The sequence below is a fragment of the Sinohyriopsis cumingii genome, chromosome 11, assembly GCF_028554795.1.
Source record: "Sinohyriopsis cumingii isolate HCF-2022 chromosome 11, ASM2855479v2, whole genome shotgun sequence".
Classification (NCBI taxonomy): domain Eukaryota; kingdom Metazoa; phylum Mollusca; class Bivalvia; order Unionida; family Unionidae; genus Sinohyriopsis; species Sinohyriopsis cumingii.
Window position 1 is genome coordinate 94,622,015 of NC_142971.1, and position 144,179 is coordinate 94,766,193.

At 38.5% G+C, this 144,179-nt stretch overlaps 1 protein-coding gene and 1 long non-coding RNA gene across 4 annotated transcripts; one reads left to right on the plus strand and one right to left on the minus strand.

Annotated features, from left to right (window-relative positions):
• Positions 1 to 2,617: 2,617 nt before the first annotated feature.
• LOC149789034 (uncharacterized) lies at positions 2,618 to 88,905 on the minus strand. 3 transcript variants are annotated; one of them, XM_089975210.1, is made up of 4 exons: positions 88,887 to 88,905; positions 21,765 to 21,845; positions 3,929 to 4,020; positions 2,618 to 3,157 (listed from the first exon to the last, which is right to left on the minus strand). In XM_089975210.1, exons 2-4 carry the CDS (start codon positions 21,769 to 21,771, stop codon positions 2,957 to 2,959), a joined length of 300 nt encoding a protein of 99 aa, XP_089831336.1. In that variant the 5' UTR covers positions 21,772 to 21,845; positions 88,887 to 88,905; the 3' UTR covers positions 2,618 to 2,956. The 3 variants fall into 3 exon arrangements, with proteins under 3 accessions (XP_089831336.1, XP_089831334.1, XP_089831335.1); XM_089975208.1 differs by lacking the exon at positions 88,887 to 88,905 and adding an exon at positions 85,938 to 86,169 and having other exon boundaries at positions 21,750 to 21,845; XM_089975209.1 differs by lacking the exon at positions 88,887 to 88,905 and adding an exon at positions 85,938 to 86,164.
• On the plus strand, positions 86,087 to 115,581 carry LOC149789035 (uncharacterized). Its single transcript, XR_016424289.1, has 3 exons — positions 86,087 to 86,202; positions 86,921 to 87,001; positions 114,280 to 115,581. It is a non-coding gene; the product is annotated as an uncharacterized LOC149789035 (long non-coding RNA).
• Positions 115,582 to 144,179: the final 28,598 nt, after the last annotated feature.

Consider the following 144,179-nt stretch of genomic DNA (forward strand, 5'->3'; position numbering starts at 1 on the left):
AAAGAGGAAAGGAAGGTTAGTTTAACTGGAATAATTTTATATTGTACCTTTGCGTACGTGGAAATATAAAAGTAACTTTATTTTATGGATTTTCCGTGCCTAATGGAAACATTTTTTCCATGCTTATGATGTGACGAACTAAGTCAAAATTGTATCAGAACTCCCTCCCAGCTCCAAAATCCTGAAAGTATTTCCCAAATTATTTTAAACTATTGTGGTCTTTCAGTTGGGCCACCGTTTCCACTTAGGACGAACGAGATAGCATTAAAAAAAGGATTTTAATGAAAACCCTATGTCGATATGGCTATACTTTCTGAAGAAGTAGTGATAACATAATTTTCCAAATGGCCGACATATTGGCTATATTGTACGTCAGATCGGAATCAGTTTCATTAAGGACCCATTAGACGCCATAAAAAAAGTCTGGTGAAATCCCCATGTCGATATGATTTCACATTCAGGATGAGCAGCGGAAAGAATTCAAAGGTGGCTGCGGTGGTACCATATTTGAGGTCAGATCGGTACCAAGTTCATTCAGGAAAAACGAGATATTATAATTACTTCTCTGGTGAAAACTCCATAAAACAAATAACGTTTCATTCAGAAGTAGTAGCAATAACAAGATTTGCTAAATAGACATCATTAGAAGTCTGCTGGTGAAAATCCAATGTCGATAGGACTTTCCAATTAGGAGGAGTAGCAATAAGATTATCAAGATGGTCGTTGTGGAGACCAACCGATGACAGACGACGGACAACAGGCCATTCCATAAGCTCTCGTAATCTGCCATTTGTACAGCTAAAACAAATAAAAATGAGCTAAAACAAATAATAATGGAAGGACCAAAAGGAGCCACAGAAATGAATGACATTGATCCTGGGACCTCAGAGGTGAGAAACAACTGCTGTAATATCTGGACTTCGTCTGTTGGATAAATTAGTATGTTCTGTGGGAGCGTAAATTGTGTTCATTAGAAGCAGACTGTATCAAGCAGCAAATCGTATAATTCAGAATACACATGGCTTAGAGGATTTAGGTAATACTAGACTGAACTTGATTAATGAGATGAAAATAACTTGGCGACGATCGATAATCGTGATCCTGTTTTTATGATCATAAGCATATATCAGTATCTTTTTAAATGCTTATAATCCTAATTATATATGGTCAGCATCCCTTGAAATGCTTATAATCCTAATTATCTATGGTCAGCATCCCTTGAAATGCTTATAATCCTAATTATCTATGGTCAGCATCCCTTGAAATGCTTATAATCCTAATTATCTATGGTCAGCATCCCTTGAAATGCTTATAATCCTAATTATCTATGGTCAGTATCCCTTGAAATGGTTATAATCCTAATTATCTACGGTCAGTATCCATTGAAATGATTATAATCCTAATTATCTATGGTCAGTATCCATTGAAATGATTATAATCCATATTATCTATGGTCTGCAGCCCTTGAAATGCTTATAATCCTAATTATCTATGGTCAGTATCCTTTTAAATGCTTATAATCCTAATTATCTATGGTCAGCATCCCTTGAAATGCTTATAATCCTAATTATCTATGGTCAGTTTTTCTTAAAATGCTTATAATACAAATTATCTACGGTTCAAATTTTTCTCATCTTAACACTTAAGAGATTAAAAATTCACAAATATTTTGAGAACATTATTTAATCTATTATCTTTGAGTATCATTGTCGTATGAAAATGACTATTAGTTTGAAGTGCTATATTAGAAACTGTTAGACTATATCAATCAAGGTAATCCTTGTGACTAATCGCTCAGGATTAGAATTTCTGACAACTGCCTAAAACTTCCCCACTCTTAAGACTACACATATATAGTATCCTATGTCTTGGAGATAGTACAAAATTGCTGTATTTTTTTTTTACTTACAATACTCCGCGCCCATTAGTTTAGTTCCTTGGTACGCACACCACTACACGATTAACTACGTATCTCGACGGGTCATTCAAGTCAACGGCTAGAAGAGCAAAATATTAAAGGTACCTTATGATCTGAAAGCCATAACTATTCTTAGCAATAGAAAGTAAACAATATACCACAGACTTGGAGGATAAATCTGTCCAAACCACAAATTCCCAACCGACGTATCCATGCCATCTAATTCACTTTGTGAATAACGTCGATTCTTTTAAAACCCAATTTATTTTAAAATACTAAAATTGCTAAAATGAAGGATAAAGATTACAATTTCATTAAGAATAATTTATACACGTTTATAATTTAAATAATAATAACAAAATATGCATACAATTTTTACCTTTAAAAAGAGGTGTATTGTATGCATAATTTTGTTCAATTGTTGGCAAATTAACAAACCTTCAACATTTGCACCTCTACGCGTCATTTGATGTTGCAGTGTACACCGCAAATGTCAGTTTTGTTAATTGATGGGTGAATAAAGTAATGACCACGTTCCTGATCTAATTTATGACCTTCTTAGAAAAAGTCTTTCAACGTTTTGCACACATACACATCCAATTGAGAGAGACAGAGAAAAAGAGAGAGAGATACTTTTCAGCTCTCTGCAGGCCGAACAAAGCGAAGAAAGTGTTATGCTGAAAAATTACAGAAAGACGGTTCCACATTTTGTTTCAAGTTTTCTTGATTAACATCTTCAAAGTATTTTTGTATTTCGCCAGGAAAAATGAAAATTTGATGCATTACTTTTAAAATGGAATGAAATCATATGGACTATGTGATGAACATCTTACAAGCAAGTAACTGAAAGCAAATAACATCAGCACTTGTTTTTATGGTAATGTATATTAATTACATCGATTGCACATACTGGATAACTGTTATATCGCATCGGTATTACGAGGTTCAAATAAACTTTCACATTATCGAACTCAAATGAAGATTAAACTACAGTCCAATTTAATCCAAAACTGGCATTAAAAAAATAAAATAATTCCATTATGGAGATCCTTTCCTGCAGACGAGAACAGGGACTTTGGAATGATGGACAACGAAATCGCTGACACTGCCAAGGAAAGTTCTCCGTATCTTGCCTAGGCCTCGTGTACCCGTGATAATCAGGGCAGCGTTTTCCTCGGCAGCTATTTGACAGATTATCTCTCCTGGTTTCCCTCCACCTGTTCGGAATTTTCCATTTATCTTTAAAAAAAAGAGACATGAAGGAAGAAATGTAATGAAAATGGACGTGAACCCTTCAAAATATGCAAGAAAATATGTAAATGTGTCAATGCGAAAACTGTAAAATGTCTATTTCAACATCAGGAGCGTAAAACAGCACGAGTTAAAAAGAATTGGAGAAACGTGTACAACAACAGATCAGAGAATAAAGGTGCATCGCCCTATTGATAAGACTAAAATAAATTCAGTCTTATAGAAGGGATACAAATATAACATAACACGGGGTGTTCTGACCTAATTAAGAGAGAATTTGTTACTTTGGCTATAGAGGGGTATTCCGTGTCTTGATAAAAGTGAATACTAAAATTTAAATAAAAAATATGTAGTAATTTTAACATAATAATAATGCAACAATCACAATTATGAAAATGCCAACGTTCTGTGTATTGAAACAAAGAAAACGATCACATCAATAGTTAAGTCTATTCTGAGGATATTTTTTGAGGTTAAATAATCTTGGCCCTTTTCCTCAAGATAAGCACCAACGTATAACCAGCGTATGTTGTTGCTGTATACACAGTGTATGTTGTTGTTGAAAATATGTTTTGTGCATACTGTGACATTTTAAGGCAATTAAAAGGAATTGAGAAAAATACAAAAAGGCTTGCCTTTAGTAGTACAAGTCAGTATATGACGTGTATGCATAAAGATCAGAAGGTTCATGGTCATGTCATGTCTAAATAAGATGGAAAAGAAAATGTTATTCCGTTCAATATCTATATAGTCATTTACCCCGGCATCTTTCAGCAGGTCTCGATACTTCCCCTCTAGTTTGTTTACCCTTTTCTCAAGGTCTTTTAGCAACTGATCTACGACGGCCGGACCTGTAACAGTGAGAAATTCACTTTGCAGGAATAATGAACAATCATGGAATTAAAACATAAACCAGGAGACCAAACGTTAGCTAGACATAATAAAATGCAAATAATCCATCTGTTGTAGCTATTAGAATGTCACTAAAACACTTATGTTATCAGAACGTACATTTCTCCCATAAATGTAAATGGAAGAAACGTCAACTTGCGTATTGATGTATCGTGCAAATCTACTAAACCTGAGGAGATACGGAAGTCTGTGACTGGACTGTGTGAAAGTGCTGGTATTCATCACGCGCAGACGTGAATAAATCTGCCTTTCTAGGACAATAAAATGTATAGGAAATAAATATAAAGTGATAGTACATAATACTAAAAACAGTTCAAATTGACACTGTAAATATTACTTATCGAGACGAACTACAAAAGAAGATATCAAATGTGGTACAAATGACAAACGATGCTTCTAAGGTTCCGTATAATGCTTCTAAAGTTCGGGTTTACATTTCCGATTTCATGGGTAACCGGTATGCAAAATGCCAGTGGTTTAACATGTCCGAATTCAAGAGTAACCGGTGTGCAAAATGACAATGGTTTAACATGTCTGAGTTCATGGGTAACCGGTATGTAAAATGACATTGGTTTCTGTACAAGAACAGAGGTGAAATGAAAAAGTCCAATCGCAAGTCCTCCATAATTCACATTACTTGTATATAGTCAGCCAGTAAGGCATGATGTACGTAATCTCTTGAGAAATTTGCCCTCCTGCATATGTAATTTGAATCTATTTAATTATTTTATTAATTTTCTTCTTAACGTTATCCATTCCGTTGCTTTCCGTCACCTACCCTTATCATAAAATCATTAGCAGCACACCACCAACGCCACAAAAAAAAAACCAAAAAAAAAAAACCTCATCACCATTTTCTTTTCTTGACGTCATCACAGAAATATACCTTAGTTATACTGTACATATGCGTCACTGTTCCTCGTGGCTTTAAAAATATTTACGAGTTTTCAGGTCAGTAGTAAGATGGCCGATGATTAGCTGGCACTGTTTTCATGCCGTGTTTGAATCTTGTCACAACCTACACCACAAACACCACATCATTCTTCCAAACCTTTAATCATATTTACTTTCGAAAGTGGATAATTGCATAACTCTTGCTGCAATAGAAGCCATTCTCTAATGCTAACCTTTCCAGAATTCTTGTATTTATAATTTTTCATCTCAAAACTTCTCTCTATAACTGTTACTTTGGTTACTTTACTTTCACATGCTTTCCAACTGATCTTTAGTTGTACTTCTTTGGTTGCATACATCTCCTTACTCATACCGATCTGTGTAATCCATATATTTGATACCATGCAAAGTCTGATTTCATCGATTATATTTTATACTCAATGACTTTCTACAGCACTTTCATCTTTTAATTTTGTTTCTTCTTGCTGAGTAAATAATCTGCGCTCTGCAGGTGGAATAATTACACTTTACATACTTTTGTGGTAATCGTATATGACAGCCACCGCTTCTCTCGCTTTTTGATCAAACTGCTCATTATGTAAAAATATATATTGCACTCCAACTATGGTACATTACTTAGACCTTTAACTGTAACCATAGTGGTAGGTGCTAATTTACAGTGATTGCCAACATGCTTCATACAAATAAAATGTTTTTCCACAATTTCGAAATTAAAATAAATATGTTGACTCAATTTTAAAGTGAGGTATAATTGTGTGTGTGCGTGTGTGTGTGATTAGGATTTTTAACGTAACTTTTAACAATCTTAAAGTCATATCGCTACTGTGTCTGCATTGTGTCAGTTTATAGTGAAACCGCTCCGGTGTGCAAGTGGTTAGAGCGTCCTCTTCGAAAATGGTACTAACAGCTGCCTCGCTTGGCGCTCAGCATTAAGAGGTTAGTCTTATGACTGGTCGGCCTGGTGTCAGGATAATGTGACTGGGTGGGACATCATCCTACATGTCTGCGGCATGATGCCCCAGTGCTAGACATCACTATAAACTGCCACACTGCAGACATCGTAGTGATATAACTGAAACATTGTTAAAGCTACGATAAAAATCAAAATCACACACACACACACACACACACACACACACACACACACACACAGAGTTTATAGTGATGTCCAGCAATGGGACATCATGCCGCAGACATGGAGCATGATGTCCCATCCAGTCACATTCTTCTGACATCAGGTCGATCAGTCCTAACACAAACCTCTTAATGCTGTGCGCCAAGCGAGGCAGCTGAAAATACCATTTGTATAAGTCTTTGGCATGACTCGGCTGGGGTTCGAACATGTGATCTGCCGCGTACGAGAAGGACACTCTAACCACTTAAGTCACCGGGTTGTTATATAACTGATTTCTTTTATCATCTACTAAACTTGCCCTTCGATACTCTTTTAATCCATTATCACAAAATCTGCGATAGAATCTTCAATTATTCCAACAGTGTTACGACCTTATGTCTTAAACTATTTAATAGAAAGAAGCGAAAACAACAAATCTAGCTAGATTCAACAAATAATTCATTTCCCTAAAAAACAAAAAAGTAAAAATTGAAAAGACCCTTACGGTATTGTGAACTAAATCCCAAATAATCCAAAATGATCTAATACCAGTCAAAAAGTATAGAATGTTCTGAACGAATTTCGATAGACTTGATTGTGCTGATGCATCGATAGTCTTGAATGTGTTGATGAATCACAACGATACAATCCCATATGTCTTTGAATGAGTCCTCGACAATCCCAAGGTTGTGTTTTAGTACAAACAGTGAACAAGCACCTTGCAAATCTAACGAATAAATGATTCCTCTCAAATTATATCTGAACACAACTGCATATAATTAAACTGATCTTAAAACAGGAATAAATAATGGTTTACCAAATCACTTAACCTATATCACAATAGGGTATTATAGAAATTCAATCATCCAAATGGAACATTACACCAAATTGTCAACATGTTCGCTTCCACAATCTTCTAAATTTACTAAATATCTTAACAAAGTAACAATAGTCAAGTAAGAAAAACATCTATCCCAAGAACGGACAAGGGCCACGGACACAATATAAATTAAATATACATAACACCACCACTCATAAAGAGAAAAAAAATATTTATACAGTAAATCTTTCATTAACTGATGAGTCAAGTACACGTAGGATACTATAAAAATTCACATTACATTGGACTTTTCACATTTTCCATCTGTTTGAGAGACATATCGTTTTCATTAATTGTAAGAAGACCTTCGCATGATTCTCAATCCTCTTGACTAAGTCTAATAATATGATAAATATATTTTGAGTTTATGGAATATCCTAAACATCAAGCTAAGTAATTCTACTTTTGCACAATTCTATATAAAACTGTATTGGGCTTCAGAGATGTCTATTTGGTCTAATATATTCGTTTCCCATCATCAAACTAATTTTCTTTATTGTCTTACTGATATAATTTCTTTTCTCAAAATTAAAAAAGTATTTCGTGCTTTTTATCTCTCAACTCATATCATCTATTTCTGGATTGTAATATAACAGCTACTTGTATTGTTTCTTAATTCGCCAATTGTTTTCTTTCTTCTAAATTTCCATTGTTTCCCGGTCCATATAATCCGATAATCCCTAATAGTTTCTAATATTTCTTGTTCAATTTTCTTAAACTTTTGGCGGTTCTCTTTTCTTTTCCTAATAGAACAATCGACAGTGTCGGATCTTATTTTAATTTTCAAAATTTCAAAGAACACTTGATTACAGGAAAGTGACAAAAGTGTTGAAAATTAGTTTCATTTTCAAAATTTCAAAGAACATTTGATCATTGCAGGGAACAGAAACATGGCGAGAGTCCACTTGAGTCCCCCCCCCCACGTACTATTCATTTAAAGTGTAAGTAATACACTTTCTGTTAGTCAGTATAATTATTGTTCAACAACAGTTGAACATTAAACTTCCAATATTCTTGTCCTCTTGGACACATGCATTAAACTTCCAATATTCTTGTCCTCTTGGACACATATAGTAAACTTCCAATATTCTTGTCATCTTGGATACATCCATTAAACTTCCAATATTCTTGTCCTCTTGGGCACATACATTAAACTTCCAATATTCTTGTCCTCTTGGGCACATACATTAAACTTCCAATGTTCTTGTCCTCTTGAATACATGCATTAAACTCCAATATTCTTGTCCTCTTGAATACATGCATTAAACTCCAATATTCTTGTCCTCTTGGGCACATACATTAAACTTCCAATGTTCTTGTCCTCTTGAATACATGCATTAAACTTACAATATTCTTGTCCTCTTGGACACATGCATTAAACTTCCAATATTCTTGTCCTCTTGGACACATGCATTAAACTTCAAATGTTCTTGTCCTCTTGAACACATGCATTAAACTTCCAATATTCTTGTCCTCTTGGACACATATAGTAAACTTCAGATATTCTTGTGCTCTTGGGCACATACATTAAACTTCCGATATTCTTGTCCTCTTGGATACATACATTAAACTTCCGATATTCTTGTCCTCTTGGATACATACATTAAACTTCCAATGTTCTTGTCCTCTTGAATACATGCATTAAACTTACAATATCCTTGTTCTCGCGTACATTAAACTTCCAATGTTCTTGTCCTCTTGGACACATGCATTAAACTTCCAATATTATTGTCCTCTTGGGCACATATAGTAAACTTCAGATATTCTTGTGCTCTTGGGCACATACATTAAACTTCCGATATTCTTGTCCTCTTGGATACATACATTAAACTTCCAATATTCTTGTCCTCTTGGGCACATGCATTAAACTTCCAATATTCTTGTCCTCTTGGATACGTACATCAAACTTCCAGTGTTCTTGTCCTCTTGGGTACACAAAGCCACACTCAAAACAACAGCTGAATACCCTGGTAAGATAAGCACTTCAGCTGTATTCATATAAGATCATCAGATACAAGAAAGTAATCTAATCTACTTCGTTTTAATGAAGAGCATTGCCAACAGGTATACATCTTTATGTCTTGATTGGGAGTTCTCCAGGGGTCGATTAACTCCAGTTCGTTTTTCAGGTCTTGAATTGCTCCTTTCGACTGTTGGTATTTAGTATGTACAATATTATAAGCATCCAAATCTAGGTCTTGAACAGTATTCCAATCTCCATACATTATAACTGATGAGTTCTCAAATACTAACATTTCTTCTTTTAGATTTGTAAAACAAGCTATGGTTATCATCGTCATACCCATAAAAATTTACGAGAGTTATTCTATTCCCATTAATTTTAATATTTAACATAATAAATCTCCCTTGTCTCCCTTGACTTTCAAATCTTTCTCTATGGATCACAAATTCAAAAGTATTTCTCAAGAATACTGAGACCTCAGCACTATTACTAGTACAGTGGCTACATATACATTTTTAGCCCCATTCAGTAGCCCAATATATTTGATCGATGTTTGTACTAGGAGTTTCTTGCATACGTACGATATATACACTCTTATGTTTTATCTATTGGAAAGTGCCCCTTCGTTTAAAAACTGAACCTAGCAGGCCTCTAACGTTCATAAAATAAAATTGATATTATTACAGCAGACATTGTACACGTACATGTTCTTGTGTTCGAATATATAAAGTGTCACCTCGAATTTATTATACACACCGCATTCACACCCAAACAAAATACAAAAATCAGTCAATATCATTGATAGTGTTACAACACTTAATGTAGATTTGTGTATATATATATATATATATATATATATATATAGAGAGAGAGAGAGAGAGAGAGAGAGAGAGAGAGAGAGAGAGTATGTAAAACCTACATAGTATTTCTTCAGCAAATGTTGATGGAACATTGTTAAAACCATAATTATCAACTACGTTTAGATATAGTATTAGATCTGAATATAGCCAACGACCCATATTTTTAAAATAAACTAACGGCCTGACAAACGACGTGTTTCTATTTATTAACATCACCCTACAAGCCAGGCACGCGTAATTCTTTCAATAAATTATAAAAGTACTATATATACAAAAAATATATATATTTTGTTGTATTTACCTATTTCTTCTCTTTACTGCATCCATTCTATACTCACTGCAGGATTGCATGCATGCCTGCCTATCTTCGGTGTTGTACTGAGTTTTAAATGCATCTATACTCTATACTATTATAAATTATGGTTTTTAGTGCGTGCGAGTGTTTCCACGTAATGCAATAATCTTTTCATTTCACTCTGTTTATATTGTATTGATTCATTGTAAAGTTTAGCTCCAAATTGTTTGGTATGTTTAATCCTTTTGTTCAGTTTGTCAATACATCCCTGTAACATAGCAATATTACTTAGAAACCAAATAATATATTATATAACATCTCTTTTTAATGTATAAAATATTTTATAATCTTGGTCTTCTCGTATAGATCAGTAATAGATAAGTCGTTCTAATTACTCTAATCATACTGCCATTCACATTTATCGTGTTTGTATATGTCCTCTAGTATTGCTTGTATCGTTCTTTTTACAGTTCTGACAAATTATGTATAGCATACGTCACTATCAAGAAGTCATGTGTAAACTGGCTCAACAAAATCGAATCAGCCTTGATAGACCTATTGTCAACTTCAATTCTCGTCACAGGCATGCTAGTTGATAGACCTATTGTCAACTTCAATTCTCGTCACAGGCATGCTAGTTGATAGACCTATTGTCAACTTCAATTCTCGTCACAGGCATGCTAGTTGATAGACCTATTGTCAACTTCAATTCTCGTCAAAGGCATGCTAGTTGATAGAGCTATTGTCAACTTCAATTCTCGTCACAGGCATGCTAGTTGATAGACCTATTGTCAACTTCAATTCTCGTCACAGGCATGCTAGTTGATAGACCTATTGTCAACTTCAATTCTCGTCACAGGCATGCTAGTTGATAGACCTATTGTCAACTTCAAATTTTCTTCAGAGGCATGCTAGTTGATAGACCTATTGTCAACTTCGAATTTTCTTCAAAGGCATGCTAGTTGATAGACCTATTGTCAACTTCGAATTTTCTTCAAACAGTATCGATTCTTTTATTTGCTGGCCACTTTATTACTGTAAAGTTTCACTTTACATTGCGGATGAGTTTGGTACTTCTTATTTAATTGGCTGTTCTTGTCGTATTTTATTAGGTGTAACAAGTGGTAAAATGAAACCATCCGTGCTCTTCGTACACACCAACAGCAGACCTAGGCAGAATACCACCACCAATCCATATTTTTGAGCTATACGAAAGCGTATTATTTAGTTGAACTTGTTATGCTGCAGTTTACTCACCTGTTTAGCCGTTCAGCTTTTTAATCTCTTGAATTGCTATAAGCGTTTCATAACTTTTCCACAAGTTAAACTCTACTTGGATCTTCCTATTTTGTGAATTAAGCTTTCAACTTAGGATCGACTTTTGTTAATCTTGGTTATATTCTATTACATTATCGGAAATGGTCATATCTTAACAAAACCATGACAAAGTTAACCTTTTTTCCCCTTGGTTGCTTGTTTACTTTCCTTTTCTAATCGTCTACCTAACTCTTCTTCAACTTCTTCATCTCACCATTTCATAAATTCAATTTCAGATCCTCAATTTCCCTTTCTGTACATTTCGAGTCTTTATTTCACGTATTGTTTTGTTACAATGGTTGTCAAAGGATATATTTTGTATCATCCAACCACATTTACATTTAAACCGATGGCCATTAATGATTTTCGATACGCGACAACAATCCAATATCCACAGTTACGTTTACACTTGTATAAGCACACCTTACAAACTCTGTACTTTGTTCCACGTTGTTCCATCTATCCCATGGTCTTCTTTCTATTATAACTACCACATTTTACAATTTCCACTTCGCAGCCGCGCTAAATTTACAGTGACACAGTAGAAATAGAATAGCAATATGATTGCTGATTCCCAGGCACTTACTACTGACATGCTTTCATATGTCAAAGGTCAAAGCACATATTATATAGTGACTCTAAGAACTCAAAGGAAGTGGTTGTAATGCATCAAACATCTCGCTACTCATTCTAATACCCTAAAAGGTGACACCCGACCAGGTTCAGCTGTTACAATTTGGTGACTGCTTGAATCCAGATGATAAAAAGTATATCAGCCCACTTTCATTGCAGGCATGAGTCAGATAACAATGTCTGCAGGAATTTCGCAATATATTGATTTTATCTTTTAGATATACATTTTGAATGAAAATTGTTCACCAACAAAGATACCCAAAAAATACAACCCTCGTCATCACTGATATGTAATCCTGGCACATAAATGTAGCTGTTTAAAGGTCATGAAGCTTGCGACAAAAATGCCATTAAAACTATCAAATATCAGGTTTATTAAGGTAAAACATTAGTTTTAATTATGATTTTATAACAGGAGTAATCTCGTCAATTAAGGAAACTGATACTCAAATACTTATATAAAAACGAGCTACTTTACAAATACAGGTTTGGATTCATACCTTGTTTCTCTGCTGCTATATAGTTTATTGATGTTTACCCTCATAGTCGTGCAGCTCTTAACGAAAAAAAAAAAGCATGCATGGCCTTTTGCGTTGTCTATGAGGCCTTGACCGCGTTTGGCATTGCTGTCACTGGCACAAAACGAAAGAGTAGGCGTAATTAGATATCGGAATTTTTTTAATGGTTTAGAAACTATACGTTGGAGAGAAAACCGCGTGTACGTATAAATTCGTGTCAATAATAATTTAATAATTTCAACCAGGTATTCCACAAGCACCACTTTTATGCCGCAATGATTTCTTTTTATATATAAACGATACTGCTGATGATCAATTTAGACTTGCGAAATTATATGCAGACGATAACTCTTAGCATATGCGTCCGAAAATTCGGATGAAATTGAATATGCTTTTAACAATAATCTTGAAACTATAAATGTCTGATCTAATCAAAGGCAAGTATAGTTCAATACCAAAATGACTGATGCCATGCTGTTTGCTGCTAAAATGTCAGTTTCCCTAACAAATCAGGTAAGTTGTTAATGAAATACATTGCCTTACACAATGCCATAAAAATGTAGGCGTAATTCTTTATAGTCATGGAGAATTGTCATCTCATACACACACACCATCTGTGTAATTTTGTATCGAAAATGATATGAGAACTCAGGCATTAAAATTCAAATTATTTCGGAAGTCTTTAGAAAATATATACATGCTAATTATAAAAGAACGCACAGAATAAGAAAATGTTGCATGAGACGGTTGTTTTCAAGAAGACTCCTACAAGTTAGAAGAAGAAAAAACTCAAAATAGGGGCAGCACAAATTGCTAATGGATTTAACACACGTGACGGAATTGAAAACTTGTACCAGAAAGCATGTTGTTCAAAATATGTTAAAGAAGAAAATTGCATAAATGATGTACCTTGTAAAACTTTTTATAGATGGCCAATGGTCATTCTTTCTGATCTATTAATAGCTGTCAGTGCTTATATAATAACTTATAATCAAGAAATAAATTTAAGCATGATAATCACATTTCTTAAAACATGTGAAGCATGATAATCACATTTCTTATAACACGTAAAGCATGATAATCACATTACTTATAACACGTAAAGCATGGTAATCACATTACTTATAACACGTAAAGCATGGTAATCACATTACTTATAACACGTAAAGCATGATAATCACATTACTTATAACACGTAAAGCATGATAATCACATTACTTATAACACGTAAAGCATGATAATCAAGTTTTTTCTGTTCTATTCTATAATTTACATAAAACAACTGCATGTCACTTCATGTTTCCCGATATTTAAAATGTCCACATGTAAAAAAAAAGTGTCACTTTGTGAATCAAAATGAACGCGTCTTCTATCTAATATAACAATCCTACACTCATGTAATATTCATATCTTCATCATATTGTTAGTATTTGGTGCAATTTATGGTCGCCTTACCGACAAACTGTCTTTTCCGATATTCCTAACATATATGTTCGACATAAACACTAATGACATCATAACAACAAATGTCTTTACAACTTCATATCGCTCATCGGATGAACAGTGGAAGATTTCTTCAATCATTCGTTGACATGGGTTGAAAAACCACTGACCTCGTGTCACGAAACTATATAAGCAAAAGCATAAAAATCATTTTTTTAAAATGATCAGGTATCGTTTTGAGCTCAAAAGTGTAGCTTAAACAGGATATGTATAGATTGGAACAATTCACCGATTCACAACAGTCGATGCTGACCCCTCCATTAAGGCTAGTTAAATATTGCCTTTTGGCACCACTTTACCTCGTAAGCATTCGGCGTACCGGAACTAAACGAAAACACACGATTCAGCCGTGGCAAAGTACTGTGTAAAAACCATGTTATATCCGTATTATCGTTCGATAAATCACACCATATCATGAAGAGAAAAAAACAACAATGCAGTTCATGGAGTTAATATAAAATAGAACCTAAATGAATTTCACCGTTAAGTTCATTAACATATTTGATTAGATTTACCATCCTAGATAACGTAATCCATCACTTAAAACTCGACCGAACATTAAAATTCAAGAGAAAAGATTATGAAACCATGGAGTTATAAACGAATTTCTGACAAAAGTCTTTTTCTGAAAAAGTCCAGGACAAAGTATACAAAGCCAGGAATTCTAAAGCATTTCATGATCTAGAACCATGGCTTTTGACATGAGGATGAGTGGCGGTTGACTTCAAATGACTCACTTTTTCTTTTTGTATTTTGACTTAGTAATTACTTGCTCTGTACATCAAGCTGAAGAAGCCGTGCACTAGCACAAAGTAATACAACTCAAGGGCTTGGTTAAAGATGACAGTAGACACTGTATGAATGCTCTGTAATTATTTATGTGCGTTTATTGAAGTTTAATATCAGTTAAAAAGCAAAGTAATAATAGATTGTAAATGTGTTCTTTGTATATCTGAACACTTCCGGGAGTGTTTATATTCATGAAATCCATCACGATAACGTAGCTTCTTTTTTTTTCCGGTACACAGTGGGTTATGTTGCATCACGTCGAAAACTGAGAGATGTCGCCCAGTATGTATCATTATAAAGTATGATCAGTAAGTAGCGCTTGAAGGTAGGAATTGTATATTTCCGCATTTATTAAACGATTTTGTGTCAGAAAAAATATAGCAGACAAAACGCGGGAAAATACGTTCATTCCTTGCTGTTTTCATGGTTAAGTTTACATATTCGAGACTGGCATATAAATCGCCTTGCTTTACCTACGGCACCGAAATAGTATGTTGTTCGAGCACCACACATCAGTTTTATTGTATTACAACACAGATTTTCATATTGCAATTAAGATTTATTAAGGATCTGGTCGACAAGATCTTTTTAAAGAATACTTTGGACAAAATGCGAATTGACAGTTATTTCATGGCATTTTCAGACCCTACTCCACAAATAAGAGTTTTGTCGAGAAAAAGCGGCTAAAACAACTGTGTTATGAACTGATTTCAAAAGGTATTACCTATGGGTCTTTGTCACACACTTAATAGTTTTTGCAACACAGGAAAAATATATATACTTTGCCACGAGAAATATTATTTTTTTGAGTGCTAAGCAGTTTATTGTTTGTTTATTGTTTTGTCCCTCTAATTTATGTACAAAATATCATTCACTGTGTTTGGGGTGGGAGGCTTTTTTAAAAATCCGTGGTGTGTAGTAAAGAAGTTTACATTGCTCCTGATTTACCATCTGCGATTAACCTTTGAACGGTTACTGCAGCAACATAAGCGTTTTAATCGCATCTTGATTGGGTATTTGGTAGCCATCATCTAAGACTACTCTATCTGGAAATGGCATCTTTTTGTATGACTATGCCATGAGCGGTATTCTGTACAAAAGATTCAAAACAGGATGTCCATAGTCTTGCTCAATTAAGATATTGTCAGGATAATACATTTTGCAAATCAAATATTCACCAGATGGGAGATAATTAAGCCCTAAATGGTGCATAATGATTACAAAATGAGCATCGATTAAGTTTCTCAGGCGGGATGCATATACTCCAATTAGGGTTCATGACAGTGATCTGCTGTTGACCTTGCCTCATCGCGAAAACAACATCCAAAACTGTCACGCAAACAAAAGCCATGCGTTTAGTGGATGAATATTTGATGCTGATACATATACTTCAACACAACTGCCATCTGCCATATACAAATCTAATTTAGACAATTCAGTGTAAAGTCGCCTGTTGATCTCACCATTGCTCATTGTGCATATATCTTCTGTTCATATCCTGTTAAGTTGCAATGACAACTTCGTAAATATGTAGTGAGTATTTTAGTATTAAGTTGAGAGCCCCATTCCATGAAAACGATAATGGTAAACAAGATTATTAAACCACGACCACATTATTTCCTTGTAAAACGCTTGTAAGCTAGGAGAAATACAACGCGTTACGTGTCCATGACGATCCTGAAATCAGGCCTTAACCTTTGAAATATGCCCTTAAGTTTAGTTGTAACACTATTGTATTATATGTAACATAGACCATGCATACGATAAAGAACAGAGCTCCTTCTGATGACGTGCAAAATATAAAGTTTCATTTTGTTATCTCATGATGAATACCGATATTTTGGTATTGGGAACACCCTCAGTCATGATGAATACCGATATTTCGGTATTGGGAACACCCCTAAGTCATGATGAATACCTTTATTTTGATAGTGGCAACACCCTTAGTCATGACGAATACCGATATTTTGGTATTGGGAACACCCTTTAGTCATGACGAATACCGATATTTTGGTATTGGGAACACCCTTTAGCTATGGTGAATAAATCTTGGAAGCTTCAGTTATTATTGTTAATAGCTTCTGAGAACCTGTATTAATCTTGGCATCCGTCCGTCTACGGGAGACGATGGCATAGCTCCAAAGTACACTTTTGCTTATCCTTCTTTTCAGTTTGCTTTATTCTTCTCTTTTCCTCTGCGTTTTGAACTCCCTGCCTGACAGCTAGACGCCAGCTGGAACGGTTGTTTGCACAGCTCTCCCAGTCGTTGACATTGATGCTTGCTGTCTTCATATCCTTCTTGCAAACATCTTTGTAGCGCAGATGTGGTCGTCCAGTCGGTCGTGCACCTTCTGCTAACTCCCCATATAACAGGTCCTTGGGAATGCGACCTGGGTCCATTCTCTTGACATGGCCGAGCCAGCGAAGGCGCCTCTCGCTGAGTATGGAGAACATGCTGTTCATGTTAGCGCGTTCTAGAACCTTTGTGTTGGGTACTTTGTCCTGCCACTGGATGTGCAGAATGCGCCGCAGACATCTCAGGTGGAAGCTGCTGAGTTTCCTCTCGTGTCTTGCATAGGTGGTCCATGTTTCGCTGCTGTAGAGAAGTGAGCTGAGCACGCACGCTTGGTAGACACGCAGTTTGGTCTACTCTGTGAGGTTGGGGTTGTTCCAGACCCTCTGGTTAAGTCTGGCCATCACTGCTGCTGCCTTGGCAATCCTGCCGCCCACCTCAGAATCAATGGAGAGTGAGCTGGAGATGTTAGACCCGAGGTATGTGAAGTTCTCGACAACTTCCAAATTGTACCCATCGATGGAGACAGAGGGAGGGGAGTCTGTGTCCTGTGCCATGACATTCGTTTTCTTCAAACTGATGGTCAGTCCAAATTCCTTACATGCACGGGAGAGGCAGCATACCAGCTGCTGAAGTCCATCTTCCGTGTGTGATGTCAAGGCTGCATCGTCGGCAAAGAGCAATTCACGGATGAGTACCTCTGTGACTTTAGTCTTGGCACGGAGACGGGCGATGTTGAACAGCTTGCCGTCAGCCCTGGTATGGATGTACACTCTCTCGCTGCAGTCCTTGAATGCGTACTGGAGAAGCATGGAGAAGAAGATGGCAAAGAGCGTCGGTGCAAGGACACAGCCTTGTTTGACTCCGCTGATGACAAGGAATGCTTCAGATGTTGTGCCATTGAAGCACACTGTGCTGTGCATGTTCTCGTGGAACGACATGATGACAGCAAGCAGACGTGGGGGGCAGACGATCTTCTGCAGGAGTCTGAAGAGTCCACTCCGACTAACCATGTCAAACGCCTTCGTCAGGTCTATGAAGGCAATGTAGAGGGGCATCCGCTGCTTGCGACACTTCTCCTACAGCTGACGTAGTGAGAAGATCATGTCTACAGTTGACCTTCCGGCTCGAAATCCACACTGGGACTCTGGGTAGACGCGGGAGGCTAGGATCTGCAAGCGCGTCAAGGCAACACGGGCGAAGGCCTTTCCGACGATGCTGAGGAGGGAGATGCCCCGATAGTTGTTGCAGTCGCTACGGTCTCCTTTGTTTTTGTACAAAGTGACGATGTTGGCGTCACGCATGTCCTGTGGGATGTATCCCTGTTCCCAGCAAAGGCAGAGGAGTGTGTGTAGGGGCTGGAGCAGTGCTAGTTTTCCGCTCTTGATGACTTCAGGCGGAATGCCGTCGCTTCCAGGAGCCTTCCCACAGGCAAGGCAATCGATGGCTTTTCCGAGCTCTTCCAGGGTGGGCTGTGTGTCTAGCTCCTCCATGACAGGCCGGTCTGGAATGGCGTCCAGGGCAGTTCCAGTGACATTGTTTTGGGTTGCATATAGCTCGAGATAGTGCTCAACCCATCGCTGCAGTTGTTTCCCCTGGTCTGTGATGACTTCGCCCGTCTTGGACTTGAGGGGGGCGGTCTTGTAGCTGGGGGGGGGGGGCTGTCGCCTTTTTGATACCCTCATACATTCCTCTTGTATCCCCGGTGTCAGCAGCTGTCTGTATACTGTTGCAAAGGTTCAGCCAGTAGGTGTTGGCACAGCGGCGGGCAGTCTTCTGGGCGTTATTCCTTGCAATCCTGAGGGCTTGTAGTGTTCTGGGGCTAGGTGCAGCCTTGTATGCCAGGAGGGCTTTCCTCTTTGCCTCAGTCACGGGCTCCATCTCCTCCCAGTTTGCCTCATACCAGTCGACATTCTTTCGCTCCCTCTTCCCGTAAGCTGTGATGGCTGAATTGTACACAGAGTCACGGATATCTGACCACTTGGAATCAATGGTGTCATAAGGTGTTACTTTGGTGAGGGCTTCCTTCAGTTTGCTGATGAACTGCTGTGTTTTCTCTGGGTTGCTTGCACAGCAGCTGTTGACACGTGGGTGACCCCTCTTCTTGGCGTGGTGCAGCTTCTTGGGTAATATTCGCACCTTGCTGGCCACCAGGGAATGGTCCGTGTCACAATCGGCACTGTGGTAGCTGCGGGTAAGGAGGACATTGGCCAGTTCTGCACGCCTGGTGATGACGAGGTCTAGCTGGTGCCAGTGGCGTGAACGTGGGTGTCTCCGCGACACCTGGTGGATCTCCTTGCATTTGAAGAAAGTGTTGGTCACACATAGGCTGTGGGAGCAGCACATCTCCAGCAGTCGCTGACCATTCTCGTTGATCTTGCCCCTTCCGTAAAAGCCGAGACAGGTGGACCAGGCCTCATGGTCAGCTCCCACTCTAGCATTGAAGTCTCCTAGTAAGTAAAGGCTTTCATTGTTGGGGATACTGGATATTGCCTGATCCAGTGCCTCATAAAACTTGTCTTTCTCCTCGTAGGTGGAGTAGAGGGTTGGGGCGTATACACTGAAGATGTTGACCGGGCCTAAGGATGTTGACAGCCGGAGGGCAAGGATTCTCTCAGTACCTGATGATGGAGGTTCAATGAAGGCGATTAGCGTGTTCTTGACGGCAAAGCCTACACCATGCTGCCTAGGTTCATCCAAGGGCTTCCCCTGCCAAAAGAATGTGTAATTGGCTTCCCTGATGGTGCCGCTGTCAGCCAGTCGGGTCTCCTGGAGGCAGGCAATGTCGATGTTCAGTCGGGAGAGTTCTCTGTCAATGACGGCAGTCTTCCGTGCATCGTCGATTTGCTGTAGGTCAGTGGTCAATCCAGGACACATGGTCCTGATGTTCCGGGTTGCAAAACGAAGAGTTGGAGTCTTTTTATTTCTTCTTTTAGTCTTTCCTGGTGCAGAGTTTTGTGGCCCACTTGTCGAGATGGTTCTCTAAGCTCCACGCACCCAGTGAAGCAGGCAGACCATGGAGTGCAGCACCTTACTGACTGGGGGCTGCCCAGCTTGAGGCGGGCGGTAGCTGTCCAGTGAGACCTGATGATCTCTCCCACCGTCAGAAGTAACCCCTGGCGCCAAGCTCTACGCCAATCGAGCTTTGACTTAGAACCGGTAAACTGCTACTTCTCGTGTTGTGCCGACGCCGTACGACGACGCTGGAGTGTCCTCTCCAGTGGAGCTATGAAGCCTGGGCAGGGTGGTATGGAGAATCAGCTGTTGCCCATGCAGCAGATCCCCCCTCTCCACGCAGCTTGTGTGCCCAAGGGAACGACGAATGCCGATACAGCTTGGCACCAACGGCGTCGCAGGAGTTGCCGGAATGACGTTGAAGTCAATGTCATACCGCCTTAGGGACTCCATCTCCGGATTTTCTGTCGGGGTTTACTCCCTTAGCCTTTCCCATGAGTGGATATAGCCACAAGGCAGCAGAGGTTTGGAATCGGAGTTTTCCTTCTCCTAGATGAGCTACCATCCAAGGTTTACGAGTCCCATCTACCCGAAGCAACTGGTTTTAAGGCGCCAGTGGGCCGCCTTCACCCCTTCTCCTATTAGTAGAAAACATGGTCTGCCGGGCTTCAAATCTAAGCCACTCGCGAAGGCCAGGAGCTGGATTTTAGTTGACAGAGGCAGTAAGAGACGCAGGCCGTATGGCGCATTTTGGAGGATTGGGGCGCTTGCCTCCCACTCCCACTCCGGGCAATGTCAACCTTAGACCACAACCTTAGAACCTGTATTAACAGCAATAGGAAAGATACTGACCAATGTCCTTCTGGAATTAGCAGACATATATATAAAAAATCAATTAATAATGCATGTGTCCTTGGCCATAATAGAAACTCCGAATCTGGACTGCATCACAAACTCTGTTAGGAAGAGATGTATATAAGAAGTGCAATATTTATATAGTCAAACTGCTGATGATCATTTACTATATTGAGTTTGATTCATCTGTCTTGAATGGAGTACGAGTTATAGTCACAAATTAAAATTAATGAATGTAACCCTGTATCATTGAAAACAGGAATTCCACACACTGTTTGGGCAGAAAAGTACAAACGTATGACGGACGAGCGGAGGCACATATGAATATCAAGTTCACTGCTTGCCGCAAAAGGACTGGTGGGAATTATAGATGGAACTTGTTAGTTAAAAAAAAAACCTTTACTAACAGTCATATCAGTTGCAGTTTCACCCTTACCAACGATGTCAAATTGTACATACCAACTGTTTTCTCCCTTCTTACTGATTTATGCAAGGTTTGCTTATCTAACTTTGATCGAGACCCCGCAAAGAAGATTGGTCTAAAGCGCTCGTCGTTACCAATCACTGCCATCTCATCCCTGTATGCGTGGGTTCGAGTCTCGGGCTCGGCCAATGTATGTATGTGAGAAAGCCTGCCAATAGATTCCCGTGAGTCGGTTGTTCTTACCGAGGTTTCCCCTGGTTCTTCCTCCACCAGTTGTACGGGCGCCTTGTATAGCTTATCATGAACTGAGAAATGACGTTGAACTCAAAATAACAACAACTATGATAAACTTACACGCTACTGACTTACTTGCCATAGAGAAGTCATAAGCCTCGGGAACATGTATCAACAACAAGTAGTCGTCTTGTCGTCTCACATGCTGTAAAAACCCTGAAACAGAAATCAATTTTAGCATTACGAATACGCGTTTGACTATTTTTCTTTCAAACATTAGATTTACAGACTAAAACGTACATGTTTTTTCACAAAGAAAAATATTAAAGACGTTTCACATCTAAAACTAAATGCGGCAAGAGCGACCAGCTGCTCAATAGTTTTATACATGTCCTTTACAACTGTATCAGATCTGAAAATTCCTAAGGGGAACTACAGTGTTTCACTTATCTCTGCATTCAAAGTACAACTTGTAGATACCGTGTTTTCTTTCATTCCTGAGAATCAAGAGAGACAGCTGACACAAAGGTTCATATTCCGTTCGAGGTCATCTTTCAACGTCGTTTGGCGTATAGAGCTGTCAATTTACATAGGCTGGCTAAGATACCTCAAAAGTAACAGCAACAAGCTGTGAGATAGGCTGGCTAAGTGGCATCAGAGGTAATAGCAAACTAAGTGACATCAAAGATAATAGCAGGCTGGCTAAGTGACATCAAAGGTAATAACAAACTAAGTGACATCAAAGATAATAGCAGGCTGGCTAAGTGACATCAAAGGTAATAGCAAACTGGGGGTTCTAAATCAAAGTTCAAAGTCACGATGATGATCAATTCCAAATTTTATTCAGACTGACTTAGAACAAAAAGTCACTATTATGTAGCCAGTCTGCCGTTCAAGATTGTTATGATTATCTTTTTCTTGTATCAATAAAGACCAACTGGTAAAGTCGCGGTAAATACAGGTTAGTATAAACTTGATTCAGTCAGGTCACGTGCAGAGAACAGGAAGGAAAGTCACGAGTTCGTGCTTTTGTATCTAATGGGAGGAAGCTGAACAGCAGCACTGCCAAAGTTTCCGTGCTAATCCAACACTTGTTGATCAAATCAAGCTAATGGCCTTTCCAGGTAACTACTCTAGAAACCGTTGTTGTAGCTTTCTTTAAGTTTCTTGACATCTTCTCCAGATATTGAAGTGACACTTTACTCACACGTCTTTATCGATCCAACAATTACAGGTCAAGTTAGTAAGACGCACTGACAGCTTATCTATATCTTGACTCTGTCCAGTCAGCAAGCAAATGAAAAAATAAACAGTTTCTATAAGAATGCTTAAATAAACTGAATGAAAAAGACTGTCTCCCACGTGACTCGAGTTATTTTTTATCTCTACTTTTATAATTTTATACATAACGCACTGTCGGCAATGACTTTTACTAACCGGGCATAACTCCCCCCCCCCCCAAAAAAAAAAAGAAAGAAAGAAATTTTTTTAAACAGTATTTTAAAGTAAAGGAAAAAATCTGCAGAATGCGCTTTTTGCGAATAATAACACTCGGGTTATGTTCTCATCAAGCTGCATTTACAAATCTGCACTGAACTGAATCGTCATGTTTGTTCGGATGCGGGAGGTCGTGGGTTTAAGATCCGCCGGCCGAGTCATACCAAAGACTTACAAAAATGGTACTAACAGCTGCCTCACTTGGCGCTCAGCATTAAGAGGTTAGTGTTAGGACTGGTAGGCCTGGTGTCAGGATAATGTGACTGGGTGGGACATCATGCTACATGTCTGCGGCATGATGCCCCATCTGCAGACATCGTAGCGATATGACTGAAAAGTTGTTAAAGCTACGTTAAAAATCCAAATCACACACACACACACACACACACACACACTTTATAACTACTCCGAGTATGCGCTATTTTCACCACTAATTAAATGTTAAGGACTCATATGACAGCACTCCGCCCCAGTGCTAGACATCACTATAAACTGTGAGACTGCAGACATCGTAGCGATATAGCTATGTTAAAAATCCAAATCACACACACACACAAAATGTATGACTAATCCGAGTACGCGCTATTTTCCACACTAATTCAAATTTAAAGACTCGTATGACAATACCCCGAGAATTCACTTTTTCCCCCACACGAATTCAGTGTTAAAGACTGATATGACAGTACTCCGAGTACGCATTGTTTTCCACAATAATTCAAAGTTAAAGACTCATAACAGTACTCTGAGTACGCGCTATCTTTTCCGCACCAATTCAATGTTAATGACTCATTTTCATTATGCCGTTGTATTCTTAAACAGTTGACGTTTAAAGTTTAATAAACAAACCTTCCGACATAAAAGACTAAATATATGGCATTTATTAGACTAAGATTACAGCTAAATACGGATCCTGTATGGCGTAAAAAGATTATTCCAAAGTTACGTGTACAAACACATTCAGCAACCGACTGTAAGCATAAAACGCAATTCAGATCTCAGCATTCCAATTTCATAATGCTGTAGATAATGGTAGTGTTGCCTCTGTTGTGACAGGTTCACCTAACCTCTTCGGTAAGTACTAGTTTACAAGATAGCTGTCTGAAGTCGATGGTTTCCAAAACGTTTTCCGAATTCCACCACCAACGGTACTACAACATATTAACGCCTGAATTCTCACGCTCACATTGTAATAACTATAAGTCGGTAAATAAATATACTCGTCTCCAACATATCCAGCTAAAGTTCGCGGGGAACGTGTCGTTGTTCAACAAAATGATAATACCATAAAGTCTAGCTGCATGATGAAGGGTACAGTTCTACAGAAAAAACAACGCGTATATATATATATATATATATATATATATATATATATATACATAAAAATTCAAGTCCATCTGCCTGATTCCACGATTATTTATATTTCAAAGTTAAAATACAGTAATGAATTTAGACTACCAGTCCGCGGAAAATAAAGGCGAGCTCAATTTTCAGTAGATTATTCAGGCTTCACCTAATATAACATGTTTTTTGTTGTTGCAATCTGCATCGCAAATCGTCAAACGCATTCTGAAATACTCTTACGGTCTGTAACTACCCTTTTATGATAACACATGACTTAATTCTGTTTTGCCACATTTCTCTATTTGGGACTGAAATGTTTATTGTCTGCACATTGAAATTTATGTCACCAACTTCGTATAGATACAAATATTGGGTCAACAAATAATATTATATACATTAACATTATAACATTTATACTGCCACATTAAAAGGTCTTGCTACAGAGCGAACCAAACACTTTAGTGAGTTTGGCATGAGGCCGATTGTTTACACTATTTCCAACAGTCGTGATCGAGGTTTGAGGCCGATTATTTACCATATTTCCAACTGTCGTGATCTAGGTTTGAGGCCGACTGTTTACCCTATTTCCAACAGTCGTGATCGAGGTTTGAGGCCGATTGTTTACCCTATTTCCAACAGTCGTTGTCGACATATAGGCTTTTAAACGCACGAACATAATCACTAAATGACCAGACATCCTGAAACTAATTTCACACTTGCATGGTTTTCTATTGTTTCACATGTGTGTGACTTATTAGTAAGCCTTACTGAGCCGAATATTAGTACTTAACGCAATCCAGTACAAAACACGACACAAGCGTCCAATATAAAAAACTATTCCTAATTCAAATTACTCAACATGTGTAGGTAAAAATATTCAGATAACTCCTATGTTAAGAAATCAGGGAGGGTAAACTTTACTAAACTAATCAATGATGTCCTAAAGTCTCGTGAAGGCTGTATATTAGCATGTCTGTTCCTAGGCAACGGCTAATTACTCGGTTCAGAAATATCTTCCCAACACCGACACCCCATTATCAACAAGTAATCAGATAAATGCAAAAAAGCTATAAACCGAGACGTACGTGCAAAAAGCGTATACTCTATATTTATTACAATACTATAGACTTTTTATGTCCGAGACTAATGGCCTTAAAAATGATTTTCCTCTTTTTTCCTCTCGTGTTTTTACAAAGCCCAACTCAACAAACCTGTCACATGTTTTATAACGAGGCACTTGGGCTACACTGTTTATATGTTTTTAGCTTCTGTTTAATTTTGCTTTTAGGATGTTTGTTTAAAGACAATGCCCGTCAATATCCAAATTATACGGCTCCTGTTTTTCTTATTCTTTTTCTCTGACACCTTTCGGATCTGTATACCAAATCACAACTAGCTGTCACAGCAGTATTTTTGATACTGTAAAATACACAACATTATTGCGGAACGTTATTAGTACGTATGTTTTATTTACAAAATTAGTCCCATACAATTTTATTTATGGTCCGTGCACAACGGGAATAATAAGAGTAGAATACGACTTCCCTAAACTTCACGTATGGACCAATAAATCAAGAAACAATGAATTGTCAGGGGTTGGGGTATCTCAAGAAAAGAAGACACGTATTTAATTTTGTAAAGATTTAAAAAGAATCGTTCAACATACTTTTTAAGATATAAGCTTCATTTAAAAATGGGAACATTTTATACTGACTACCTGGGGATACGAACAACAACAAACAGGATACAGGCAATAAAATTATCATGGATATAACCACTGGAAACCAAATATTTACACGTATTAATATATACTGACCAACTAGACGCATTACTTATAACCGGTAAACTGCTGCTTCCCGTGTTGTGTCGACGCTATGGAGCGAAGCTGGAGTGTCCTCTCCAGGGCGCAAGCCTGGGCAGGGTGATATGGAGAATCAACTGTTGCCCATGCACCTGATCCCCCCTCTCCACGCAGCTGATGGATCCAAGGGAAAGGACAAGCCGATACGTCATGGCACCAGCTGCGTCGCAGGAGTTGCCGAGATGACATTGAAATCAATGCCAAGTCGCCTTAGGGACTCCGACTCCGGATTTTCGGTTGGGGTTTACTCCCTTAGCCTTTCCTCTGAGAGGGTATAGTCGGAAGGCAGCGAAGGTTTGAAATCGGAGTTTACTTTCTCCTAGATGGGCGACCACCCAAGGTTAACGAGCCCCATCTGCCCGAAGCATCTGGTTTTGAGGCGCCAGAAGCTCGCCTGTCATCCCTTCTCCAGTCAGTTTAAACAGGTTCCGCCACTCGTGAAGGCCTGGAGCTGGATTTGGTTGTCAGAGGCTCTATCAGACGCAAGCCATTGGGAGATTTCCAAGGGAAGTGGGTGCTTATCTCCCACAACCGCCCCCGGCGATGACAGCCCTTGAAACCCAATGCGTCTAGCTTCGCTCCATAGCGTCGACACAACACGGGAAGCAGCAGTTTACCGGTTAAAAATCACCGCTCAATTGGCGTAGAGCCAGACGCTAGGGGTTGCTTCTGACGGTGGGAGAGACCAACATGTTTCACTGGACAGCTACCGGCCGCCTCAAACTGGGCAGCCCCCAGCCAGTAAGGTGCCGTCCCGCCACAGTTCGCCTGCCTTGCTGGGTGCGTAAGGCTTAAGGTACGCGAGTACCTGACAAGCGGACTGCAACTACTGCACCAAGAAATAACAAAATAAAAATAAAAAAGAAGACTTCAATCCTCAAACTAGGTACCTGGAATGTCCGGACCATGCTGACTGGGCTTTCAGATGATCTCCAGACAATCAGTGATGTTCGTAAGACTTCAGTCATCAACGACGAACTTGCAAGGCTCCAGGTTGACATCGCCTCACTTCAGGAGACACGACTATCAGATTCTGGGTCCCTCAGAGAAAAGAACTACACATTCTTCTGGCAAGGAAAGAGTGCAGATGAAGCCAGAGAGTTTGGTGTTGGATTCGCTGTCAGGAACACTCTGCTGGGAATGATAGAACCTTGCCAACAAGGAAATGAAAGACTGCTATCCCTCCGCCTCCACACCACAAACGGGCCTGTCAACCTGATCAGTTTTTACGCTCCCACACTAAGATCCGCCACAGATACCAAGGATGAGTTTTATGAAGAGTTAAACTCGCTCATCGACAAAATTCCCAAGGAAGAGAACTTGATTTTGCTGGGCGACTTCACTGCTAGGGTGGGTGCCGATCATGACTCTTGGCCCTCCTGTCTTGGCAAGTTTGGCGTTGGGAAGATGAATGAGAATGGGCAGCGCCTTCTAGAGATGTGCTCGTACCACGAACTCAGCATCACCAATTCATTCTTTCAGACAAAGCCACAGCACAAAGTGTCTTGAGGCATCCCCGGTCTAAACACTGGCACCAGCTGGACTTGATCATTACAAGACGGTCAGCCATGAAGGGTGTGCATCTTACCCGTACCTTCCACAGCGCTGACTGCGACACCGACCACTCGCTGGTGTGCTGCAAAATGAAGCTTCAGCCAAAGAAGATTCACCGCTCTAGGCAAGAGGGTCAACCACGCATTGATGTGAGCAAGACATCATATCCAGACAAGGCTGAGGAATTCACATATGCTCTTTCCAAGACGTTTGACTCAGAACCCCCCAACGGCAGTGCTAAAGAAAGATGGGATTACATCAGAGAGACTGTATACAGCACAGCCACACGGATCTTTGGTAAGAAGCAATCAAAGAACAATGACTGGTTTGAGGCTAACTCTGCCACACTCATGCCAGCCATATAAGAGCGTCGCAGTGCTCACCTGCAATATAAGCGATCCCCCTGTCAGAAGACACTATAGGCATACAGGTCTACCAGAAGCAAAGTGCAGAGATTAGCAAGGCAGTGTGCCAATGAATACTGGCTTCAGCTCTGTCAGAGTATCCAGTCAGCAGCAGATATTGGAAACATCAGAGGCATGTACAATGGCATAAAGAAAGCAATGGGTCCCACGAAGAAACTGTCAGCACCACTGAAGTCTGCCACAGACGATACCATCCACAACAAGGGCAAGCAGATGGAGCGTTGGGTGGAATACTACTCCGAACTGTACTCCAAAGAGAACCACGTGAACAATGATGCCCTCAACGCCATTGAAAACCTCCCTCTCATGGCCGAACTGGACGAGAAACCTACTGTAGACGAACTAAAGAAGGCCTTAGAGAAACTGTCCCTAGGTAAAGCCCCAGGGAAGGATGGCATCACAGCAGAACTCATCAAGTGTGGATGTAGCGTGCTTCTCACACACCTGCACGACCTCCTCTGCCAGTGCTGGGACGAGGGGCAGTGCCTCAGGACATGAGAGATGCTAACATCATAACCCTGTACAAGAACAAGGGCAACAGAAGTGACTGCAACAACTACAGGGGCATATCACTTCTCAGCATCGTGGGTAAAGTTTTCGCACGCGTCATCCTGAACAGACTGCAGACGCTTGCTGACAGAGTTCACCCAGAGTCGCAGTGCGGGTTCCGCGCAGAGAGGTCCACAATCGACATGATCTTCTCTGTCAGGTATCTGCAGGAAAAATGCAGAGAACAACACATACCCCTCTTCCTGGCCTTTATAGACCTCACCAAGGCATTCGATCTGGTCAGCAGAGACGGACTCTTCACAATCCTGGCGAAAATTGGTTGCCCTCCAAAAGCTGTTAAGCATGATCCAGTCCTTCCACGATGACATGAAAGGCACAGTGCAGTACGATGGCTCAACATCCGACCCCTTTGACATCCGCAGTGGAGTTAAACAGGGCTGTGTCCTTGCCCCCACGCTCTTCGGCATCTTCTTCGCAGTCCTGCTCAAGCACGCCTTTGGGACGTCCACAGAAGGGATTTACCTGCACACACGATCAGACGGCAGACTGTTCAACCTGGCATGACTGAAGGCAAAGAGCAAAGTGCGTGAAGTAACCATCAGGGACATGCTCTTCGCAGACGATGCTGCTCTAGCCACCCACACAGAAGCTGAGCTTCAGCGCCTGATGGCCCGCTTTGCTAAAGCATGTGATGAATTTGGGTTAGCCATAAGCCTAAAGAAAACAAACGTGATGGTTCAGGACACGAACCCCCCAAGCATCATCATCAACAACTACGAACTTGAGGAGGTGAGTCAGTTCATGTATCTCGGCTCTACCATCACCAACAACCTCTCGCTCGATGCTCAGCTCAACAAGCGGATCGGAAAGGCATCAACAACTCTCTCCAGGTTGTCGCAGAGAGTGTGGAACAACAGCATGCTGACCATGAACACTAAGATCACCGTGTACCGTGCATGCGTGCTAAGCAATCTCATGTATGCCAGTGAAACCTGGACTATGTATACCTCACAAGAGAAAAGACTGAGCGCCTTTCACATGCGATGGCTCTGACGCATACTCGGGATCACCTGGAGCGATCGAGTAACAAACAACGAGGTGCTCGAGCGTGCCAAGATTCCCAACATAATCACACTCCTCCGCCAACGCCGCATCAGATGGCTGGGCCATGTACGTCGGATGGATGATGGACGGATCCCCAAAGACATTCTTTATTCAGAACTCGCCTCTGGCAAAAGGTCGATCGGACGGCCATATCTCCGCTTCAAGGATGTCTGTAAGCACGGCATGAAAGCCCTTGATATTGATGTCAACACCTGGGAAGAGCTCGCTCTAGACAGATCAAGCTGGCGACATGCTTTGATCACTGGTCTGAAAGCCGGAGAGGACAAGCAACGCTTGCTAGCTGATGAAAGACGATCGCAGAGGAAGAAGAAGCAGCTTCAACCAACACCTGTCACAAACTTCAAGTGCAGCAAGTGCAGCAGGGACTGCCACTCCCGCATTGGACTACTTAGCCACGGCAGACGCTGCACAACCACCAACTGGGACATCTCTCATGGGCGCAGTTCCATCGTCTCTCGAGACTAACGGATGCCAACACACACAGACGCATTCCTGATTTTATCCCGAGGTAAAACAAATAAACCGAGATGTCAATATATCTATCTATCTATCTACCTATCTACCTACCTACCTACCTACCTACCTACATACATACATACATACATACATACAATTTCATTTGGTTGATGTATGGAGAGAACATGATGGACGGATCCATAGATATATCCAGAGGAAAGGTAACATGGTACAGCAGCATACGACGGGCAATTGTTCTGGTTTCAGAACATTTATTTATAATCATTGAAAATTTAAATGTTGAACCGTCGTAGGGACCAATCATTCTCTTGTAAAAATTAAAATAGTTTACCAAAACTATTTTTTCTTTGGTTCATTTCAATTTTGAAGATTTTATACTAAACAAGATAACCCTTGTTTTTTAATTGAGGCATCAAATCTTACGTAATTATTAAAGGAAAAATCTCTGATTGGTTTGGTATGAAAGGAGGGTTTAGACACGTGGATACAATCTGTGGGCAGATATTTTAGCCGTAGTGAAAAGAATTAATTGAAATATTAATGGAATAAACATAACTACTATAGACCAATATGCCGATGATCCGTCGCTTGCTCTTGATGGGTGCAGAGAAATCTCTAATGTATGCTATACATCGTTTACGTGAATATTTCCGTTTTTCTTGTCTTTAAAAAAAATTGAAGAAGGAAAAAGCTTGGTCTTAGTATAAATATGGAAATAAAACAAGACAGTTTGGCTGGGAAGTTGGACAGTTACCGACAATACTGTCCATCAAATCATTTGGAGGGGAACGTGCTGGATTTTTGTGTTCAGTATAAAGTTTTTAACTAATTTGGAAACAATTACAATTTTTTTTTAATTATCCATCACAAATAGGACCGCTCTGGTGGCTTAAGTGGTTAGAGCGGGAGGTCGCTGATTTGAAACCTATCCAAGTAATATCAAAGACTTATAAAATAAAAAAAATGGTACTGTTGGCTGTCACTCTGGGCGCGAAGCATTTCATGATTAGTGTTAAGACTGGTCGGTCTGGTGTTAGGATAATGTGACTGGATGGGACATGATGTCACATGTCTGTGACATAATGCCTCAGTGACAGACATCACTATAAACTGTCAAACTGCAGACATCATAGCGATAAGACTGACAAATTGTTAAAAAAATACCATAACGATCTAAATCACGCACGCAAACGCAAACACCATCAAAACTTCGGGAAATTAAGAATCTGCCAATTGAGTGGAATAAGGTTTAACTCCATCTCGAAGGATGACTGCGACAAAAAAGATTTGGTATATCTCAAATAAATCGCCTTTTATTGTCATACCAAAATCCATCTAAGGAGGTAGAAAATATAAATAAGAAACGTCTGACAATTGTACAAACAGTTAAAGAGAGGTAAAGTGCATTGTATTTGTTTATTTTATTTTCTATTTATTCAAGTCTTTGAATTTCTCAATGTCCATTGCCTGAATTTTCACACTGGTATGCAAGCATATGTTCTGTAAAGTGTGCCACCTGTTAGAAAAGATGGAATTGGACACAAGATGTTATTCAAGATCCTATCTAGGACACGGTACATACAAAATATGTTTCAAAGATCTAGCTATACTATGTGTTCATATTGAAAATGAAGGAACACTGGAGTATCTATAAGAGATTTGATATCAATGTCCATAAAAAAAAAAACTTCTTATGAGGGAAGAGCAAAAACCTATATTCATGTTTAAGGCAGTGTTAAGGCCCGGTCTAAAACCAGAAAAGGCTCAGTTTAGTTATTCTTATTATCTTATTATGCATATATATATATATATATATATATATATATATATATATATATATATATATATATATATATATATATATATATATATATAGAGAGAGAGAGAGAGAGAGAGAGAGAGAGAGAGAGAGAGAGACAGAGAGAGAGAGAGAGGGTAAATATATATCCATGTTACGTCATTTCATTATATGGAAACTTTATGCACACGTTAATACACACAAAATGTTGAAGCATATACAGTAGATTAATCAATGATGTACTAATGGCTGCATAAGGAAAGTCTATCCAAGTATGTAACATGTTAGATATTGCTGCTAACGATAAACTCGTGATCCGGAAATTCATCAAGACATACTGGTATTGGCATTTAGAAATGTATTGAGAACTGTGCATTACATAACACTATAATAAATTAAAAATCCAAACGTATATCTGATGGGAGGAAACATTTTAAGATGGAGATACGACTTTCTAAAGGACAAGAAACATAAAGTAGCAATGACTGTACCGTAAGCTGATGTAATATTAGACGAAAGCCGACTAGACAGTGTATAAAGCCGATAAATAACTTGATTTACATATTATTGACCTACCTGAAATACTGTAAAATTGACAAAATATGAACTTAGGTTTTAAGAATCAAATCCAAAAATAATCCAAGAATAATCCACGAATAAAATTTTTGAAGTCCGAAAAATGAAATTTTCAAATGAATTCAAGTTCGAGTCACGACGAAGAATCCAAAATGGAAGGCGATGAAGTATGCTGTATCCGGTACAGTGTTGCTGTCTACAGTTCCTTGTGGAAACACAAGAAAAAACACTCCGGTGTTGGAAATCCGAATACAATTTTTAAGAAATGTCTTCGCTCAAGAATTTTGTATTAACAAACATATATTTCCAGGAAAAAAGAATCCTTTTGAATCCAAATAATTTGAATAAACATTAAAATAAATCGAAACTGACAGAACAGAAGGAAAAGACTTGAAGTGTTTTAAACCCAGACCGAGATTATTTTTCTAAAACAACGGTTATACAGTAATTTTGAAGCGCAGAATGAGTGCCCGTAGGAGGGTCACATGATCATGTTTACATCACGTACTCTCAGCATGGCCCTGACAAGAACCAATCATTTTACTTTAAGAATAAAATACAAAAGTTGTTTACTTTTTGTGTTACGTGTTTATGCTCCAATTAATAGTAACACAAGAAAAAGTGAAAACAACAAGCTTTGAAAAATATAAAAAATAATTTATTTCCCTGGAAATATACTGTAAATATGAAGAAAAAAAAACCTTAAAGGGTTAAGAATCAGATCAAAAAATAATCCAAGAATAATCCACGAATAAATGTTTTTTAGTCCTAATATTGAAATGATCTATGATTCCAAGTTCGAGTCCGGACGAGGAATCCAAAATGGAAGTTGATGACGTATGCTGTAGCCTGTACTCGGTTGAAGTCTACAGTTCCTTGTACAGTTCCTCACAATAATTTATCCTCTGGTTTTGGAAATCCAAAGTAAATTTTCAAGATTTTCTTGTTAACGAGTTCTATATGAATAAAATGTTTCCAGAGAAACGAATTAATCTTCTAGAGTCCAAATAATCAGAAGAAAATTTAACATATAACTCAAAAACTCAAAAACCTTCAATACTTGTATCAACAGAAGAAAACAACTTGACATCAAGTGTTTAAATTCTCTCTCTCTCTCTCTCTCAACATCACTATTAATAGTAAATATTTCGCAATTTCGAAAATGCCTAATTGGGAAAGAGAGGATGACGTGATCATGTTTACATGTAAAAGTCTTATAGCTCCTGTATGTCCTTGATAAGAACCAATCAATTTACTCCTAGAAAAAGTTGTTTACTTGACCCTCAATCAAGACCAGGAACTATGTCAAAAATACAAACAAGTGTTTCTATTATTAGGTATTTAAGGAAAACTAAGGTCAAACTGAATTTTCTGGAAAATAGCAAATTCCCAGTAAACAAAATTACATTACAAAGACCCCGAAACCCACAAAAAATCAAATCAAACTCAAGTTAAATCAAATGTAAATTAAATAAAATATACGTAAAAATGGATGGAACAACATACATGATATCGGTTATATTTAAGAGTTATTTTAAGCGGCTACAAATGCTTATAATCTCACCAATAAAAACATGTACGAACTATTAAATACAAATCATTGCCATGTTCTAAAGACTAAATATGAATAAGACAACCAAATGAGAAAATAATAAAAATGTTTGTCAACTTTTTGGCGTATATAAAGAGAATACAGATCATTATGCCAACTTGCCAGTCCATACGAAGAGGACCCGGACCATATAAACTTAGTGTGTATAAACTTACTGGACTATAGGAGGAGGATACGGACCGGTGTGTCAGCTTACTGAAGTACAGAATGAGGAAAAAGACCAGTGTGTCAGCTTACTGGACTGAAGAATGAGGATTAGAACCAATGTATTAATTTATTGGCCGGTACGAAATTAAAGACCCGTGTTTCAAGTGATTGGACTGTAAGGGGATAGTGATGTGTCCACTTACTAGCCAGTAAGAAGAGGATAAAGATCATCTTATCCACGTATGGACAGTAAGTACAGTTTAAGGACTAGTGTGTCATCTTAACTGTCTAGAGGAAGATACTGATCAGTGTGTCAACTTACTGAACTAAAATAATGGTATAAGGATCAATGATTTCACTTATTGACTCTCTGAAGTGTAGAATTTTGAATTACAGAAAATATGAAGGTTGAATGCATTAAGCATTACAATTTTTATCGCATTTAAGCCATAAAAGTCTTTGTTAAGGGTCATTTCGACCTTTCTCCGTTCATCTCCCACATGCCAGTGTACACTTTAAAGGGACAGAATTCCGACCCAGTGAAATTGACCGGGGTATCTCAACACGGTCCTTAGAAAGTAAGCATTTGAGCTATCAACCCTAACCGCTTGGTAGGATCCCATGTCCACTTATCATTTTTAAAAGGAAACCGTCACACACTATTCACAGATTCCGAGCTGTCTAAACCAGATGAAAATATTTCTTCGGGAAAAATTAGGGACCGCTGCCTACGATTGGGCAGAATAAATTAAGGCGTACACTTTAGTGCAACTAGACTTTAAAGTGACGGCCTTAGTCGAAATTCTTTAGTCTGAAAATTTTCTAGAAGAGGAAACTTAGTCGACGCCGTGGGAAGCATAGAGATTAGTGCTTTCCTTGTTAAACAAGAAAGGGACCAGGTGCTCGTCTTGTAAACAGAAAGGCATGTTTAGTGCTAGGACGCACACGTTCTGAAATAGAACAGCAATAAGGTATGCAGTTTTAGTTTCACGTAATATTCTATTATTTGATTGTTTGTTTTATGCAAATGTGTTTGCTCTGACCAGATTTCCACATTATGTATCGTTTATTCAATTCATGGAAATGTGTTAATGCTACAGTTATTATGCAATTTATTTTACTCAATTTCATGGAATGTTTTGGTGCTAGAATTGTTATGCAATTTACAGTATTAGTTCATTGGTAGAATTGACTGCATAGGATCCAAACTGTCATATGTGTAGGACTTCATAGAGTTATATGAAATAACGTCCTTTTGTTTGTTAGGACGATACAGATCAGAGTTAACGACACTTACCTAATTATATCTGATTTTGTAATGCTTGGATAATCCTGTAGGTTAAGGATTGCCGTGAGTTACATTTTGTAAATTTCATGCAATAGTAATCGAACATGTAGTATCATATGTAAAACAATACGGTAATTTAAGACTTGCCGCTGAAAAGCAAGGTCAATGTCAACCGTATTAAGTCAGAATTTACGCAGTGTGTGGATAGCAACATGCTCTGAATAATGTAAGTGAATTGTATGTACCTCTAGAGAATGGGGTATACATAATTATGGGGTAACTTTGTCCTTTAAGGAACAGCTTTCTGCGAGAAAGACGAGACATTTTAGAGACAGGGATCCGGGGAAGAAAAGAAGGACGTGATCAGAATAAAATGACCAGGAAGTTCATGAAGTGGCAAAGCATAGAACGTAGGAAAGATGAACTAGGAGATGTTGATATACGGTCAAAGGGAAGGAATGTGATGCAATCAATTGTGGACATTGCGCTCTTTTCACCTCTCGTTATGATGATGAAATAAATCCAAATTAGACAACCTGTTAAATTCTATTGATATAATCTAACTTGGATTGGAGTTACCACTATTAATTTCTTCTAATTAAATTTGTTATTTTCTTGTCAAAGGGGGTTCGTGTTGCTTTATTTCTCCCCAGTATTCTCGCTCAGTTCTCTCTTGAAATTCCATTTTTCTTTCACTTCCGCCGGGCTATAATATCGAGGGAGGTCACCCTCTAGATAACGCCAGCCAAACCCAATTAACCACCCTTCGTACTAATAGGGCGACGTTAAGACTCTCAGAGGAGATAGTGATCAGTGTGTCCACTCTCTGGACGATAAGAAGAGCATAATGATCGGTATATCAGCCTTTAGGTCTATAAGAAGAGCATAACGACCAGTATGTCAGCCTTTTGGACTATACGAAGAGCATAAAGACCAGTATGCCAGCCTTTTGGACTATACGAAGAGCATAAAGACCAGTATGTCAGCCTTTTGGACTATACGAAGAGCATAAAGACCAGTATGCCAGCCTTTTGGACTATACGAAGAGCATAAAAACCAGTATGTCAGCCTTTTGGACTATACGAAGAGCATAAAGACCAGTATGTCAGCCTTTTGGACTATACGAAGCATAAAGACCAGTATGTCAGCCTTTTTGGACTATATGAAGAGCATAAAGACCAGTATGCCAGCCTTTTGGACTATATGGAGAGCATAAAAACAAGTATGTCAGCCTTTATGACTAAACAAAGAACATAAAGACCAGCATGTCAGTCTTTAGGTCTATAAGAAGAACAAAACAACAAGTACGTCAACCTTACAGACTAGTAGAAGAGCATAAACACCAGTATGTCAGCCGTTATGACTATACTAAGAGCATAAAGACCAGTATGTTAGCTGTTATGACTATAAGAGCATAAACACCAGTATGTCAGCTGTTATGACTATACTAAGATCATAAAGACCAGTATGTCAGCTTTTATGACTATAAAAGCATAAGCACCAGTATGTCAGCCTTTAGGACTATATGAAGGAAATAATAGTCAACTTAATGGACAAGAAGAACGGGATAAGAATCAGTGTGTCCACTTATCTGACTATAAGAAATATATATTGCTCATTGTATCCAGCTATTGGACTATATAATAAAGGGGATATTGCTCAGAGTATCCAGCTATTGGACTATACAGTGTAAATAAGGACCAGTGTGTCCAGCTATTGGACTATAAGAAGAGAATAAAGACCAGTACTCCATTTACTGGACTATACGATGTGGATATTGATCAGTGTGTCCAGTTACTGGAATTTTCAAAGTAGACAAAAATCAGTATGTCAAGCTATTCGACTCTGAATTTTAATCGAACATACACACACACACACACACACACACACACACATATATATATATATATGCATGTGTGAATTGTGTGCTGTTTCCCACCTACCCTCACCCAAGACGGAAATTAAATCCGCCTTACACATGAGGTTTTGTTCCTGGCTTGACGGAAAAGGTCAAGGTTACTCAAGCTACAAACCGTGCCCATGTCAAATGAAGCAATGCATTCGATAATATTTAACATTCAAAGTCTGCACTAAATTTAGCGCTCGATTTGGGGAATTTGGTAAGCGAGACCTGTACAAGAGCAGCGTATTGTTCAACAAAAGTATCGAGGTTTCATCATTGAAGATTTTCTCCATACCTCTAATGGGATACTCATTGTCGACATAAGTGTTATTTAGTTTAGACTGCGTCGTGGTCTTCACATGTCAACACGGAATACAGTGTAAGGTTTGTTTATAGTGTTCCCTCCACATTTCTGACATTAAAATGCCAAGTAACCTGGATGAAAATCCAATTTGTATCATAACTCAGATTTTTAACAGTCTACTCGTTTATAAAAACCAAACAAGTAAAAGAATCTGGTCTACTTTAATGTTATAATAATTCCCAGGACTATTAACATGAAAATTGCATTAGGAATGTTTGCTTCATTTTTAAGGAATCGATTTGGCTGAGAGTATGTTTACGATGGTCTGTTTCCCATCAAAATACTTATTATTGCTGTCACTTAAGTCAATCATCTTCTCGAAATTTAGCCGAAACTGTTTTAAGGCAATCAAAGCAAATGCTAATATTGAATTTAATATTAAATCCGTCACAAATATAGTCTCGTCTAATGCAAATGTTATCTTTGTATTCCACTAAAAGCAAGATTTGTAAAATCATATGTGGCGACACGCACAGTTTGCATGTACACATCAGGCAGAGTGCTGATAGAACTCCCATTGCATGTATCCTTTAATTTGAAAAACGACAAGAGACTGTCTGATTCATGTGATACGTTCCAACATTAAACAATTATTGCAAAATGTCACGGGATTATGATTCAAACACTTGATAAAAACTTGATGCAAACTTCGTTGACTCCGAAAGTTCGAGTCCAAAACTGTTGAAAAGTACCACAACAGTGAGATTTACTTGTATATGGAATAAGATTATCTGCTCCGTATATAATCTTTCTATAGTCTATGCAATAGTTTTGTCCAAAAAGCAAAATCACCCGATAGCGATCACAGTTTGTTTATTCGTTCTTATTTTTAATTGCATAAGAAAACTCGTTAGCTGAACTTCAGCTAGCCATTTTGTAATGAGCTGCAAAAGTAATAAATTATCCTTAAGTAGACCCTTAATGGGCAATCCATGTACCATACCACTGTATTCTTAAAACTTCTTGTGCTGAAGCTCACCCCCCCCCCCATCTGATATGAAAGATGGAACAACTTTACGTCATTGAAATTGTGCAGTCAAAGAGACTTATTCAAGTAAAGCCAAACACAAAAGTTCTGTGACTATAATTGCATCTTATATCAAACCAAGGGTATGTATTAAGAGTACATCAGCATGTGGTGCGAGAGACGAATCTTTGCGACAGCAGCAGGCAAGTATTGTTTAATTAATATTAGTTTCACCACCCAAAATGATATACTTCACAAGCAGGAATATATTAATAGTAAATATGGCAAAGACTCAACCCCACCCCCACCCCCGTTAGACGGGAGTCTGATGGCGACAAACAAAAACAAAGCAATGCACCTATATATGCAATATGAATGTATGAATCTTCACTACAGTAAGCTGATATATTGCTTGGTGCATATGAAGTCATGAAATGGGATGTGATCTGATGTCTCTATGCTGAGGATTAGACTAGAGACCAGCTGTGGATATGTCCTTCTGGGGAGTATTTCTGAGGATATTGTGTATCAACCAGTCGTCGCGATCTGGTAGGTGGGGGATGTTTAAAGTCAGCCGCTATTATCTCTATCACCTTGGTAAAGGTTCTGGGGAGAAGGTGATGACGAACGGAAAAACCCAAAATTAAAATACCTCCTGGCCGAGATAACATTGAAGTATTTCCCGTATTTTGCGAAAATGGGTATGTGAAGCTATTTATCCTGCAGGTCTTTAGAGACCACCCAGTCGTATGGACTCTATGACGTTCCTAACCAAGACAGTAGCCTCCATACAGAAGCGTTCTTACCAAATAAATTTGCTTGAGGTAGAAAGTCCAAACATTCAGCCCTTTTTCAAAACCTAAAAGATCCGGGAAGAGAAAACTGGAGTTTAATCGTTATCCATCCTTTCCACTGCTCTATTTTGCAGAAGGGTGTATATATTATCCTTAAATAAACCAGTCTCAACCAGTGAAAGAAAATGGAAGTCCATAGAAGATGATTTTCAGAAGCAAAGGTGTCTCTCCTTTAAAGTGGAAATGACCCACGCATCACCAAACCAATGAAACACAAAGCTATGAAAATACCTATTTGGACACTGGGAAGAGGCGGACACTACCGAACAGGATGCAACAGTCTAGCCAAGTTTTGAACCCCCCTCCATCGCCGGCTCTGGGCATAAGTCTATGGGTTGGCTGCTGTACAGTTAAAAGTACAGACTTTTCCTCCTCCATAAACACTTGACCCGACAGGTTGAACGGAACAGTTGAACAGAACAGAGGGGAAGGTTCTGCCATAAGCGGCTGTTCTGGAGGTTCATTTGACTCCACCAACATGGAAAGGGCGTCATCGTCCTGAATTCGCTTCCGAGGCGAGGCAGAACTGTCCTCCATGTTATATCTTTTGGAAAGGAAACGTCGAATTAGGGTTTGCTTCGTCCCGTAACCGCTCATATGAGATAATGGGGCAAACCCTATTAGATGTCCTCCTTGACGATGAATAGGATGGCTGATTTCTTCGAAAGTCTTGGGGGAAAAACAGGCAGCTCTCCTCCTTTTCTTTTGGACGAGGTCTGAGGGGATTGAATACGTCCCCAGCTCATCACGTGAGTAATGCCTTGCAAACAAAGCAAGGACATCGATGATGTTATGGGGGTGGGTGGAAATAAGACTATCGGGAAAGCTGGGCCATCATATTCAATGGGAATAAAATGATAACATATGGAAACGGGAATACCGATCCGATACCATTTCCCAGATGAGTCAGCGAAATTCGACATCCTATCCCCAAAGAGATTTGACGGTAACATAAAGAAAAGGAGGAAGATATCGACACGATCCCTGTCACCAACCGACGATCGAACCCAGGTGTCTGACTAATTTACGAGCGTGGCCTGGTGCCAGTTATCGGTGACAGGCGCTTTGGACCAGGAGATCGGCAGTTGACCGGTGACGCCGCCCGTCCACTTCTTGTGTCAGATGCCCATTTACTGATGATTAGATGATCGGTAACCGGCGCCTGGATACGATCTGACAGCCCCGCACGTCTCTAATTTATCAAATCACTGCTATTCCCTAACGTCCTTAGTGACGACATAATTATATAGGTCAACGGCAATATGCCTATCTTGACAAAGAGCAGCTGGTCCTGTCTGAAAAACGCGACTCGATCTCATACACGTTTCCTCCATTGGGAGGGGACAAGTAATTATTTATAACTGACAATAACTGGATTGGAACAAGCGTCAGGAATCCCTGGTGTTTAAGCGATCTCCAAACCATCTAGATCGGTCCTTGCTTCTACTCCATTATGGGGGATTTGGCTTTCTTAACCAGGAAGTCAACCAGATCCCTCCTTTGAATGGAGAGACTATTCTTGTGATGACGCGAATGAAGCGGAACCTTTCCTCCTATCTTTATAGGTGTGACGACTTTCCTCCAAGTTCCATACTTGATCTGTTCACAGATAAAATATCGGACATCGGTTCGTTCGTGAATAACAAATACACTTTAGGTAGGTGATGTTTGTATCCATTCTTATATTACCGTTGACTCACACCTTGCCAAATGCGAGTCTCAGACAAAAAGAAATAAAATACAAAACTCAAGATAACTGGGCACCATAAAAAGGGCAGGCAACACTAACCAAAACATTGGTTGCTAAGAAGGGGTAACAATGAACAGAAGTACCGCCTGCTGAGCAAGGCACAAAATTAATTTAAAATTAGTAATAGAAACACAAAAATACGCTCAAATAATGGAAGGACTGGCGAGAAAAACACTCAAACGCCACAAAGGTCCGGAAGACTTATAATCGACAACAAAAACGAAACTTAGATGATCTATCTTGATAAACGTGTTACTCGTATTTAGACCAAGAAAAATAACAAGGAAGATATTGCGTACATTGGGCATGACTAAGGAATCATATACCAGGATTACGTTCTTTTCAATTCTGGACATCTAATTACGAGATGGCTGATGGAATAATTTGCTTGGAGAAGGGACTCGACGTCCGCAAAAAGTAAACAATACAATAGTGGTAGGTAATATGCTACCGCTACTAAGTTTAGGAATTATTTTATTTAGGAAATCAACGGTAGGAAGATATTTCTAAAATCTAATAATTAGCCAATTAGAAAGTACAGGAGACATACTAAACCGTATTCACGGGACTTTATGTAGCATAGTTTACTTTCAAAATCTGGCCGCAGTCAAAGTTCTTAATAAAAGGAAAATCTTGTGAATTCTCACCTATAAGTGATTAGCAATACGATATAGGAATAAGTATGCGCATTGGATGACTGGGACCTGTTCGATGGTATGTGGGTTGAAGTACTGAACTAAGGTAAGGCTTAGAATTGCGTGGTGATACATCAAACTAATGTTACGAAAGAAAAATCATACAGGTATATAAAAAAGAATGTCCTCTAAATGTGTGGTCTTCAGTTTGAAAGGCGGAAAAGTATTTGTGTGTTCGGACGTTTAAATATCCTCCAGTGACAACATCTTCTGCCTTAAGGTGATTGGAAATAAAAGACAACAACGACCTCAAGGCAAACTCAAGCATTACGTCTGTTTTTTAAACATTATTTTTGTTCCGCTAGGTCTTGATGTGAAGTTAAGAACTCGAATGCGGTAGACTCTTCCATCACAAGCTACTTTCTGGACCATGGGACCAAAAATCAATACGATTGTACAAGCCTTTTAACCTTTAGACAAAGATAATCGTCGTCCGTCGTATAGGAGAAACTAGAAACGCAAACTAAAAATAAACCTATAGTAAAACAAAAGTGTGTAACTTACATGAACTATGAACCCTGATTATACACTAAATGTTCAATCAAAGGTATAGAACTAGGTCAGTTAGTGGAAACCATCTCTGCTGTTCCATTAGCAAGCGGCTGTACTAAATCATTGGTCAACGACACCTAAAGCTCGGCACGTTTACCAGGCAAAGCATCAGTGCTTCCAGCAACAAGATTGAAAATAGCAAGTAAGCTGCGTTCATGATTGCTTGAAGAAGAAAAAAAAACATCAAAAGGCGATATATTTTCGTCATTGTTGACATTAGTCCCGATGAAGTCCTTGGGTAACGTTGTCTGTCAGCATATGTACGACATCAGCATTACTGAATGCAAATTAAAGTATGCAAGAACTGAAGCTACCGTGCTATTATGAGCCATCTATTGCATACCACCGTATTATTTTGGCAGAGAACATTATGGTCCCTGCACAGACGGATGTTATCATACGAGGATGGATGCCGATCCTTGAATGTGAGAGGCGCTCCGCGAACTCAATATTGAAACTCTCTTGACATTTCGGTATAAAATGAAAATACTCATCAAGCGACAGACGGAACAGTGACAATACATTTATTCAGTCCGACTACAGATGAAGTAATTTTAAACCTAGAGGCAGTGCACAGTTTTCTATGCAAAATATCAAATGTTCAGCAAAGTATTCCAAAAGCAATATATCTTCGCATTTGTGTGTTTTTTATGAGATATTAAAGCGATGGAACATTCACTTGACACCTAAAAAGTATGCTGCCCCAATACTCAGTGGAACGAGTTTTCCATAGTTAATGCTAGACGACGATCACGACCTGTGTAAAACCAGTTTTATTAAACACTGTCAAGATCCTGCCTTAATCTGAGTCTCGACCTGAAGTCTGCAATTCCATCTTGGCAGGACATCGACACGCAAGTTGATGATGGAGATTAGAGTGATAAAATTGTTCCCGAGTCCCCGTACGGCTCTGCTATCGCTGATAAGCAAGAAAGATGGAAAGACTCAATTTTGTTTGGACTACATCACATCTATTATGGTTACCGAGAAAGATGAACACCATCTTCCTCGAATCGTTAGATCTGATGTAGGGAAACTGGCAGGCTTGTGTCACAATATAGAAAGACAATGTGGGCAGCAAATGAAAAGCAAAATTTGGGAACAGTTATATTTTTGACGGTGTCACAAATTTCTAAACCATCCCAGAGAAAAATACTTATAATTTCTTGAGAAACCGAACGTCGGTAGTATAATATCCCAAATATTATTATTTCAAAATAGTCTTTGATTTGTTTATTAATCAGACTGTCAAATAAACACCTGAACGAAGTAAAATTCACAGGTTACTATATCTAATTTACAGATTGATTTCCAGTCGGACAATCAATAAAGGTGCCGTCAATTAAGGTTAACTCAAAAGGTAAATATGTTTTGATTACACAGTTTATTTGTCTACCAATCAAAAGGAGTATCACCTTTAACTGCTCAACTGATTTAAGGCTATACGATTCATAATTAAGCTTGTTAAATGAGGTTGGAGAAGGTCAACTTAATCATTTAGTTAAACATATTTCAAAGATCGGCTTCTCTGCAAAATATTTGTTCTCATGAAGGTGAGAGAAGATCGAAACGGACATATGTACCAAACAAACAAAGAGAATACTTTCGGCAAATTGATGAACATTTAATGAGTGGGTTTACCACAGTGCAAATGGGCCATATCACGGTCGGTGATAGGGACTAAGTTAGTTAAACAAAAAAAAACAACAAATAAAAAATGTGGGGAAATCTGTAGAAAACTAAAAGGATAAGTTCTTTGTTTACTGTTACCACATGAAAAGACCTATTAGGGGGCGGAACAATCTTTCACTTTTTTTTAAAATGAATTGAATGTATATCGTAAACGGGCTCTCCGCATAAATTATGTAATTCTGTGAGAGTGGCAAGTATAAGTTTAAGCTGTTTGCATCTGCAACATACACAACGGAATGTTGGCTTGGCTGTGTGTTACTTTCATGTACTGTGGCTGAAATTTATTTGGATATTGTGATTGCGCAAACTGTACATGATCTAAGCTCACGTATAACCAAAATGTATGATGCCATGTGCTGGAAAAATCGGTCTAAAATAGACTATCTTTATTAGCAGTTAGTAAAAAAAAATTACAACTTATCTTTAAGTTCAGTAAGTGAAAATAAAGCAGATCTAGCGGTTTTTCGATAGGGGCACATCTTAAGTAAGGCCAAGATTTATATTCAATATCCATATTGCACCCATATCAATAATCATACACCAAAATAAAGAGAATGAAAAGTTCTTTGAACAAAACCTGAGATATACATGCAAAGTACGAAAAGGTCGGGTGTCACCATAAACAGCAGATTCACATGTTTCGTCTGTCAAGTACATTAAAATGTCTTGTTGCGAACGGGAAATTATAGGAAGCCTGTTGCGAATACATACAAAAAACATTAGAAAAACATAAACGTTAAACTGCTGACATTATCGTACGAGATACCGTATGAAATCTACTACTTCACTGTTATATATAGTTCTAGGTAATATGTTTGAACGCAAGATATAAAACAAAATGTGCTTGTTCCGAGTAGATAACGGATATAGTTCATCTCTTTGGAGCAAAACTCCTTAAACCACTCGATTAAATATATCCGTTATTCACTCGATACCAGCAAATATCCCCAAGTGGGTTTAATTCTGAATTGTTTATTTGATTTCGTTATGCATTCATTTGGTTGCGAGGTTTGTCAGTCTATGGCTATTAACAACTGAGCACACATAATACAAGCGGACCAGACAATTTAGATCCCCCAGTGCATCATGGGAAATAGAGAAATTATACGTATATTAATTTAAATAAATTCCGGATGACATGCTGTAAAGAAAACGTACCAGTCCGATGGGAAATTTAACTGTCAGTATAAATTAACGTAACAGAGAATTTCTTCATCTGGAAGCATAACTGATTCCAAAACAGGTGCATGCCATTGTCGACCTCGGTGTACATCAAATGCAGTCACGAATAAAATAAATGTGAAACCGAAAGAAAAAAATAACATTGTAAAAATGTGTTAATATACCCTGGGATTTCAAGCAGGGAACGTAAAATGAAAATGATAGTTTAAAAACATGTCTTGGAAACAAATTCTGAGTACTGGAAACCTCTTTTGTGTGTGTCATACCAAAATGACGACATCACAGAGCTTTAATTGCTTTAACATTAAACCATATTTGAAAATAAATGTTTTAGACCTACTCCCTATAGTAATGAAACTGGATTCAATTTGTACTTGAATGGATTATGTAGTTGTAACTGCTACTGAACTGAACAAATTCTCTGTTTAACTGATCTGGACCAATACACAATATGGCACACAGTAATTACTAAGGGTAAAAAATTAAATCCATTTAAATTTGCTTGAATATATTCATGTTGTACCAACACATAGTGGGCATGAACTTAATTTCGAGAGATAACATATCGAAGATTGTGATAATAAAAATCGGCTTTGACATACTAAATTTGCAAACGTGTGGGTGTACATATCGACAATTTGTAAAGCGTTTCGGGGTTTTTGCTGCTTGTCAATTGATACATCAGAAGACTGTGTTTACACAGCTGCAAATACACTTCATATCTGTTTCTGTTTAATCTCCAATTCTGTATTATCAAAATTCATCGAAGCATTTATATGTCATGGCATCGTTTTCATTAAATTCATTATCATGTTTGCACTCGGAGTTTAAACAGTTTAAGATGCTTTTCCTCGAAATCAGAAGTGATTGTGAATAACAGGATAAACTGATTTTGATATCCTCCAAGTGGTATATTTTGATTTTGCCTTTTTGCTAAGTCATTAATTTGATTGAATATGAAAATAAATTGACGACGTATTTACCTGGAAAAGGGCAGCACAAACAACGGAATTACACCGTCTATACACAGGAAAACTAATAGAACCCTATAAGGATATGATCAGATTCTCGAATTTACCATCGTGTAGCATTGCTGCCTACACTAAAAAGCGCATTAAATGACCAAGCAAACTGATTTTCAGTTGGTTACATTTGAATATCTTAAACGGACTCTTTGTGGAAAATCGATAACAGCCTCGCGTGCACTTGTGAAGGAGCTATATTTGTATAATGTTCGTGATATTAAGTTTAAATATGTTTCACTATTTCAACAAAGCTATCTCAGGTTACGCCCTCATGAACCAGTACGAGTGGTTTAGAAAGAAAAATTAGAAAGGCAAATCTCAAATATATTACAACGTCCAACACAACGATGCACATCTCAAAGTGTATTAAATTTTCTAAAAAGACTAGAATATATATCCAGAGACCAACATAACTGGATATTGTGAATAACTGTTGTTGAAGCCGTAAATGTTATAATATAGTTTAAAACAGTTGCTTTGGGACCGTATGTACTCACCTATAAGACTGGTCCAATTGCGAACTGCACAGACGTATATCTGTCTTGGCATAACGCACCAGTAGATCTGAGTCTGTGCAGTTTGTTATGAGTAATCAGTAGAATAAACAATATAGACCATGATCTGCAGCTGCATTATGCTACGGCAGATCAGGATCTTTCTTGTTTGCAGTTTCACTCAACTTATAAGCGTGTATATACGGTATTTGTTTGTATGGGCTGTATATGTGTTTCTTTGGAAAAGCATGAAAACGTGTCGCGAACACATAACCTGTTCTTGAAATGCTGATGTATAGCATTGTGGCGATGCACTGTTCTCTCATTTGGAGTAGAATTAGTTTGTCACAATGAAAGCATGGCTACCATCTATTACATCGATAAAATGTCCGATCTATCTGCTAATTCTCTGCTAGAGTTTTATCGGATGTTTACAGTACAGAGACATAAATTATATGCAATCTATAAAGGGCCGTACGCAGATAATCCATATCTCTAAGTAATTGGAACCGTTAACGTGAGATATTATTTGCAAAGATTAGCACGTGCTGTTTATACATAAATAAATGGACCATACTGCCAATCGATGTTAAGTTTCGCTAACACAAAAATACCACGATAAGTGGTTTATACTGACAAGTTTTATTGCTTTCTGCAATAATAATCATTCGGAATACTTCAGATCATAAAAAAGGGTTTTGCAGAATATGCAACCTCATTGATTGATATCAGCAGATGAACAATGCGGATTAAAACACTCCGAGTACTATTACGATTACACTTTAAACTTAGCCCCAAGTGTAATAATTTACCTATCAAAAGTACAATCATTCTTCTCAAAAATATAAAACATGTTATAAACATGATAAAAGCAACAACAACAAAAATTCAAAAGCAACAACAACAAAAAATCCCAAAACAGGAGTATCTCATCTCCAAACATGGACACCGTCACTTATTGTTTGATGCACGACTGTGACAAGATAAACAAAAATATAAACTTTCCAACGCAATGAAACATACAGATATAACTGATGCCCACGTAGTACATGTTTTTGTTATGTTCCAAATACTGTCTTCTACATCAAAATTTCAAGTACTAGCTTTGCAATATTATTCTTGTATACAATATTTTGCGCTGATCATCAACCAAGGTAAAAGTGTTCGTGCACCCAAAGCCTTAAACCTCTCTAGTTCCTGGTTATTTTAGCAATCGGCCGTCGACGAGATCCATTAAGTAACTGAATCTCTCTGTGTTGTGGCGGTAGGAGCCCAAATTTTGAAGCACTTCATTAAGCATGTAAAGTAAGGTAAAAGAATGTATGATGAAGTGTGCATAGAGAAACTATGCCAGTATAGCAGTAACTTTGATAAGCATATGTATACCTTTTGAATTACATTTTATTTCTATATGCAATCTTTACTGAAGTCTCTACAAAGTGGCTTGCAGCAACAATCATGAAGTTAATTCTGCTTCCCTAATTCTGAACTCTATGGACGCTCACCTTGCAGTTCATTCTCAACTCAATTATATGTCTCCTCAGTCTTGCTGTTTCTCGTGCTGTAAACAAACACCTAACCATAAATCTTTCTAGCTCCTGATTAATTTAGCAATGTTTCGACGAGACCCATTAGGTGATTGGAATCCATTAAATATACAATAATGCTCAGTTCTGATAGCGAAATGAATCTCAGAATGTTTTTAAACAGAATTATTGTTAATGAACCAAATGGGCCTTCACTTTGCCTGTGTCGACGTGTATTGCCATGAAGTATCGATTGTTACGTTTCCCCGTTGTAACTTGTAAAACATCGTACCGACAGAAAGCTACGACCTAAAAGTAAATGAACTCAAAGAAAAGAAGGCACGATGATTGAGGCCATCAAGAAGACGGCACTTTACGAAGGTAGCCATAGAATATTTAATGAGGTAGAAATGTATTATTCTGTAATCGTGTGTGCTACAACACACCCTCCTTCAGTCACACACAGAAGAAATCGAGTAAAGAATAAGACCGCTGTAACAATAACAATGCAACATAAACAACTTGGCAATCGCTAACAAATGATTGACAGGGCACGACCCTGGTCGTTCATCAGCCTTCTGCTTCACCATCCTGTCTTTTAATTTAAAGTTGAAGACCTTTCGGTTGTCGTAATTCGGGCAACATAAATTTCATCCAATAGGATTGTGATATTTTAAATTTAAATAAGCCATAAAGCAAACTTGCAGTAAAGCACACGAAATGTCAGACAAGACTGTTTCGTCGTTTCCTCATGCAGATAGAACTATAATTAAACATTTTATGATCCTTATGCATTTTTAAAGACACAAGTCGTCTACATTGTTAAACAGAATGATACTGTCTATCGTCCTTACTTTCCATGTAGACCTGAGTGCTGAGTTCAAGACCATTACAATTTTGTGCAGCACTATAATTCATTGTTTTAATTACCCTTTTCCGTCGAAACTCTACTGCGCATGTGTCGTTTACAGGCTATTTAAGGACAAAACTATTTCTTTGTGTGTACTAAACTGACAAGATACTAATATGAACAAAGTATACGTGAGCATGCGCGTGTGTATGTGTGTGAAAACTCTAGTGTGGCATCATCATACTCGTACATGCTTTCCTGATTCTTGAAATTATTTGTAAATATTCCATCTGAGATATTCTTATTTTGTAAATGTTTTCGTACATAGCCCTTCTTTTAGGGATAGAGCGGACAGTGTTCAGTGGTTGCTTGGCTGATATAAGATTCAAAAGGAGTAGGTGAGTTAAACGTCTCAGCATTTAGCGAGAAAAGTTTAATTTACCTCTCGGCTTTACGAGACGATTGTCAGTCAAGTAGAACGTAATACAAATTCCAGTGACCTGCTAACCCAGAGGTGGGCAAACTTTCCAGTGCAAGTGCAGCATACACAAATTTACACCTTGTCGCGGGCCGCATAGTTCATTAAGTAAAATAATTAATATTTGAAATAGCGAAAACAAAAGGTTTTTCTAAATAACATCTAATTAATTTTCAGTTGTTAATATGTTGTTAATATTTGAAAACTAAAACTTAAACTTCAAAAGAAGCACATTTATTTGATAAACAACGTAACATAAACAGAGTCAGTGCGAATGATGACTTGTTCCTAGGCCGCATGAAAACCCTTGGCAAGCCGCATGAAAGCCCTTGGCGGGCCGCATGCGGCCCGCTGGCCGGAGTTTGCCCACCCCTGGCCGCTAACCAATCGAAAATAAACCAGCTTGGTGTGTTCCTAAAGTCCCGCGCACAGAGTATAACAAATAGGAGGACGAAATTGCGGCGTCCCACAACGGGGAGGGGGCCCCATCGCCTAACAGAATATTTTAAAAAAATGTAATTCACAGGGCCTACTGGATGAATTTTTCCTAGGGCCCTGTCCGCGGCTATGTCTACCTAACATTGTTTCCCAACATATGGGTCAGTCAAGCGGCACAGCAGTGACCAATGGGTTACTGTTCGGGTTGTATAAAAATATTTATAACGTCAACATTTATTTTCAATTTCTCAGCACCTACTAAAAGATCTTCGGTCACTGACGTGATTTTATTCAAGGTGATTAAAACCAAGTTTAAAGGAATAACTATGCAAATTTGTGGAAGAATCAATTTCGTAAAATCAAAAAGGTCTGATTCTTTTGCAACTGAAAGGAAACATTAAAACAGACAAATGCTCAGAAGCCCAAGTATCCTGCGCAAAGTTGCCCAAGACTGAAGTAATGGGACAACTTTTAAAAGAAATTATCATCAGTGTTATTATTTGAACCCTCGAGGCCATAATTAAGGGTGGATCGAGCGGAACTGAAGTTTGAACCTCAGAGACAGAAATGTGAGTACAAAAATAAATGCTGAAAAATAAATGCTGAAACAGACTAGTTACGGCACAACGACCAGCACAAAATGATGTTGATACAGACTGCTTACGCCACAAATGCCAGCACGAAACGATGTTGAAAAGACTGCTTACGCCACAAATGCCAGCACAAAATGATGTTGATACAGACTGCTTTCGCCACAAATGCCAGCACGAAACGATGTTGAAACAGACTGCTTACGCCACAAATGCCAGCATAGTATGATGTTGATACAGACTGCTTTCGCCACAACGGCCAGCACAGTATGATGTTGATACAGACTGCTTTCGCCACAATGGCCAGCATAGTATGATGTTGATACAGACTGCTTACGCCACAAATGCCAGCACAAAATGATGTTGATACAGACTGCTTTCGCCACAATGGCCAGCATAGTATGATGTTGATACAGACTGCTTACGCCACAAATGCCAGCACAAAATGATGTTGATACAGACTGCTTACGTCACAAATGTCAGCACAAAATGATTTTAAAACAGACTGTTTACGGCACAACGACCAACATAATGATGTTGAAACAAACTTCTTACGCCATAACGGCAAGCATATGGCGTTGAAACAGACTGCTAACACCGCATTACAACATTTGATTGTCATTTATTGTGTGATTTGGATGTTTACCGTCGCTTTAACAATGTTTCAGTAGCATCGCTACGATGTTTACAGAGTGTTAGAAGTTTATACTGATGTCTAGCACAAGGGGTATCATGGCGCAGCTATGTAGCATTATGTCCTACCCAGTCACAGTATTATGACACCAGTCCTAACACTAACCTCTTAATGCTGAGCGCCAAGCGATGGAGCTGCTAGTACCATATTAATAAGTCTTTGGTTGACTCGGCCGCGGTTCGAACCCGTGACCTCCCGCATCTACCGGAACCACACACTATCATTATTTTACATTAATCAGACAAAATACAAATAATCAAATTTTGTAATATCTATTGATTTATTAGTTACTGCTATCGACAGCGGAGGTAACCAGTAATAGATAAACATTCCCTTGGGAGCTAACTTTTTTTCATGTCAGTGCTGTTCGCTACTAATGAAGCCGGAAAGATCATTAATTTGGAATCGTAGGTGGGAATCATTATAGACGCGACTTAGGCAGGAAATTCGTCACTGTTATTATGAATAAGGATGCGAATGTATCAAAGTACATAGTTCCCACTTCTGGACCACTGTATCATTGTTTTCTTCCCCTTCTATTTACCAATACCTCTCTATGTATGTATGTATGTATGTATGTATGTATGTAAAGTCATCCTAATTTTGCATTCATCTCCCTGTCTATATTTATCTATTTCTGTTCGCCCTGTTTCTCAACCATCTTCTAGCATGTCTGTTCAGTGCGTGAACATATTACGTACATGAATGGCCTTGCTTTCATGCACTAACAGCATTTTCATAAGCCACAGGAAGTGTGTGGTTTTCGAAACTCAACGTACCTAGTGCTCCCAAAAAGTTCAAATACAGTAAAGCTCATATGAGATGATCTCTGACATCTGTGCAAACAGTGATAGCAGATAAAGAGCGCAAAAACTCGAGAGAGAATTAGAGATTTACAATGCCCAAACAATACTCGATGACAAATTGGTTCATTGGCACAGGCACGTGTTATAAGTACAATGAACGTGATGATTACGCCAAGCATAGTATACAAAAATATGCATGTATGTAGCAGCATTTAACGGCACCTCAGCACAACAGTGGCTATATGATGTCAAGTAAAAGTAAACTTCTCAAAATGCATGGATTGCACAAAAACTTTAGGAAGATAAATCCTTCCAAATAAATATAACCATCTAACACGAGAGAATACAGACGATAAAGATGTAAACATTCTGTGAAAGGAATCTAAAATAAAAAAATTAAGTCAACACATGCAAAATCCTTAAAACTTACAGTCAAAATACTCTATACAGATCGCATTCCCTCAAAAATCCAAGATGTTCTCAGGTGACACGTCATCATACAGTTTTGTCATGCAGCTTAGGTCAAAATACTGTTTTATTTTATGAAAACAATATTATCAAATGTTAATGGTATAGTGACTATGTTCTCATTTGTTTTAGCATTGGCGCCTCAAGTATCCAAGGATTCATTTTATATTGTTCATTTCTATTTGTAATGTTTGCATTTAACCTCTGACCTTTATGACTGTTGCAAAATTCTCACCTTGCTTTCTGGAGATTCAGCCGGGGGAGGGGTATATCTTAAGTGCATCTTCTTACCACAACCAGGAGCGGTGACTTATTTTACAGCAGATATGTATCTACATATCACGAATTAAGAATTCTCCAAGACCCTTTGTCTCATGCAGTTCTCTGTCCGGACGTGCTGCGCGAGACCAACTCCTCTATCGAGTCTTTCTGGGTCTCTCATGCGCTTCTATGCGTTCACAAGACCGATATGTCTTACTTGAATGACGAATCAGCTTCTCTTGCTTTTTCATTGTGTCACGCGGTTCTCAAACAAGAACCTCACATATTGTCTGGTATTCCTTGTGTTGTTTGTTGTCCCCCGACTTCCTAGAAACATTCGCACATATTTATTTCTTTGTTAGTATGTCCTGCATTGCATTTCTTTTTATGTCCTGCATTCCGTGATCATTTTTTTAAATTTGTTTTTTTTTTTTTTTGTAAAATTAAGTGACCAATTAATGGAATTTCGGAACAATAATATCTTTAATCAACTTAATTGTCTTTACTGGTAAAACCTCATATACTTGCACTACTAGCATGCAATAAATAGTATGTAAAATTGGGTTATATTCCTTGGCAAGTGTGAATTTTGCACACTTTTCATATGATATCAATTGTTATAAGAATTACTGGTATCTTTATAGCCAACAATTCTATTATCATGATCATCATCAAATGATGATGACACTATTTTTTGCTGCTGTTATTGTTAACTGATGATAATAAAATAACATGAGTTATGATTACTGTCTATACTTGCTTATAAGTTGTCAAACTGCAAACAACAAAGATTCTGATCTGCCGCAGTATAATACGCCTGCAGATCAGGGTATATGATAATGCGCCGGCAGATCTGGGTCTGTGAAGTTTACAGTTGGACTCGTCTTATAAGCGAGTATATGTGGCACCCAAAGAGGTTTTATTAAAGTGTAGGGTAGTTATGAAAATAAGACGGTACTGGAACAATGTGTATTTGAGCAGGGGTTTTGACGGTGATCAATGTGTATGTGTGCAGGGTTTTTCACGGTGATCAAAATGTATTTGTGCAAGGATTTTCACAGTCATAAAAGTGTATTTGGGCTGGGTTTTTCATGGTGATCAAAGTATATTTGGGCTGGGTTTTTCACAGTCATAAAAGTGTATTTGGGCAGGGTTTTTCACATTCATCAAAGTGTATTTGGGCAGGGTTTTTCAATCAAAATGTATTTCGGCAGGGTTTTAAACAGTCATCAAAGTGCATTTGGGGAGGGTTCTTGCCGGTCATCAAAGTGTATTTAGGCAAGGTTTTTCACGGTGTTCAAAGTGTATTTGGGCTGGGTTTTTCACAGTCATCAAAGTGTATCTAGGCAGGGTTTTTCAGTCATCAAAGTGTATTTGGGCAGGGTTTTTCAAGGTGATCAAAAGTTTCTCTCCAAAATCGTTCTTTAAGATATATTCGTCTGGAGACATTTGTATCTTTTCTATAATAATCTGAACGCTTCCTACTAATTTTCACTGTTATGCCACAGCTTAAAGAGACTTGCTGCGTTTGTGGAACCATGCTGTAAATTATACTACAATTACTACCGATAATAATAATAATAATTAATAATAATAACAACAATAATAATAGGATATGTGCTACTTGATTTACGTTTCCGTTTATAGTTTTGTTATATTTTAGTGATCTTTTTAAAACCAATTTCTGATGTGAAAACAAATGCTTTTTTTAAAGTTATATTAATTTTTTATAATAAAAAAATTCTTTTCGCATTCAAACTAGATATTCTCAAATAAAATAATTCTTTACATGAAAATTGTTCTAACGATTACGAGAAGATACAGGCAACTAGTACTTCTACAATACAGAGACCTGTTGTTAATTATTAAACGAATTCAATGTAAATATCATTTTCAAACAAGGTACAATTGAAACATGGCGCGGTTTTAATAAAGACAGAACAAAATTCAACTCTGAAAAAATATCATGGATGACAGAAGAAATAAACTTAATTCTGAATATTGACAGCAAAAAATATAAATTCTTCCAACTAATGGAAACAGTATGAAAATTAAAAGCAGCTTTTGGTATTTCTATATAACACTGGAGTGTATTTAGAGTGAATCTGAATGGCATCGTCTGTATTTTTCTATAACATCATCTAATTGGGAGGTAAGGGCTAGTGATGGACACTGTACCTTCGCTACACATGGACTTCCATACCATGTCGCTTTAAACAGGTTTGGCGATTTTACCATCTCCGTTTCTTTTACAATAGATTTTAAAATTAACGACAGTAGGATAGAAATGGTATCAAGCAGTGGATAAAATGACAAAACTGGTATTTCGAATTTATTGAAGTTTTTTGCACAGACGGAATAAAACTCAGTCATCTTAAGTGCGCTATGATCTATTTGTACCGTTATATCCACTAATAAATTAGGTTAATTTTAAGCCAATATTCAGAATTTAGGACAAAGAATAATGAAAATAAATTGTTCAATGCATTCTAATTTGAAAACATCACGAAGCAATCAATTGCGAGTCTTCACCTAAGCTCAGAGATTCGTATGCAATTAACATTAAGTTAACTGGTTCAGTTTCCATTACGCTTAATCAGATTTACTTTTGCACAATTAGCTCTTAAACAAGAGAGAAAAACAAATGTCACTTTAAAATAACAACCGCTACGTAAGCTTTGTAAGTATATTATAAAGAGCGTTGCGGGGCACCACACACATAATGAAACAAACGCATTATATCCACGAACGTGTTGATGGAGACAGATAGAGACATCCCGCACACTTATGTGAATCATTATTTACGATATACCCAGTCCGATGCAAATGCAGTGCGTCAGATGGTCCAGTATATTTTCTGCTTACTAAATGCTATATAGAATGTATTGGATTAAGAAAAAGCTGGACTCAATATGCCACGCGACGCCTGATTAAGTTTGCCTACAAAAGTTATACCTGTAACAAGAAAAAAAAAGCACCCTGTGAGTTAGGACAAATAAATAGAAATTGCCTCACATTTCAGAAAATTAATCTTTGACAAAGAAATTTGATCAGACGCTGTTTGTGTCTCTCTGAAGTTATTTCCCCTCACTTTCTTCACCACCACCACCACCACAACAACAACAACAAACAATGCCGTAGAGAGAAATCACGGGCCCTGGGGTAAGAAACACCCGGGCCTCTCCTAGTTTTTGTTCAAACCAATTTTTTCTTTGATAACATTTTTTAAAAAATCGGGCCGAGCCAGGGTATATATCCCGGTTCCCTCCTCTTGTCAGCCCTGACAACAACAACAACAACAAAAACGCTGTGGTGCCTTGCTGACTTGGACTTGCATTGTTTTCTGAACGGGTCAGATATATTAAAATATGACAAAATATGATTTACTGTGGCAGATTAGGTCATCCTAGTCCTACTACTTGCACGAGTTTCATATTTATATGAACAGGCTACGAAAGGGATGTGGATTTACCCAAATGGGGTGAAGCTGGGCGTTTTATGCCAAAGACAGAGTCTAAACTTTGATTTCGGAGCACGTTTGGTATATAATGAAAAGACAAATTTCTTTCCCAACATGAATACAAAACTATATATTTTAACTCGTGACTTTTCCACTCGTTAAAATAACGTATTGGTGTTACCACACGATGAAATATATCTGGTATTAACGCAGGAAAAGAAATTTATCCTTCATGTATTTATAACTGACTCAGCGATAAAAACAGAGTACTATTTCTTTTCAAACATATTTTACTCACTTTAATTGTGTGAAAAGCAATTAAATAAAAAATAATATTTAATAAATTTGGATATATAATGCTTGTACTCTAGAAATTGTAGTTTCACCCGAATACACAGAGCTCACCCGGTTGTACTTCGTCTGGCCCACACTAACACACATAACATAGTTTATAATTAAAACATAACGTTCACTCTGTTCGTATCTTGACGTCATGACGTCATGGCATAACATCTAGCAATGTCCTTGACGTCACAGTCCTTGACGTTACATGATACATAGCCTTTTAAACCAGTAAATGATATGAAATTTCATAACCAAGCTGAACAAGGAATATTAAAATAAAGGATCATATTGGACTTGCTAAGATGGTGCTAAAATATTTCTCTAGACAATATGGGCCATAATTCCAATCCCAACAATGCAAGAAGCAAATTAAGTTTTTTAACGATTTACACTAGATGCCCTAATACATTATACTTGTGTATTTTCTGACTATTTACTGAAGTGACATGAATGAATCATTTTATGTCGTCTGTACACTGAGATAAATTTTTAAAACCAGAATGGAATGAGATCACGTATTAGTCTACGATGTCTCTGACGGACTATTTTCGAATGGTTTTACTTTTATTTGTTCTGCATTTATTAGAGTGAGTATTTAATGGAAAAGAAACAGCTGATGAGAATGTTTCCGCCATTACAGTATTTTGCAAGGTATTGCTTGCGAGACAACTCGGCTTTTATGGTAAGAGTAATTTTTCGTAGGGTTAAGACAAGCAAAATTAAGTGAATTTATGTGCCAGGTACCATGCCTACTGTAGCACATCGTCTGTGTACCAAATTTCAGGAATTCACCTTAAACAGTTCCAAGTTAAAGAGCAGAAAGGAAAATGTCATTAAAACCTAAACTATTGGTATGTGACCTTAACTTTGAATATAAGACCACAATGTGATACATATCATACACAGTAAGTGTTTTCTTTTCATTTAAAATGGCTCTAATGTTATAGAATGGAAAGAAAAGTATGCAGCAAAACTTAAATTATTAACCATGATTTTTAGTTTGAGGGTAGGAACACCATAGTAGTATAGTACACAATTAATGACGATGTACATGTAATTCCAGTTTCATCTCTTAACTTGTTGACAGGAAAGAAAAGTGAATGAAAACTTAAAATACTAACTCATGACCCTCAAGATCCGAAACCCAATATGATACACATGACACTTTCCAATGATAATGTATACGCATACCAAGTTACAGCCCTCTAAGTGAATGTTCTCTAAGTCATACAGCGGAAAATAAGTGTATTGGAAAATACTGACCTATAATATGAACATTGGAGACCGAACCACCATCAACGGAGTAAACAACTCATCTTTTAATTATCATATATCAGTATCAATATATATAATATTTTCATCCCTTAATATCAAAACAGGCCTGAAATGTTATACCGGAAAGAAAATTGTGACAAAAAATATATACTGGCCCTGAATATATGATTTGCAATGAGGTAAGCCAGACACCCCACAATGATGTTATATTGAAATTAATGCAGTGAAGCTGACCGATGGGGTTCGCGACACACTTTCTAATCATGAAGTGGAAATATAAATTTTTTTAACAGCCTTAATCTCAAACGGCTTGAAAGTTATGGATCGTAAAGGGAAGTAAGTGCGGAAAACTTAAAATATTGCGCCGCGACATGGACTTTGAGTACAGATAATCCCTGTAATCTGCGACTTAGACTTTGAATATAGATATCTCCTTGTAGTACGCGACTTAGATTTTGAATATAGGTACCCACTGTAGTACGCGACTTAGATTTTGAATATAGGTACCCCCTATAGTACGCGACTTAGATTTTGAATATAGGTACCCCCTGTAGTACACGAATTTAGTAGACTTTGAATATAGGTATCCTCAACGCAACTTAGACTGAATATATATAACCCCACCCCCACCCCCGTATTACTACGCAACTAACCGTCTAATGATGTGTGAGCGTACCAAGTTTCATCAATCTCCAACAGCTTCAAGGTTAAAGAGCGAAAATAAAAGTGACACAAATCTTAAAAATAAAAAACCATGACCTTATATTGACCTTAAGGATATGACTTCCAATGAGGTACGCAGCAAACATGCTAATGATGTACAGGTATAGCTAATTTAGTTAATTTTAAATGACTTGGTTGCGCTCTAGAGTTTTGTACTTTACATAAGGTTTAACTTTTGAAGAAAAAGAACTTGCATGTGTTCTTCACTGGTTATCCTGGCTATCTAAAAAAAGACCTGTTGTATCTTTGGTATTCTTAAAAGAACAGTACATTCCCTTTTTTAGTATATGATTGATTGGTGTAATTTGGGTATTGGAGTACATAGCTTGGCCTTACTTCAGTTGTGCACATATCAAACCAACAATCTACCTGCACTCAGACTTTGTCAGTTTTCACATTTTGGATTCCAAAGGTAAATTGTAAAAACAAAGGAAAAAAGAAACCAATAATATTTAATTTTTATTTATTTTGTATCTCATTTATTGCACTTTCAGAAGCTAGTATAACTTAATCTGGCAAAATTCGTTCTCGCTGTTTTAATAGTTGCTAAAGTTTGAGTACTATGGACCAATTCCGACTTGTATTGTGAGCACATGGGAGCAGCCATTTTGATCATATGCGTCTTAAATCATGCATGATGTCCACAACTTCGGCATTTAAAGAAATTTCAGCCACAGTACATGAAAGTAATATAGTGGTATGCCAACATTCTCTCCAATGTGCATCTTGTAGATGCAAACAACTTCAACATACACCTGTCAGTTTGTCTTCGTAATATATGTGGAGCGCCACTTTCACATTTAAAAAGTGTAAACGAAATTGCGACGGACAGACGAAAATACAGATACTCTGTTCCCGCGAAAAGGTAGAGTTGGGACTTATTGTATATACTGGGTGGGTTTGGTGTGTCCTCTAAGAGTGTTATTCACATGCTAGTTAGTATTAAAGTTTCCGCAAAATGCACATAAATAGTTGGGTGTTACAAAATGCCAATACAGCTGGTTAGTATCTAAGTAAAACTCTCCGAACCTTGTCAATTATTCCACCATTGTGTATCATAAGACATCTGGATTTTGCGTTGATCTTTCTATACATAGTGATATATCCGATACAGTGGGGCAAGGGGTCGGATCTCCATATATTGGTGATCAATAACAATATGTAGTGATACACATGTGGCCATGAATATTTGACAACAGCTGGTAAACAGCTGTAATGATGTCTCACAATGCTACACTGCGCAAAATAAGGTAGCCGAACACATAAACGGTGGTTGTCATTAGATCCAAACTCTGACAACTGGCTTTACAACTACATGTATATTCTCTACTATTGTCGTTAATCTAAGGCTTCACTTCGTATCCAAAGCCGGGCTTTCCTAAATTGTTCCACACCAAGTTAGCCCCAACTGAAATTGTACTTTCAGGAAAAGAAGATGAAAATAAAAATATTAAATTGCATTTCCAGGCAAAATCTAATCAATGATGGCTTTTAACTGTTATATTCATCATTGGTTTTAATAATGATGAAAATGTCTCTCAATTATATCGTTAAGAATAAATTGAAAATAAGGTACAAACTATTTTTGAGGTAGCAATTTGTTTCTTTTTGGACTGAACATAAATGGCTCTGTCGGAGATTCCAATAAAAATCGATGGTGCGCGAATATTCCTATGTCCATCTGATATGGCACTGATTTGCCGTTTTCACAATCCAGTTTGGAGTTTTATTGATTACAGAGTCATTACTGTATAAACAAATATGAAACACAAACATGTATGGAGTTAATGTTAGAACTTTGTCTTGCTTTCCTCTGTTCGAATTTATTATACCTTATAAATAGTTGAATCATTCTAAGATTACAAGACAGAAAGATACAACACAAGAATCGGTCGCTTGATGGTATAGTCTAACATTTAAGAATTACAATTGTTTAAAGGCTAGGGATGTGGACTGACACTGTTTTGCCCTATTCGCTGCGGATACAAAGGTGGTATTTAAAACTTCCTGTCATTTAGTCTATATTAAAAAGTAAACCATCTCTGAAAGGCCAGCAGAGAAAGAAATGCTTCAGAAATAGCCTCTCTCTCTCTCTCTCTCTCTCTCTCACACACACACACACATGTAGTACAGTGAATCATGTACACAAATCCTGCATCTTTCTGCCATGATTTTTGCAATGGTCAGTGGTTTTCCCTGAAACTGCCGTGTTGCAAGTAATATTTTGGACATTCGCTTATAAATTTAACAGGAATTATGTTTGTAAAATATAATACCAGCGCTTCCCGTTTTGACTTTCACCCCGAAGTCTGAGTCCCTTGTGTATGTATCTGATGGTTTGGATTGTTCCAGGGGCAATATTTAGTTGGGTGGGTACATTTAACTTTTCAGGCCCAGCAAGTGTGTACATGATGGGTCTCTCGATCGTTTTTAGTCTATGACCCATGCGTTATGTTCAGTTTTGGGTAAGGGTGTAACTCAAATGTCAATGTCCATTGCTTTGTTCAATCTGTCTTTTGATGCATATTAAGAACACGTATAGTTGTGGGATAGGGATCTCAATAGCTTCCACGTTACAACACATGGGCTAAGTCCTTGGAATAGAGACTGTTCAAAATCAACTGTATGCAGAAATTTGTCTTGTCATGCCCAGTAATTGTATACATGGTTATATGATGGGGAAAATCAACAGCATCCAAATCATTACTCACGCGGTAAGTCTCATGGGATAAAAATGGAGCTCTTGGTTAAAGTCAGCTGCAGTTATACATTTGTCTTGTTCATGCCCAGTAAATGAATGCATCATTATAGAGCTGGGATCTCAATAGTTATTGCGTTATGAAAATTTCCAAGTTCGTTGTGTTACGGAAAGAACCCGACTCATCACTAATTGGTCTAATGTCTTGCGGCCTGTGTTATCGATCACATATTATTGTCAGGCATGTGAGACAAAACCAAGAGTTATTTCAAATGTATGTAAAATTACCATTAAACCCTTAGATCAACGCCCATGGACTTGATCAAATGTATAATACTGCTATTACCTCATTAACACTACGATTAGGGACGTAATCAACTTTCTCAAAGTGTTCTTACAATCCGTGCCCATAAAACTAGCAGTGATCTGAAAGTCATGTGTCCTGCTTAGACGGTGTTGGAGAAGTTCAAGGCCATTACACACGACTGGCAATACATATGGATCGACTGAATCAGAATATCCATCAAGCTTCTTTGAAAGAGTGTAAATTTAAATACGAGAAAATAAGAATGGGAAATGAGTTAAATTAAAAACTATCAATTAAATATTGCTGAGCTAAAGAAAGTAATGACATATGAACTTGCAAAGTTAAGCATGAACGTCGCAAGAAGATTCGCAAGAAAGTGAGAATCCTCTAACATACGGATATTCCATATAGAAGAATGACATTTGAAGCAGAGTGGGAAGCTGTGCAAAGATGTCAGTATTAAACAAGCAAAAGCGCGGACAAAGCCAACAGATTGAGTGGGGACTAGGGCAAGACCGATTTTTTTTTATATATAAATCTGCGAGACCAGAAATTACGAGTTAACAAATCAAATATGCAGGCATTAGGTTGCTAAAGACCTATGACTGCAGATATAAATTCATCTAACCGTAAGCCGCAAGTAGTAATTATTTCATTTCCATCATGACTAGTGGTCAATTATCAGCTCCCATATTGCCAGTAATGGCTTCTTCCAGCAACCGAAATCCCACTGAGAGTAAACATTGCTCGTAACAGATGCACTTCATGAAATATTAGTCGCTTTTATACCCAAAGGCATCAAACAGTTGAGTTAATTACTGTGGTTTACTGTTTTGCTACAGATAATTGAGTTAATTAATACGGTTTGGTTTTTTAAAGCATATCAACGCATGAAGGTTACTTAGTGCCGGGTCAATATGAATGAAATACTTTGCCCCGAGAGTCCCACCACGACAGCCAATCTAGAATTTGAACCATCACCCTCTCGGTCGCGAGTCCGACAAGATAACCACTAACCGATGAAAACGGACCCTAGATGACTACGTTCAGAAGTTTAGCATTCATAATATGGGTGACTAAGCTATTCCGGAAAGAACTCGACTTGTTGTCAAGTATCAATTTTAGTCACTGTTGATTTGTTCAAAAAAATCTTTTCACGGTCTGTTTGGTATTGGCATTAAACCGAATGGTTTAAATCCTTTGGTTGCTGCAAATGTAATTAAAAAGGTAATTTTCTCTTCAATGTTTTATGGAAGTGAATTATGGTGTAACATTTCAAAAAGTGACCTCTCTTTATTGGATAAAACTCTGAGGTATTTTGCCCAACATTCACAAGATTTTCCAACACATACAAGATCAGACATCGCCCTGGGAATGCTAGGAAGGACATCAGCGCAGTCCGAAATTGATAAAAGAAAATTGATGTTTTTACACAGATTGTGTTTGATGCCTAACAACGTACATACTAAACGTGTGTTTAACGTTGCGTTATTTCACTTCATTTTGAGCGGATGCATGTCAAGCTACGGGTTAGTTTCAAATTTATATTATACCTCAAAGAAGTTTGACTTCCTCGGGTATCTAACTGATTATTTGCATCATTCTGAAATTCCAGATAAACAAAATTGGAAAGAAATTGTAAGGTCAAAAATTGTTGATCTTGAAAATAGCCTCCAGAGAGTTCGTATGTTTCATCAAGCAGATTTTGATAGCTTCTCTTCGATACACGAATACTTACGACCTCCCTCAGTGTGGCAGTCGGCTAAAACCAGACAACACACTAAGGTATTTTACATATGTAGCTAAACTATGGGCTGCTGTTACTCAAACATAGCTCGATATGTGTGTTAGATGTGGGAATGTTTATACAGACTTGATACTTCATTGTTGTGTTAGTTGTCCTTATATGTCGAATTTTAGAAACTCTTTCTGGGATTTCCTTACTGATAAATTTCCACTGAGCCTGCACATTACGTTATATAATGCAGAAGATGAGCTGCAAATACAGTATTCTCTAGGTAAAAGGTTACCATCAGGTGTAATCGACAAAGAAAACTCCAAGCTATTCGTCCTGTATGCAGCATACTTTGTCATGTAGTGTGCAGCTTTCTTCTGCAAATATGGTACTGAAACTTGCAACTTATGCAGTTGACGAACACTTTGTTGACCAATATAGTGTAAGAATTTGTATTCTAATACTAAATTTTTTTATTTTAAAAAATACTTATCTATTGATTGTATTCAGATGATTTATTCTTATATCATGTAATCGCCCATGGAAGGAAATACAGATGATGATGAAGTATCAATTTTAGTGACTTGATTTGTTCAACATTCACTTTAATATTATCGACATAATTTAGCCACAAATCAATCAACCAACCAACCAACAAGGTAAACAATGCTCATACCTGCCAATGAGTATGCCCTTTCATCTGTATGTCTGGTTAAAAGCCAATCAAATTTCAAATGTATATCTAACACACAAGTATGTCTCAATACAAGGATGAAATAAGAAAACCTTTGAGCGGCAAAAACATCTTGTTAAAAGTTATAGATCAGCATGAATATATATATATGAATATATATATATATATATATATATATATATATATATATATATATATATATATATATAGTTAAAAAAATACTCTCGGTACAGATCATGCTAAGTCTGGGAAAACTGTCGGAAGCAGAGAAATTTGGTAAACAAGTTAAAGAATAAGTCTCTGAGAGCTTACGTTTATAAAGGTGTGCGGGGGGGGGGGGGCACTAAATCTAGGAACTTTGGTCAACTATTAAGCCATGTTTCTCTAATAAATGTTCGGATGGTCGAGATAAGATCATTCTAGATTGAAAGTACAAAACTCATAAACAATGAGAGAGAAAGCTGTGAAATCTTCAATATGTAAAAGTGGCATTAAACATTGGTAATGATGCTCTTTTTGACCCTCTGACCCACCGGACTGCCAAGACTGTTAAGGACAATAGTAACATGGATGACATTGGTAATGACACTGCTTTTGACCCTCTGACCCACCAGAATGCCAAGACTGTTAAGGACAATAGTAACATGGATGACATTGATAATGATGCTCCTTTTGACCCTCTGACCAACCAGAATGCCAAGACTGTTAAGGACAATAGTAGCATAGATGTCATTGGTAATGATGCTCCTTTTGACCCTCTGACCAACCAGAATGCCAAGACTGTTAAGGACAATAGTAACATGGACGACATTGGTAACGATGCTCCTTTTGACCCTCTGACCAACCAGACTGCCAAGACTGTTAGGGACAATAGTAACCTTGGATGACATTGGTAATGATGTTCCTTTTGACCCTCTGACCAACCAGAATGCCAAAACTGTTAGGGACAATAGTAACATGGATGACAGTGGTAATGATGCTCCTTTTGACCCTCTGACCCACCAGACTGCCAAGACTGTTAAGGACAATAGTAACATGGATGACATTGGTAATGATGCTCCTTTTGACCCTCTGACCGACCAAAATGCCAAGACTGTTAGGGACAATAGTAACATGGATGCAATTTATGAATTTAAGTTGTTTATCCATGAAGAAGAGTAAATGATGATAAGAAGTTTAAGTTTAAAAAGCTACTGGAAGGGATCAAATTCCTGTTAAAAGCTGGGACACCAATCCTTTTGGACCATATTACAAATCTAATTAACAATATATTTTTTATAGTTTAATATTTTTAATGATCGTCTGAGGATTGGAGGTAAGATCTTGATAAAAACAAATATGTAGCTGCCGATTTTTTCATGGTTTTTTTTTATTTTTGATAAAGTCTGCCGACACAGGGAAACCAGCATTGATTCTTTTTACCTATATTAACGGGAATTTTCAAAAAAAATTGAAACAATGGAACAGTTTTGAAAGCGACACAATCTAGTGCATCGTGCACGCATATCGATATAAGGCTGAACAGTAAATTAGTTCTCATTAGTTTCATTTAAAATATTCCCTATCCATATTTTATAGTTTTTTATTTTATTTTTCGACAACAAGAAGCATGTACTTCGTCTTGTAGGGATAAATGTACGTCATTTCCAGTTGTGTCCTCTAAGGTGGGAAATCGTAACTAAGGGGAAGTAACAGTGTTTTTTACTTCTATTTCGAGTAATTAAATTATTATTTCTTCTTTACACTTAATAACAACACAAAAATTGTCCGAGTAAAACTATTTTTAATCATGTAATGCAAATCTGATATAAATAGGAAAATGTTGGAGTATTGCCGGTGACCTTTAATGGATTTATCCAAGGCTTTTTGACTGTCTCCCTCGTGATATTCTCATTTGCAAGTTATGGGCTTATGGTTTGTCAGATGACTCAGTAGGAATCTTACTGAGCTATCTTTCGAATCGAAAGCAGCGGTAGAAGGACATCTTGAGCAGTTGGACAAAAATTCAAAAAGGGGCTCATCAAGGGTCAATCCTCAGACCATTTCCTTCTGATGTTTTTTATTTATTATCAATGATATATTCTATTTTATTACATATGGCTCTTTATAAAAATATGCCAACGATAACACTTTGCCCTTTACGTTAGAGGATATTAATACACTTGAAGCAGAGTACAACAATCTGATTTACTGCACTGCCAACAAAATGAAAGCAAATCCTGAAAGGTGTGTGTGTGTGTGTGTGTGTGTGTGTGAGACTTAGATTTTTAAGGTAGCTTTAACAATTTTCCAGTCATACTGCTACGATATCTTCTTTGTGGCAGTTTATAGTGATGTCTAGTACCGGGGCATCACGCCGCAGACATGCAGCATGATGTCCAATCCAATTACATTATCCTCACACCAGGCCAACCAGTCCTAACACTAACTTCTTAATGCTGAGCACCAAGCGAGGCAGCTGCTATAACCATTTGTATAAGCCTTTGGTACGACTCGGTCGGGGTTCGAACCCGCGACCTCTCGCATTCGAGGCGGACACTCTAACCACTTAGGCCACCGAAGCGGTCCCTGAAAAGTATACAACACTAGCTGTGGTTAAAAATATATTCATAAAACCTGCACTAAACCTAAGCAGTGCTGGCTGTCATAATCTGTGAAGAAATTATTAATTTGACATTGACTATTACTGCAATTAGATTCATGGGCAGAAAAGTCTCGGTGGGAAAGCTTCAAGGCAACTATCTGTATTTAAACTTATATAGCTAACTAGACTCAACAAACTGACGATTTTACGTACAATTATCCATTTCAATTTCATTGTCTGTTCCTTAGCCTGTCATTTCTACAGCGTCATGAACACTACTGAACTATAAACATAAAAGCGTGCTCCAAGAGTTGTGTGTGATGACTTCACTTGCAGCTATCTCTTACTTGTGGCAAAAATGCCAACCCTACAAGCGCACAGACTTCGGGTTATGGTTCTAGAGGGTACTCCAAAATGTTTGGATGACTTAATATGTTTGAACACAGTAAATATAATTGTAGATATTCAAATATTTTAGATGTCCGGCGAAATTAAACTTCAACATTTGGCAAGAAATCATGATATGCAGTTGCCATTTTATGGAATGTCCTACAAAGTCACATTAGAGAGCAATCAAGTTTTGACTCATTTTATGGAATGACCTACAAAATCACATTAAAGAGCGATCAAGTTTTGACTCATTTTATGGAATGACCTACAAAATCACATTAAAGAGCAATCAAGTTTTGACTTATTTTATGGAATGACCTACAAAAATCACATTAAAGAGAAATCAAGTTTTGACTCATTTTATGGAATGACCTACAAAATCACATTAGAGAGCAATCACGTTTTGACTCATTTTATGGAATGACCTATAAAATCATATTAGAGAGCAATCAAGTTTTGACTTATTTTAGATCTTTATATCTATCCTGGTATGGTTGTTGTGTTGTTGTTGTGGGGTTTAACGCCATTTTTTAGCACACGATAGGCTATACATGGCGGCCAGTATTAATGGTGTAGGAAGAACCCGGGAAAACCCCCGAAAGAACAACCGACCCACGAGAAGCTACTGGCAAGCTTTCTCAGATACCCACATTGGCTGAATCCAAGACTCGAACCGGTGCAGACAGAGGTGAGATGGCAGTGATCCGTAACGGAGAGCGCTTTAGACCACCCGGCCACTCGGGGCCCCATCCTGGTATGGTAAAGACTCTAAATTTAATATTTGTAAATAATAACCCACGCACCCGCCATGATAGTGGCAGCTGATGTTTGTGTTAGATTTCTGTTTTTATCTCCTTGTGTTGTGTAGCATCAACTATTAGTGGATGCTCCTTTTTTAAGTAAGACGTAAGCAGTATCGCAGCACGCAATTAAAAGTCATAACTTGGTGTTTCTGCATTATTTAAATCTCAACCTTTACTGATAACTGTCTGTTTTCTGTTCAAATTATCATAAATTACTGTTTTATTTTATTTTTTATTTATCCAGTTACTAAATGTAATCACTGCCTTTAAAAAATAGTTTTGCTTGCTCATGTTTCAATCAATGCGTTGTGTCTTTTGTTCAGTTGTACATATAAACTGCTGTTGTCTTGTCTTGCATGGCGACCTTTTGACATTTCACCCTAATTTTGGGGTGGGGGACATTGTTAGCCCAGTTGATTATCAGACAGGCAATCCAAGGGTTGCGGATTCGATAGGAACCCTGGCCAGACCAGATCGGCTGCCTTTGTGCGTCTTTGGGAGAGGTACTTAGATCTCGTTTCCTCTGCACATTTATAGCCATTAATGAGTTAAAAGCGCCATTACAACCAGAAAAACAAAAACAATAACAACCCACAATAAATATAAGGGTTATCCTATGATCCCAAAATCGGTACAAAATATATTTTAAAAAATCCAGCGCATTAATAATACAAATCACACACACACACATACATACATACATACATACATACATACATACATACATATATATATATATATATATATATATATATATATATATATATATATATATATATATATATATATATATATATATATATATATATATATATATATATATATATATATTCCTTTTCTGCATGCCAAGCAGCAGCAGTGTCAAAGCACAGCAAGATTTGCAACAATCGCGTGTCGCAATACATTCAATATAAACCTTGTCTCTTGGAATATCGCTGATAATTCCTTGAAAAATCATTGAAATGCCAATGCCATTTTGAAATGATTTTGTCTTTGTAGTAGTGGCACATCCGAATACTGAGTTTACAAGCCACAGGTCGTAAATTAGAAAATGGAAATGTCTGATGTGCTATATAACTTTATTCATTGCACAAAAAACAAGAATCCCTTGAAGGTTCTGACGCTCTACTGGACAAATGAATTTCCATGAATACACGATAATTTCTTTCTTGTAACTACTGAGTGTTGAAACTATAATATTCTTCAGCGATAACAAGATTTGAAATGAGCTGCTGTGGGGGACATATTGGCTGTCAGACTGGCACCATTTTCACTTAGGTCAGAGAAGAAATCATTAGAGCCTTTTGGTCAACACCCTATGTTATAATTATGGACAGGGATTATAGCCATAATACTATGCAGATCACCGTCTTTTTATTTTTTTAAATTCTATTTAATTGCCTTGGCTACATGTATCCTGGGTAGTTGAGGGTGTTTTGGGACAGCCTTTTGCTGTTTTAGGGTAGTCATGGTGTCGATCATTTGGTGAAAAATACCAATGGGGGGGGGGATCTCCTGATCTTACTCAATAATTATACAATGCAGGATTTTACTGATCACTGGCTTTTTTTAAAGCTTGATTCAGTATAATGGTATACATGTATCCTGGGTAGGTGAGAGTGTTTTCGGACAGTCTTGAGCTAGCCCCATTACTTTCAGGGTGAAAGATAAAAAATTAAAATGTTGGATGTCGAATTCATGCTTAAGTTGTTAGAAATAATCAAACATAAGATTTTCTGGACAGATCTGGGGAGGCAAACAAGTGTTAAAACCATTGCTTAAACTTTTAGAACAGTTTTTGCTTTAATATTCTGCAAAGGGATAGACTATGTAAATCTTGTGGACGCACACATTATGGTCAACACGTATTGGTTGCTTGACTTGGTATTAGGTAAAGAACCGATAGTCTACCATTTTTCTGTTAAATGGCTTGTCAAATGGTCAAATGCAGGAATAGGTTGCAAACGTGCCTTATATATCTTCTGATTGGGATTTCCTAGCATTTGACAAGTGTGACAAGATCTATAGTACTTATAAACATCACTTTTAATTTTCTTCAAATAAAAATGATTCAGGAGCTTGTGATAAGTCTTATTGACACCAAAATGACCAGCTTAAGGAGTTTTATGGGTTAGACTATGCATTTCATGTCTATATGTCTTAGGAACAACAATTTGATTGTTTACTGACCACTCCTCACCAGCAGGTACATCCGGTGTCTCCATGTTCTCATAAAGATCCCATTGTTCACAAAGTAACAAACTGGTACTTGTGTGGCTTTAATTTCTAAAACTCAGTCATGTGTCTTCTCTGAGGAATAACTCATTAAAATGACTTGCATGCTTATAAAGTAGCTGTTACTTTCTGCTCAGATATCTTACAACTGCAATCAGAAATTGGCTAGTGGTTTCTATTATTCTGTGAAGAAACTAACTTACTTACGAATCTCTCTCTCTCTCTCTCTCTCTCTCTCTCTCTCTCTCTCTCTCTCTCTCTCTCTCTGCTGAGTGATTAAGACATTTAAATTATGGAATTTACCTTATCCATTGTTCCAAGGCACATACATTATGGATAAGAGACCAAATTTAAAATTTCATCACAGGTTCATAACTATATTCGTTTTGTGAAGGTCAAAGTATCAGAAATAAAAAATTAGCAAATAAAATTTAATCCTTTTCATGGGTTTTTTGCTCATAGCAAGTGCAAACAACGTTTTTTTTATTGCCCGCAAAATAAATTCTCCAAAAAGTGAGAATTTTCTTACAGTGTATATATTAAATACAGATCCAGTAGTGGAATGTTTTGGGGGATTACTTCTTGAAACAGACACTAGGGAATATAACTTGACTGTTCTCGAGTCATAATTTACAAATGTATGTGGTATACAAAAGGTAATGTCTCTTGGCCAATCAACAATTTAGTTTAAAATCCTCAGAATTTGCAATGATGAGTGTATGTCCAATCCAAAAGCCAGATTGTGTGAAAAGCTTGTCTTCATAATGCTGTGCTGATCTCTAGTATGCCATTATGACAAAAGATGGCGACAAGAGTTGGATAAGACGATACTGATAAAACTTAGTATTTACATTGTTGTAAGGCCAAATTTGTATGAAAACAGCAGTTGGAATGATGTAATTGTAAAGTTTATAACAGAATATACAAAACTTGTGGTAATAACTGACATAGCGTTTGCCATACGACAAACTACAGAATCAATTCGGTAGTTGGCAAATCACAAGATATAATAACGCAGAAGGAAGTAGATCGAAAAACTTGCAAGCAACCATTTACAGTTTGGATCAATGAAAACTAGAAAATTCATGACTAGAATTATGAATGTAGCACTTGCAAACAGTCATTTACAATAATGCAGAAGAAAAGTAGCACCTGCAAACTGCCACGTACAATTTACATCAATGAAAATACAATATACATTGATATAATTACGAACGTAGCACTTGTAAGCAGCCATTTACAATAATGCATCAAGGAAGATTAGGAAATACATGCATATAATTATGGCGGTAATCCTCCTCCATATATAATGATCATTCATTCAGGGAGAGTAGTGACATCAATATTTTCTCGAAAGCCGTTATGGCAGCCATATTGGATGTACTACTAGCATCATTTTATTTCGAACCAACTTGGTATTGTAAACGTCTGCTGTTGATATAGCCATCCGTTTAGGAGTAGAGATAATATTTTCAAGATAACCTACATACTGACTATGTTGAAGGTAGTTATGTTCATACAGGACCAAGTAGACACCATAATAACGCCTCGGACGAAAAACCCATGTCAAAATGACTTTCCCTTTAAGAAGAGTAGATAAAATGTTTTTCAAGCAAGATACTTATTGAGCATCAGAGCAACACCATTTTATTCAGATCAACCAAACGTTATAAGAAGTTTTTAAGTGAAAACCCCATGATTATATGCCCATTAATTCAGAAGAACTGATAACATTTTCAAGCTGGACGCCATACTAGAGCCCAGATCAGTACCATTTTCATTTAGTAATAATCAGATATCATAAGAATGCGTTTGTTGAAATATCATGTTGATAAGATCATTCATTCAGACGGGGGGAGCTGCGACATAGGAACAGCAGCAATAACAAGATTTTCAGGTTGGCCGTCATACTTGATACCAGATCTGCACCTTTTTAATTGAGGACTAACTAGACGTCATAAGAATTCTTTTAGTAAAAACATGTTGATACGATCACCTGTTCGAGAGAAGTATCGATAACAAGATTTTCAAGATGGCTGCCATGGCGGCCATAATTTGGATGTAAGATTGGCACCAAACTTGCCAATAGTTTAAAGATGTACATAACCAATTACTTCAAAATTTATCACACTTTAAATATATAACATCTTATCTTACTTGTTTAGGCTCTAATAAACAGTAACAAAAGAAAGTGTGTGTGTGTGATTTAGATTTATTAACGTAGCTTTAACAATTTTTCAGTCATATCGCTACGATGGCTGCAGTGTGACAGCTTATAGTGATGTCTAGCTCTGGGGTATCATGCCGCAGACATGTAGCATGATATCCCACCCAGTCACGTTATCCTAAAACCAGGCCGACCAGTCCTAACACTAACCTCTTAATGCTGTTAGTATCATTTAGTCTTTGCTATGACTCGGCCGGGGATCGAACCCACGATCTCCCGCATCCGAGGCAGCCACTCTAACCACTAGGCCACCGGAGCGGTAACAAAAGAAAGAATGAAAACAACAAGCTTTGAAAAATTTAACAAATAATTTATTTCCCAGGAAAAACACTAAAAATTGGGGGAAAATAAGAACTTGCGGTTTTAAGAATCAAATCCAAAAAAAATCCAAAAATAATCCACTAATTAAATTTTAGAAGTCCTAGTAATGAAATGTTCTAATGAATTCTAGTTCGAGTCCCGACGAAAACTAAAAATGGAAGGCAATGACGTATTCTGTAGCTATTATTGTGCTGTTATGTCTACAGTTATTTGCTGTTTCAGTCAATAATATTCCGGTGTTTCCATTTAAATAAATGTCTTTGTCCATTAATTATGTACGAGCAGGAAAAAGAATTAATCTTTTAGAATCCAAATAATTTTAATAAAAATTACAACTCCAAACTATCACAACAAAACGAACATCTTTACGCCCCAGTGTTTAGAAGCCCAACTGAGAAATATCTATAAACAAAGGTTATACAGTAACTTCAGACGTAAAACAGATTACCTGATGAGGGTCACGTGATCACATTCTAGAAAGGCTTGGTAGGAATCTACAAGTCTAATGGTATGTAAACGAGTATAGCCTCGATTTAACGAATATCATTCTTACATTAAAAATGAATTTAAAAAAAGAAGTTGTTAACTTGACTCTCAATCAAGGCCAGGAACTAGGTCAGAATAAGAAATAAAGTTCGGCGTTTACAACTAGCTCTTAGGTCAAACTAATTTTTTGAAAATATCAAATTCCTAGTAAACAAAGTTATATTATTTTGACATATAATGAAATAAAAAAATAAAAAGATTTTAAAACCTACAATCAGTTAAATTAAATCAAATGTACATAACAAACATCCCCACCGAAAATTGAATGACTTTATTATCGTCCTAATATGAAAAAATACAAAAATTATGATGATTCACACAAAGGTAGGCATCATTTGTGGGAGCTGCAATAGCTCAGTTGGTAAATTTGAACTGATAATGTAAGGTCGCAGGTTCGACACCCGCCCAAATCAGCCTTTTTCAGCTGCCTTACATTTCTTCAGCATGACATAACCATTAGAGTGTCGTTAAAAACAACCAACCAACCGCGTCATTTGTCCGGTATTGAAATGTATTTATGCCATCTAAACGCCCTTTTCCTCCTATTTTTAATAACGAATGCCATATTTGATTGCGGAACGGCATCATTTGTATAATCTGGAAGACCTTCAAGCGAGATTAATTTCTGTCAAATCAGGTCAAATTTCACTGAGCAGTTTTTGACGTCTAAAATATATGTTGCTGTTCTTTTCTGAGGATGTAAAGTTACTGAAATGTGTAGCATCTAACCTTTAATGTTAGATTTACACACGGGCTCTGATTGGACCCGGACTGTGTAGCATCTAACATTTAATGTTAGATTTGGGCTCTGATTGGACCCGGACTGTGTAGCATCTAACATTTAATGTTAGATTTACATATGGGCTCTGATTGGACCCGGACTTTGTAGCATCTAACCTTCAATGTTAGATTTACATTTGGGCTCTGATTGGACCCGGACTGTGTAGCATCTAACCTTCAATGTTAGATTTACATACGGGCTCTGATTGGACCCGGACTGTGTAGCATCTAACCTTTAATGTCTAAATACATATGGGCTCAGATTGGACCCGGACTGGTATATTTTAGGACTTATCTCAATTCCCAGAGACTACTACCGAATTCTCTCTCTCTCTCTCTCTCTCTCTCTCTCTCTCTCTCTCTATATATATATATATATATATATATATATATATATATATATATATATATATATATATATATATATATATATATGCAAATTTTAACTCTAATTAACCAATAACACTATATACATATTTTGCAAGTTGCATTTTTGTTTCATTTTAAGTACATGTACATCTATTTCCCGTTCTGATCCTTTGGTGCAACATGATTATACGTGTACGCAGTACAAAATGGGCTCCTATTGCCTGTTATAAAACGAAGAAAAGTCATTTTACAAATACAGCTTCTTTGAACCTATTTTATTTTCTAATTACCATCACGCAACAGGAGAAAAATAGCCATCCACAAAGCACGCAACTGAATGCCACCTAATGTGCAGAGACAAAATAACTGTATGCTGATTTCAAGCAAATTGATCAATACCACCCTTTTGAAATGAAGATTTAATTAAACAGGCACTCATATCTCATGTTGATATTTGATGTAAAATTACCTGACCGCATTCAGAATTAACTAGTTTTTTGAATTTGAATATTAATTTCTGAATTAAATGATCAAACATGAAATAGTATCGAAAAAATAATATCTGATATGCACTAAGTCTAACAAGTGCTTAATATTTACCTTTAAGCATGTCAAGCAGTCGCAAGGATGATACCTATGTTTAAGCATGTCATGCAATCGTAAGGATGATAGATATGTTAAAGCATGCCATTCAATCGTAAGGATGATACCTATGTTTAAGCATGTCAAGCAATTGTAAGGATAATATTTACCTTTAAGCATGTCATGCAATCGTAAGGATAATATTTACCTTTAAGCATGTCAAGCAGTCGCAAGGATGATACCTATGTTTAAGCATGTCAAGCAATTGTAAGGATAATATTTACCTTTAAGCATGTCATGCAATCGTAAGGATAATACTTACCTTTAAGCATTTCAAGCAGTCGCAAGGATGATACCTATGTTTAAGCATGTCAAGCAATTGTAAGGATAATATTTACCTTTAAGCATGTCATGCAATCGTAAGGATAATACTTACCTTTAAGCATGTCAAGCAGTCGCAAGGATGATACCTATGTTTAAGCATGCCATGCAATCGTAAGGATGATACCTATGTTTAAGCATGTCATGCAATCGTAAGGATGATACCTATATTTAAGCATGTCAAGCAATTGTAAGGATAATATTTACCTTTAAGCATGTCATGCAATCGTAAGGATAATATTTACTTTTAAGCATGTCAAGCAGTCGCAAGGATGATACCTATGTTTAAGCATGTCAAGCAATTGTAAGGATGATACATATGTTTAAGCATGTCAAGCAATCGTAAGGATGATACCTATGTTTAAGCATGCCATGCAATCGTAAGGATGATACCTATGTTTAAGCATGTCATGCAATCGTAAGGATGATACCTATGTTTAAGCATGTCAAGCAATTGTAAGGATGATACATATGTTTAAGCATGCCATGCAATCGTAAGGATGATACCTATGTTTAAGCATGTCAAGCAATTGTAAGGATAATATTTACCTTTAAGCATGTCATGCAATCGTAAGGATAATATTTACTTTTAAGCATGTCAAGCAGTCGCAAGGATGATACCTATGTTTAAGCATGTCAAGCAATTGTAAGGATGATACATATGTTTAAGCATGTCAAGCAATCGTAAGGATGATACCTATGTTTAAGCATGCCATGCAATCGTAAGGATGATACCTATGTTTAAGCATGTCATGCAATCGTAAGGATGATACCTATGTTTAAGAATGTCATGCAATCGTAAGGATAATACCTATGTTTAAGCATGTCAAGTAATCGTAAGGATAATGTTTATCTTTAAGCTGTCTAGCAATCGTAAGGATAATATTTACCTTTAAGCATGTCAAACAATCGTACCTTTAAGAATGTCAAGCAATCGTAAGGATAATATTTACCTTTAAGCGTGTCAAGCAATCGTAAGGATAATATTTACCTTTAAGCATGTCAAGCAATCGTAAGGATAATATTTACCTTTAAGCATGTCAAGCAGACGTAAGGATGATACCTATGTTTAAGCATGTCATGCAGTCGCAAGGATGATACCTATGTTTAAGCATGTCATGCAGGTGAAATAATTAGTAACAATCATATCAATGTATAACCATGTCATGCAGGTGAGACAATTAGTTAAACAAGAAACTCTAATTCTGTGGCCCCATCTTTTACTTATCAAGACTAGTTCTGTGGGGTTTCGCGCCAATTTTCAACGCACGATCAGCTAAATATAGCGCTGATTTATGAAGAAAGCAAAACATCTTTATTACTGAACTTATTTAAAAACAAAAACGACTCATTTACCTTTATCTAGGACGTGGATGCCCGTAAACACAAACACGTAAACGGACGCTAGATCAATCGCTATGTCGAGCTTCCGCCAAAGCGGGCTCAAAAAAAATATAAGCGAAAAAGTTGAACGCAGACAAAAAATAGAGCCTAGATTTGACTAATCAATGAAGATTTGATTCTTTATAACATCCATCTTTATACAATTTGATAATGTCATTGGGTATTGCCGCCGATTTGCATCGCTATACGTATCGCGAAAATTGCCCTCTGTTCATTATTTATCACGTCAGTATCGCATACAAATTCACTGAAAAAATTATGCAAGTGAGTCCATATTAAAAAAACAGATCTCGTCTATCATTGTGGGATGTGCTAAATTCCTAGACAAACCAACTAAATTTATTTTTATTTGCGCCTTTCTTTTAAATCATCACTGAACACTGATTAGATTACAAAACATATTTTTAAAACCGATCCAATTAAGCCGAAATGGCGCACTCTGTGAGTTATCATTTACGAAAAAATTAAATAATATAACTCAAGTTCTCGAAACAAAACATATAATGTACTTTTCATTTTCTGGCCGAAATATAACTGTTATGTATCTGATACTGACATATTGAAATAACTAAGCTGGAGAAAAAGATATATCGTCATAGTGGCGATACAGTGAAGTGGAAACAATGTATTTCTTTATTGGTTACAAAGAGTGTTTAGTAAGTTGTTGTTGTTGTTGTTATGGGGTTTAACGCCATATTTCAGCACACGATAGGCTATGCATGGCGGCCAGTATTAATGGTGGAGGAAGAACCCGGGAAAACCCCGGGAAGAACCACCGACCCACGAGAAGCTACTGGCGAGCTTTCTCACATACCCACGTTAGCCGAATCCTAGACTTGAACCCACGCAGACAGGTGAGATGGCAGTGATCCATAACGGAGAGCGCTTTAGACCACTCGGCCACTCGGGGCCCCTAAGTTTAGCAAGTAGATATACTTTAGTGGACAGACGGAAACAGTTTTTAAATTTGTTAATCCTTTACTGATTATGAATCGTCGTGGGTTTCATGCTGAATTTTTTGCTTGTTTATCCTTACATATATATAAAAGGGATATTTTTGCCCCCATCCCGCTTAGCCTGGGTGGTGAACGGTTGGGGGGGGGGGGGCGTCGGAACGACTGTCAGCAGTTTGGATGGCCCCATTTGTCTGAATGACGATAGTCAATAGGACGAGGGGGGGGGGGTACAGTTGCCGCTTGAAAACGTCTGGTTGTTGGGCCGGCCGAGATTTACTCCATCCCAACAATCATTTTGCCTTAAATATGTTGAATATCCGACCTTTCTGTTGGCGAATGTGCCCTTAAATAGTCCAGCACAAGACTCTAAATATGACGGTCATCTAGTTTAATTCTGAGAGAACTTTACAACGTTCTGTAGTTGTTGTCTTGGGTTTAACGCCATTTTTTCAGCGCATGACAAGCTATATATGGCGCACAGTAAGTCCGGGAAGAACCCGCGAAAACGATGGTAAGAACCACCGACCCATGGGAAGCTAGTGGCAAGCCTTCTCACTTACCCACATTAGTCGAGTCTGAGACTCGAACCCACATGGACGATTTGAGATGTCAGTGATCGGTAAAGGCGAGCGCTTTAGACCACTAGGCTGTTTGCAATCCTACACTAACATTATTGCCTGCGATTTAGTATTTTATTGCCGTGAATACGCATACATTCTTTATAGTGTCTGGTCTTGGTTCAACTGTAAACTCTTAAATCAGAACTGCATATAGTTTCTTTGTTTCCTTTTAATAATATCCTATTCATCGGAAATATCTGTCCACCTCGGTCTTTTCCGCATATTCATTAACTTCCTTTTAAGAAATCAATATTTAAATGGAACGGTGGAGAATATATAGGTTGTTTGGAAGGACCATGCCATGGCGGCGCGGTCTTATGGGAAATAATCACATCCCATACTAGAGATGAGCTAGGAATAGGTTTTGCGTGAGAAACCTGTTGTTTCAACGGTTCAAACGACAATACACAACTTACCAGCGAGATTTTCATTAGTTCCACGCAAGCATCAGCTCTTCCGGGCGCTATTCGAGGTTCGAATGCCACTTCGTCGATTATAACCGAAGTGTAATCCTTGTGTGGCGCAGCATGTGTTTCATTTTTCATGTTTGTGTATTTATCGACTTCGTTTATTATAGTTCGAACTCTTCGACTCTCGCGTATCGCGTTAGATTTGTGATCTTCAATTGTGCTGAGTTTTGTTTAAGGTTATACGCGTATTTCATCGTACTTTGTAGCTTTCACGGATAGTCGGCGGCTGATAAAATTCACGGCTGTTTTAGTCATACAAAAGTTGTTAGTGTGATGTCAATAGCATCCATCGCGCTTAATACGTACCTGCAAATTTTGTAGTGTACCCTTGTCATAAAAAAGATTTCAGCTTCACTGATCCTTTTCAGCTGAAAATTTTCTGTGTCTTGAATTTTTGGATATGTCAACATGATAATCCCTCTAAAAGCAGCGTGAAATTAAAATGTAGTGTGTGTGTGTGTGTGTGTGTGTGACCTATTTACGGACCCATCCATTTAACTAATTGTCTTTACTTAAAGGCAAGTCAGAGGCCCAAGTCAGAGAAAATTATTGTTTCTCTAATATCACCAGATTTACAAATAATAATAAGAAAGGAGGTACTGTGCAATTAAGCCGAAAGCTCTGCGACGATTCGGCTTTTGTCCGAGTACTGTGATTCTTTTTTATATATATAAAAAACTCGTGTGTTGTCATTGCGACTAGTGATTAAAAGATTTGGTTACTCCAACGAAAATGACACCGATGTGAGTTTATTTCCAAACACCACGTCACTCTCGCAGTAGCAATCACGCCCGATATGCACAAGAGGGCAGTACTTTAGGCTGCTGTTTCGATAGCGATATGCAGTTAATATTAGCCCTTCACCGGTTGGATTAGGGTGCTTTGGGCGGCCCTAGTGTTCCATCTCTATCTGCTTTGTGTTCTTCTTCTATCCTTATCTCAACCGGTATGTGTTAACCCCAAGGAGGCGCAGGTAATCTTAACATCAGTTTTGTGTATTCCTTACCGATCTTGTGCTCTTGTTTTGCGAACTGCACCGATACTCCGTCTTTCTTGAAATCTTTTTTGCGAGATGCACCGATATTCGGTCTTTCTAGTCAATCTCAGAACTGGCTGGGGGTGTGCGTTAATCTCAGCGACAGTAACCTGATGCATTCAGTGCAGACCTCCCGCTAACCAACGTGATACTGCTGACCGTTAAGTACATGACCGCAATATCAGGTACGCACTGATGACCTCAAACACGGTAGACTAATGATGGTTACCGATTAACCCAAAGGTATCGGCTACGGGAAATCAACATTTCCAAGTTGAAAATGAATGCGGCGGACCAAAAGAGACGACAGTACGTACTAACCGCATCACTGTTGGTGCGTCTGGCACCCAGTTAGTGACAAACTTTAGTGTATACGCATCATGAAGGTCGACGGGGTCAGTTGCCTTTTCTGATTAAGTTCTTCTTCACCACCAGCGGGCCGCTCTTTTGTAGCGCTGGCCTTTGAGACCTCCAAGGCATCACCAGCGTCAATATAATATTTTATATTTTCCACCGATATACCACCATCGCATAGTGCACTATTGGCGTCAAAGACTTCAACGTGTTTGGCTACAAGACCTAGTGGCTTGGTGAGGATCCGAATGACGTCCACGTCCGATCTTTTTAGGTCTCCCATGTCATCGGAAAACACGATCAGGTTATTTACGTCTGCGTTAACAGCACCATTCAAAAAGGCTGTGAGGTCGGCCTTGGATGCATACTGGGAAAGATCACTCTGTGAGGTGCAGGCGCTTGAAATAGCAGAGCGTTCATATACGTATTCATGTATGGTCTTTGTGGTTACACAAAGCCAAAATTGTCCGTTGCCTCCAATTAGCACGGGCGCTTTTTGTAAGCTCAAGCAGATTAAAAATGAGTCTTTATGATTGTACAATATCGTCGAATAAGTTCAGCTGCCAGTGTGAAAAATCGGAGTTTCAGAAGCTGAAATATATACGCGGTAAATGCAAAAGGCAACAGTAGGTGTGGGAATGATACTGCACATACGGGCCCATAATGGGTTAATAGGAACATTGGGCGCACACAAAGTCGTCCACAATTTATCGTCCAGTGTTTCGTAATCAGTTGGATGTCCGTCCAGTCGAAATTGAATGATGAGCTTTGAAATGTCAAGCCGTCCAGTCAAGTAGCATGTCCATATCATTTTTACATTTGTTGGAAAATAACTCTTTGTGTCAAAGCATTCCCTTTTTTCATTTCGATCGGCACATTCACTACTTTATGGATGAACTTAGAACATTCTTTAAATATGAAGCCGTTATCGCTATAATTTGAGAGGACCGTTCATGTGGCCTAGTAGTTAGAGCGTATGCCTCGGATGCGGGTTCGAACCACGGCCGAGTCATACCAAGACTTGTACAAAGATACTAGCAGCTGACTCACTAGACGCTCAGAATTAAGAGATTAGTGTTAGGACTGGTCGTCCTCGTGTAAGGATAATGTGACTGGATGGGACATCGTCATACATGTCTGCGGCACGGTGCCTTAGTGCCGAAATCGGGCAATATTGCTGAAAAATTGTTAAAGCTACGTTAAAAATCAAAATCATAAGCAAACACACACAAACATCACTTGAGAGTGTATATCTTTATATTGACTGAACATTTGTGCAAACGAAAGATTTACTGTATTGCAAAGTGTAAGTATTAAGCGTGCCACCATCTTAAGTGCATATGTATATACTTGCCGATGGCTGCTCGGTAATGGAAACGAAAATTCATCATAGTTGAAATAATACCAGTAAACGTCTACTTAAAACACTCTCAATTTAACCAATAATACATCCCAATGAACCATTCATTTACAAAATGATATGGCAGTGGAAAACGTCAGCATAGCCTCTGCCGGCTTAATTGGGCCCTGTAAGCCTAAAGTAATGATGCAATAAATGTGACCAAAATTCTAAAGTCACCTAAAAGTAATTTAAAAAAAAAAACCAACAAGAAAACTGAAATAAGAAATATATTTAAAGAAATGGGGGAGGGGGGCTGGCCCAAAACAAAATTATTTCTTTTTTAGTTTCATACTTTTAAGCGTCTGTATAATTTTTTGACTGTCAAAGATGTGAAAACAAACATTTATAATAATACTAGCAAATGAGCAAAGTATGTCACAGTGACTTTTTTCTAGACATTGTCATATATGATCCTAGAGAGGCATCATAGGCCGATATATCAGCCCCACACCTATACACTAAAATGGCAATGTTTACGGCAACCCCACACCTATGCATCATACTGACTGAAGATTTATGGCAGCCCCACACCTATACATTATACTGAATTAAGATTTAGGGCAGCCCCACACCTACACATCATACTGACTGAATGTTTAGGGCAGCCCCACACCCCTACATCATACTGACTTTAGGGCAGCCCCACACTTCGAACATCACACTAACTTAATGTTTAGGACAACACCACACCAACACATCATACTGACTTAAGATTTAGGACAACCCCACAACAATACATCATACTGACTTTAGATTTAGGGCAGCCCCACACCAACACATCATAATGACTTAATGTTGAGGGCAGTCCCACACATATGCATCTTACTGAATGAAGACTTATGGTAGCCCCACAACTATACATCATTTTGACTGAAGATTTAGGAGAGCCCCACACCTACACATCATACTGACTGAATGTTTATGGTGGCAGCCCAACACCTACACATCATACTGACTGAAGATGTAGGACACCCCCACACCAATACAACATACTAAGTGAATATCTAGGACAGCCCCACACCTATACATCATACTGATTTAATGTTTAAGACAGCCCAACACATACATAATATGACTTAATGTTTAGGACAGCCACACACCTATACATAATACATGTACTGACAAACTTTATGGCAGCCCCACGCTAATACATCATACTGACTTGATGTTTAGGACAGCCCACACCTATACATAATACTGACTTAAACTTTATGGCAGCCCCACGCCAATACATCATACTGACTTGATGTTTAGGACAGCCCCACACATATACATACTACTACTTTATATTTAGGACAGGCGAACACTTATACAGCATACTGACTGAAGATTTAGGGCGGCCCCATATCTATACACCATACTGACTTAATGTTCAGAGCAGCCCCACACCTATACGTAATACTGACTTAATGTTTAGGACAGCCTCATACCTATACAGCATACTGACTGAAGATTTTGGGAAGCCCCACACCCATACATAATACTGTCTGAAGGTTTAGGGCAGCCCCACACCTATACATCATACTGACTTAATGTTTAGGGCAGACCCACACCTATACATCATAATGACTGAAAATTCGGGGCAGACCCACACCTATACATCATATTGACTGAAAATTCGGGGCAGCCCCACACCTACATCATAATGACTGAAAATTCCTGGCAGCCCCACACCTATACATCATACTGACTTAATGTTTAGGGCAGACCCAGACATATACATCATAATGACTGAAAATTCGGGGCAGGCCCCACACCTATACATCATACTGACTGAAGGTTATGGGTTTCACAGCATGTATCAGCTATTAACGACGGTGCTCAAGCACTCAGATTAGACAAGCGCAGTTTTATATAATATGCCATTATTCCAAGTAAAAAGACAAATGCATACACTTAACCAGTTTGTTATAACTTATATAATGTGTTGTTAGCCTGTGAAACAATATACAGATGGGCAATGACTGGTAAAGCATTGCGTCTTGTAAGTTAACCTTTTTCCGCACCGATGAGTGCAAGGGTTAAGTAATTCATGAACAAATTGTTTTCCTTGCCATGCAAGATAAATTATTTCGCTAGTTATTGTTATCTGCTACAGTACAAGAGAATAAAACCAATTAGTGTCGATGCGGAACACAATTATTACGGATGGGATCATGTTGGATTCCTTAAGGTGTAAACATGTGAAAAGGATATCGTTCGGATGCAAACATCTCTTTCAACGAAATAATGACATCACCGAGGCATGCGCAGATCTGTCGCAGTCAATACCGTCATTATCGAGGACAAGCAGCGATACTGTTAGTAGTAGCTGTGGTAGTAGTTGGAAGCAAAAATAGTAACAGCAGACGTTACAGTAAAAGCTGCAGCAACATCATGATATGTCAAAATATTTTTATATTTCATCCTCGGCACGCAGTCCTTTCAGAATGTTAGTGCAAGTGATTGATTCATTGAAACCGAACTTTTCATCATTATTGTTGTTTTGTGATATATATATATATATATATATATATATATATATATATATATATATATATATATATATATATATATAGTATAATAATAATGTTATAATAATAGTACTTCTCTCTCTCTCTCTCTCTCTCTACATATATGTGTGTGGTGTTGTTGTTGCTCTTGGTTCAATGCCATTGTACACTACACGCAATGCATGGCGGCCAGTATAAATGTAGAAAGAGAACGGGAAACCCTGGTAAAAACCACAGACCCACGAGAAGCTAACGGCAAGCTTTCTCACATACCCACATTAGCCTAACCCGAGACTCGAATATACAATACTTGCAAACCGTAAAGAAAATGATGGGCAAAACGGGAGTGGATTTGGAGTGGCAATCTCACCCTATTTCGGAGTGGCAAGCCCAGCCGGTACAACTTATCATTGGGCCCTGCATGGTCCTTAGTGGTCAGTTGATTGCACTATAACCATGTTATTCTAATCAAATATGTACGGTATCTATCCGGGAGCAATTTCATTGATACTCTCCGGATATTATTTATATTTTAGTAACTTTGAATGTAAGTGTTGTAAATGCAACTACAACACACACGCGCATACTCGATGATAACGTTATAATGCGTACACCACACACTATCCTTCTCCTAGATAAACTGTACAATTAATCCATGCCCGTTGTACACTAGTTTTTCGAGTGTGCTCTAAAATCCCACGAGGCAAATTCAGCAGTAACACATTGGGTATTGTTCAAAGTCAGTATCATTTACAAAAGCATTGTGTACCGTGAATGAATAACAACAGGGGGTATTTTTCTGCAATATATACAAGAAGATAAGCTACGAGGGATTCCCCAATACCCACCCCCAACCCATCAGTATAGATTTTTCTGTCAATTTAAGATTACCCCTTGGTTGATTTGATCCCACCACACCAAGCCACCAAACCCTTTAGACCATAGACCTTAATGATCCCCGTCCAAGCCCCACCCCTTTCGGGTAATAATGCAAAACCCTTACTAATCTTCGAGCTCCCAAGGCACTTTTAAGTTACGTTTCGTCCCGACCGTTGAAATTTTGCGCCGTGAAGCTCGTTGCAAATTTGCATTATCTTTTCGTATATATTGTTCCAGTGAAGATCTGTGATAAATATGTTCCGATAAATCGGCTGCAAAATCTGTATTACATGTTAGGGGCCTGACTTATCGGACTAGAGCACATGCTTTAGACCATGTTGTGTCGAGACGCCTATATGAGTCATGGGTCAGGATTATAGACACATACCGCATGTAAATAAAAATCTACAGGTCAGTAAATATATAACATGTATACTTACATTGTAGGGCGTACTCGGCATATTCGCTCTCGTCAATAGCTATAGCTACCACTCTCTTTCCTTCTGACATGATATGTGTAGTGAAACCACTTCCTGCTTTTTCCTTTACAACAGTGAATGCGTTACTATTACGTTGTTTAAGTACGCGCTGGTTGGTAAGCGCCCACTGATGGAAAAGTTCTAAACACGGTTCAGATATTGACTTTTCATTGTGGGTCAAGTCTGGTTCAATATGACTGGCGTGAGCTAAACTCAGATTGAAAGAGTACGTAATGCACGGATACTAATATCGTAAATTAAATCTATTTAAAAGGCAACGAATTTTTGTGATATCTAAGTTGTGTGTTGCGTCATAATTATATCAGGCCATTGGGGTCAAAATATGCGACTGATATGTGTGTGTGTGTGATCTGGATTTTTAACGTAGCTTTAACAATTTTTCAGTCATATCGCTACGATGTCTGCAGTGTGACAGTTTATAGTGATGTCTAGCACTGGGGCATCATGCCGCAGACATGTAGCATGATGTCCCACCCAGTCAGATTATTCTGACACCAGGCCGACCAGTTCTAACACTAACCTCTTAATGCTGAGCGCCAACCTTGGCAGCTGTTAGTACCATTTTTGTAAGTCTTTTGTATGACTCGACCGGGGATCGAACCCACGACCTCCCGCATCCGAGGCGGACGCTCTAACCACTAGGCCACCGGAGCGGTTGCGACTGATATGCAATCGAATTGTTAGATTATAATAATTTGATGACTTAAAAACTGAAAGATTGTGTTACCCAAAAGACTGTTTATTCCTAAGCTGTTTAAATTAAAAAAGAAAAGGCACAACAAGTTCATTGTTAGATTTATTCTTTCATCTCTTATTTATATATATATATATATATATATATATATATATATATATATATATATATATATATATATATATATTTATATTATTATTATTATTATTATTATTATTATTATTTTCAGTTTCTAAAAGTCAGCGATAGCAATGTCATGAATGTTACGTAGTACACCGGATTGAGAGAGCTTCAAAGTACATCATTATTGGTACGTACAGTTGAAACCATTAAAAAATCAAAATAAAGGTAAATTCCTCTCGATGTAAAAGAGCTGCTGAAAAATATTGTTTTAAAAAAAATCACCGACCAAGACATTTTCTATGCACAAAGAAGCCAAAATAAACAGATTGGTATTCAAATAATTATTATAATGGAAGAAAAAAGATTTTGATTACACTTATTATAATGAAGAAGAAAAAAAAGAGTATAATTTACCTTGTTTGAAAGGCAGTAGTTACTGTATTGATCATTTCACGCACTGGGTAACATGCCTTGATAACTGGTCATTTTTGGATCTTTGCCAAGCATATACTTGGGGTTAAACAGATTTAAAAAAAAAATTGCTCATTTTTGTCGAAACAGTTAGGATAGTCAATTTCTAATGGACGAAAACAGTGTTTGAAGTTTCTAATTTGCCCAAAATGATGATATGCGTGCTAAAATTAATTAGTTTATGAATTATATTGATTTATTCCTCACTGCCTCTTACAGCCATCATACATTTTAGCAGTCTATTGATAGTGATAGTGCTGTTACGTCATCCCGGCCGACTGTGAAAAGCATACTAAAATTTGTTTATACATAATTATTTCTCAGGCAAAGAATATTTTCTAATACAAAATGTTCTACGATGGCTGACATATGTACAAAATTAATACCATAAATACGTATTATAATAGCGATATTAAAAGGATATAATGAGAGAAAAGAAAGAAAGAAGGTAGAAGAGAGATTTAAATCTTATATCCTTGTTACGGAAAAGAAATTAAAGCATTGTTGTCATCCAACCGTTGCGTTGGATAGTTTTAAAATATTGTAACAGTACCAACCGTATAATTTGATTGTTTCTCTTTCGCTAGTTTGGGATTTCCCTTTAATGATCAAAATTAAATTAATATTCAGTTCGTTTAGTTCAAGTAATACTATCCGTCTTTGATTTGCATACCTGTAACGTGAAAATAAATCGAATTATTCTGCCAGAGATAAGAGCATCACTTAGACCTAAACTGCACAGATGCTACTCTGGGAGCTGCAATTATTCCTCAGTTCTCTGTGTGTAATTGATAATTTTGTATCACCATGCCAACAGTTTTTGAAAGTATTAAAGTTTGGGAGAAGGGATCGGTTGAACGTAATTTGACGTGATCCCTCTGAAACATTATTGTACAAAATAGTGTACATGATTTCGTATAAGGAACAGTGTCGTAAGAGTTGTGTACACATTGACACTAAATGGCAAGACATGTCTTCGTGTAAATACCATGCAAAAATTTGTCAGTAAACCTGCACTTCTAGGGATTGATCATGAACTATTTTACTTTTATATAAGTATGAATTTAAAAAAAAAAAACAAAAAAAAACGCTGTGCAAACTGTAAGATCCACGATATTGTCTATGGTTTATTATGAAAATGACAAATGTATCTATTTAACAGGATCATTATTCAGAGAGAGAGAGAGAGTCAGTCCGTTGTTTATAGGCCTCATAAACGCACGAACTCATCAAAACACTCAACGTTACACCGATAAATCGGGGTTGATAAGAGTTGAAAACAAATCTCTTTTTAAGCTTGGGTGGGGTGGGGACTTCTCATGATTACTACTTATTAAAAATCGTTTTTTCAGACAAAAATAAAGCAGTTGTTCTTTATGCTGTTTCTTAAAAAGATATCCTGGATAAATGACAGATAAATAGGCCGCATACAATTTAAATCTATTTGGTCGACATCTTCTTTGGAAATGAACGTTTGTGTGTATGTAACTGTGTCAGTGTGTGTGTGTGTGTGTGTGTGTGTGTGGAGAGAGAGAGAGAGAGAGAGAGAGAGATTATGAATTCCTAGACTGAAATCTTAAAAATAGCACGAATTGACTTACCTTTTGAAACATCTCGTCTGCAACTCACCCAGTTTATGTTTGATTTCTCTGCTGTATTACGGTCTACCCATATTCAGTTCCTTCGACAAACACGCTTACCATCTCTAAAACTCCCAGCACTATAATAAGTTTCAGTTTATTTTCCCCACCCCACCCCAACGTTTCTACTTCAGTCAATGACCGTGACGTATTAATAGGCAGCCTGCAATTTAGACTTAATCTGGCAACGAGAGAGAGAGAGAGAGAGAGAGAGAGAGAGAGAGATGTGATGTGATTTGGATTTTTAACGTAGCTTAAACAATTTTTCAGTCATATCGCTACGATGTCTGCAGTGGGGCATCATGCCGCAAACATGTAGCATGATGTCCCACCCAGTCACATCATCCTGACACCAGGCCGACCAGTCCTAACACTAACTTCTTAATGCTGAGCGTCAAGCGAGGCAGCTGTTAGTACCATTTTTGTAAATCTTTGGTATGACTCGTCCGGGGATCGAACACACGACCTCCCGCATCCGAGGCGGACGCTGTAACCATTAGGCCACCGGAGCGGTGAGAGAGAGAGAGAGAGATACGCAATACTGCAGTTTAGAAAATGGCATGCAATAACCCCATTGCCTTCATTGATGGTGTAAAACAAATATTACGTCAATGTTGCTTCCAGATATTTGACACTTTAATTTTGTACGCGAATGTCGGGAAAAAATTATGCCCAGTGATCGGGGAAAAATCATGAAATTATTATTTCGGTTACTAAAGGTATAAACAAAAAAAGATAAAAAGGGCGGAGCCAATCATATTGCTGGAAACCGTAACGATGAAAAGAAAAATTGAATTATTAGTTGATTTACATCATTTAATATGTGTGGTTCATCGTTGGTAGTATCTATATCATCGCAATGGAATCAACCCAGTACTTTTTAAATGAAGGAAGCAATGACTACATTTGAAGAAAAAAATGTTCGAATAAATATATAAGTAGTGACTAGGGTCACCCTAGCGTCAATGGGAATTAGCATTACAGACCCCCCCCCCCCCGGGTCACTCTAGCGTCAAGGGAAAATTAACATGGAGAAAAATCGTGGGTCACTCTAGCGTCAAGAGGAATTTAACATGGAGAAAAACCCTGGGTCACTCTAGCGTCAAGGGGAATTGAAAATTGGGGAATAAAGTGTGGGTCTATCTAGGGACAAGGGGGAATTGAACATGGGATTTTTTTTTTAAAAAATAAAAAATAAAAATAAAAATAAAAAATAAAAATAGAAAAAGGGTAGGCAATTGAAAGTCATTCTCTTTTCGAGAAATATGGGTGGCCCTGAAAAGGGCCTTTGGGTTTCTTCTTCTAACTCCTCCACTTCCTCCACCAAGTCCTCACTTTTTCCATTATTCCTTTCTTCTTCTTTTTCTCCTCTGGCATGCAGTCTGGATGGCCCAAGGCTCTAAACTTTTCCTGGACTTTGATCCAATTCTGATTTAGCCTTTCAAAATCAGCCTGTTTCTTTTTGTTTTCCTTATCTTTTCTTTCTTTATTCCATCTCTCTTTAATCTTCTTTACCTCTACCTCCATCACTTTTCTCATCAACTCCTCTCCTTTCCTCAGTCTTTCCTGACCTCTCTCCACAAAAGAGCACTCTGTCCCATGTGACATTTTTTCAAGAAAGCACCTGACTTTGCTTGCATTGTCAAGTGCTTCCTTTAGGCTTCCCACTCTGACATAGGTGGGATTTATCATACCTCTCAATCTCTTTTCCTCCTGTTCTATCATTTCTGCTATCACTTCTTTTGCTACGTTTAGGCATTTAGCGTAGTCCAGATACTCTGCTATCTTCCATTCTTTTTCTAGTCTCTCCACTACATAGATACCATCCATTATCCAATTGTATATATGTACCAGATTGTTGAACAACTCACTTGCAACCACCATCTTCGTTTTTATTATTCCGTAGAATGGTTCAAACATCAAACCTTGTGGGTTCTTATAGTGAAAGCGCGGACGTGATGGAAAACATCCCCCTAAAACATAAAATTGATATTACCTAGATCATGACCAAACATCGCGCGGACGTGAAGGAAAACATCCACCCATACTTTTCTCATTTCATATAATATACTATCCACATAAGTGAAGCAACATTTAACAAACCCCAAATCTACTATTTACACACGCAAATCATTAAAACGAAATCCATAATTTACTATCCACACAATCGTACGGGAGCGGTTACAAAACCCAAACTATACTCTCTACATACGCTAAGAAACAATAAACAAATCCATAATCTACTATCCACACAATCGTACGTGAGAGCTTACAAACACAAACACACAAACACAAACACATACCCTCACACTAAAAAGAGTCAGTGTTTATATTCACACTACTCTACCTTCACACATTGGCAAATTGATTGTTATTTCTTTTCTAGAGTATTGGGTAGCCCTGAAAAGGGCTGTTGGTTTTTTTTGAACTCCAGATGCACCTATCTAATGATGGCACCTTCCTGGCCTGGCGCCACACACGCATCTTCTTCCCCAGTCTCCTTTCACCTTTCTTCTTGGGAGTGCAGAGGCGGGATATGTGGCTTCAGAATACCAATTTTCTCTCTCTGGGATTCTGAAATTTCCTCTCTCCTCTTCTTTGTTTCTTCTCTCCTCCTCTTCTTTTCTTCTTTCCTCCTCCTCCTCCTCTTTCATTCTTGCTTCTTCGACAATGGCCTCCGCGGCCAGTTCATTTAGTATGCGCCTGGCATATTCCAGGTGCATTTGGAGTTCTAGCAGTTTCACAATTCTGGTATTCATTGTTTTGTCAACGAATGAACAGGGTAGCTAGACTGTCCAGCGAGTTTTAATTTATAGTGAAAGCGCGGACGTGAAGGAAAACATCCCCTAAAAACATAAAATTGATCTTACCTAGATCATGATCAAAAAACAACGCGCGGACCTAAAAGAAACACTCACTCACTTTTTTATACTGCTCATCACTATTCTAAAAAAATTTTCATTAACCACTTCAATAGACTATTCACATACGCAAAGCAATACAATCAAACCCCCAAATCTACTCTCGCCACACCTCAAACAGCCAAAAAAAACATCATCTTAATCTACAATCCTCACAAACATACGTGAGCACTTACAAACACACAATCTTATACACAAACACATACCCTCACATTTTTAAAAAAAAAGAGTTGGTGTTTATATTCACACTACTCTTCCTTCACATTGGCAAATTGATGGTTATTTCTTTTCTTGAGTATTGGGTAGCCCTGAAAAGGGCTGTTTTTTTGTTTGCTATGGCAATCTTTTAGTTTCTAAGAATGCGATGTCCTCTGAGGATAGACTTTCTGGCGATAGGTCTGCTTCTTCGGAAAGAGAAGAAGAACTCTTTGGTGTCGATACGACAATCGACAAAGCCTCTGTCAGGTTCAGGTTGCTGCTGCTGCTGCTGCTGTTGTTGTTGTTGTTGTTGCTGTTGCTGCTGTCTCTGAAGTCTGTACTTCTCTGTCCATTCTTCTTTCTCCCTGTTCACTTCTTCTCTGAAGAGCTCTTCTATCAGGTCTTCAGTGACTTTTAACATTCTCACATTCTCTATCTCTTCTGGCTTCGGTATCAGACTGTGTCTGACCCTATGCAAATTCACGTAGGCTTCGTTTAGCTTAGCTAGTTTGGAGCACATCTTCGTAGGAGGATGAGTCGACAATGGATGGTTAGACTGGAAACTTCCCCGGTTCTTAAAGTCAAAGCGCGGACGTGAAGGAAAACATCCCTCCACGGTTTTCGAGCCGCAACGTTCAATGAGTGTCATGAGAGGGATAGTAAGAAATTAAAGAGCATGAATCCAACATTCTTATAGTCCAACAAAAGACAAAGGCATTTTTTTTCAAAACAACATTTTTATTCAAAAGTCACTTAACACTAAACAACAACTCTAACATTTTTTTAACAATAATCCAACACTATAACATCAAACATTTTTTTTCAAATCACAAATATTTTTTCTCAATTCATTCTCTACTTTAAACAGGGCTGACAACGTTGTGAATGAAATTGTGATTTCCACTGTTGGAAATCATTAGGCCATTGATGGACACTACGTTTCCTAGCTTGAGACAAAAGATAAGCATACTGGTCACAAAACCATTGATCTACTTTCACATCGTTTCTAGAAGAAGAACGAGGATCAAAATGAGTCACTAAATGTTCTAAGGAATAGCCCAGGCTGCGATGATGCAGAAAATACACACAATACTGTCCACACACCAAGGAATCTGTGCCTTGTAATTTCACATTATTGAATCGGGTGGTCTGAGCATTTCTTCTCATAAAGTCGATGATATCGTCTTCCAAAGGGGGCAATCCGTACGAATCGAAATATTCCACACATCCTTCTTGAGGAAAGTAAACGGCTACCCAGTGGGTTCCTGGGAGATGACTGTCGTCCGTGTTGATCACGTAAGCTAGATGGTCTTGAGGTTTGCGATGAGGGAGTTCATCTTTAGCACAGACGACAGGATTCCAAGAAGCCGTATACGAACTGTGGTTCAAAAGGTAATAAAGTTCCCAGGTATCCATTTGTGTGGGTTTTTTTCTTCACAGGTAATAATATGTCATCAATTCGATCCTGACTTTTTGCTTGAAAATGTCTGACAAATAACCGTTTCTTCGTTTCGTCTCCTCACTCTGATTCAGGAGAGTTTCGATACGATGGATCTCTTGAGTGGTTAATGGTGGACAAGAATGTTCACGCAAGTCTTTATACCACTGGTGCAACACGTCTTCGTCCGAGATGAGACTCCAAGCTTCGTCCAGATACTCGTCCAATTTTTCTTCTTGACTTAACATCAGGCATTTATCGTGTTGAATTTGACTGGGATGATCGTTTTGACATCCATAGCAATTTTTCTTGATCAATTCCGTCATTTTTTCGGCCAAGTGTTTGGCAAAACAGCAGACTAAATGGGCCTCTTGTTCTGGCCATCTCGACTTCATCATGATCACTTCTTCTTCCACAGTCTCCTCACATTTCATGTCCAAAGTTTCTCCACTAGGTAAAGAGGGATAACAGTCTTCCATGGCTTCTAGTAATCTAGAATGACTTCTCTCAAACTGTTGATTTCTATGGTATTATCGAATTCTGCATACAGGATGACGTTCACCGTTACATCAGGGACTCGGTTTGCAAACTGAATTTCCACACGAATTTGGCCAGATTTTATAGGGTGGAAATGTCCCTCGTCGCTGCCTTGGTCTGGAGTGAAATCGAAAGCCCACAAAGCATAGCCTTTTGCATAATCGTCGTACGTAATGCCGTGACTGGTGTTGGTTCCTAACTGTCCCGTGGCTTCGTACAGGGACAAGTACGATCTCAAGTAATTCTTCTTCTCAAAGTCAGGCTCAAAGGGTCGGGTACACAAGGTCTTGCCATCGCGACTGACTTCGATCTTGGACACGCCAAAGTGTTGAAAGTAGAAAGGATTTTTAGCCAAAGCTCCGTTGAAGGCTTCATTCTCGACGATACCAACGATCAAACGTTTGGGTAGCTGTCCTTGGAACAGATGATCTTCGATCATGGATCGCTGTCCCTTGGGAATGGTGAAGGTTTTCACTTCCACGCGTCGGATCGGATACTTAGCGGTCGTTCTGCTCAACGTCTGACTGATGTCGTTACCCACTTTAGGTAACACTTCCACGCGTCGTACGTAGAGCCTGGCTTCCTCGATGACAGTTTTGCAAGCGGTAGTACCTATCAAATGGAAAGTGGCACTACTACGATTCAGTCTCAGGCGAACATTCACCCCGTTCAGCAAATATTTCTCTTGCAACCACATGTCCAAATGCAAACGATCCATTAGTTCTAAACTTGTGTTGGCTTCTATGATTCTGTTTCTTCGTTCTACAAATCCGTCATTGTTGTCTTTGTTAGCATTAGTTTCGAAATTTTCAAACTTGTCAGCTTCGTCAGCTTCCCATAGCACACAGGCATTGAGATGAGTGTTCTTGCCGTCTATTCCGTACGTCAAGAGATTTTCCAGGTACGCTCGATAAGGGTAAGTATCCATGCTGCTGCTGACCAGTTTGTTGTTCAAGTACAAGTCCACTCCACTGAACAAGGAATGCATGAAATTGTTGACGGGAGCTATTACCTCATCGCCATCTAGGGGCGAATTGTCCTCATCGACAACTTTGACTTTCAAGTACAAATAACTGCTATTCAGATCGATGTAATCTTCGGGCTGTCCTTTGATTTCAAACTCGATGGGAGCTGAGGCTGTCAATGAGGAGACGGGGTGAAATTCCACCCACTGGGATTCTTGCATCGTCATCATGGTAGGGGGCATGGCAAACAGATCCAGTTCCGACTTGGAACAAGCGCAAGATTCTCGGTGCATCATTTTTTTCTGTGTTTCAATAATCGAAAACGTCTAAGTCTCGAACGGTTTTTCTTTTCTTGGCCTTTCTAGCTTGAAGTCTGGTGAAAGGGTGTTTTCTTCGTCGTCTCTTTCTGCCTTGTCCTTGCTGAATCCTTGACTCGGTAGCGTGCACGGTATTTATAGGTGTGTCTCGTCGGCCCAAAATGTCTTTGCCCGTTTGCAGCAAGACATTTTTGCCAGCCCTCATGAAGGCTTCTTTAGGGTTTTGTTTGTCGATGATGACATTTTGGAGAAATTCTTTGCCTTGCGTCAGTGCCGCATCTTTCAAGGCGTGCAATCCGCGTGTCACCATCGGTTTCAACACCGGGGCCACCGAACGAAAGGCTGATTTTAACATATCTCCTAAACCATATCCTCGCTGTCGAGCAACCCCTCGGTACACTGGATACATGATTTACGAGTCGTGAGAGAACCGTTTTCGAAAATGGAGTTTCACCGTGACTTTTCCTTTGGTGAATGGAATATTTTGTCCCAAATCTCCTTTTATAGTAATGTTGACCGTGTCCAAATACGACTTGCTGACAGGCAAATAGTGAGGATTGACAAATTCGCGATGGACGTGGTAAGTGTTTCCACCTTCCTCGTCAGCGTTCGTGGCAGAATCCACTTTGAAAGGAATGACACGCAGTAACGGCACGGAGGTGTGTCCCACCACGTTGTATTCCACGACATCGGAATACACGAACATCAAATTCAGTCCTTGATTCAGTTCTACCGGGGTACGAAATAACTTGCTAAAAGTCTCGTTGTCGTAAACGATGAGTAATTCGTTTTTCTTCATCATGGTCATTCTCATGTTTATGTCTCCGCCCAACATGTCAAACAATTCTGGACAAAATAAGAAAGACATGATTTTACCCCCCTCAGGAAATTTCATCAGGAAGCGACGAGCTGTTTTGTGGTATTCCAGGGTGACACTTTTTTTGAAATACTCCAAAGCTTTCAGAAACACGCCATTAAACCTGGTGGCTATGGTGCTGACCAAATGTTGACCACTAAAATAATAGCCTGGGGAAATGAACAAGTGATAGGTGGTGTACTTTTGATTTTGTGCACGAAATTTCTTGTCGTATTTGACATGGGTATCCAACCACTGTTGCATTTGTTCGTCATGAACTTCCACATCAAATTTATTTTGATTGGGAAGGACATTGAGGACTTGGGTCGGGTGAATGATTTCCACTAAAGCCACTTCCCAATGGGCTTCGTGATCTAAGGGGATGGCCTGAGGTAATTTGGCCGTGTAACAGCACAACGTGTTGTGGGGAAACACCTCCATGGAACTGTCACTGGGTAAGGTTAAGTAAAATTGGTTTTGGTGACTCATAATTCCAGAGTTCTGTGGCTGTCCGAGGGGTTACTGGACGTCAGAGGCGTGTCTCCGCCCAAAATGGAGTTCTGGTTGTGATTGTGGTTGGAGTGCTGACTGGCACTGGCACTGGACACAAGGTTCCCGTGGTTCCCGTTCGAGGAGAATTTCAGGGAGGGATTGGGGGGCAGGTAACCGATGCAGCTGCTGAATAAAATGGTGCACAATTGTTTGTCTCCTTGTTGCAAACTCAAATTAGCAATGGCTGCCCCGATGACACAATACACCACGAAGATTTGGCAGAAAAAGACGATTTGCGTTTTAGGCACACGTTCTCCACACCACACCCACAAGGGATGTTTTTGTAAATCTTGCACAGAAGAACTGGGTGAAGGAGGAGTGGTCGACGTAGCTGCGTCTGTGTGAAAGGGCATGATGGTCACTTCTTTTTATAGTCGATGACGTGCGAAGCGTCGATCCAAGAATCAAAACTGGGTGGATATCCTTTCCAACGTACTTTGACTTCTTTGACACGTCGTTTGCCCACTTTACGGGTTCTGCGTTCGAGAATGCTTTCGATGTCGTACACGTCGTCTTCTTTTTTGGTCACACGTTGTAACTCGGGCAAATAAAACGTTCCTTTGAGCACTTCTCCGTTCATGTCTTCCAATTTATAAACGGCAGGATGACGGCTATGCACTCGTCCAGTGACGCGAAACAATTCGGTCGTCCAGTTAGGTAAGTAACCTTTGTCAAAAGTGCGTTTGGTTTTGCCAATGCGCACCCAATCTCCTACGGTCAACTCTCCACTTTTCTTGGGGACAGCCCTCGTCGGAGACGTACCAAACAGACGCTCAAACACCAACACTTCGTTGTCGGGAGTCACCTCTTGCGGGGCACGTCCGATGCTTCGATGGTAAGATTGGTTGTACGCTTGCACCAGGTGTGGTAAGATGTCGATGTACTTCAGAGTGTGGTGATGCGTAAAATATTTCCACATGCGTTCTTTCAAAGTGCGTTGAAAACGTTCCACGATGCTGGCTTTGGTTTCGGAATTCTCGGTGGTAAAAAAATGAATGTCACGTTTCTTTAATTCTTTTTCGAAAGCTTGGTTCAGAAATTCGGTGCCTTTGTCCGTTTGCCATCGAAGAGGGTGACGACCGCTTTGTTTCAACACCCGTTGCAGGGCTCGCACTAACTTGCTGCTCGATTTGGAAGTCAAGGGCACGACCTAGGCAAATTTGGAAAAGACGTCGATGACACAAAACAAATATTTGTAGCCACGATTGTAGCTGGCCAAATGAGAGACATCGGCTAAATCGGCTTGCCATTGATGATCGATGCCTTCCACTCGGGTGCGACTTCTGGCAAACTTGCGTCGAATGGGTTTGTGTTTAGTGTAGGTAGCTTGTTCTTGTAACCATCGTTGCACTTGAGGTAAACGGAGACTTTTCAGTCGAGTTTTGGCAGCACGATACAATGTTTGAACTCCTGCGTAACCTGCAGGATGGGAGGGATCGTAGTAAATGCTGGCTAAGACTTTTTCCATTTTTTGTGTTCATATGTTAATAAGACACCCACTCTTGGAGGATGCTACTCTTTTTCTCTTGGGGTATTTTCTTCGATTGCAATGCTTTGCGTGTGCGACCGGCAATAGGTGTTGAAGAGGAGGAAGTCTGAGCGGGGGATATCGGTTCCTGTTTCACTTCTGTCTTTACTTTCTTTTTCTCTTGTGATGAAGAAGGGGTGGCCATCATCTTTTTAATCCATCCAATTCTGGAGGTAGGTGGTGTTGTTAACTTGCGTAATTTTTCTGGTGGAGTTTGAAACCCTTCTTCTTGTTCTCCTTTTTCTGTCTTGGTCACTGGTAGTGGTGGTACTGGTACTGGTACTGGTACTGGTGATGGTGCTGGACTTTTCATCAAGGTCTTAAAATCTTTCAGAGTGGGTAGAGCTGTTTCGTTTAAAGCTTTCTGGTGAAAGAGTTGCAGTCGTTGCAAGAGTTGACCGTACTTTTGCGATTTTTCTGTTTCGGACAAATCTTGGCGATCCATCAAGGACTGCAATTCGTGTTGTAACTGGGACATCTCGCTCAAATTGGGATTGGGAGGCAAATGCGGGGTGCGTTGTTCTTGCCACCGATGGTATTCCATCCATTGTTTGTAAGGCACTAAAGCTAGTTTTCGTCCTTCCATGGGGTTGTCAGGGGTCGATTCTGAAATCTTGGGACTTCCGAGGGCCTTTTTATCTTGCTCCCACCAGTCCTCCCAATATGGTTCCCAAGACTCCTTTCAGTATGGGACCTAACAAGAGGGGTAAAATGCCTCCAGGTTGGACCAACATCTTCTTTTTTTTGACGAATGGGAATTTTCTTTTGAACCATTTGGCGAAGAACGTGACGATGTTTGCCTAAACATTGTCTCTGGTGTTTGGACAAAGGGATCGTGCCTTTCAAGACGTTCAAACAACATTCGCACACGGTATCGATGACCTCTTTGGAGGCCGATTGAATGAGTTTTTTTCGTAGGGGTGGAGAAGCTTTGGACAGGACAGATAACATGTCTCCATGTTTGACTAAACGTGGTGGTAGTCCTTTCCTTTTCTTTCCTTGGGCTTTTCTGGAGGGTGACATCTCTGAGTCTTCAGAAGCACCAAAAACATTGATACCCCGACTTGGTCACAGGCCTTTTTTATACTGGAACGCGTCGCCACTGATTGTCTTTACGTCGTATCAGTTTGAGGACAGGCATGACACGTCGTGCAGGGGTACGTAACGGACTAAATCGAGCCAGTTCTTGCTTGGACAAATCCAGTAAACTTTGTAACATGCCCGATCTTTCTTGGACTTTGATTTTGGGAGAAGGTACTTTGTGAGCAGCAGCCACTACCGCTAAATTGGAGGGTCCTGCCACTGGGGAAGTTCTTTTTGGGGTCAATAACGGAGAAGTTCTTGGTGTGATCAACGTCTCCAAGTACTCTTCAGTTCTTGGTGTCATCAACGGAGAAGTGGATGAACGTGAGGATGCCGGAGACGCAGTCACTGCCGTGGCAGGTCGTGGTTTGCGAGTGTAAAGTTGCGTCCTGGCCGAAGTGCCTCTCTTGCGACTAGTTTTCTTCTGTGGACTTTTCTTTTTCTGGGGACTTTTTCTCTGTTTCTTTTTCTGGGGGCTTCTTTTCTTTTTCCGGGGTGGTGTCTGGTAAGAGGAGGGTCCCGCCACTGGAGAAGTTCTCCTTGGGGACCTGGTCTTTTTCTTTTTCTTCTTGGGGCTTCGTTGGACTTTTTTCTTGGGGAGAACTTTGGGGGCATTAGGATCCCATCTTAAGAGAGAGCGAATGATGACCCCTCCTAGAGTACCGCTCCCTCCAGGTTTCAAAATGATTTGTTTTTTTGTTTGGGTGTCGATGCGGGGATCGGCCAGTTGGACCAAAGGGACTTTGTTTCGATCGAAAAAGCGTTTGGTTTGATGAGGAATCTGAATGATTCCTTGGAGTAATTGACGTGCCGTCACCGTGAACCATCGTAAGACTTCTTTGAGACTAGCTTCTAAGACACGAGCTCGTGTTTGTGGATCTTTTTCTCGACTGATGCCATACAAGGCACGAATCAATTTGTCGGGAAGATGCGACTGAAGGGACGTCATGTTGACGTTGTGTGAGACAGACGAAAAAGGGTCTGAGGTTTTTATAGATTTTTTATGTGGAGTGAAATTAAGTCGAGGACGGAGACGTGTACAGGACAGGCCCTCCGTCTTGGCACCAGTGGTGAAACAAGTGGGTACGAAATCGCAAATCCTCGGGGGTCGTAGGTTTCAAATCGACGAGTAAATAGGCGTGTGGCATTTGAGTGGCATCGTCGTACACCTGAGTCAGCCAAGGCGTTCCTAACTGTTTGGCTAAGACTTGCATTTGCGATTTATCTCGAGGGCTTTTAAACAAGACCACGTAATGCGCATTGAGACTGATGGTGCGATGGGCTTTACTTTGTTGAAACAAATTTTGGGTGATGTAAACGACACTGGCATTACAGTGATGCCCGTTGCGCGTGAACCACAGTTTAATTTCTTCTTCGTCTTCTCCTAACATGTCGTCGAAAATGACTAAATGGGTTTGACGGGAGTCAGAGACGATGCCGTCGTCTTCTTTAGGAATGCCTTCCACAAACACGATGGAATTCGCCTTGACTTTCTCGCAAGAGGCTGTACGCCGATTGCCACTCTTTGTAACACCACACGATCCGCTGAGGTGGCCTATCGATCAAATGATGTTTATGTTCGATCAAACGTTTGACGAATTCGGTTTTGCCTGAACCGCTAGGTCCGGCAATGAGCATGTTAAAGGGATGGCGAAGATACAAAGCCTCCCAACTGGCACGATCTAAGTGTTCGTCGATGACTTTGACAGTAGAGGAAGAGGGAGCAGAGACAGCAGAGGTGCCATAGTGTGAGAAATGTCACTTGTGACACGAAAACAAACAAGACAAGAGTTTATATACTTTTTTCAGAACACGTTTATTGAATGTTTCAAACATAAATACGAAAGACAAAAATACATAAAAGCCAAAGGCTTAAGTACAAGGATAAAAGGCACATGATAACCATTAACGTGGAATAAACACAAGTGTCTGTACAACATGTTTTGGGTAATGTTCTAACCAGTTCTATAGTAGGGGGTAAGGTCACACAAGTGTCCTCCCGAAAGGGTCTTTCAGGCCTGTCCACGACAGTCCCGTCCTGGGTGATGGGTTCTTCTGGCACCGTCACTAACACGGGTTCAAAAGTAACTTTTTTCCTTGAACAACTCTCGTGCATACTGGGCCACGTCTTGGGTCCAAGCCTCAAAATCCCATTCTTTCCAGGCACGGACATCTGTCCAATGGGGATGTAAGTCACAAGCTACACACACATCGTCATACACGTCTTAGGTAGCTAAAAGTTGACGAATCTTTTTTTCCCGTAGAGGTCGAGAAGTATCCAGATGAAAACGCAAGGCTTTGAGCAAAAGGAGTTTTTCGTGACCATTTAAGGCCATGGGGATGTGGTAAGTACTGTTCGTAAAGAGTCCACAAAGAATCGGCTGGTAAACGAAATCCCAGAAAACAAGTCACTAAGACACACATTACTTGTCGACCCAAATTGAATGGATACAGTTCTTGTAATAATCGATGGTAATGATCCACGGTTTGAATATGGTCATTGAGTTCCTTCCACGGAATCTGTTCAATGACATGTGACATAAGTCGTGGCATGGCAGCCTTTTTTTATATTCTCTTTTTTTCGGATGCAATACACGTACTTTCTAGCCAGAGATCTTCGTTCTCCAGTAGGGAATCTAAATCTTGCATACTGTAACCGAAACGTCAGAGTTTGTCTAGATGTTTCGTCTTCCGCTAAGCAGATTCCACGTAACAAATGTTGGTAATCCTTTAACTTGTCTTCCTCAATGCGTTGCACTAGGTGAATGTCGAAGTAACCAAAATTATGAATATGTCGATCATTGGCGACCTCAAAGTTTTGAACAATGTCTGACCATTGAAACAATTTCTGACGAATCAGTTCTCTTATACCATTCAGGTACCAGTGGTTAAAGATCTGGTGACGTAACGGATGCAATTGTTCTTTACGTTTGACTTGTATTTTCACCAGCTCTCGGTAAATCCTTTCTCTCAACTCCTCAGGCAAGCCCAAAATGTTCTCTTGTAAAGTATCCATAAGTATATACACTGTTTTTGGAATCCTTGGGTGGCGGCCAATAGCCTCGTCTACCTTTGTGCCTGATGTAATATCCACTCATAATCAGTCTTCTTATACTTTGGAACAGAGCATAATTTAAAAACGGTTGCGTTTGCGTTTCACTTGTATTTTGATCAGTTCTCGGTAAATGCGTTCTCTCAACTCCACAGGCAAAGCACGAATGTTCTCTAGCAAAGCATCCATGAATAGGTCATACTAAATCCTCTTTTGTCTGACACAAGACATGTACTGTTTGCACAGACATGGTTTTAATTCACTGTCGAATCTAAATCATTTAGTTACTAATTTACACGTTACAATTAGTTCAGAAGTTTCCTCTTTCACTAAGTCGACATTGCGTAAAAGATGTTGGTAATTCGTTAACTCTTCCTCTGGAATTCGATGCAGTACGTTTACAATGTAGTAGATTGAATCATCCAGAGCAAACCATTCCTTTTTAAAACCAGGGGGTCGTTGATCAATGTCTGTCCAATGGAACACTTTCAACTCAATCAGTCCTTGTATAGCCTTCAGGTACCAGTGGTTCAAACACCGGTGACGTAACGGATGCAATTGTTCTTTACCTTTCACTTGTATTTTCACCAGCTCTCGGTAAATGCGTTCTCTCAACTCCACAGGCAAAGCACGAATGTTCTCGTGTAAAGTATCCATGAACAGATTATGGTAAGTTACTTCAATGTCTCGGTCCCACTAAGGGTAAGTAATGACAATTCGGTGACCATCGAGCATGTTCTACGTAGGCCGAATCTTGCGGTTCCCAGTGGTGAAGTGACACACCGCAACTGAAGCACTTGACTTTATCTCCTTCGCCCAAGTAGAAAAATCCGGCTCTGGCTAATTCTTCGGGGGTCGGTCCTCCCAGATACTTAGGCCATTTTCCTTTGAACGATTGAAGACGATTTTCAAAGTCGCAGTATTCAGACAAACGCACAGGAAACGAATATTCGTCTTTCACAGGTTCGTTTCGATGAGGGTTGGGTGACATGAACAGCAGTTTGCTCAGGGCTGGATGACATCCGTAAGGGGGTAGACGTGAAGGTGAACATTCCCCTTTAAAACGAAACCCAGTAAAATGTCCAAGAGGACGAGCGGCATCACTTTCGCATCCCTCAGGTTTGACACGCACAGCATCACTTTCCATGATAGGGTAGTGAGAACAAAGTTCCCATGATGCTTTACGGCATCGCTAAGGTCACAACGTACAGCATCGTACCCATCGCAAGGCTCACAATCGCATTCCACTTCCGAAGCCTCACACTTGAATTGTGCCTTTCTAAACAACTTGTTTTGTGTTTCTCTGAAAGTATTCATCTTGTTCGCTCGGTCTTGGTAGTCACAATGAACTATCGATCTTGACCATAGCCCCCTTTTTATACTAGTCGCAATGCAGTCTCCAGCTTGTACATCTTTCCTTTTTTATGTTTTTTATGTCTTGTTCTGGAAGGTACCGTCTCTAAGGTACCGTCATAATTGTACCGTAGTGTGATGGGTGGAAAGGCCATAGAAAGGTAAGGGCAGTGCGGAGACCATCGAGTATGTTCCAGAATAGCTGAATCTTTATAGATACATAGATCCATTCGTAACTTCAGTCCGCAAGCGAAACACTGTACCTCGTATCCCAATCCTGACTCAGGTCCCAAGTAGACAAATCCTGTTCTAGCTAAAACATGCGAAGAAGGTAATCCTTCCCTATCCGTAGGCCATTTCTGAAACGTGTCCAATCGACGGGCACAATCACAATAGTCAGGTAAGAAGACTGGAAAATGGTAGGGTTTGAACTTGGAGTTCTCATCGGGTTTCTCACTCGATTCTTGCTGTGGCGAAGTCATCCTTCTAGCGGGTGACTATCCTCTTACAACCAATGTTTTATACCAACGTGTCCATACGGTAAGGTGAAATGATTGGGAAGTCGAACTCGCTTCTGGTACACGATTTGATAGACTTTTTCCAAGAGCCGACTGACGATGTGGTGAGTGGGTAAACGTACAATCTTGTTCGGTTGATAGGTGGTCACTTTAAAGTGTTCATCCTCTCCCGATTGCAAGGCTTCTTTCAATACCCCAAAGTTCACCACACGACTGGTACGATAATTCAGAGTCAGTGCTTTCACTTTGCACGTAGTGTGCACTTCTCCTTGTTTGTCCCGGCATTCGTAGCCGTAATTTTTGGGACCGCCACTGACGAAACTTAGAATCTTGTCGTCGGGATGCTCGTCTGTCCAGGCTCCTAAACGGTCTCCTTCGATGTTAGGGTGCTGTTGACTCGGGTGATGGATGTAAATGCAACTGTCCGTGTCAAAGTACAGGACACGTTCCCCTAACAGTTCTAAAGCTTCGTACAATTTTAAGCGAGCATGGGCTGTCACGTAAGTCGCAATGATGACATTTCCAAAAGGGTCGTCTTGTACAAAATCCAGATCTTCTTCGTAATTGACCAAGATCAAATCCTCGCGAACGACGTCCACGTGTTTCATGTATTTGGTTTTGTCGTGAATCATCTGGAAGTAGCGGGAAGGTTCTGTCAAATACTCCGTCTTGGGTAAACACGGTCGTTGTGTCATTTTACCCCACAAGCAATTTAACATCACTTTGGCAAACGATCGCCTGCCTTCGTTTTTCTCGATGTGGTCTAAAGAGATGCCTTCTTGTTCATAGTATTTCTCTTTGAATTGTATTTGGTCTTCGGGAGTGTGACACCAGGAAGGATAGCCGCTGGCTTCTTGTTTCAGTTTCAAAAAGGCATCCACGTAGTCGGCGAAAATGCCTTTCTGACTGGGATCACCCTTGTGGTATTGTTGTGTCTTGGGAAAGTGGCAAATTTCGTACACTTCTAACAGTTGGTATCCCATGTCCAGAGCTTTGAACAATTCCACGCTGACCCAGGTTCCCGTCAAGGCACGTTCTTCCTGGGTGTGCTGACAAGGTTGGTCTTGGTTGCACGTCTCGGCACAAGTACGGCACAATGGAAACATCAGTTTGCCTTGACAATGGTGAGGTAAGACGGGATGGTATAGGTTCGTGGGAGGCAAAACTTTACACTTGATCAAGCCTTCGTATTGTCGAATGTTTTTCAGGTCGATGTGTTCCGTGAACAATTGCGGGTGCCCTACAGGAAAGCGAAAATATTTGCACACGTAGGGATACAGCGAACACACGTCCAAGTATTTGATTTCTTCTCCTTTCTCTTCGTCGACTTGGTACAGCAAACAGGTGGCATTGGTCCTTCCTCCGTACAAACTATCCCTCGGGTTCAGCGGGTCCATGAACTGGTAACTTTCCACGAGGCGTTTAAACTCGGGATCGGTTTTCATACGGTGATCGTACTCGTGTTCCCACACTTCCACCACTTGGTATCCTTCCTGTTCCAACTTTAGGCGCCGCTGACAAGTGTCCTGGTACAAGTCTTCCATGGTTCGTTGTAAAAACTGATTTTTAGTGCTACGATCAGGGTAACAGACGGGACATCCGTGAAATAAGCAACCGTTAAACTCGTACACGATCTTGGGGTTTTCTAAGTCCCAGCCATCTACCGAATACGTTCCGATGGTCTTTTCACCCCCTCCGTTGCGGGCATGCTGAATCCATTTGTCTTCCTTGTCGCACAAGTAATGTAACCAACGTAGGGCTTTGACCGAGTATTGACGTTTGACATAGTGGGTCGTTTGAGGACTAATGACAGCCACGGTGTTTTCAGGCGTGAATCGTTGTCGATACACTAAGGAACACGCTTTGGCAATGGTGCAAGCTTCTTTCAAAGGATCGACCCCTCCGTGTTCCATGAACAGTTCTCGAAATTTTCCACAGCAACGCCGTAAAATGTCCACGTCGGAACGACAATACTTTAGCATTTCTTCCTGAAAGTCGAAAGGGTCCGAGGCGTGAGCCTGGTACCAAGCGTAGAAAGCTTCTCGTTGTTCGGTACGCATGTTGTCAGGGTCGTAATAGTGAGCCTCAGGTAAATGGGATAGAACGGCGTGTTGATTGGCTTCCGTATTGAAAAAGTGTGGAAAGTAACCTTTAGCCATTTCTGTCATTCCAAACGTTTTAGGCATTCGGCTCAAAGGCATGGCCAAATATCTCATCGAATCTTTAAACTGTACTTGTCCCACTTGCATGAAAATGATTTTGGCTCCGTTCAAAGTCACTTTAGGACGCTCGGTGCCATGTTCCGTATAGTATCTGAGAAGAAACTGTCCATCGTATCCGGAGAAATTGTGAGCCATCACCGTGGCATGACGATGACAATCTCCGTAACGTTCGATGTCCTCTTGGCTCCACGTCTTGTCGACGTGGTCTAAGACCCATTGGGCAAAATCGGCTAACGTGTTCGGTCCCCGAAAGATTTTTTCACGTCCTCCAGGAATTTTGCTGCAGTGAGGGCAATGACTGAAGATAGGTTCTTGAATGCACTTCTCGCACGCTCGATGAGCCACGCAGAAATTAGGAATGTGAATGCCGGTCTCTTGCATGCATTCGAAATCGAAAAAGATGAAATTGCCTTTCTTCTTGTGACCGTCATCTTTCTCTGGTGGGGGTTGATATTTTTGCACGTAGCATTGGTGTTCCAAGTCCACGATGTGGTGACAAATGTGACATTTTTTCTTTCCTCGACATACGTGTGCCTTGGCAGTATTGGTACATATGCCTTGTCCACACGTAGGGCACAATCTCAGGAGTTGACAAGCACATTTCTTCTGTGAACCTTGCGTCGTCAGATGTTGTTGGTAACAGGTAGCGCTGACAAACGTGCGCAGACAAGTTGAACAAGGCACTGGTCCTTCGCTCAGACAGGGTGGAGAGGCCAAACATCCTGGGCATTTCGATCCGCAATATTTGTGTTGCTCTCGATTATTATAACCACGGTCACATTTCTCACAATAATAAACATATCCCAGGAATCCGGTGATGGTGGTAATGGTATCGAAATGGTCATCGTGATAATAAACATGAATGTATTTTCCATCCTTAAAATCTTGGCCTCGAAACAACAGAGGCCCACGCATTTCTTGAGGGTGCACTTTCAAGGTGTATCGTGGAGCTAGGACATCTTGCAATTTTTGCATCTCAGGAATGCCACAGGGTGTGTTTTTGGACAGTCCGGCTTGTTGTAACAGGAGTTCTGCTTCGTTTCGTTGTTTGGCTCGATCGGATTGTTGAATAGTTTTCCAGGTTCTTTTCCATTCTACCGTGTCGTTCTTGTTGGCATAGGTTCGTCCCACCACGATGGCACGGGCTAAACACATCTGGTCTTGAGGGATGTGAATTCGGACGAGACTCGTTTTGGTGTTGCGAAGGTCGTCCACCAATAACATCTTTTTGCGTCCAGTCCCTTGAGGAGGAGAGACGTGGGTCATGTCCAGTGTGGCTTTTCCATCGGTGATGTCAAACTGGTCATTAGATTGTTGTACGTGTTGAATCTTGTCCATGACTTTGGAAGCGGTCAATTCTGCAGGGGTGCTAAACTCGATCCAAAAAGGGGATTTCAAACCGTCGTGTTGTATGGAAAGTCTCAAGCGATCGTCTTCTTTGGGTTGACATTGTCGCTTGAGTGTGGTGAGCAAAGAATCCCACACCCCAGTGTTAAACACTTCTGCTTTCTCTAACGGCACTTCAGCCTTGAAATCTTTAAACTTCACCGTGTATTTGTAAGCCGTGGTTCTAAATTTTCTAGAGGAGCGCTTTTCCGTCTCTCGAATGGAATGGTATTTTTCAGGGTTGACTAAGGGTGGCGAACTTGGTTTAGAGGGTTCGGATTCTGGTTCACACATGTCCTCTTCAAAATCACTGGCATGAATTTGTGCCAAGATTTCAGCCCTGGTACGAGGCGATAGATCACGTTTCTGCCTCTTACTTTCTTCTTCTTTCTTCTCGAATGAATAGGATTGTTTTATCTTGAGTGAAAAACGTCAAATGACTCAAGTTTAAACACCATATACTAATTTATAGTCATGCCAGACCAGCGTATATAAAAGGGTGTGTGTCTTGTCCTTTCACTATTCATTTCACTCTCAAGCTGAGCACAACGATGGAAGAGACTAGCCAAATCGAACGTTTCGTCAGAGCTTTGCGAGGGGTCATTAGAAAATTCTCTTCAGACCAGCCCACGGACTACTCTCCTTCCTTTCGAGATAAAAGTCAAGATACTTGCTATATCTGTCAGAAGAAAGGGCATTGGTCTTCAGAGTGTCCAGACCGTCAAAAAAGAAAAAAAAAGGGCTAAAAAAGACAGAAGTCAAGATACCTGTTATTATTGTCAAGAAAAAGGACATTGGTCTCCAGATTGCCCAAAAAAGAAACAAGAGGAGTCAGAAGAAAAGAAGGATTCTTCAGAGGAAGAGAGGGATTCTTCAGAGGAAGAAGAGGAAGAAAGAAGACAATTCTATTTACAAGAGGCAAAGAAACAGGAGAAGAAAAGAAGAAGGGAAGAAAATGAGGAGAAAGAAGAGGAAAAGACGGTGAAGAAATTCAAAACAACAGAGAGACTAAACAAGGAGAAAGAAGAAGTAAATGAACTTTATATTAAAGTGTTCTGTTGTGAATTGGATTGTAACAATGGATAAAAGAATAAATTAATTATATAAGGTAAGTGTCTTTGAGTTATGATTTTAAAATAAGAACGTACACTCAAGCACTCATACAAAAGCATGTTCTATAGGGGTAAAATGGGTTGTTGTTTTTTTTTGAGTTATTGGCAATTGAAAGTGTATCTCTTTTCGAGAGACGTGGGTGGCCCTGAAAAGGGCCTTTTTTGGTGTAGGGGTGAGTTTAAGCAATCAACTTTAACTGCCTTAAGCCTTTGCCACGGCCAAGGCCTACTTCTGGACTGCGTAATGTTGATGATTGGGTTGAAATCACTAAGGGTGGTACGGTAGGCTTAGTTACAGGGTTAACGTGTTTAGCTCGGGAAGGTCGTATTCTCTTCGGTCGTAAGAAAGAAGTCTGATACATTTGTTTCAGACTTCTTAACTCCGCTAAAATGTCCAACAGTACCGTGACCGTTTGATTTTCACCCTCTTGTTTCTTTGCTGCTACTTCTTCTTGCTGTTGTTGCTGTTGTTTTTTTCTTACCTCTTCTTCTTGCTGCTGTAGGAGAAAAGCTTGTTCCGCTTCCTTTTGTCGTTGTATAAATTTCTCCAATTCTTCTTTCTGTCTCTGTCTAAAATTCTCCACTTGCGGTAATGAAGAAGGTAACGAAGGTTCCGGAACAAATTCTTGCGAGGTAAGAAAATCCACAAAATCCCAATTCACCTCTTCTGAAAGTAAATCCGGGTTCCCTTGGGCAGTCTCCCCTGCTGGTGCACCCCAATGAATCGTTTTCTGAGTTTCCGTCATGTTGAATCAGTGTCGCATAGATTGACTGTACACAAGCGCTAGCGAATGTATATAGACCAAGTGACGTCACAGACTGCTCTCTTCGGATTGGATGCGGGCTGACTCAATTTTGTAACGCGTATTCGGATTGGTGAATGAACTCAATCCGTTTCAATCCTTCCTCTACCTATAAATAAGCGCAGTTCACTGCATTGATTCACCTGTTCTCGTCGCTTCAAGATGTGGACCACAGTCGAATCATCCACCCTTGTGTCTTCCATGATGTTTAGGACGGACATGTTCATGTATGTCCGGTCCAAGTGGACCGTTGTCGACAAGTCAGACACCAGTCTGTGGATACGAAGGGTGTACGTAGAAAGACAAGGTTGCCTCAAGAGGACACTGATTTATGGCTCTCGAGTAAGACGCAGCTTGAGGACAAGAAGATGCCGCAGATGCCCTTTATGTTAATGGATACATTAACATAAACCCAAAGGCCCTTTTCAGGGCCACCCATATTTCTCGAAAAGAGAATGACTTTCAATTGCCTACCCTTTTTTTTATTTTTATTTTTTATTGTTATTTTTATTTTTTATTTTAAAAAAAAAATCCCATGTTCAATTCCCCCTTGTCCCTAGATAGACCCACACTTTATTCCCCCATGTTCAATTCCCCTTGACGCTAGAGTGACCCAGGGTTTTTCTCCATGTTAAATTCCCCTTGACGCTAGAGTGACCCACGATTTTTCTCCATGTTAATTTTCCCTTGACGCTAGAGTGACCCAGGGGGGGGGTCTGTAATGCTAATTCCCATTGACGCTAGGGTGACCCTAGTCACTACTTATATAGGGTTTTACCTCAGAACTCCTGAGATTTGTTGTTACCTGCTTGTGTTTTGATAACCGTTTAGTATAATATAACAGATCATTTAATTAATTCTTTAAAATTGTATTTCCATTTCACTCCGTCAGAATATCTTCAAAAGACGCTTTGCATTGGTGCCGGATGTGTTTACTTCAGTGGTAATCTCACTGGTATAATGTGTAGGAAAACAAAAATCAATGCTGACAACGATTTATGACCTGATGATTGAAGTGGAAACATTGGTCTCTCAAAAATGGTGAATTTAAGAATGACTCTGCAAAATGTTTCCACTTCACGAGCGAAATATTTTCTTATAGCTACTCAACAAACGTTGATATACTTTCTATATTTGTTCATTGATTCTTTATTCCTTTCTGTGCAATTAATATATGCATTACTATATCGATACACTGCTCCGTTAGCCTGGTAGTTAGACCTCGGATGCGGGAGGTGGCGAGTTCGAACCCCGGCCGAGTCATACCAAAGAGTTATACAAATGGTACTTACAGCTGCCTAGCTAGGCGATTAGCAGTTAGATTAGTACTTGGACTGGTCGTCCTGGTATCAGACTAATGTGACTGGGTGGGACATCGTGCTAGACATCACTATAAACTGCCGCACTGCAGACATTAGAGCTACGTTTAAAATCCAAATAACACACACAAACATATCGTTACAAAGAAGTTCTGAAATTTTACAATAATTTTAGGACACAGACTTTTTACAAATTTAGATTGTATATATAATGTTTCAAATCGTATGTTGGTCAAGTTAATGAATGTTTTCATGCGAAATTGAGGAGATTTTTATTTTCGTTATCACATTTCTTGCGCTGATTGATGCAGTGACCATGATTGGATTGGGAATCCTGTAGTAATGTGACAGAACGCTTAAATAGATTTCAGTGCATAACGTCATTAACCGTTTACTTCGCATCAGTCTGGAAGTTAAACTGCCTGATTTGCATAGGGTTATCCAATAATTTAATAATTCGGCATCCGTTTTGAGTTTACTTCTTGTGTAATAATAATATTCTTATAACTGGAATATGTTTGTGAACAAGGATCAATATTGGTTACGCTATATTTCAGCATGTAGGGGATGAAATGGTTGGTTGCCAGGGCAACCAAATCCAGCCTGGAATGTGTAAAACTCATGACAAAATTACATATTTTTCAGTATTCGTTTATTTTAAGCTTGCTACTTTCTTGACAAAACAGACATGTTTTTGATTTTTTAAATTTATTACTGAAAACAACAACATTTTCTAAGTATTTGGCTAAAATTGTAATGTAGACGCTACAGGTGTTTGTTTTGTTTTCAGTTGAGTGCTAAGAATGAACACTTAAAGTCAATAATGTTTTTAGCTGTATATTCTGTGCTTATATTTTTCTTGAATTTACTCACGTGGTCTTAAACAGTTAAAATATAAAATGCTATTTTGGTCTAACATTGAATTTGTTGAACTGTTTACCAAATAGCTTGGATACTAAGGTAACATTTAAGAAATGTAGCAATACTATTAAGGTATTAAAGATGAGTTTACACCACGTCTCCAAAGTATGAATGCCCGTGTTCAGAAGTTGAAAGAAAGTTCAAGAATGATAATCAATTCATAAAATCATGAGGATAAAAGTAGTACATGTACTTAGATACTACACTATTTTGATCATGACACAAGGAGTTGCCATAATGACCTCTGGTCATGAACCAAGCTTTTGTACCTAAAATCATAAATTTATCAAGAAACACCAAGAACATGAGCTTAAAATGTGTTACAAGATTTTCCTGTTGTTGTGAAATTTAGATAAGTGGGAATTGCTATACATAATCATGTATTTATTGTTATGCATCATGGAAGCATGCATATTTAATGGTGAATAGTTTAAGTTTGCATATAAAAAACATATTTCAATTTATTGAATAATCTTCAAATTCCAATTTTGGTCTCCATTTTTGTATGTTGTTTATTCATAAAAAAAATGAAATAATGTACATCTAACTATATATTCTTAAAAGAAAATTGTTACTTAACGCAAAACATTTTACGTATGCCACTGCATTATCCTTTTGATATGTTGTTTTTGATAATCTTGTTGTGTGTGCGTGTGTGTGTGTTTTATTATTGTGTGTGTGTGTGTGTTTTAGGTTTTTAACGTCGCTTTTACAATTTTTCAGTCATATGGCTACGATGTCTGCTGTGTGGCAGTTTACAGTGATGTCTAGCACTGGGACATCATGCCGCAGACATGTAGCATGATGAACCCAACCAGTTACATTATTCTGACACCAGGCCGCACAGTCCTAACACGAATCTTTTAATGCTGAATGCTCAGCGAGGCAGCTGTTAGTACCATTTTTAGAAGTCTTTGGTATGACTTGGCCGTGGTTCGAACCCTCCATCTCCCGTATCCGAGGCGGACGCTCTTTTTTTCTTTATTTAAAAAAACGGTCATTACAATTTGTAAGTTAAAAGTAAACAGTCAGTATGTACATAGTATTTTGTGGTGCTATATTGCAAAACTTTAAATATGCAAAACGAATAACAATTTCTCCTCTTCTATTCTCATTAATGAATTATTTTGTACAAAATATTTTGTAATCAAAGCTAGACTTTTGTCTTTGTAATGTTGATACGCATATAAGATGTATTTCCTATTGTTACATATATCTGATTTAATTCATATTTATTTTAATTCAATTGTGTGTCAGTTTAAATTTTTTAAAATTCTATTATATGCTATTATAATGTAAATTTATTCACTGGAGATGATATTTTCCGAGAAAATCAGTTGACCTGAATCATTCTTTCGTAAACACCAGGTGTTGATATAAATCCCGACCTCATTTCAGAATTTGTAGCAACCATCGTAAACATATTCTATTTTATTTTAAAATGATTGGTTTTCGTCACGGTGATATTTGCTGTACGTGACATAAACACGATCACGTGACCCCCCTTTCGATTTCGCAATTCCGGTTTTTCCATTACTGCGCATTTGTTAGTTTTAGTAGAGATGAATAGAGAGAGAGAGAGAGAGAGAGAGAGGTTTCTCAGTTTTGGGCTTTTTACACTGAAGTCAAGTTATTTTGTTTTAGCCAGATTTTGAGCTATAATTTTCTTCAGATCAGCTGGATTTCAAAAGGATTAATTGTTTTTTCTCTGGAAATATTTTGAAGAGTGGTCACGAAGAAAGTTTGGAAAGACATTGCTTATAAATTTGATTCGGATTTCCAACAACGGAGGGTCATTATTTGTATTTCTACAAGGAACTGTAGACTTCAACACTACATATTATAGCATGCGTCATCGTCTTCCATCGTGGATTCTTCGTCGAGATTCGAACGTGAAATCAGTAGAACAATTGGGCATTAGGACTACTAAACTTTTATTCTCTAACTAATTTTGGATCCTTTTTGGATGTGAATCTATCAAAGCATACGTTCATATATTCCCCCTCATTTTTACAGAATTTTTGCAGGGAAATAAATGATTACATTTTTAAAAGCTTGTTGTTTTCACTTTTTCTTGTGTTACTGTTTATTCGAGCCTAAACAAATGACATAAGAAATTGGGTAGCTCGTCCAAAAATTTTGTATTCCGGTTAAAATATTTTGGAATGCGTTTTTTTTAAAGATTTGAATTTCATTAGTTTTTTAAATCTTTAGTGCGATCGACAAGCTTTTTTTAACAATGGTATCAAAAGTGGAAATGTTTTTTTTTCCAGATCATACCCAGGAACAATTAGATCTTTTAAAACAAGATGAATTGATTCAACTTGCAAGAAAATACGATCTTTCTGAGGTAAAGGCTTCCTTAACGAAACAAGACATAAAAAAGATTTCGGTCCAGTATTTGGTAGAAAAGAATACTTTGGATAAAAGTGCTTTGGTTTCAGTCAGTAAGTCTGTATCAGACTCTAACATTAAAAAGAAGGAATTCTAATTAAAATACAAGACGGAATTGGAGTTGAGGAGCCTGGAGCTTCAGAAAGAAGAAAAACAGAAAGAAAGACAAATGCAATTACAAGATAAACAAATGCAGTTACAATATGAGAAAGAACAGAGAGAGAGAGACAGACAGACAGACAGAAAGAGAGAAAGAAAAACAAATGCATTTACAAGCGGGAGAAAGTAAGAAAGAAAGACAAATGGAACAGAAAGAACAGGTGCATTTACAACCGGAGAGAAAGAAGGAAGAGAGGGACTATCAATGTTAAATGAAAGAAATGGAACTGACAAGTGAAAAACACATTCATACTTCAAATTCAAATTTAAGTTTTGATCTTGCAAACAACATTAGGTTAGTGCCCCCTTTGTAAAGAAAGAGAAGTAGACAGTTTTTTTTACACGTTTCGAAAAAGTTGCTGAAAATCTGAAGTGGTCATTGGACTCAGTTATTACAATGTGTACTCACTGGTAAGGCTAGTGATATTTACAACTCACTGTCAGTTCACCGAAGTGGTAACTATGATGTGGTTAAAGAATGCATCATAAGTGGTTATGCGTTAGTCCTTGAAGCTTATCGGCAAAAATTCAGAAACTATAGAAAAGAATCTGGACAAACTCATGTCGAATTTGCTAGAGAAAAAAGAACAGCTATTTGATAGATGGTGCTTAGCCAAGAAAGTTGAAAAAGATTATGAAATCTTAAACAACTTATATTACTTGAAGATTTAAAAAATGTGTACATAGTGACATAAAGTCTTATCTTGACGAGCATCAGATTGAAACCTTGGAAAATGCTGCTCGTGCTGCTGATGAGTATTCTTTAAGTCATAAAGTTTCTTTTGTAAGTACGACTTCTACGCAGCAGTCTTTTGGCAGAAAAGTATTTCGGTCTAATATAAGCCCTTCTAAAACTTAAACTGGCACAACTTCTAAAAATCAAACTTTAAAAAAAGCTTGATTCAAGATCCTTGTCTCTTTCTACGTGTACCTATTGCAATAAAAAGGACACGTTATTTCTGATTGCTACAAATTGAAAAATAGGCATCAGAATCAAGACAGACCAATTCCAAATGCTCTTATTTCTAAGAGGTCACATTCACTGTCATGTACTGAAAGCAATATATTTCTTGGGTCTAATAAACCCCAGTCTGATTTGATTATGGAGAATTATGAACCATGCATATCGAAGGGTTCTATATCACTCTTGAGCGATTCGGCCAATCCTATCCCTATTAAAATTTTCAGGGACACAGGAGCTTCTCGGATTTTTGTTGTCAGGTACTTTGCCTTTTCTGAGAAGTCTTCTTCTAATGACAGTGTTCCTATTCAGGGAGTAGAGTGTGGTTTTGTTAATGTTTCTCTCCACTGTGGAAATTTGTCATCAGACTTAGTTTCAGGACCCGTGACAGTCGGAATGGTCTCTGTTTTACCCGTTGAGGGCATTCCTTTGTTACTAGGCAACGACCTAGCTGGAAACAAGGTTGTGATTAATCCACTTGTAAATGACAAGCCCTGCTTGGATCAGAAAGTTGATCCAATTGAAAAAGAATTTCCTGATTTTTCCCCAGCTTGTGCAGTTACCAGAGCTATGGCAAAGAAAGCTCTCGAGATTGATGTTGATAAGGAAAGTATTCCTTTAACTGAAACATGTATTGGTCAGGCTTTTGATGAGGTCACGTTCACTTCTTGTTTGGATCAATCAGAAGGTATTGATCACAGTGATCCTCTTTTAACGACTCATTCTCTTTATTCTAATCAGGGTGATAAGCGACAATCACTTGTCGTCGAACAGGAAAAAGATCCTAAGATCTCCTGTTTGTTTCAAAGGACTATTAGTGAAACTGAAGCTAATGAAGTTCCTGTCTGTTATTTCATTAAAAATGGAATTCTTATGAGAAAATGGAGACCTCCCGAGGTACCTGCTGATGACGAATGGTCAGTGAACTATCACATTGTAGTTCCTAAACCTTACAGACAGGAAATAAATAGTCTGGCCGATGAAACTCCATTGGCTGGTCTTTTAGGAATCAATAAAGCTTATCACAATATCTTAACTCACTTTTATTGGCCACAAATCAAGAGTGATGTGTGTAAATACTGTAGATACATGTCAAATGGTAGGAAAACCAAATCAGAAAATTCCCAAGGCTAAACTGCAACCAATTCCTGCCTTTGACGAACCATTCAGTAGAATTATGGTAGATTATGTTGGTCCCTCACCTAAGACCAAGTCAGATAACCAATACATGTGCGTCAACATGGTTTCCAGAGGCAATTCCCTTGAGGAATATAAAATCTAAAACAATAGTAAAAGCTTTGATAAAGATTTTTTTTTACTCAGTTTGGCCTTCCCAAGTCCGTACAGTCTGATCAAGGCTCAAATTTTATGTCTGGAATTTTCCAGCAAGTTATGTACGAATTAGACATTCAACAATTCAAATCTTCTGACTATCACCCTGACAGCAAAGGGGCAATATAAAGATTCCATCAGACTTTGTAAAATATGATTCGATCATATTGTTTTGAAACGGGTAAAGATTGGGATAAAGGCATTCATTCACTATTGTTTGTTGTTAGGGATTCAGTTCAAGAATCTTTAGGTTTGAGTCCCTTTGAACTGGATTTTGGACACACTGTGCGTGGACCATTGAATTTATTGAAAGAGAGACTTCTTTCTAATGAAGATTCTGAACTTAGTCTTCTTCATTATGTATCTAATTTTAAATACAAGTTGTCAAAGGTTTGTGAGGTCGCAAGAGCAAATCTGCACTCTACTCAATCCAAAATGAAGTCAAGATACGATAAAAACTCGAAGGATATGAGCTTTTAGCCTAGTGATAGAGTCTTGGCTCTCTTGCCAGTACCACAAAATCCTCTTCAGGCCAAGTATTATGGTCCCTACACAGTTGACAGGCAAATAAATAATTTAAATAACATCTTAGATACTCCTGGGAGGCGTAAACAAAAACAACTCTGTCACATTAATATGTTAAAAGAGTATATTGAAAGAGATTGCCAGGTTAAACATGCAATTAATTTAGCTGTACCTGTCCCACTCAGTGAATATTTTAGTGAAGGAATATCATCAGATTCTATTGATATTGGAGTGACAAATCTTCGGAATTTACAAATTATGAAAGATCTGGACCAGAAAGTTTCACATTTGCAAGAGCAAGAATGAAATGAGCATATTATTAATTGAATATAAGCACTTTTTTCCGCATGTTCCTACAAGAATGAACAAAATTTTCCCTCACGTTGAAATTGTAAATTCAAAGCCTGTGAAATACCACCGTACAGGATGAGCCCAACAACCCCCTCTCAAACAGGAATACTTGAAAAAAGAAATTCAATATTTGCTGGAGAATGATTTGATAGAGCGAAGTAAAAGTGATTGGAGTTCACCATGCATACTTATTCGAAAACCAGATTAAACTTTCCATGTGTGCACTGATTATAGGAAGGTGAATAGTGTGACAAAAACAGATTCATTCCCATTACCAAAAATCAATGAATTTATTTATAAGATCGGGAATGCCAAGTATGTCACCAAATTTGACCTTCTGAATAGATTTTGGCAAATTCCACTAACAGAAAGAGCAAAGGACATTTCGGCATTCATGACCCCAGATGGACTTTAACAATATAAAGTAATATTGTTTGGGATGAAAGGATCGCCAAGTATTTTTCAACGTCTGATGAATATCGTTACATCTGGTCTAGACAATTGTGATGCTTACATCGATGACGTCATCATCTACAACGACACGTGGAAAGAACATTCGGAAATTCTTTGACAGACTCACAAATGCAAGTTTGACAATTAATTTATCCAAGAGTGAGTTCTGCCGTGCTATGGTAACATTTCTAGGATATATCGTGGGGCATGGACAAGTTAAACCTATCGATGCTAAATTCAAGGCTAACTCTGAATTCCTTGTGCCTGTAAATAAAAAGCAACTGATGCGAATTTAACTATGAGTGGAAACTATCGGAAATTTTGCTCCAATTTCTCTATAATTGCTGAACCTGTGACATATTTAATAAGTAGGAAAAACAAGTTCCTTTGGACTGAAAAATGTCAGGAGGCTTTTCACAAGTTGAAAGCCATTCTAAAAAGCGCACCAATTCTTACAGCTCCAAAGTTCAGCCTATTCAACTGTCTGCAGATGCAAGTAATGTTTGAGTTGGAGCAGTTTTGATTCAATAATACGAAAATGGTATTGATCATCAAGTATCAAGTGTGCTATTTTTCTAAGAAATTAAATAAGCACCAAAGAAATTATTCAACAATCGAGAAGAAATGTTTGGCTCTGATATTGACATTACAACAATTTGATGTTTACATTAGTTCACCTCCTTCTTCGGTTATTGCCTTTAGTGACCATAACCCCTTCCCTTTCATCGGCAAGATAAAAATAAAATTCAAAGACTACTAAGGTGGTGTTTGTTGTTACAGGAATATGATATTGACATCAGGCACATAAAGGGAAAATATAATTTAATAGCAGATGCACTTTCCCGTGTATAAAAATGTATTATTTCATGTACACTGTGTGTAATTTATAATACTTCTTTTTAAACTCATGTAAAATTATTCTCTGGTAAAAAGAAAGTATTATCATATAAATCTTTCTTTTTCGTTAAGGGGGTGTGTGTTACGTATATCTGATTTAATTTATATTTGATTTAATTTAATTGTTTATAAGTTTTAATTTTTTAAATTTCATTCCATGTCAACGTAATGTAAGTTTGCTATTTTCCAAAAATTTTTGTTTGACCTGAATCTTTACATAATTACCTAATAATAGAAACACTGTTTCAAGTTCTGACCTAGTTCCTGGCCTTGATTGAAGGTCAAGTAAACAAGTATTTACTTTTATTTTATTGGAGTAAAATGATTGGTTTTTATCAAGGTCATACTTAAGCTAAGTGATTATATATATATATATATATATATATATATATATATATATATATATATATATATATATATATATATATATATATATATATATATATATATATATATATATATATATATATATATATATATATATATATATATATCTGTGTGTGTGTGTGTGTGTGTGTGTGTGTAAACAGCCTCCATGTCGTAATTCTGGGCATTCCGAAATTGCTCATAGTTAGGTTTAATAGTGATGCGTAGAGAGAGATCTCACAGTTTGGCTTGTTTCTTCTTTACACTGGAAAGTGTCTGTCGTGGTAGTTTGTAGTTCTATTTAATTTTTATTCGGATTATTTGGATTCTACACGATAATTCTTTATCCTGGAGAAATGTGAGTGCTCATTGAGAATTATTTGACAAAGATAGTTCTCCGAATTTTATTCGAAATTCAAACACCGGATTATTGTTTGTGAATAGCACATAACTTAGACCTTACAACACCACGAAGGCTACATTATACGTCATCGCCTTCCGTCTAGGATTTTTCGTCGGGACTCGAACTTGAATTCACTTCATTATTAGGACTTATAAAATTTAATTCTTTGGAATTTCTTGGATTATTTTTGGATTTGATTCTTAAAACCGTAAGTTCTTAATTTCTCATTTTTACGGAGTTTTTCCAGGAAAATAAAATATTTGTTAATTTTTTCAAAGCTTGCTGTTTCCACTCCTTTTTGTGTTACTGTTTATTCGAGCCTAAACACGTCACATAAGAATGAGGATCCTGGCGACGGAAGGAAATATTTTCGTGAAGATATAGTGTTAGAAAGAGAAGGGCATCAGCATGCCATAAACAATATGAAACAAGAATTTAATGATGTTGAGAGAATTTATTTTCACTCACGTCCATCAATGCAGCCTACACCAGCGGGAGTGACGACTGGGATGATTATATTTCCCACTTTAAGAACATGCGCAGAGCGCGGAGTATGAAGTGACCGTGACAAAATTATGGCCCTTAATTTCAGGCCTTTGGGTTGCTGCACGAACTTTCTACATCAGTATCTCAGTTGAGGATAAACAGTCATATTCTGCTCTGGTTGGGAAACTTGGGTAAAGGTTCGGAAGTACGCGTCAGCAAAACCGATGGCTTTCAAGATTTGAAGCAAGAAAACGTCAACTTGGCGAGTCCATAGCCGCACTTGGAGACAGTCTTCGTCAGATGGCACAAAAGGAGTATTCCAACTTGGGCGCAGCTGCACCAGAAGCCATTGCACTGAACAAATTATACAAAGCAATTTCATTAGAGATAAAGTGTAGATGCTTGGATAGGGAATGCAAAACTGTTCCGGAAGCAGTTGATGTGACTGAAATATATGAAGCGGTAATCTGGAGATAGTAATGTAAAGAAATCAAGTGTCAGATGTGTAGCTGGACTAAATGACCAGTCAGAAGAAACAAGTTTGTACAAAACTGGACGAGCTGACCCTGCTCTAGAAAATAACCTGAAACAAGTTAAGGAAAAGCTAGATAAAATTGAAAGGAACAATAAATATAGATGGGAGACGAAGCCTCAAACTCAACCATTTAAAAGTAGATCTTGCTTTATCTGCAATTCTCCGGATCACTTGTTCCTAAGTGCCCAATTTACCGAAATTATCAAAGTCAGATGGAAGCTGGAAATTCTACATAGGAGCCAACACTCAGTAGACCCAGTATAAACAGCAGGGAAACAGCAAACCACCACCTCATTAAGCCAGGGGTTGATGGGAGAACAATGGCCTAAAGAAAATGATTTGACCGAAGAGACGAAGGATAAAACTGTAGATAGCAAACATTTAATTTAGGCTGGAGAAGCTATAGGAAAATGGGACAATTGGCTTTATACGGCTCGATGTATTTTATGTGTCGAGGCAAAATTTCTTGTTGACAGTGGCTCCACTTCTACTCTTTCTTCGCACTCTATGTTTCAAAAGGTACCTTATGAAAAACGACCCGCCCTTGTGGTTTCACCACATCAGGGAGTAAATGGTCAACATCTACAAGTTTACAAACAAGTTCTACCGAATATTGTGTTTGGTGGTGTTCCATACGCACAGACTGATTTTGTTGATATTATGCCCGAAGGTATCATTGTACAAGATTTTATGATTAAGTTTGCCAGTAAAATTTCTATAAGAACTTGAACATTCAGACAAATTATGCTGATATACACTGTTGGATTAGGGGAGAGGTTTCAATGTCATGTAGTGTTGTTGCAAAATGTACCATTACTATACCTGCTAACTCCTACATGTGGCCACCTGTCATAATACCTTAATTGAACACCTTTCGGACATTGGACAGAGAGTTTTGTTTTTGAAAAAGAACATTTATATATTGTTGAGGGCGTTATTGACATAAGAAAGGAATACAAACTGTTGCAGATCGTCAACGAAAATGACTCGGACATTAGTGTATACCCAAATATGAAGCTGGGCTCTTGTGAATCACTATACACGGAAGAAGCAACAGATCAGAGATGTGCTACAGTTCTTAAGAACAATGCAGATGATGATCATAGCAAGGTGCCTGCGAATCTAAAATAATTGTTGCAAAGAAGTTCAAAACATTATAGCAATTATGAAAAACAAGTCTTCTTGGAACTACTCATTAAGTATCAGGATGTTTTCTCCAAATCAAAAGATGATCTAGGGCACACTGACAGTGTTGCACCGCATCAATACCCTTCACGCCGCCCCTATACGCCAACTACCATGAAGACAACCAGTTGGGAAACGAGAAGTCGACGAGCAAGAGATACAGAAAATTCTGGAACTGAAAATTATTGAGCCAACAAATAGCCCCTAGACGTCCCCTGTAATATTGGTTACCAAGTAAGATGGATCAACACGCTTCTGCGTAGACGATAGAAAACTTGATGTAACTGTCAAATATGCTTATCCAATAACAAAAGTTGATGATTGCTTATAGGCTTTAAGTGGATCAAAATAGTTTCATTGTATGGATCTCAACTCAGGATTCTGGCAGATTGGCTTAGGCCCAAACGATAAAAAGAAAACAGCTTTTGCAACAGACCTTGGCCTATACCAATTTACTGTAATGCCATTTGGACTTGCGGGAAGTCCTTCAACATTTAAAAGATTAATGGAAGATATATTCAGGGGATTGCAGTGGAAGGAATGCTTGGTATACATGGATGACATTCTAGCACCAGCGATTTCCTTTCCTCAGAGTTTGGAACGCTTGGAACACATTGTCAAGAGACTGTTGGAGTCAAATCTGAAGCTGAAACCATTGACATGTATCCTCTTCCAACTCAATGCAAAATGTTTAGGTCATAACGTTTCGGAAGTTGGCGTGCATACTGACCCAGATAAAATTTCAGCTGTTCAAGACTGTCCGCAACAAAAGAATCCTAAGCAAGTTCGCAGATTTTTAGGTGTATGCTCTTATTACAGACGGTTTGTGAAGATACTGCAAGATCTTTGCATAAGTTGTGTGAAACAAGCGTCAAATTTACTTTTACATAGGAGTTCCAGTAATCCTTTTGATCTTTTGAAACTAGACCTACTCTAATCCTTGCTTATCCACAACCTGGGGTTCGCTTTATTTTAGATACTGATGCTAGTAAATAAGCAACTGGAGCTGTACTTTCCAAAGAGCAAGATGGACATGAAAGGGTGATTGCTTATATGAGCAAAGCCTTGAATAAGCACGAAGTTTCATACTGTGTGACAAGAAATGAATTGCTTACTGCAGTCAATGCACTTCGGAAATTGCATCATTATCTTTATGAGCAAGAGGTCCTGATACGCACGGATAATTCTGCAGTCAGTTGGATACAAAATTTGAAATGTCAAACAGGGCAAGTTGCTAGATGGCTGCCAGAACTGGGCACTTACAAACTTCATGTCACTCATAGAGCTTGTAGGAATCACTCTAATGCTGATGCATTATCCCGAAATCCTTGCGTTGTTTGCAGGCGGAAACAAAAATCTGACGAAATCTTTGATGATGAATTTAAACTCTCAAATTACAAAAATTATTCACCACCACTGTCTTAGATATCCGGTACTCCCACCGACGTTGCTCATGTCTCTCCGAACGAAAACAGTCAGAAGAAAAGTTTAGACTTCGTGAGGGTCATAACACGAGCTCAGAAGGCACATAAGGAGATGGTTCAAAACCTACTTAGTGTGTTATGGTGGGATGGTCCAGCGAAGAAATACGTCAAGATCAGCTGCAGGATTCCAAAGAAGCCGAACAAGGTTCTGGCAGACCTGAGTGGTCAACTATCTCAGGCAGTCCAGCAGAGCTGAAGACGTTATGGCGCAGTTGGGATAGGCTACACCAGAAGGATGGCTTGCTGTACCGTAAATGGATAAGTGAAGATGGCAAGACCACACATTTCCAGCTTGTTGTTTCGACAAAAATGAGGGCAAATGTACTTATGTACTTTCACGACGTTCCATCGGCTGGCCGTCTGGATGCAGATAAGACACCTGAGAAAATCAAACATTTCTTTTACTGGCCAAATATGAGAAGGGAGATAGAAAGCTACTGCACAACCCGTGATAGCTGCGTGGCAAGGAAAACCCATGAAGATACCACATAGGGCACCAATAGGCCAATATTTAGCTAGAGAGCCAATGGAACGAGTAGCAATGGATATTTTGAGTCCATTACCAAAGAGTAAAAATGGATAACGATATATCCTTGTCATGTGTGACCTATTTACAGAAAGGACTGAAGCTTATCCATTGCCAGAGCAGGAAGATCAAACTATTGAAAAAGCCTTTATTGACTGCTTTGTTAGTAGATTTGGCACCCCACTTCATGCACACTCTGATCATGGTATTAATTTCCAGTCAAAGATATTTCAAGAAATGTGTAATCTTCTTCACATCAAGAAGACAAGGACCACCAACATTCATCCTCAAGCAAATGAAACCGTTGAAATATTCAGTCGGACTATACTTTCAATGTATTAGGAAAAGAATCAAGAGTTGGGATGAGTATATCCAATAAGTAATGATGGATTATATGTCATCAGTTAATACCAGTTCTGGATTTATAGAAAAAATGATGACTTCGGGAAGAGAAATTACATTACCAATGATGGTAGAAATAGGCACCACAATGTAGTTAAACAACATGGACACAACTGAAATTGAAATGCAGATTATGTCAAAAATCTTTTGTTGAGGTTGAAGGAATTACACAACATCGCCCATACCCATCTTAAAGTCAGTTCCCAATACCAGAATATCTAAAGGCAAAGAAGAGATTATTTGAAGTTGGACAGGCAGTTTGGCTGCACAATCCAAAAAGAAAAGCAGGAATCTATCAGGACGTTGGCTCCAAAATGGAAAGGATCTTATCTGATCACAAAGACGCTAGACGATTTAACCTATTTAGTTAAGATATCAAAGAAACAGCCAGCAAAGCTTAACACGTTGACCGCCTACTGCAGTACAAAGGAAAGAAGATACCAGTTTGGTTCTACCCACAGAAGTAGACGTATCAAATTGAGTAGCAGGAACCATGTCCGTTCTAAAAATTATTTCAAATTTCTCGACGGATATGAAGAGCCAAGAGTGACCAATTGAGGGGCAGCTAAAGAAATTCCAAGAGTAGGAGACGATTACATGTTAGTGCGGGGGGGGGGGGGGGGAATTAATTAGTTTGACTCTGAGGAGTCAAGGCTGGAAGGTAGCGCTACCAATGCTTGTTCGGTTTGGGCTTGGTCTGGCCAACCTTTGCGCCAAATCACTGTATCCCTGTCCTCCCTGGTTGTAATTAAGTACAATGAGAGGAACCTGCATGGTTAAGTGTCCAACTACTTGATTTAATGTTGCAATGAGGTCCTACAGATGGAATATGCTGGGCTGTAATACAACTGACATGATGACGAAATAAAACATGATAACCTTTCGCATGGGAAAACGTAAAGTGTTGAGCGTTCTGCTGTTCAAATTGCAAACTGTGGTGGGAAAAGGCAGCAGCATTTTAATAACAATAATGGTTCGTGACAGATAGACGAGAATGTTGTTGCCAAAGAGAAACATTTTTTTTGTTATTTTACATATATAGCATTACGGTCTTCCAAATGATGATAAGAGATTTGAAAATGTATGAAGGAGCAGCTGACAGGAGGGAAACAACTACTGACTTCCTTATCAAATTAATCCTTAAAGCTGGTGTCAGCCAGATACTTGATAATTAGCTCACAGACATCAACAATAAAATATAATATATGACCAGGAGGTTCACCAGTGAAGGTGTGGAGGGTGTAATACCTAACTCATAATCCAAAATACTTGGCAGTATTAATAACTACATTTTTCCCGATAGTAATACTAATGACGATAATGTAAAAACATGAAACAAAGTCAGAAAAGCATGAGGCAGTTCACTATGTTGTAATACCTTAATGGTATTGTGAATGGATTTTCGCAGGCACATTGTCTAACTAATGTGTAAAGGCTATTTGATGTTAAACGTTGAGATGTGAGATAATGTTTGACCTACGAGACTTTGGCATATATGATCATGTCATTTTTATCTGTCACTGAAAACATTTACCACATGTGAATTACTTCTTCCATTCCTGAACGTATGCCACCCAACCACCACTGTTTGCTCACGATCATCTCTTATAAATGTGTACTGTGTTTTATACTAAAAATCAAACATTATCCGCGGGTTGGACAGCACTGAGTTAACTGATTGGAAGAAAATTATTTGTGGTATTTGCACATTTAAGAACCCTTCTATTGACAAAGACTGCCCTCTTTGAGGTACTTGAAAACAGGGGAAATATTGACGGTAAGCCAGGCCACGCAAGTGTTCAACATTGCGTTTTCCTTTATTGTACGCCAATCCTCAGCATGAAATATTTCCAATTGTCACTGACATTTTGAAGACAAAAGAAAGAAAGATCAAACATTCGATATAATCAGTAAGTTTAATTATTTAAGTTTGATCATTAGAAAAGGTATACGCTTTAGGATTATCCAAACATATGTCTTCATCTATACCTCACCATTACAAAACTGCCTATAATGAGGAAACTTCACGCTTTTCAGCCGGTTATAGTATGATCCTGTGATGTAAATGAAAGATCTAATTCCCAATTTCCGTAAAAAGAATTTTAGTATATACATAAAGTCAATTTACTGCAAAACTACTCACCATTATTCTTTAACGCATTTCCCTCGATATAGTGCGACAAATAATTCACATAACGCATGTTATAAAATTAGAGCACGCTCTGGTAGGGATTGTTTCAAAAGATGCAGGTCGTTTGGAAAAATAACTTTTCTACTTCAACGCTACCTCACACGCATTCCTTTTTTGACCCATTTTACATTTTCGTTCTGTCTCATTCGGATCGGATTCGCGCGAAGCTCGTTCCTTACGAACAGAACAGAACAGAACAAAACTTTTGTAATTGTTTCATTTTTTCCTAACTAGAAAACGTTGTACTCGTAACTATTATTTAGATAGTATCAGTCAGGCTAGGTTGCGTCTGCTACCATAAGTAAGAGTAGGCGGCACTACATGTGACTGTTGATCAAGAGTGGCCCGCAGTTACACCTGGCATCCTCGGAAAAGTCCTTTCTGATGGCTCAATAGACTGAACAGATGTGCTCATCATCCAACTCCCAGCTGTGTAGGCAGACGACAAGAGTCACGTGGACAGTGCAAGGTATCAGTTCAGGTAAAGCATGACCCGATCATCATCCACTGCATCCGGATTCGTCTCCACGCGTTTCGATATTGTCGTGCCACTGGATTTAGACAGGCATGAACTAAAGAGTGAGGGTGACTCCACGCAATCTACCATCACAAATCGAATTGACGCTCAGGTCATGACATCACCTGTCCCCATCACATACGTTCAAGTGCTGTGGCGATGGATTTGCTGTGAAGCAGAAGGTATGTATACAGTGGGAACACTAGCTACAGATATGCACACAGGGGGCTCATGGTATGTGGTTGCCTTTCACGGGACCGAAGCAGCCGTGGTATTCAGCAGCCCCCTGGGTGACTATGCAGTCTAATTTATGATCGCACTGCTCAGATCCGTGGAATGAAGAGACTATAAAAGGCTTAAACATTGCCTGTTTCACATTAACCCTGATCAGCAAGGGTTACCATCGGTGCCTGGAAAGTAAGCACACTAATGGACACTTCATGAGCAGATGAACCTGAGGGAAGAACAGCACCATTTTGATGAAAACTGGCCAGATTTAACAACCAGATAAAGGCGCTTATGTGCCCGCCATGACCAATCCGGATGAAATCAATAATAAAATTTAAGAAGAAAAGGAGTTCATTATCCTTGGTGACTTCAGTAATAGAGTTAGAAAAGCTCAGCAGGCATGGTGAGGCGTCAGTGGCAAAAATGACTTTTGCAAATGCAACAACAACATACTCCTCCTACTGAGGAATACGATGAACACGACCCCTGATCTCTAACACAGTCTGGACTGATCACATGTTGATGATCTCCAAGTTCAATATCCGTATTCAGCCTTGCAAAAGACCGCAAGGCAAAGGAGCGCTCAGAAAGTTTAGTGTCTCCAAACTGAAAAAGAACAGTGTGAAACAGGCTTTTCTTAAAGACTTATGATGTCAGTTATAAACTTAGGTGTGAACGTCGAAGAAAACTAGGCATCCTTCAGAGACTTCGTGTACTCGGCTGTGTCCTATACCCTCGGTCCCACGATATCCAGACATCAGGATTGCTTGGATGAGAACTATATTGCGATACGGACACTAGTGAACGAGAAACATCGACTCCACAAGGCCTGTTTACACGACAGCTCTTCATCATTTAAGAAAGCAGCATTCAAGAACATGAAGCAGATTTTCAAACGTAAACTCAGAGAGTTGCAAGATACATTGTTTGATGGTCAAAGTGGCTTTAGAAAAGACGTGGGACTTCATAGATGATATTTGCAGCTCATCAACTCCAGACAAAATGTCAGGAACAAAATTCCAACCAGTATGTGACATTTTTCGACCTGAAAAAAGTCTTTGACGCAAGCAGTTGTGAGGCTTTCTTGAAGATCATTACAAAATGTGATCACTTCAAAGACATTTATTGTAATTGTTCTGCAATTTTACACGATGACCTGCTTGCTTGCATCATGGACGACGGTGAGTAATCTGAACCATTCCCAGTCACAAACGGAGTCAAGCAACCTTCTTCAGTATGATGTTCTCTGTCATGTTTACAGATGCCATCCGAAAATGTGGCACTGGGGTACACATGAGATTATAGGAACCACGTCTACATCAGATACTAGGCAATAAGTTCTCCAATCAGCGGAAACTACAGGCGAAGACAAAGTCACGGGAAGTGATTGTTGGTGATCTCCTATTTGCTGACGACTATGAGTCTGACATGCAACGGAGTATGTACCATTTCTCTGCAGCTTGTTGCAACACCGGTCTCACGATCAGTATTAAGAAGACGGTAACGCTCCGCGTGTGTGCTTCAGGAAAGCCTTTTATACAGCCTGCGATTACAGTAATTGTTCAAACCCTCCAAGCAGTGGACAAAATCATCCAAGTTGGCAGTAAACTGTGACATGCAGTCAACATTAATGAGGAAACCAAATCCGAATTGTCAAAGCATGTGCTGCCTTTAATCTACTACTCACAGATGTATAGAAACATCAGACTGCAAACAAAACTGAAGGTGCTCTACAAAGCGATTGTGTTATTGGCCCTGCTGTATGCAGGAAAATCCTGATTGGTGTACAGACGCCATGCCAATAAGCTGAACCATTTTCACACAGGCTGCCTAAGTAAACTTATGATGATAAGATGGCAATACACGTTTCTCACATCGGCTGGCGTTCTAAGCATCCATACTTTGCTGATGAAGTCATAGCTGATATCTACAGGTCACGTCAGCCGAATGTTAAGAGGACTACCAAAGATAATCTTCTATGGCAAGTTGTTGGAGGGAAGGCAATCTCGTGGAGGTCAGGAACACTCTTGAAAGACTTTTAAATCATCTTTGAAACATCTCAATATTGAACCTGAGTCTTTGAAAGATCATGTACAGGATCGTTCGACCTGGCGCAGTATCTTCCATATTGGAGCTACAAAATATTAGCTGAAGAAACTTTTAGAGGCAGTGCAGAATCACGAATAGCGTAAATCTTGGAACTACAGCCCATCCTATGGAACTAACTACAGCCCATCCTATTAGATAAAGCAGCCCAAGTGGTATATTCTGTTCAGTGTGCCACAGACGGTTTAGAGTACAAATTGGCCTGATGGACCACTCAGGTCCTCACAAAATCCAAAGCAGCTAGTGACGGCATGGTCATGTTCGATCTCGAAGGAGGAACAAAATCAACAAACAATTCTTATCGTAGTCATCATCAACATCATCGTCGTCATCATCATCATCATCATCATCATCATTATCATCATCATCATCATTTGATCACGAACATAAGTCTTGATACTTAACATTGGTGGAATAAAATAAGTAGGGAAATATACCTTTATGAAATTTGATACAGTGTGTTTAAAAAACAAGCCTGTTCAAACTTATTCTTCACTATTTTGACACAACATGAGTTTTCTTAGTATATTTAGGCCGGTGTATTGCATTAACATTTTGAATATTCAAGCTATTTGGTTTAATGTAGAAATATCTATTCAAATATGTGTATCTTTGAATTTTAAAGAACTCACATACAAACATGTAATGAAATTAATCTCTCATACGTGCAATAAAACGATCACAATTCCGCATTTCAGTATTATCCCATTTTCCATAATAATATTATTATTACTTACACTCAGTTTAGACAAAACTAAATAATCCTTTCGCGGTAATTTTAGAACAAAACTACAACTAAATCGATTCGTCAAAAAAGTCCATAAATTTTTCGTTTGAAGACGCTTGATCTGTTGAGGTTTTCTAATGTTGTATGCATTGGACCTTTGGAGCATAAAAATTGCTTTTCTTGTGGCTTGTGAATTTCGAATGGTACAGTAGTACAAACATCGTTTTATGGCTTCTGAATTCCAATAGTAATATTGTCTAAACATCGTTTTATGTATTGTGAATCTCCAATAGTATACTAGTAAAAACATCGTGTTTTTTGTGGCTTGTGAATTTCCAATAGTCTAACAGAACAAATATCGCTTATATGACTTGTGAATATTCAATATTATTATAGTACAAGCATCGTTTTATGTATGGTAAATTTCCAATAGTATAATAGTACAAACATCGTTTTTTTTTTTTGGGCGGGGGGTGCTTGCGAATTTCCAATAATCTAACAGTACAAACATAGTTTTTATAGCTTGTGAATTTCCAATAGTATTATAGTAAAAACATCGTGTTTATGGCTTGAGAATTTCTTATAGTATATTAGTACAACATTGTTTGTATGGTTTGTGAATTTTTTATAGTATAATAGTACACACATCGTTTTTTTTTTTTTGTTGGGGGGGGGGGGCTTGTGAATTTCCAATAGTGTAACAGTACACACATTGTTTTTATGGCTTGTGAATTTCTTATAGTATTATAGTACAAACATCGTTTGTATGGCTAGTGAATTTCTTATAGTATAATAGTACAAACATCGTTTGTATGGCTTGTGAATTTCCAGTAGTGCAACAGTACACACATCGTTTGTATGGCTTGTGAATTTCTTATAGTGTAACAGTACAAACATCGTTTGTATGGCTAGTGAATTTCTTATAGTATAATAGTACCAACAGCGTTTGTATGGCTAGTGAATTTCCAATAGTGTAACAGTACAAACATCGTTTGTATGGCTAGTGAATTTCTTATAGTATAATAGTACCAACAGCGTTTGTATGGCTAGTGAATTTCCAATAGTGTAACAGTACAAACATCGTTTGTATGGCTAGTGAATTTCTTATAGTATTATAGTACAAACATCGTTTGTATGGCTTGTGAATTTCTTATAGCATAATAGTACAAACATCGTTTGTATGGCTTGTGAATTTCTTATAGTATAATAGTACAAACATCGTTTGTATGGCTAGTGAATTTCTTTTAGCATAATAGTACCAACAGCGTTTTTAACAATTTCATGTTAAATAGTATGCACATCCTTTAACCATGAATGTTCGTATAATCCACAAGACATGTAATCAATTATGCTTTGCAAGATAACTTAATTAAATGACTTCCAATTTTTCTAAACTAATCGCAAATCTAATCCTTTAAGCTTTAATAAATATCTGCTAAATGAGTATACCTAATCAGCGCAACGAGATACCTTTTTATCGTTTCTTGATATAACTCAGAAATTCATGATGTAGTTTATCCATTGCATCAGACTCAAAACGTCAAGATTAAGTAAAACTGTTTAATCAAGCATATTTAGTTGAAGATCTACTTACAAAATAAAATGTATAATTCTTCAATTGAAATGAATCTTTGGCTGGAGTCTGGCATTTCAAAGAAACATTTATTTTATTTCGAACTGACTGGTGCGTTTAAAATTTGTCATTATCGAGTCTTTATATTGGGTTAAACGAGAGTAATTCAAACTGTCGTTTTATTTTATTTTCTTGTATAAAACAAATTGCACGACTGTGAAAATGTTAATGACTTTTTTTCTTTTGGGCGGGTGTGGTGGATGGGCTGAGCTGATGGACAGTTTCCAAAAAATTGTTCGGTTCTTTATTATCCTCTATTATGCACATTTCGTTTTTTTTTCCATCCATGAATTATTAACAGAAATATGTTATCGTATTTTTGTCAAAAAGTATTTGGGTTCCTTTCGCCAGACTGTACTTTAATCTTTCTTTGTGACCGTTACTGCCGAACCATAGTTTACCATTGTCCTTACCGTTATGATAAGTGTCATTGGACAATAACGTATCCGTTCGCTTTGGTGGAAACATTTGAAATTTCACAAGAGGGGTGGTTAATAGGATTTGGCTGGCGTTATGTAGAGGATGGCCTCCCTCGATATTATAGCCTGGCGGGAGTGAAAGAAGAATGGAATTTCAACAGAGAACTGAGCGAGAATATTGGGAGAAATAAAGCAGTACGAGCCCCTTTGACAAGAAAATAACAAATTTAATCGAACAAATTAATAACGGCAATTCAATTCGAGTTAGATTATAACAATAGAATTTAACATGTGTTTCCAACTTGGATTATTTCACCATCATAACGAGAGGCGAAAAGAGAGCAATGTCCACGATTGATGTGCATCACCTTCCTTCCTTCTGACCGTATATCAACGTATCCTAGTTCATCCTTCTCACGCTCTATGCTTTTCCCCTTCACGGACTTCCTAATCTTTTTATTCTGACCTCGTCCTTCTTTTCCTCGGACTTCTGTCTTCAAACTGCCCCGTCTCTCTCTCTCCCAGAAAGCTGTTCCTTATTGCTGTTCTCTTTCAGAACGTGTGCATCCTAGCACTAAACATGTCTTTCTTTTTACAAGACGGCCACATGGTCCCTTTCTTGTTTAACGAGGAAAGCACTATTCTCTTTAGGCGTTCCACAGAGTAAAGACTCTTTCCTCTTTCAGGAGATTTTCAGACTAAAGACTTTCGACTAAGGTCGTCCAATAAAATCTGATTGCTCTAACGTGTACGCCTTAATTTATTCTGCCAAATCGTACGCAGCGGTCCCTTATTTGTCCTAAAGAAATAATTCATTTCATCAGGTTTAGACAGCTAAGAATCTGTAAACGGCCGTGCGTAACAATTTTCCTTTAAAAAATGATAAGTAGACATAAGTTCCTACCAAGCGGTTAGTGTTGGTAGCTCAAATGTTTAATTTCTAAGGACCGTGTTAAGATACTCCGGTCAATTTCACTGAGTTGGAATGCTGCCCCTTTGAAGTTTACACTGACATGGGTGAGATGAACGAAGAAAGGTCGAAGTGACCCTTCACAAAGACTTTCTGGCTTAAATGCGATACAATTGTAATGCTCAATGCATTCAACTTTAAAGTTCACTGCAACTCAAAATTCGACACTTCACAATATTTTATTAAAATCTTCTGTCTTAATATTGGAACAATTTGCTACGAAACAGTCACGATCATTCTTCACTTTATCGACATGTCGATACTAAAATTAATACTTGAACCTTATCCTCATATGGGCACTCAAGTCAATATTTCCTTCCCTCTAAATGTGCTGATTTATATAATACTCTCAACTGCGTTATGTGTATCACTACCCCATCTTAATACAAACATGTGAAAATATCACTAACCCTCCTTAATGCAAACATTTTAAGGTGTTACTCCCCCTCCCCTTAATACAAAATGCTTAAAGTCTCCATTCTCTCTCAAACACAATTCAATATTGTTGTTGAACATGCAGACTTATCACTTCCAATGCTGAAATTGGCCATACGGTTAATTAACTGATCCACTGTAATTAGAATTTCTAATGCACTAAACTCCGACATTGCAAAATAAGTCACAAAGAATTTTGTTTGACCCGAGTTTTCAGTTCCAGAAAATGAGAATAAATATACATGTTTACAATAAACAAAATATAGGAATCACCTAAATATATCAAACTAAACAAAAAAGGCATTCCTTTGAATGAGGTGGAGTTAAAATCTAAACTGTGTAGTCAGTGAAATGAAGAAAGAATACAGTTTCAGAAAATTGGAACTTGAGTTCGGATGGTCAGCTACTTTGAACTGAAGTTTAATGTGTTTGTACATTGTACCCAATTCAGTAAATCACAAACTTCTAATGCATCAAAAGAAAGTATTGTGCTAAAGCAACTCTCCCCAATTACTTACCTGTTGGTGGGCCTCGTGTGGTCTAGTGGTCTAAAGCGATAGCCTTTTACCGATCACTGCCCTCTGTCCAGGTGGGTTCGAGTTTCGGGTAGGGCAAGTGAGATGTATGTGAGAAGCTGCAAGTAACTTCATGTGGGTCGGTGGTTCTTACCGGGGTTTTCCTGAATTCTTCCTCCACTAGTTATACTGGCATCCATATGTGGTCTGTCTTGCGCTGTGAAATAGCGTTAAACCAAAACAACAACAACAACTTACCTATTGGTAAAATTCGGTTTTATACGATTTTGGATTGATGGGTGTTTAACAGGCTCTCTTCAGGTCGATGGTGTTACATGCTTGCTAGCCGTAAGATTCCCTTGAAGTTCAGAATTAAGGATTGCAATGGATCATATGCAGATTGCTAACTTTAAAAAGGTGGAAAAATTTCAGCCCAATGACGCTGATACTTACAAAATAATGCATCATTGCGAGTGACGTTACAAAACTGTGGTATCGAGTTGCCGAATAACACAGTACCATTGTACTCGTCGATGCAGGGTTAAATATTATTGGGATAAGGTTCCAAGTGCAAAAAGGGAAAGACTATATTTAAAACAAACATCAAAGATATTTATTTATGTCACATGTTGCTGTTTTTTTTTTTATTATTATTATAATAGTAAAAATGATTTGCCAGCTGAACTATAAAACAGAGGCAATATTGATGGAATATTGAGAAACGTAATAGAGCTGTCGAAAATAGAGCGTGGCAAGCTCTACTCAAACTAAATAATGACAAGTTATGACAACGGTAGCATAAGATCGGCTCGTATTTATATTAACAGTATTAAATTACCCAAACATAAGACATACAGAAAATAAAATTCGAGCCATGAAATATAAGCATTAGAACACAGAGAATAAACAAAGGGTCGTGCATATTAATAATTGATAAATTACGTGCCTAAAATACGAAGACATCCACATGCTCAGACTTGACAAATTACGTATATAAAACCAAGGGCGCCCGCAGAATTATTATTTTTGGGGTCGGGGTGGGGCAAATATGTAGTGGTCAGTTATTAAGTTTTACCTATGCAGGCCAAATAATGTTTAGAGGTGAAATCGAAGAGGGGGGGACAAATGTCCCTTATTGTCCCTACGTGTGGGTTTCCATCAATAAAACACCAAACATCGTGGATACTAAGAATCGACAAATTACGTACAAAAAATACTAAGACAGTGACTTTGAGACAGATACAGGTATACATCGGCATGGACCAATTGATAAACTTCTTAAGCCGTGAGAATGACTTTTAGATAGCTACATGTATGCACCGAAATGGACCAATTAATGAATGTGTTAAACCGTGAGGATAATTTAGAGACATTTCTTCCCTGAAACTATGAGGAAGTGAGTTCCATAGTTTTGCACCAAAATAATTCAAAGAACGAAGACCATTCCTTCGTGTGTTCACCCCGGGCAGTCCTACTGTTTCCCTGGGCAGTCCTATTGCACTGGTCAACAGTGAAATCATTACTGACTTGAAAAGGCCCTAATCTGTAGTATTTTGGTGTGCCGAACACGAATATAACCGTGAAAAATTTGTATTGGCTCTCGTTTTGAAGATATTCATATACCTCATTTTCTATGTTTCACTGTGTAAATTTCTCCAGTAGGACTGCAGCAACATCCGGAATAATGATGTAACATTGCATAATACCATCATGCTCACATCATCCACAGTTGATTGCATCATTTTCTGATGTAATGCAATACTAATGCCATGCGGCTGCTGAAGTAAGTTGACGTCAGCAGTGTACTATACATGTGTAGGCCTATTATACTAATGCCAGGCGGCTGCTGAAGCTGACGTAAGCAGTGTACTATATAAAGCCCAATCAGATAGGTTCAGCATTTAAAATATTTTAGACGTTGTGCGAGACAGTTCAAGCTACTGTTACATAAAACTTATTATTTTATCCATTTACGTACAATAAAGAACAGTAATGCCTCGAAAGTGTGTTAATACCGCGGACAATTTTTGCTATATTTGTGGGGAAGTGACATTTGCCAACCAGAAGAAAAGTATCAATTCTCAAGTGAAGAAGGCATATCATCTTTACTTCGGATGCAAGGTTGGTGACCAAGACAAGCCTTGGGCTCCGCATATATGCTGTGCTACATGTACAACACAGCTTTCACAGTGGTTGAATTGCAAAAGGTCATCAATGCCGTTTGCAGTCCCAATGGTGTGGAGAGAGCCAAGCAACCACCTAAATGACTGTTACTTCTGCTTGGTTCCTCCTCTTTCCGGCGGAATAACGAAGCGAAAGAAGTCGAGAATAGTCTACCCAAACATTCCGTCTGCATTGAGACCAGTTCCACATGGTGAGGGACTTCCTATTCCAGAACCTCCAGCAGAATATTCTCTTGATTCATCTGACGAAGACAAAGGTGAGTCGACCTGTTCTTCTCCTGGTCCATCAGCATGCAGTGATCCAGATTTTCACTGTGGTGCATCATCAACCCCACACAGAATAACACAGGAAGAACTAAATGACCTGATTCGTGATTTGGACTTATCAAAGAACAAGGCAGAATTGCTAGGATCAAGACTCCAACAATGGAATCTTCTAGAAGAAGATGTCACAATTACTGCATATCGAAAGCGCCACCAGCAATTGGAGCCTTTCTTCAGAAAGGAAAGTAATCTGATATTCTGTTCCGATATTGAGGGCCTCATGAATGCTTTAAAAATCACTCATGACCCACAAGAATGGAGACTATTTGTGGACTCTTCGAAACTGAGTCTCAAGGCTGTGCTTTTGCACAATGGAAACATTCTTCCATCTATTCCAGTAGCGTATGCTGTCCACATGAAAGAGACATACGATAACTTAAGGCAGCTACTGAATTCCATTGAGTATAACAAGTACAGCTGGCACCTCTGTGGTGATTTGAAGGTAGTTGCCCTTTTAATGGGACTGCAGCAAGGATATACAAAATACATGTGTTTCTTATGCGAGTGGGATAGCCGAGCAAGGGAAATGCACTACATGAGGAAGGAATGGACTCACAGGCAGAATGTAGCCATTGGAGAGAAGAATATCCAACACCCAGCTCTGGTTGAGGCTCAGAAAATCTTGCTACCACCCCTTCACATCAAACTAGGTTTGATGAAGAACTTCGTGAAAGCCATTGACCGGACTTTGCCAGCATTCCGATACCTGCATGAAAAATTCCCTCGACTCAGCGAAGCAAAGATTAAAGAGGGAGTTTTTGTGGGTCCTCAGATTCGAGAGCTTTTCAAAGATGACCGGTTCAACAACTTGCTGGAAGGTGACGCGAAACAAGCATGGAATGCTTTTCGCCTAGTTTCTACAAACTTCCTCGGAAATGTTAGGGCAGAAAACTATAAGGAACTAGTAGAAGACATGTTGATGAAGTATAAGAAACTTGGCTGCAATATGTCTCTAAAGATTCACTTCCTTCATTCCCATTTGGATTTCTTTCCTAGCAACTGTGGTATTGTTAGTGATGAACACGGCGAACGTTTTCATCAAGATATCGCAACAATGGAACAAAGATACCAGGGAAAATGGTCCACTACAATGCTGGCTGACTACTGCTGGACACTCCTCAGAGATGCTCCCGAACAGCTGTACAAGAGACAGGCGAAGAAATCTAAGATGTAGTCAATGACTTGATTTTTTATAGGTAGGCTATTACAGCTGACCTTTTACTATTGGAATGCATTTCGTTATGTAAACATTAATTTCTTGCAGATTACAAAAAAACTAGAGCCAATTTTGCAATTTGACTGTCATATTCGTGTTCAGCACATAAAAATTGATAAGAATTGACTAATTTTATTTCAGTAACATGACTTTTGTAAAAATTTGTTGTCCAGTGTTGTTTCCCTGGGTAGTCCTATTATTTATATCGTATCTAAAGGAGGAAGAATATATGCTGCAAATATGCTGGAGATTTCTTATCATAATCTTTAACGCATGGGTGTATAGTCTTCATAATTGAACAAAAAGGCACTCTCCGGGATTTTGAAGATTCTCTCAGTGTTTATTTCTCCACGCAAAATGCCATTCTACAGGACAATAGTTGGAACTGGACGTAATGAATATATAGGAAATTGTTCGATTTTTTTAAATACAATTTACTTGCATACTTGAATATCCATTTTAGAACATTGTTTTGTTTTTGTCTTCTTACATAATTTTGATATGTGAGTTTTCATAAGAGTTTCACTTTTGTTTCTCATTTTAGGCGTACGCCACAGGAGAGATCATGATTATAAGTCTTGAAGCGATAGCAAAGATTTGAAACGACTCCGTTCAATCTTGTTTTAATGCATTGACTAAAGTTGTGTTACTTTCGTCAGTTTAGGATAAGGCATTGTCATCCCCATTCGTATAAATAAAACAGTCTGTCACAAAATATATATATATATATATATATATATATATATATATATATATATATATATATATATATATATATATATATATATATATATATATATATATATAAAACATTAAAGAAAACTGGTCAGAGTACCGGCAACTGTGGAGCTCCTGAATATATATTATGTAGGTGCTGGCTGTTGTGCCAGTCTTAACACATTACTTCAAAGATCTAACATAACATTTTCTACAAGATGCAAAACATTTTCCAATAACATTATTTTAACTCAGCAGTGTTGTTGAAAACAGTCACAAGCTTTAGAAAGATCTATTAAAATTGCAGTTATGTATTTGTTCTCGAAATGAGCCTTGGATCAGTCCTATAAATACGTTTAGTAAAGCGGTTTGACCTCCATATCTCGATTTAAAAGCTGATAATTAAAGATAAAAATGCTGATCAAAATAATCGACCTACCGACATAATAGCAGTTATCAAGAATTTTGAATTTGTTGGAAGAACACGCCTAGACTGGTGTTACCTTTCCAAGAGTTATGTACATTGTAGTACTGGAATCACATGCACTAGCTTGAGTTCATTAAAACGTCAGAGATAAGAATATTTATTTACTAGCAGATTGAAAATTAAGATAATAGATTTTGTCATTTTCAATAATGTTGGAAATATGCCATTAACATTGATGGCTTTTGGAACTATGTGTGTTTGTCTAGACACAAACTCTTCTCCCACTGAGAACAAAGATTTCATTGTGCGATAGCAAATATATCCTATTCTTGTATATGTGTCACTCAGTACATATGAATAAGTACTAATATATTTCTGCCACTTTCGCAGAAATACAAATCACACAAATCTCATCTCGATCTGTAATATGTTTCCAGCTGTCATAGCAACAGGCAACCTTTGTTGCTAGGAAGGTTTTGGTTGGACAGAAATCTTTAATTTTGATTTCTCCTACATTCATTGCAAGAAAGTTTGATCAAACAGAATCATTTTCAAGTTAGTTACGAGATTTCTCTATCTTCTATATACAGACCAATGTTTTTAATCAAACTGTTTTATTTGTTACCATGTGTCCATTCACTGATGCTGTAGACAGTAATAGCTGGTAATGCTTGCTTGCGAAAACTCTCTAGATTTCTTAGGTTTGTTGTTTAATTTTTACCTTATTTTGGAGGATATCACTTAATGAGCTTAATAAGAATATCAAAACATTTTTCAGAATCTCGTGGAATAAGAAGCAAACACAACACAAAGAAGGTTCGTTTCACTGTCTCGGATGCGTAGTTGTCGCCTTTATGGTGACGCCAAAAGGGTGATGGCATTGTCACGGTAAACAAATTTTTTAATGTTCTGTGTTTAAGTTTGTTGTTGGTTTGTTTTGGTGCTCTACGACACAGGAACAAAAGTAGATGATTATTTAGTCCAGTGGCAACTGGAGTAAAGTGCCTTGCCCAATGACAAAATACGGTAGCTGGAGTAAAGTGTCTTGCCCAATGACAAAATACGGTAGCTGGAGTAAAGTGCCTTGCCCAATGACAAAATACGGTAGCTGGAGTAAAGTGCCTTGCCCAGTGACAAAATACGGTAGCTGGAGTAAAGTGTCTTGCCCAATGACAAAATACGGTAGCTGGAGTAAAGTGCCTTGCCCAGTGACAAAATACGGTAGCTGGAGTAAAGTGTCTTGCCCAATGACAAAATACGGTAGCTGGAGTAAAGTGTCTTGCCCAATGACAAAATACGGTAGCTGGAGTAAAGTGCCTTGCCCAGTGACAAAATACGGTAGCTGGAGTAAAGTGTCTTGCCCAATGACAAAATACGGTAGCTGGAGTAAAGTGCCTTGCCCAGTGACAAAATACGGTAGCTGGAGTAAAGTGTCTTGCCCAATGACAAAATACGGTAGCTGGAGTAAAGTGTCTTGCCCAATGACAAAATACGGTAGCTGGAGTAAAGTGCCTTGCCCAGTGACAAAATACGGTAGCTGGAGTAAAGTGCCTTGCCCAGTGACAAAATACGGTAGCTGGAGTAAAGTGCCTTGCCCAGTGACAAAATACGGTAGCTGGAGTAAAGTGTCTTGCCCAATGACAAAATACGGTAGCTGGAGTAAAGTGTCTTGCCCAATGACAAAATACGGTAGCTGGAGTAAAGTGCCTTGCCCAATGACAAAATACGGTAGCTGGAGTAAAGTGCCTTGCCCAGTGACAAAATACGGTAGCTGGAGTAAAGTGTCTTGCCCAATGACAAAATACGGTAGCTGGAGTAAAGTGCCTTGCCCAGTGACAAAATACGGTAGCTGGAGTAAAGTGTCTTGCCCAATGACAAAATACGGTAGCTGGAGTAAAGTGTCTTGCCCAATGACAAAATACGGTAGCTGGAGTAAAGTGCCTTGCCCAGTGACAAAATACGGTAGCTGGAGTAAAGTGTCTTGCCCAATGACAAAATACGGTAGCTGGAGTAAAGTGTCTTGCCCAATGACCAAATACGGTAGCTGACCCAAGCTGGTCAAGTGGTAGGGATAAAATGTGTGCAAGTATAGCACAGTGGTATTCGGCACCCGCTATGGCATTTTCGCAAATGATCAGAGAAAAATTTCGGAAATATTACGAAGCATCTATTGCATATGCATGTATTTTATTTATTAAGAGCGATCACTGGTTGTTGTCTAGAAGTTACGCCGCATATGCATAGTCTTTCATCACATCAAGATGGCGGAATCGTGTTCATTTCTTTTTACACAACCGTTACTTGCTAGTTAGAGAGAAAAAGCAACATATTCTTTCATAATGAATTTTAAGTCATAAAGCACGTGGTTTGCCTGAACGTTTACAAATTGCATAATTGGAAATATGTACTCCCCAGAAATTTTTTTTTACTAGGTAAACGTTCTGGTAAAGTATTGAAAAACTGGAAACTATTTACCACTAAATCCATTTTCATATCATTCTGTGGAGTTCAGTACAAAAATACTTTTTTCTTCCAAATTTATTTTTTGTTTACAGTATTAGGTTTCAATTTAATATTGTAAGAGTTGCATGACACGTAAGTCTCCCATCCACCATTTTTGGAACCAGAGAATTCACAAGGGTATCAATGTTTCTTAATAATCTCATAAAAGTGAGTTCGACCACACCCTAGTCTAATTAGACTCTGAGGTTAGCATTCGGAACACTCTCGTCTCTTTCAGATGCGGGTTATATAATTCTGAGTCTCTGAAAGTTGTTGTTGTTGTGATGTTTAACGCCATTTTTCAGCACACGATAGGCTATACATGGCGGCCAGTATTAATGGCGGAGGAAGAACCCGGGAAAACCCCGGAAAGAACCACCGACCCACGAGAAGCTACTGGCAAGCTTTCTCACATACCCACATTGGCTGAATCCGAGACTCGAACCGGCCCAGACAGAAGTCTCTGAAAGAGAAATGGAGATAATCTTAGTAATATTTACCAAACTGGTAAGTTTTGGTGGGGTGAACATCCTGCTGGATGCGCGAAATACAGATCTTTATAAATGACAGGTGTTGTAAATGACACTCAAAGTTTAAACTATCGATATAATAAATTCACACTGTTGCATCTTCATAATGAAACACGTTGCCTACATTGCTGTTAATAACAGGTCATTTAGTAATTGTCATGTTAGTGTTATTATGACATAAAAGCAACCATTCCCTGGAGGACAGTTCAAAATAACCATTATTTAAACCCGAAGTTTGTTCTAGCATGCGATGGGAAAAGCATAAGACATTCCAATTGTCGCTAGGTTCAACTGGAACACCTAGTGGATTTTATACAAAATTCCCTCGTGGATATTCTCCGATGGAGTAATAGAGCGTAAAAGGGGGAAATTGACAAAAATGGCCGAGAACTCAGTCAGACGATACAATACCAATATAACATAGAACCATGTTAAATGCATAAATATATCTTTCTTGAATTATTTACACAAGTTCATTAAAAAGAAAATCTAAAAATACACATCTCTACAGTTTTACAAAAGAAACTTAGGAATGTTTTGTCCACTTATAAGTCATCTCGGTTGAAACGCACTTAAGGAACACTATGCTGGGTTTTTATGTGCACATGGTGTTGTTTGGCAAATAATGAGAATGTATATGCTATATATAGTACTTTTCGATTCTTGGCGGAAGCGCTCGGATGTGTTTTGATTTTGGTTAGGTGATGAACTCACTGCAAATAATGTCATGTACACACCACACGCAATCACAGCTTTCATTACAGGCGACTCGATTGAAATGACTTATACTTTGCCGAAATATTCACAATATTTATTTCATTGATTCACTAAAGAACTTTCACTGATTGAACTTGTACACAAAATACAAGAATGGTATAATTTTGTATGTGATTCTATTTTGCTTTGCGTAGTTAGCATGTGTCTGAGTTCTCCGCCATTTTCCAACGATCTCCCTTTTTACGCAGAGGTTGTTCGATGATTCAACCATATTCTGGTCCCGGAAGTTAAACTGAGTATGTTTGGTTCACCCGATGATATAACCCATCTATGTAATTTTAATTAGCGACAAGCAGAGTCGAGTAAATATTTTAAAACTAAAAGCCTTTTCTCCCCTTTTGAGAGAAAATGCAACACAGCATTTGACATATATTTTAATTAATAAAGCACGCCTTAACGTTTACGATTTATATTTTCGGAAATAGGCACTCTTTGGAAACGTTACTCTACAGACTATCTCATTTAAGATAGGACAATTTGAATTTATTCAATTCTAATTAAATTCTGATATCATTCTTTCAGTTTAAAACAAAAAATATCAACGTTTTACATCCAAGTTTCCTCATTACATTTTTATGTCTGTTTTAAAATTTGGTTTTCATAAAGTTGTAAAATACTCTTTTCTTATCTGGATCTTTGTATTTAAAGAGTCAAGATCTATTCTGATTTATGCAGTGGAGATACACCAACACACTATGCAGGCTGGACACTTCCTTGTTTGAATCCTTGGAGTGGAGACAACCACACCGTATGATACATATTTGTTTTTAAATAAACATACTGAAGGTTTTTCTGTAGGAAAACCTACCTTGAAAAGTTAGGTTTGCTCTGGAAGTTTCAGGAATGTTTGACGATTGTAATGTGACAACTTTGTGTTAACACTGAGCAAACTCGCTGACTGTATGACATTATGTTCTCACAATAATGGACGTCATACGGCAGCATGTGTTATACTTCTTTTGAGTTTTTCGGTGTCAGTCATGAATCTGTTACTGATTAAATGTAACTATTATTCAACACACACACACACACACACACACATACATACACACACACATACATACATACACACACACACATACACACACACATACATACACACACACATACATACATACATACATACATACATACATACATACATACATACATACATACATACATATATTTTTCAGCTATCAGATATCAGATCCCACGATTGCAAGTCAAACAATCTGGGTTTATTCCAGTAATGTATAAACTGCTGGATAAATCCAATCTAAATGAAAATGTAGAATCGTACAATCTTAAAAGTCGA

Coding starts and splice junctions, on each gene's coding strand:
- LOC149789034 (XM_089975208.1), bottom strand. CDS start 86,007: ATGTCAGAAGGAAAGAGAGTGGTAGCTATAGCTATTGACGAGAGCGAA. Junction 21,846..85,937: donor TGCCGAGTACGCCCTACAAT/GTAAGTATACAT, acceptor TTTCTGTTTCAG/GGTTTTTACAGCATGTGAGA. Junction 3,158..3,928: donor ACCTGCTGAAAGATGCCGGG/GTAAATGACTAT, acceptor TTTTTTTTAAAG/ATAAATGGAAAATTCCGAAC.